We start from the raw sequence: 144,179 nt of genomic DNA on the forward strand, positions 1-144,179 counted from the left end.
CACCCCTAGGGTTTGCACCCTAGGGGATGCGGCAGTCCTAGATGGGCAATGGGCGGTGGCCAAGGGTGGTGGAGGTGGTGCCCTAGGGTGGCCATGGAGCCCAAGATAGCCCCACCACGCCTACGATTTCCCCCCTCCACACCTTGCTGCGCCTTCGGCTCTTAGTGGTGGTGCATGACTGGCACTCTCTAGCAATAGCTAGAAGAATGTTGATTCTGTGACAATAGACCTTCCCCTGCAACGGCACCAGAAGAATGCTGCTAGCACTCCCCGGCAACGAAACTAGAAGAATGTTGTTGATGGTCCACCAGCGCATGGGTTCGCAGCAGTTTTCAAGGGTAGAGTATTCGACCCAAATTTGTTGATACGCCTATAGGAGGTGAGAGTATACTCTCAAGTATTAGCAGCTGAATGTGTCAGATTCAACCACACCTGAAAGATTAGTATCTCCAAGCAAAGTAGTAACAACAAAGTAGTATGATAACAACGGTGTCAGAAACGATCTGTTGACGGCAGACTATTCCTAACAAGTGTATCAATGGCGCCAAGTTGCCCGTTGACGGAAATTATCTCTTCCCGTCAACGTCAAGCGAATCAAGATTGTAGCATGTAGCAGCAGTGTAACGAGTAATAGAAGTGGCAGGGAACAACAGTGGTGACAGCAGTAGCAAGTAGCAACAGTAGCAAGCGACAGTAGTAGCAATAGTAGCAGCAGAGCAAGACAAGTAATAGCAGCAGAGCAAAATAAGTAACAGCAGTAGTAGGACAAACTCGTAGGCAATGGGTTGGTGATTTGTTTGGATGATATTCATCATGCAGCAGTTCTAACACGGAGAGATATGTGGCTAGCTCTCGTTCGTCAATGTGATGTAGGCATGTATTCCGTGTGTCGTTATACGTGCTTAGGGAAAAGAACTTGCATGACATCTATTGTCCATCCCTCCCTTGGCAGCGGGTTCCAAAAGGAAACTACGGGATATTAAGGTTCTCCGTTTAATAAAGAACCGGACCAACGCATTAGCACTTGGTGAACACATGAACTCCTCAAACTATGGTCATCATCGGGAGTGGTTCCGGTTATTGTCACTCCAAGGTTGCCGGGTCATAACACATAGTAGGTAACTACAACTTGCAAGATCGGATCTAAAACACACATATATTAGTGACAACATAATAATTTCAGATCTGAAATCATGGCACTCGGGCCCTAGTGACAAGCATTAAGCATGGCAAAGTAGTAGAAACATCAATCTTAGAACATAGTGGATACCAGGGATCGATCCCTGTCAAAACTAACTCGATTACATGATAGATTTCATCCTACTCATCACCGCCCAGCGAGCCTACGAATAGATTACACACGAGCGACAAAGAGCCTCATGGAATTGGAGAGGGAAGAAGGTTGATGATGACGATGGCGACGATTGCCCCTCTCCGGAGCCCAAAACGGAATCCAGATCTGCCCTCCAGATGAAGAACACCTTGTGGCGGCGCCTCCGTATCGCAAACGCGACGAAACTTCTCTTTTTATTTTTTCTGGGATGAAAGTGAACTTATAGAGCTGAGATTGGGGCGGCAGAGCCACGTGGGCCCCACAAGCTTGCCCGCCGCCACCAAAGGTGTGGCGGTGGCAAGGCTTGTGACCCACTGGCCCACCCCCTCAGGTGGATCTTTGCGCAGGTATTTTTCATATTTTCCAAAAATGTTCCCGTAAATTTTCAGGACGTTCTGAGACCTTTTATTTCTGCACAAAAATAACACAAAGGCAATTCTGCTGAAAACAGCGTCAGTCTAGGTTAGTTCCATTCAAATCATGCAAATTAAAGTCCAAAACAAGGGCAAAAGAGTTTGGAAAAGTAGATACGATGGCGACGTATTAGTGCATGATCCCACCTAGGGGCTGGTTCTTGTTGATGCAACAAAAGACCTTCCAACGGCGCCAGAAACATGTGCTGACGGGAGACTGTTCTTGATCCTCCTCATCAACGGCACGAGGAATCCTTCAGCTACGGCTACGCCTTTAGGGACTTCCTAGGCAAATATGCAAAGGATTTCCCCGTGGCCTTGGAGCCTTGCATTGGTGTTTCCTCGAAGCGGAAAGTGTGATGTAGCACAGTGGTGGTAAGTATTTCCCTCAGTTTTGAGATGTAGCGACCCGACTCAAGACGAGTCAAGCCTCTCGTGTTTCCGTACCATCCCAAGATCATGCTGGTACACACTCAGTACATAATGTATATATTCAAGAGTTCAATCACACAACTTTATTAATCGAAATCTCATAACGAGTACTTTATTACAATAAAGGATTACAATAAAGTGGCTGAAGGCCATCTCATGAGATATCTAACGAAGACTACCGGAAGCATCAGGTAGACGAGTCCATCCGACTCCAGGGCATGTCGCTGAGCGTAGATCGTAGCCTCACTCCTGGTCGGAAAAGTACTCTGCAACATGATACGTTGCAGTCGTGTAGGTCAGCATATGGAATATGCTGGCAAGTCATCAAAGAGAGGGGTAAAATCAACTATCTCTACATGCATATTTGGCCGGTGGGGCTATAAGTTTTGCATAAAGCCAATTTTATCCTACAACAAGAGGGGCTGGAAGCGAAATATTACTACATTGTTTGTTGTTAACGAGATGGTTCGGCCAACCAATTCTCGTACCCGAATAGTTGTTAACACCCACATCATTATTAAGTTGTGTCGAGAGTTCAGGGGAAATTCAATGCCTTCGGCTCAAGTTCTCCATGACCGTGGACACGGCTAATCGATTAGGTTGGGTACTCTGCAGAGTTTTGCACACGTTCCCCACAAGATTTGATCGCCTCCGTGTATGTCCTCGCACTTCAGAGTGTTTGAAGACCGGATGATCAAAACATGGTCTTTCAACGGGTCCCTCTGAATCCCTGTCGGTGCCCATCCATGTCCTACCGTTCTTCTACATCTGCTAGCACCGCCTGTCCAGAGTCGCCGCGTTGTCCAACCAAGCCAGAGCCCATAATGACTTGTGGCTGTGCAGGTAAGCCTTGAGTCTTGAAGTCTCCGTCCGTCTCTTCGATCCTGGGTGAAGCTTTCCGCAGGATGTCATGGCCGTCTCCAGCAGCCAGGGCCATCCACTGGTTTCTCCAGGGAGCCGATCAACCGTCCTTCACCCAGAGTTGCATTGCATCCGAGGTCTTGAAAATCTTGTCTTAACCGGTCTTGATTATTTAATCAACCTCACATCACTCGTGTTATGCACTCAACCGAAAACCCGTCTACTCAAGCATAGGAATAAGAAATTGTCGTCCCCGGGGCCAAGTATCGGGGTTGTTGTGTGCCTACCACATGATACTACAACCTATACTAAAATTTCCAAGTACCTAGGCAGCATGCAATTGGGCAAAGAAAGGTGAAACTACCATGCATCAAAAAACATAGGAAAATAGCATGATCAAAAATGACTTGCCTTGATGATAGTTGTCTTGATCGAGCGCTTCTAGGTAACAAGCTTCGCACTCCGGGTGATCTACCGATACAAACAAATACACACCATAAGCACTACAATCAAACAACAAGTAAAAATAACATGAGAAGTAAAAGTTTGCTATGGCCTAAGTGAAAAAATTCAATACACGTTACTAAGGCAGAAACTTGTTTCTATTAAAAACCCAAGTACAAATATTAGAATTTTTTTGAAACTTCTACCACACTAAGATATAATCACTAGGAAGTAGTAGCAAAAAGAATCAACTCAAAATCATTTTTTAAACTCCTGGAATAAGAAAAACAAGGTTTAAACTAAATCTGATATAATTCAAATTTGAAAATTTCAAACATAGACAAATTATATGTTTTTAAAAACTACAAGAATCAACATCATTGGACTTCGGGATCAAAAGCTATGGTCAAAACAAAACTGAAACTTTGCTGTTTTTGGAACTAAACAGAGGAATAAATCAAATACTAACAGGCAAGTGGCGCTCACTGATTGGCTAAGGGGTGAGTGCTGCGTAGCTAATCCAACGAACGTTCGCAAAGTAAAGAAAAAATGCTCGGCTAACTAATACTAATAGAAAACCGAACAGTTTTCTTAACAAAACCAAAGGGTTACCTACTTCTAATCTAGCGCGTAGGTGTAGGATCCAACGGTGGAGGAGGGGTGGGAAACTCACCGGCGTGGAGATGAACTCCGGCAGTGCGTGGCGGCGGCCGAAGGTGGTGGAGGTGGCTCCGGTGCGTTCCGACGGCGGCCGAAGGCTTGGGGAGGCGGCGGTGAAGGTCCCGCGTCCAGTGGCGGCGGCGGCGAGGCAAGGGGGGGGGGCTCGGGGTGGTGCAGTGGAGCGGCCGGAGCTTCGGCCGAGCTCGGGCTCCGGCGAGTGCAGCAGGGGGCTTGGGGGCGGCGGGACGGCGTGGCGATGTGGGGAACGGGTGCGGCGGCCGAGGTCAGTACTTATAGGCGGAGAGAGGAGCTCGGGGAGGGAAAGAGCAGAGGGATTCGGGCGGATCCCGGCGATCCTAGGAGGACTCGGGCTCGGGCTCGATTTTTGGAAAGGGGAGAGGCGAGAGGAAGAAGGAGATGGCCGAGCTGGGGTGGGTTTCGGCCAGGGGGCCCCACTGGCAGTGAGAGGGAGAGGGGCGCTGGGGGGTGCGGCCACCCGATCCGAAAGGGGATCAGGATCCCGTGTCTTGTGGGATTCGGCCCACTGCTATAAAGCGCCGGCTGCGGTTCCTTTTAATAGAAATATGTTTCCTATTTTTAGCCTTTTTCCGAAACAGAAATTAAAAGGGAATAAAAAGGAAACAAATAAAATATTTAATATGGGGTATTATATACCAAAAAAACAGAAAAATATCCTCTACTCGATTAACATTTTTCCAAAGAAAAAATAAAAACTTCTAAAAAATGTTTTTTTTTCCAGAAAATCCCCTAAATGCTTTATTTCTTTTTGCAAATATTCTCACGATAAAACTTTGGATTTCTTGGCTCCAAATATTTCAGAAATGCCCCGCACTTTGGAGGGTCATTTTCCTCCGCTCTCTCTCTTGCGTGCAAGAGATTATTTTCCCGGCATTTCTCGTGTGAGGATAAAATAGAAATGCAAAAACAAAAGTCGAAAGAATTCAAATGCCAACTTTATTTCAATCAATATGCATAGATTCTTAGCTACAATGTAAAGCATTCCCAATTAGGAAAATTGGGATGTTACAAACCTACCCACCTTAAGATGAATCTCGCCCTCGAGATTCGGGTTGGCTAGAAAATAGGTGCGGGTGGTCTCGACGAAGATCCTCTTCTCGTTCCCAGATGGCTTCTTCCTCGGTGTGATGGCTCCACAACACCTTGCAGAACTTGATGATCTTGCTGCGGGTAACTCTGTTGGCAGTCTCGAGAATCCTGACGGGTTTCTCCTCATACATCAGATCACTGTCAAGCTGTATGGCCTCTAGGGGCACTATATCTCTCAACGGAGGTGTAAACGATAGGTGTGAATAGACCCGGGGGCCGTAGTGTTTACTAGTGGCTTCTATCATGAAAGCAAGTAGACGGTGGGTGAACGAATTACTGTCGAGCAATTGATAGAACCGCGCAAAGTCGTGACGTCATCTATGACAATGATTATATCTATAGGCATCACGTCCAAAACAAGTAGACCGATACTTTCTCCATCTACTACTATTACTCCACACGTCGACTGCTATCCAGCATGCATCTAGTGTATTAAGTCCAAAAGAACAGAGTAGCGCCTTAAGCAAGATGACATGATGTAGATGGACAATCTCATATCTACGACAGAGCCCATCTTGTTACCCTTGTTGAAAACTACACGATGTGTGCCTTGCTGCCCCTACTGTCACTCGGAAAGGTCACCACAAGGTAAGAACCCAAAACCAAGCACTTCTCCCATTGCAAGAATCATAGATCTAGTTTGCCAAACAAAACCCAAGACTCGGAGAGACTTACAAGGATATCAAATCATGCATATAAGAAATCAGCAAAGACTCAAATATATATCATAGATAATCTGATCACAAATCCACAATTCATCGGATCTCGACAAACACACTGCCAAAGAAGATTACATTGGATAGATCTCCATGAAGATCATCGAGAACTTTGTATTGAAGATCCAAGAGAGAGAAGAAGCCATCTAGCTACTAACTATGGACCCGTAGGTCTGATGTGAACTACTCACGAGTCATTGGAGGGGCGATGATGTTGATGAAGAAGCCCTCCAACTCCAAAGTCCCCTCCGACAGGGCACCGGGAAGGGTCTCCAGATGAGATCTCGCGGAAACGGAAGGTTGCGGCGACGGAAAAGTGTTTTCGTGGACGTCCTGATTTTTTTTGGATATTTAGGGAATATATAGGCCAAAGACCTAGGGCAGGGGAGCGCCAGGGAGGCCACAAGCTTGGTTTCCGCGGCCTCCTTTTTTCTCTCTTTTTTTGGTGGGCTCTTTGGCCTCCTTTTTTTGGTGGGCTTCTTTGGCCTCATTTATTTCCTTACATGGGACAATGCTCCATTAATGATGATCATCACACTTTCAACTCAAAACTTAGAGCAACTATGACTCTATATGGAATGCCTTCGGTAGTGTACCGTGGCAATGATCTAGCATGGCATAGACATTAATGGAAACATCATGCTAGCTATCTTACGATCATGCAATGGCAATGTAGACATGGTGGCACATGTCATGGTGGTAGTTGCATGGCAATATATCTCGGAATGACTTTGAAAAAGCCATAGTAAGTAGGAATGGTGGCTGTTTTGAGGGAGGCTAATGGTGGGTTTTGTGCACCGACGAAAGTTGCACGACACTAAGAAGATAGTGATGGTGGTAGGTGAAAGTTCATCTAAACCATGGACTAAACATCAGTCATGAAGAACTCATATACTTATTGCAAAAGTTATATTAGTAATTGAAACAAAGCATTCAACGCATACTCCTAGGGGAAGGGTTGGTAGGTATAAACCATCGCGCGATCCCGACCGCCACGCAAAGGATGACAATCAATATACTAATCATGCTCAGATTTATCACATAGCGGTTCACCATACGTGCATGCTACGGGAATCACTAACTTCGACACAAGTATTTCTAGATCCTCAATCACCTTACTAGCATGACTTCAATATTACCATAACCACAACTCAAAACTAATTGAGATGAATCAAACTTCTCTAACTATTCAATGCACATGAAGGTGGAAGTTTTCGTATCCCTTTGATAACTACCCCTTTTGAGACTACTTTCAAATCATAGATCAACTACCAAGCCACACACCGCTGCGCTCTAAAAGATATAAGTGAAGCACAAAGAGCAAAAGTATCTAGCTCAAAGGATATAAGTGAAGCACATGTGAGCTGAATTGTCTACCAAAAGATATAAGTGAAGCTCGACAAAATCACGGTGTGTGCATGTCTCTCTCTCTAGGTGTGCAGCAAGGATGATTGTGTCACAACAAAAATAAAAGAATCCTACGATACAAGACGCTCCAAGAAAAAACACATAACATGTGGTGAATAAAAATATAGCCCCAAGTAACGTTACTGATGGATTGAAGAAGAAAGAGGGGATGCCTTCCCGGGGCACCCCCAAGCTTAGGCTTTTACGGCATCCTTGAATCTATTGGGGTGCCTTGGGCATCCCCAAGCTTGAGATCTTGCCACTCTTTATCTTTTTGTCCATAAGAACTTCACCCAAAAGTCGAAAACTTCACAACATGAAACTTAAACACAAACTCGTGATAACATTAGTACAAGAAAGCAAACCACCACTTCCTTTCGTATACCTCTGGTACTTCAAAAATTCTGAAAAATTACGACAATCTGAAGTATTTGCGTAGCAATCAGCAGCAAAAAGAATCAACTCAAAATCTCATACACAAAAAAATGAAAATTCTTTTCGTGAGCAGAAAGTTTCTTTCTTTTCCAGCATGACCAAACGATCATCCCCAAGACTAATAATAACGGCTTTGCTTGGCACAAACGCAAAAAGAAACACAAAAAACACAATCATAATAGAATTATGAAGGTGTGGAAAACACAAAACAAAAAGAAAAAGGATAGATTCGTTTGGTTGCCTCCCAACAAGCGCTTTTGTTTAACGTCCTTAGCTAGGCAAAAAGTGATGGAATCACGTATAGTCATCTTTGGTCCTCAAACCATAGGTAGCCCTCATCATAGATTCATAAGGCAATCTTATTTTATTTCTAGGAAAGTGCTCCATGCCCTTCTTTAAAGGAAATTGAAATCTAATATTCCCTTCCTTCATATCGATGATAACACCAATAGTCCTTAGGAAAGGTCTACCAAGAATAATGGGACATGAAGGATTGCAATCTATGTCAAGTACAATGAAATCCACGGGTACATAGTTCTTATTTGCAACAATAAGAACATCATCGATCCTTCCCATGGGTTTCTTGACAGTAGAATCCGCAAGATGCAAATTAAGCGAACACTCTTCAATCTCATGAAAACCAAGAATATCACATAAAGACTTTGGAATCGCGGAAACACTAGCACCCAAATCACACAAAGCATTGCACTCATAGTTTTTGATCTTGATTTTGATAGTAGGTTCCCACTCATCATGAAGTTTTCTAGGTATAGAGATTTCTAGTTCGAGATTCTCTTCAAGAGATTTCATCATAGCATCTACGATATGCGCGGTAAAGGCTTTGCTTTGGCTATCAGCGTGTGGAGAGTTTGCAATGGATTGCATCAAAGAAATGCATTCAAACAAGGAGCAATTATCATAATTGAATTCCTTGAAATCCAAAGTAGGAGTTTCATTACTACCCAAAATTTTAACTTCTTCTACTCCACTCTCCACACCTTTATCATCAAGATAGGTGGACTCCGAATCATTGGGGCATTTTTCAACGAAAGTGGATACTTATCCAGCCCCTCCATAAGTAGGTTTGACACGCGAAAACAAGGATGCAAGAGGATACACACCAAGCACTTTAAGATCTTCCTGATTTGCATCACTAGAACGCACCCTTTTAAACCATTCATGTCTAGCACGAATTTGGGCGGTTCTTTCTTTGCTCTCATTCATGGAGATACGCATAGCTTTCAAAGTTTCATCCAAGTTGAACTTGGGAGGAGCGCATCTAACTTTCAAAGCATCAATATCACAAGACATCCTATCAACGCTTTTAGCCAAATCGTCTATTTTGAGTAGTTTTTCCTCTATGGACGCATTGAAAATCTTTTGAGAGTTGATGAACTCTTTGATATCACTCTCTAGATCAGAGGGTAATTTGTTGTGATTTCCATAACTGTTGTTGTAGGAATTGCCATAATTGTTACAGGAGTTACTAGGAAAAGGCCTAGGAACATAGTTTCCTCTAAAAGCATTGATGTTGCCAAAATTGTTCCTACCAACAAAATTCACATCCAAACTAGCGTTGCTACTCTCAGTCAAAGAAGATAGTGGCATGTCATTAGGATCTATGGTAGCGTTTCTACTAGCAACCAAATTCATCAACTCGTCCATCTTAGCACTAAGCGAGTTAATCTCTTCTATAGCGTGCACCTTTTTGCTAGCAGGCGACCTTTCAGTGTGCCACTGAGAGTAGTTGGTCATGATATTGCCTAGGAGTTTTGTAGCGTCTCCTAACGTAATTTCCATGAACATTCCACCTGAGGCGGAGTCCAAGATATTGCGAGAAGCGAAATTTAAGCCAGCATAAAAGATTTGTATAATCATCCACAAACTCAAGCCATGAGCGGGACAATTTCTAATCATAAGCTTCATCTCTCGCAACATTGTGCAACGTGTTCATGATCAAGTTGCTTGAAATTCATGATATCGTTACGTAAGGAGATGATCTTAGCCGGCGGAAAATACTTGGATATGTAAGCATCTTTGCACTTATCCAAAGAATCGATACTATTTTTAGGCAAAGAAGAAAACCAAGTTTTTGCGCGATCTCGCAACGAGAAAGGAAAAAGTTTCAACTTAATCACGTTATTATCCACATCTCTTTTATTTTGCATATCACAAAGCTAAATGAAGGTATTGAGATGGGATGCGGCATCTTCACTAGGAAGGCTAGAGAATTGCTCTTTCATAACAAGATTCAGCAAAGCTTCGTTGATTTCATACGATTCCGCACTAGTGGCGGGAGCAATCGGAGTACTAATAAAATCATTATTATTAGTGCTCGAGAAGTCGCAAAGTTTGATGTTTTCAGCCATGATGACTTCAACAAACAAACAAGCACACAAGCAAGCGAGAAAACCGGTAAAGGGAAATGGCAAAGGCAAAAGAAAACGGCGAAGGAGAAAGGCAAATGGAAACGGCAAATATGAAGTGGGGGAGAGGAAAACGAGAGGCAACTGGCAACAAAAGTAAATGCAAGAGATGAGTTTATGAGACCTACTTGGATAGATCTTGATTTCTCCTCCCCGGCAACGGCGCCAGAAATACTTCTGCTACTGCAACAAAATACCTTCCAATGGCGCCAGAAATAGGCACGTTGACGGGAGAATACTTGACTTGATCCTTCTGTTGCGGCTACGCCTTAAGGGACTTCCTAGGCAAGTATGCAAAGGATTTCCCCCGTGTCCTTGGAGCCTTGCGTTGGTGTTCCCTCGAAGCGGAAAGGGTGATATAGCATAGCGGTGGTAAGTATTTCCCTCAGTTTGAGAACCAAGGTATCGAACCATGGAGGAGTATCACAAGAGCCTGCACAAACACAAAAAGCTTGCTCCCAACGCTATGAAGGGGTTGTCAATCCCTTATAGATTGTTTGCCAAGTGAGAACTGAAAGCAACAAAGTAACAAAGCAAAGTAAAAGCGGAGGTGTAAACAATGGATGTGAATAGACCCGGGGGCCGTAGTGTTTACTAGTGGCTTCTCTCATGAAAGCAAGTAGACGGTGGGTGAACGAATTACTGTCGAGCAATTGATAGAACCGCGCAAAGTCGTGACGTCATCTATGGCAATGATTATATCTATAAGCATCACGTCCAAAACAAGTAGACTGATACTTTTTGCATCTACTACTATTACTCCACACATCGACCGCTATCCAGCATGCATCTAGTGTATTAAGTCCAAAAGAACATAGTAGCGCCTTAAGCAAGATGACATGATGTAGATGGACAATCTCATATCTACGTCAGAGCCCATCTTGTTACCCTTGATGGCAACTACATGATGTGTGACTTGCTGCCTCTACTATCACTGGGAAAGGTCAACACATGGTAAGAACCCAAAACCAAGCACTTCTCCCATTGCAAGAATCATAGATCTAGTTGGCCAAACAAAACCCAAGACTCGGAGAGACTTACAAGGATATCAAATCATGCATATAAGAAATCAGCAAAGACTCAAATATATATCATAGATAATCTAATCACAAATCCACAATTCATCGGATCTCGACAAATACACCGCCAAAGAAGATTACATCGGATAGATTTCCATGAAGATCATGGAGAACTTTGTATTGAAGATCCAAGAGAGAGAAGAAGCCATCTAGCTACTAAGTACGGACCCGTAGGTCTGAAGTGAACTACTCACGAGTCATTGGAGGGGCGACGATGTTGATGAAGAAGCCCTCCAACTCCAGAGTCCCCTCCGGCAGGGCACCGGGAAGGGTCTCCAGATGAGATCTCGCGGAAACGGAAGCTTGCGGCGGCGGAAAAGTGTTTTCGTGGACGCCATGATTTTTTCTGGATTTTTAGGGAATATATAGGCCAAAGACCTAGGGCAGGGGAGCGCCAGGGAGGCCACAAGCTTGGTTGCCGCGGCCTCCTCCTCGCCGTGGCAACAGGGCTTGTGAGCTCCCTGTGGGCCCACTTGCTTGGCCCTCAAGCCTCCTGATCTTCTTCCGTTCTGGAAAAAATCATTTTGGGGATTTTATTCCTTTTGGACTCCATTCCAAAATCAGATCTGAAAAGAGTAAAAAACACAGAAAAAACAGGAACTCGCGCTTGGCACTGAGTTAATAAGTTAGACCCAAAAAAGATGTAAAAGGTAAACAAAACATCCAAAGTTGACAAGATAACAGCATGAAAGCATCAAAAATTATAGATACGTTTGAGACATATCAGTTCCCATCCACTTTTGGCCCATGAAGCCTCTTGGGGGTGGTGGCCCTTCTCAGTGGACCCGTGGAACCCTTCCGGTGGTCCTCAAACATTTTCGGTGATCAAATACTCACTTCCTATATATGAATCTTTACCTCCGGACCATTCCGGAACTCCCCGTGATGTCTGGGATCTCATCCGGGCCTCTGAACAACCTTTAGTAACCACGTACACTATTCCCATATAACCCTAGCGTCATCGAACCTTCAGTGTGTAGACCCTACGGGTTCGGGAAGCATGTAGACATGACCGAGACACCTCTTCGGTCAATAACCAACATCGGGGTCTAGATATCTATGTTGGCTCCCACATGTTCCACAATTATCTCATCGGTTGAACCACGATGTCGGGGATTCAATCAATCCCGTATGCAATTCCCTTTGTCTACGAGTATGATACGTGCCCGAGATTCGATCGTCGGTATCCCTATAACTTGTTTAATCTCGTTACCGGCAAATCTCTTTACTCGTTGCATAACACATCATTCCGTGGCTAACTCCTTAGTCACATTGAGCTCATTATGATGATGAATTACCGAGTGGGCCCAGAGATACCTCTCCATCACACAAAGTGACAAATTCCAGTCTTGATTCGTACAACCTAACAGACACTTTAGGAGATACCTGTAGTGTACCTTTATAATCACCCAGTTATGTTGTGACGTTTGATACACCCAAAGCACTCCTACGGTATCCGGGAGTTGCACAATCTCATGGTCTAAGGAAATGATACTTGACATTAGAAAAGCTTTAGCAGACGAACAACAAGATCTAGTGCTACGATTAGCATTGGGTCTTGTCCATCACATCATTCCCCAATGATGTGATCCCGTTATCAATGACATCCAATGTCCATGATCAGGAAACCATGTCCACCGATTGATCAACGAGCTAGCCAACTAGAGGCTCACTAGGGACAGTTTGTGGTGTATATATTCACACGTGTATTACGGTTTTCGGTAAATACAATTATAGCATGAATAATAGACAATTATCATGAATAAGGAAATATAATAATAACCAATTTATTATAGCCTCTAGGGCATATTTCCAACACCAAAGCCTATCCAGCAACCCCTACGACCGTTCTCATCTAGCCACCACCATCTCCAGCGGTGGAGGCGGTGTCGGGCATCAAGTGCGGTGGGCGTGCTGGCGCGCACCAACACGCTTACCTCATGGAGGTGCAAGACATCAAGCACGCGGCACGACAGGGTTCTTCCGGTGATTCGGCGCCTGACGAGGAACAGCTGCACGACGAAGAATGGTCGGGGGCTCGTGGAGGTGGTGCTGGTGCATGGTGGAGGCCGCCTGGATGAGGCCGGCAGGTGAGACGGAGGTGGCAGCATGATTCAGCCATGGATGTGACGTGACGGAGCTCGGCCAGGAGTACTGTGCGAGCGACGGTTGGGTTCTACTGTGTTGGCTATGAGGGACGGTTAGCGCGTGGTGATGCTCTCATGGTGGTGGTTCCGGCGGCGGTGTCCATATATGGCTCTTTTTCCATCGGTTTGGGGCCACACTACTACCAGACAGACGAGGTGAGGGAGAGCAACCGTCCGTGCCGATCCTACAATTACTAGGCGATGGTGAGGTGGAGGCACCAAGATCGTGCAGCTAGAGCTATTATGATGTACGTTCGTGGATCGGCAATCAACTGACACACGACATGATGTTGTGCGGCTTGGGGACTTCCCTTTGGTGGTTGCGTTAGATAACCTCGCTGTTGACTTTTCTTGCTGCAAAATCTCCATGTTTATGACGATTAGACACGATGACGTCGTTGCCTATTTCCTAACCCACTCCTCGTTGATGTTGGGCGCATGCCCAGACGACTCCTTGTTAATAGGAGTTGCACGTCAAGATGGTTTCATTAGAGAGAGTGTTGATTAAACCGATGGTGCTATAGCTGAGTTCCATTGATCCGTCGAGATAAAACATTGCTTCTTATTTTGCAGTTAGCTTGCTGCAAAGTTGGATCCCATTGGGAGCGTTGACCATGCATGCACCATGCTGACAACGAGGTCCTCCGGCGCAGCCATTTACGAGAAGCCACCACGACATTACGTTGCACCGCCATAGGTGATAGTTTCCTATTGCGTCGTGTACCACGGTCAATGAACTTATTCTATAGCCCGCTAAGAAGTGTGAACAATAGAACTTCTGAATTTATATTTCGTTTATATATATGGAGGGTTATTGGTAAGTTGATAGTTCACGCTTCAGGGATTCAGAACTACCAACACTGAGCAGCTTAAAACTTGTTTATTACTATTGCTACCAAAGCTTCCAATTGCAGAATACTAATTGAGAACACATATATGACTAAGAAATTTGGCAACCTCCCTTTTTCTAAAAATTTGACATTTCAAATATTATAAGTTAACACAGAGTGCCACTTCAAAGAATTAACGCGCCAATTCAATTGAGGAAATGAACCGCTGCATCTAAATGACATCTCTACTACTATTTCTAATCTATATTTTACTGCTTTTACATTAGGCATATCGTTCTTGTTTTACACATGCGGTCAACTAGAACAAGATAATCATCCCACTGATTAACCATTTAAAAAAAGAGCTTGATGGGAATGAAACTTTGAAATGGGACTAAGAAATTTGATTTTTTTTCTATTTTTTGCTTGTTGAAATGTTCGACTTTGTTCAGGTTAAAAAAGGATAATGCTATGGGATACGGAGGGGGACATGTAAGTAGGTGAAGACCTAAGGTCATTTTGTCACAGTTGGATGACGAGCAATTGGAGTTCACTAGCTTGTAATGCAGGGGCAGGGCAATGTTGCTTCCGTTGTAGTTAGAATGAATCTGAAACCTTAAGACATATTTCTGTAGTGGTAGGTTAAGTATACACCATAGTGTTGGTAGTACTCTTCAAAAGAAATTACTTATAAAAAAACCATGTTGTTAGTGGTTTTGCCTTGCTTACGACAAAGTTGTATGTTTTTGTTGTATATAGAGTACTACTTAGCTATTTGACTTCAAAGGTAAGATAATGATGAATCATGAACTCCAGTTAGAGATAGGCTTTGTGATTAAGAAAAATCTTAATGAAGCTCGTCATACATTAGGGCAGAGCTAGAGAGACAAGGCCATTTTGTGTTGTTTTACCTTTGTTGGTGTGATGGAATATGGGCATGTTCGGGTAAGCCAAGACACTATCTTCACCCTAGAAATATAACATATTTGACTTATGAGTTGCTGGCGTTGCCAGCAATAATACATTGTATATATTACTTTGTATGGTCTACTAGAATACAAGGAAACACAAAGTTTGAATCTGCGAGGGAGGAGTTAATAATATGTGGTGAATCGGAATGGTATTGGTCAAAAAATTTGTGACTTGAATCCGCTTCTTATGTGCACATTAGTTAAACTTTGTGTTAGTGTCATGGAGTATTGAATTTGTAGGAATGATATAATAGTTTCAATTAGGTGTGTTTATTGTAGTGTTATCAATATACATATAAGTTCCTTACCACTTTGGCTTTGTACCGAAGATTAAGATGCTGGTTTTATATCCACTGTCTACTTAGCTCAACATTTTTCGAATAAAAACTTGATGGAACTTGTACATGTATTCTAATCAAAATCAGTGAAGTAAAATTAACGATGCTTTAACAAATTACCATTTTACCATTGGTCCATTTTTATATATTTGTCGACCCGTGACAACCCAGGGGTACTATGCTAGTACCCATTGTTTTCGAGTTTGACCCATCATTTTTTGATTGTTGTTTACCAGTTGTGGGATGTCTATTGTACACGCATAGAGCAACCTAAAAAGTCCATCCATTCAGTTGCTTCTAGGCTGATTTTCTTTGTTTGTTCGCACGATTTGTCCTTGGTTGGGATGGTCTTCTTGCTAGCAGCAGGGTATCCACAAGCATTGTTCGGATTAAGTTTGTTCTCTATGGGTGTGTTTGGTAGCCGTTTTCGATATAGCCTGGCTTAACGAAGCCTCGCTCACTAGAAGTTGGTTGAAAAAATGCAGACTAAAAATTAATATATTCCTATTGTTTGGTTGTCCGTATTTAGGCCTCCTGTATTAGAGAAGCAATTTTGACATAGTGTTTCGTTGCCTGCATTGGCTGAGCTCACACAAATACATGGTGTTTGGTTGTATACGCGGGATATGATTAAGAGGTAACACTTATACTGTTGGAAATATGCCCTGGAGGCAATGATAAATAGTTATTATTATATTTCCTGTTTAAAGATAATCGTTTATTATCCATGGTATAATTGTATTGAATGAAAACATATATACATGTGTGGATACATAGACAAAACAATGTCCCTAGCAAGCCTCTAGTTGGCTAGCGAGTTGATCAAGGATAGTCAAGGTTTTCGGACTATGTGCAAAGTGTTGTTGCTTGATAACTGGATCACATCATTAGGAGAATCATGTGATGGACTAGACCGAAACTATGAACGTAGCAAATTGATCGTGTCATTTTATTGCTATAGTTTTCTGCGTGTCAAGTATTTGTTCCTATGACCATGAGATCATATAACTCATTGGCACTGGAGGAATACCTTGTGTGCATGAAACGTCACAACGTAACTGGGTGACTATGAAGGTGCTCTACAGGTATTTCTGAAGGTGTCCGTTGAGTTAGTATGTATCAAGAGTGGGACTTGTCACTCCGTGTGACGGAGAGGTATCTCGGGGCCCACTCGGTAATACAACATCACACACAAGCCTTGCAAGCAATGTGACTAAGTGTAAGTCAAGGGATCTTGTATTACAGAACGAGTAAAGAGACTTGCGGTAACGAGATTGAAATAGGTATGCGGATAATGACGATCGAATCTCGGGCAAGTAACATACCGAAGGACAAAGGGAATGACATACGAGATTATATGAATCCTTGACCCTGAGGTTCAACCTATAAGATATTTGGAGAATATGTAGGATCCAATATGGGCATCCAGGTCCCGCTATTGGATATTGACCGAGGAGTACCTCGGGGCATGTTTGCATAGTTCTCGAACCCGCAGGGTTTGCACACTTAAGGTTCGGCGATGTTTTAGTATAGTTGAGTTATATGTGTGGTTACCGAATGTTGTTCGGAGTCCCGGTTGAGATCACGGACGTCACGAGGGTTTCTGGAATGGTCCGGAGACGAAGATTGATATATAGGATGACTTCATTTGGTTACCAGAAAGTTTTTGGCATTACCGGGAATGTACCGGGAGTGACGAATGGGTTCCGGAAGTTCACTGGGAGGGGGGCAACCCTCCGAGGGGAAGCCCAAAGGACCTAGGGGTGGCGCACCAGCCCTTAGTGGGCTGGTGGGATAGCTCAAGAGGGCCTATGCGCCAAGAAATAAAAAGAAAAGAAAAAGAAAAAAAAGAAAGGTGGGAAGGAAGAGAAGGACTCCACTTTCCAATCCTAGTTGGAGTAGGATTGGAGTAGGACTCCTCCTCCTCCCTGGCCGGCGCACCCTTGAGGGCTTGGCCCTCAAGGCAAGCCTCCTCCCCCTCTCTCCTATATATAGTGGTGATTTAGGGATGATTTGAGATAACTTTTGCCAGGTGCAACTCAGATCTAGACACCATAGTTTCACCTCTAGATCGTATTTCTGCGGAGCTCGGGTGGAGCCCTGCAGGAGTAGATCCTTCACCACCACCGGAGCGTCATCACGCTGCCGAAGAACTCATCTACTTCTCCGTCTTGCTTGCTGGATCAAGAAGGCTGAGATCATTGTCGAGCTGTATATGTGCTGAACGCGGAGGTGTCGTCCATTCCGCACTAGATCGGAGCGGATCGTGGGACGGATCGCGGGATGGTTCGCGGGGCGGATCGAGGGACGTGAGGATGTTCCACTGCATCAACCGCGTTTCTTAACACTTCCTGCTATGCGATCTACAAGGGTACGTAGATCCAAATTTCCTCTTGTAGATGGACATCATCATGATCGGTGTTCGTGCGCGTAGGAAATTTTTTGTTTCCCATGTGACGTTCACCAACATATACTTCACACACAGTTACACCGTGCCTTGTGACTACGATGGACGGTGACTGCGGCGCCGTGTGCGACACGATGAGCACGGAGTCTCGGGCGAGCGTTCCCGCCGGTGCCGGGGTGACCTAGTTGCTACCGCTGCTGCCATAGAGAAAGTCCATCTGGAGGAGCGTTGAGATAGAGGACGGGGGCTGCGGTGTGTGTCGGACCATGTTCGGTGGATGGTGACCCGCGATGCCGCGTCCCACATGGAGAGAATGGAGTATCGGTCAAGCGTGCGTGCCGGCATCACGACAAACTAGTTGCTAGTGTTGCCACCACAGAGGAAGTCCGTGCGGAGGCGCGGTGAAGCGGAGTACGAAGGAGGATAAATGTAGTGTGTGTTGAACCATGGCGATTGAGATGGGCGATGGTCATGGAGGCACGTCCAACAAGCCGTGCACGGAGTCATGTGCGAGCAACCTCGTCAGCGTGCAGCGAACTGGTTGCTAGCCTTGTCATCGAAGAGAAAGTTCCCACAGAGACAATGGAGAGAGGAGGAGAAATGCAGTGCTCGCGCCATGACAACGTCAGTCAGTAAGACGAGAGAGAAGAGGCCAATATGACTGATGCCAAAGAAACTCCAGTGTAGTAGGATGCGGACAAGGAGGTCAAGAGGAATGACGCCAACGTCAAAAGGGACGTATAGATGGGCTATGAGATAGAGATAGAGGAGAAGAAATATAGTGTGCACGTAATTACGACATAAGTGTAGTAGGATCGATGAAACAGAAAACTCGCAACACAAATGTCATGTGGAACTATGTGATGAAGCTGTCGGTCAAAGGAAATTTCAAATGGTCAACCGTACATGACAAAAAATTGAAAAAAATCGTCCAAAATAGGTCCGAACAGAATATAAGATTGAGCATTTACGGTCGATGAAACTACAAATCGATCACAAATATGGAACCATAACATCGATGTGCATCTTTTTCATGTAGAGCTTATCTCTTGTAGGAACATTGTTCTGTAGATTAGAAGAGAGAAGGAAAAAAAGAATATTAGGGCATTGAGGGATTGTTATATGATCTAACTATGTTTGCATTGTTGAGAGATTGCACTAGCGAAAGTACGGACCCTAGGCCTCATTTTCAAGCATTACAATACCGTTTATGCTCACTTTTGTTACTTGCTACCTTGCTGTTTTATATTTTCAGATTACAAAAAACTATATCTACTATCATTACTACACTTGTATTTCCATCTCTTCGCCGAACTAGTGAACCTATACATTTTACCATCGTATTTGGTGTGCTGGGGAGACAAGAGACTTTTTATTATTTGGTTGCAAGGTTGTTTGAGAGAGACCATCTTCATCCTACGCCTCCCACGAATTGATAAACCTTAGGTCATCCACTTGAGGGAAATGTGCTACTGTCCTACAAAACTCTGCGCTTGGAGTCCCAACATGAGTTTACAAGAACAAGTTATGTCGTAGACATCAAGCTCTTTTCTGGCGCCGTTGCCGGGGAGGTGAATGCTTGAAGGTATATTTGTAGATCTTGCAATTAAATCTTTTAGTTCCTCGTTTTTCACTAGTTTGGTTTATAGAAAGAAAATTAAAAAATGGAATTGAGGTGGTCTCATATTGTTCATATTTATCATGTCTTTCATGAAAATGATGGAAAGGAAAATTGTGCTCAATTATTAGAGGAAGAATGCATGAAAATGCTTAATGTGAATTACTTGAATGATGAGCATGATAGTAATATTGACTGTATGAATTCTCTGAATATCCATGATGCTAATGATATGTAAATGCACAATCTTGGGCATGATATGTTTGATCGAGATGATATTTTTAGCCCCCCAAGTTTTGATGAGAAAAAAATATTATGATGAAAGCATGCCTCCTAGCTATGATAATTATATTGATGAAAGTGTGTTCGTAAGAGTGTCAACTCTAGGTACTAATGATCCCACTATTTTGGAGGGTGTTAAATCTTTTCCTAATGATAAGAGTGGATTGGGAGAGGTCATGAATTTATTATTGATGAGTCCACTATTTTGGAAGAGGTTTCAATTGACTATGACAACAAAGTTTCTATCTATGATGATTGTTGTGCTGAAATGTATGCTATAAAGAATAATGATAACCATGAAACTTATCATCGTTATTTTATTTTTAAATTGGATTATGCCAATCAAGTGCCTCATAATAGTTATTTTTGTTGTGTTTGCTCCCACTATTATGAATGATAAGAAATTTGCTTATGTGGAGAATAGTAAAAATTATATGCATTTGCATCATGAAAAGAATGTTGTATGTGATAGTTATATTGTTGAATTCCTTCATGATGATACTGAAAATTATTATGAGGGAGGAGCATATGCTTGTAGGAATTGCAATAATATGAAGTTTCCTCCCTCTGTGTTCAAAGTTTTGAAGTCATGCTTGTTTTTCCTTCATATGGAAGTTGATTATTGATACAATAAATTGTTTGCTTGCAAAATCCATATGCATAGGAAGTGGATTAGACTTAAATGTGCTTGCCATGTTATTCATGATGCTCTCTTGCATGTTTGAACTGTTATTCCTCTACGAGCATCATTGAAATCATCATGCCTAGCTAAAAGGCATTAAAGAAAAACGCTTGTTGGGAGACAACCCAATATTTATCCTTTCTGTTTTTGTGTGTTCACATGATTAAGCTACTATGTTAATCATGTTTTATAGCTTTTCTTTCTACAAAGTGCCAAGTAAAGCCTTTGGGATGGTGTGGATACTTGGTTGTCTGATTCTATGCAAAAACAAAAAAAAATTGCGTCCAGTAAATGAATTATGTGGTTTTACTGGAGCGTCAAATGATTCTTAAATTTTTACAAAAAATTGCTATGCAAAGTTGTTGTCTTAATTTACAGAATTTTTAGAGTCGGGGTAGCATGGTTTTAATGCAGATCTTCACATAGTGTTTTGTTTTTGACAGATCCTGTTTTCATGCATAGCTTGCTTTTTTTAGTATTTCCATAGCTTATATTGAGTGATATAAATTATGACAATGATATAATACGAGATTTATTATGTGAGAACAATTATGAATCTTGTATTGGTAGTACCTAAGTGAATGATCTATATTTATCATACTAACTCATCTCACGAAGTTCCGTTAAGTCTTGTGTGATTGAAGTTTTCAAGTTTTGGGTGAGATACCAATATGAGGAGAATTAGGAACAAAAAGAACCTAAGCTTTGGGATTCCCAAGGCACCCCCAAGGTAATATACAAGGAAGACTCAAGCGCTTAATCTTGGGGATGCCTCGGCACGCATCCCCTCTTTCATGTCCAACAATATCGGTATATCTTACTTTGAGCTATATTTTTATTCGTCACATTATAAGTCTTTTGCTTGGAGTGTCATTTTTTTATTGTTGTCCTCTGTTAGATGATATTTATTATCTTGTTTTCAATAAAGAGCTCCAAGAATGGCCTTTAGAATGCTTGAATTACATGTGTGATGTGTGATGTACAAAAACAGAAACTTTTTGTGTAGTATTTGAATTATCATATTTTACTGCAACATGGAAAGTTTATGAAATTTTTTCACAGTGCTGTCAAACAAATTATTTATCATATCCTAAATTTTTAGAATTTGTTAAATAGATACGTACACTTTTTTTATAGATTATTACAGAGTGTTCTATTTGGACATATTGGTGTCATAGTTTCGTTATTTACTTATCCTATAGTTTCCATAGCTTATATTGGTAGATATAAATTGTGGAAATGATAGTATACAGTATCTAATATTTGAAAATTATTATGCAACTTGTCTTGGCAGTACATGAATTGTCGATTTATTCTTATGTGTAGTAACCTATCTCACGAGTTCTTTTCAAGTTTTGTGTGGATGAATTTATTGAGACTTAGGTGAAACCGGGATATGAGAGGATATAACGAGAAACAAAAGCTCAAGCTTGGGGATTCCCAAGGCACCCCAATTAAATATTTCAAGAAGTCTCAAACATCTAAGCTTGGGAATGCTATGCATCCCACCTTTCTTCAACAACAACTATGAGTTAGCCTATGTTGAGCCTGATTTTTATTTGTCCACGTGATATGTGCTATTCTTGGAGTTCTTTTTGTTTTATTTTCTGTTTGAAATGAAATATCAGATCTAAAAATATTTATTGAGAGAGAGTTCTCACATAGCTACTTAATTGTTTGAATACTCATTGATCTTCACTTATATCTTTGAAGAGTAGTTTCATTAAAGTGCTCTCGTTCTTCACTTATATTTGTTTGAGATCCTACTATTAGCAATGGAAATTTGATTTAAATGAAATTTTCTCCAAAGTGATAGATATACAGGGCAGATATAATAAAAACTTTCATGAAGATCATTGGATGTTAAACTTGATTCTTTGGAATAGTTTTGCAATATGAAGATCGTGATATCTGAGTTATATTGATGAGTAATTATGCTTTAGTAACAAAATTGGTGCTAAGCTTTGTGATTCCCTATGCATGCACATGAAGTCAATAATTATGCTACAAAATTACATCCTACTTGCGTTGCATTATTCGGTGTTAGTTATGTTTAATGTTCACTTATGATGATTTTCGTTCCTTGGTTGGGTGCTTCTCAATCTATTTGCTAGCCTTCATTTGTACTAAGCGGGAATACCGCTTGTGCATCCAAATTCTAAATCAAAAGTTGTGCCAAATGAGTCCACCATACCAACCTATATGCGGTGTTTCAACGACGTTCTAAGTAAATTTGCAAGTGCCAACTCCAATGTTCAAAAGAAATTGTGTTTTCTGTGCCCTACCGCTCTTGAAGCGGCGAGGGGTGGCCGGTATCTTCCATGTTAAATAGGTTATTGTCAAGATGAGTGTTTACTCATTTTTAGTTGCACGAGAGTATGGCGTAATAGGGATGCCCAGTCCCAAAATGGAAAAAAATATTACGTTGTAAATAATAAATTCCTTAGAGTGTTGGTATGGTCGGTACCCATGGATGCGGCTAGCGTGAAAGATAGGTGGAAAAGGGGATAAACTTTATTTTCAGTTTTGGAACCGCCTATGATTTGGTTAGCATGGGATATATTGGAAACTTTTAGTCGTTTTTGTTGAGAGGAAAAGCGTACCACCCAAAATATTTTATCTCTAAAATTTTCACTTTGAGCTCTCGCACCTCTACAAATCACCGTTTCCCTCTGCTAAGGGCCTATGTGTTTACTTTATGCAATTTTTATTTTGAATTTGAGTCTCCATCTTCTCTTATAAAGCACCAACTACGGAACAATGTTATCGTACTTGAGCAGTGTATGTAGCTAATATTTGGGTGTGTTGGATGAATGGGTCAATGACGGAGCATGATGGGCTGGGGTATAATTCTTTAGCGTTGATATTTTGAAAGACTTGGTTTCTTGTTGATATGCTTGAGTATTAAAGTTTTCATGTCAAATTATAAACTATATCTTTGAATCATCTACAAGTCCATATGTCCATGCTATAAAGAACATAGTATATGATAAATATGATAGGTAGCATTCCACATCAAAAATTCTGTTTTCAATTGCCACTCTATCATGATAAGTTCTATAAGAAAGATTTGTTGTTAGGATGCTAGGATAAGTGATTGAAATTATCATTGATCAAATTTATGCACTATGCTAGCATTCACACTTCATAAATTATTTCTTTTATCATTTACCTACTCGAGGACGAGTAGGAATTAAGCTTGGTGATGTTGATACGCCTCCAACGTCTTGCTAATTTATGAAGTATTCATGCCATGTTTGCCTATGTTTACAATACTTTATATGTTTTTTCTGCATTTTAAATGATTTAATTAGAAATAACTCACACGGACGCTGTTTTCAGCAAAACTACCATGGTGTGTTTTCTGTGCAGAAATAAAAGCTCTCGTAATTGGACGAAACTTTTTAACGATTTTTTTTCTGGAAGAAAAGGTAAGTACTGGAGAAAAGAACCACCAGAGGGGGGGTCTCGTGGTGCCCACTAGACACCAGGCCACGCCATCCCCCCCTCTGGTGGGCTGATGTCTATTGGGCAACTCATGGGCCATCTTGGCATGGTTCCAACGGCCAAAAATACTATAAATATAGAAACCTCTAGAAATAACCCTAAATGAGAAGTTCCACCACCTCAGGACTATGTAGCCAAAAAAACCATTATGGAGACGTTCTAGTAACCTGTCGGAAAGGGGAAATCATCTCCAGTGGCCATCTTCATCATCCCGGCGGCCACCATGATGAGGAGGGAGTAGTCCATGTTACGCCCAAGATGCGATCCTATCCTCAATTTGGCACGAGGGCCTCGTCAAGGATAGAAGCGCATCTCGCCATGTCGCAAGAACGGATATCATTACAAGGACATGTACTGAAAATATGAGATATATGGAATTGGCTTACACTCGCCACAAGCTATATCAGAGTCACATTAGTACAATACATAAACATCATGAAGAAGAGCAGGGTCGGACTACAGACAAAAACAAACGATAAAAGAGAACAACGTCCATCCTTCCTATCCCAGGCTGCCGGCCTGGAACCCATCCTAGATCGATGAAGAAGAGGAAGAAGAAGCAACTCCAAATGAACAATTGATAACCCACAAGTGTAGGGGATCGCAACAGTTTTCGAGGGTAGAGTATTCAACCCAAATTTGTTGGTTCGCCAAAGGAGAAGTGAAAGAATATTCTCAAGTATTAGAAGCTGAGTTTGTCAGATTCAACCACACCTGAAAGATTAGTGTCTGCAAGCAAAGTATCAGTAGAAAAGTAGTATGATAGCAACGGTGTCAGAAACGATCTGTTGACGGTAGACTATTCCTAACTGTTGTATCAATGGCGTCAGTAAAGAGCACGTGGACGGGGAACTATTCTTCCCTAGCAATGGCTCCAGAAAAGTCTTGCAACAAGTAACATCAAAGTAACAACAGTAGCTGCAGCAGCAGAGTAACAACAGTAGCAACAGTAGCGGGAGCAAAGTGGCCCAATCCCTTTTGTAGCAAGGGACAAGCCTAGACACGTAACGTAGCAAGGACTAGTAGTAAAAGACTCGTAGGAAGTGGATCGGTGATGGATGAGTATGACGGATGTGATTCATCATGGAACAGATATAGCACAGAGAGATATGTGACTAGCTCCCGTTTGTCAATCTAATGTAGGCATGTATTCCGTATGTAGTCATACATGCTTAGGGAAAAGAACTTGCATGACATCTATTGTCCATCCCTCCCGTGGCAGCGGGGTCCTAATGGAAACTACGGGATATTAAGGTTCTCCTTTTAATAAAGAACCAGACCAACGCATTAACACGCGGTGAATACATGAACTCCTCATACTATGGTCATCTTCGGGAGTGGTTTCGGCTATTATCACTCCGGGGTTGCCGGGTCATAACACATAGTAGGTGACTACAACTTGCAAGATAGGATCTAAAACACACATATATTGGCGACAACATAATAGGTTCAGATCTGAAATCATGGCACTCAGGCCCTAGTGACAAGCATTAAGCATAGCCAAGTAGTAGCAACATCAATCTAGAACATAGTAGATACTAGGGATCAATCCTCGTCAAGAACTAACTCGATTACATTATAGATCTCATCCAACTCATCACCGTCCAGCAAGCCTACGATGAGATTACTCACGAACGATGAAGAGCATCATGGAGTTGTCGATGGAGGAAGGTTGATGATGACGATGGCAACGATTTCCCCTCTCCGGAGCCTGAAACGGACTCTAGATCTGTCCTCCACATGAAGAAGTGGAGGTGGCGGCGCCTCCGTATCGTAAAACGCGATGAAACCTTCTCTCTGATTTTTTTCCGGGTGAGACGGAAGATATAGAGCTGAGTTTAGGGGCGGTGGAGCCATGTGGGCCCCACAAGCCCTCACGGCGCGTCCAGGGGGATGGCCGCGGCCTGTGGGCTTGTGGCCCACTGGTCCACCTCCTTCGGTGGATCTTTGCGTAGGTATTTTTCTTTTATTGCAGAAAAAATCTCCGTAAATTTTCAGGACATTCCGAGAACTTTTATTTCTGCACAAAAACAACACCATGGCAATTTTGCTGAAAACAACGTTAGTCCGGTTAGTTAAATTCAAATCATGCAAATTAGAGTCCAAAACAAGGGCAAAAGAGTTCGGAAAAGTAGATACAACGGAGACGTATCAACTCCCCCAAGCTTAAAGCCTTGCTTGTCCTCAAGAAATTTAGTTGACAAACTGAAAGAGACAAAAGAAAAACTTTGATGAAGTCTGTTTGATCTTGTTGTTGCTACTACATCTAACTCATATCCAGAGTTTCAGCAAGACCACAAGCAAACCACATAAGCAAATGACATCTAGGTCTCACGATAAACTCATATCAATGGCATAATCAACTAGCAAGCAAATAATAAAAAGCCTCAAGTGTCAACACTTCAATCAAAACAACATGAAGCAGTACAAATAGATGGTATCTCGCTAGCTCTTTCTGAGACTGCAAAACATAAATGCAGAGCACCTTCAAAGACCAAGGTCTTACTAACCATTGTAATTCAAGGCAATGAAGATCCAGTCATAGTCATAGTCAACACAGTTAAAAGCAAAGCATAAAAATGACAGAGGGCTCTCTAATTGGTGCTTTTGTAAGAGGAGGATGACTCAACACGAACATAAATAGACAGGCCCTTCGCAGAGGGAAGCATTGATTTGCACAGGTGCCAGAGGTCAAGCTTTGAAAACAGGGATAATAATTTTGGCTGGCATGCTTTCATTGTCAACGCAATGACTAAGAGTTCTCAACATCTTCCACGCTACACATGCTATAGGCGGTTCCCATACAGAAAAGTATAGTTTTGACTCCCCCACCACCAATCAATCACACTCCACGGCTAGCCGAATCCTCGGGTACCGTCCATACCAACATCAATCCTAGGGGAGTTTTGTTCGCAATTATCTTTTCGATTTGAGCATGGAACTGGGAATTCCAATTACCGACCCCTTTCTCGTGAATGATAGTGAATAAACACATATCGAGGATAACACGCCTAGCATGGACGATACCAATAGCCCCCCGTCACCACATGAGCGGTTCGGGCATGCAAAACAGATTATTTCTTGAAGGTTTAGAGAGTGGCACATGCAAATTTACTTGGAACGGCAGGTAGATACCGCATATAGGTAGGTATGGTGGACTCATATGGAACAACTTTGGGTTTATGGAAGTGGATGCACAAGCAGTATTCCCGCTTAGTACAAGTGAAGGCTAGCAAAAGACTGGGAAGCGACCAACTAGAGAGCGACAACAGTCATCAAAATGCATTGAGATTAACTAACTTGAGTGCAAGCATGAGTAGGACATAAATCACCATGAACATGAATATCATAGAGGCTATGTTGATTTTATTTCAACTACATGCGTGAACATGCGCCAAGTCAAGCCACTTGAATCATTCAAAGGAGGATACCATCCTATCATACTACATCATAGTCATTTCAACATTCATGTGGGCATCCAAGACAAACCATTATAAGCTCCTAGCTAAGTAAGCATGGCTCAGTCACTTCAACTATTCAACTATGATCTCTAAGTTGTCATTGCAAATATGTTTCTCTCACAACAAAGCTGAACTAGGAACAGTGAGCTAGTCATATTTACAAAAACAAAATAGATCGAGTTCATACCAGCTTTTCTAGGCTCAGTCACTTCATCGTACATCGTCATTATTGCCTTTCACTTGCACGACCGAATGATGTGAAAAATAATCAGCGTGCTCGTGCATTGGACTACGCTGGAATCTGCAGGCAAACACAAAGGAAAAAACAAAGTAATATGGCTCTTTGAAAGCTAAACAGGTATGCATGCAAGAGCCACTAAACATTGTAACAAATATCTTCTACCTTGACCCAAAGAAAAAGAAAACTATCTACACGGGAAAGCTCCCAACAAGCAAAATAAGAAAAGAAAATCGTTTTGGTTTTTCTCAAACTAGACAGACACACGAAAAGAAAATGAGAAAAAGAAAATAAACTAGCATGGATGATACAATGGCAAAGTGTGAACACCGGCTAACAAAATGAAAGGAAAAGCAAGAATGTAAAGTTGGTGATAACTTGGTCTACTCCCAAGGTGGGAAATAACCAGCTCCTGGGTACTCCGGAGTGGACTGAGGATGCCACTGCTGTGTGAGCTCCTCTGGCTCCCACTGATAAAAAGGCGTCTGGTACTCGACTGGTGGCTCGGGCACGGGCACCTGTGGTTGGGCCAAGCCCCAATATGCGTAGATGTCTGAGGGCATAATAATGTACCTGCGTGCATGCAGATTGAACAAAGAGGGAGCATGCAAAGTAATAGTCTCACGAGTACCTGCTAGCAGTCCCCAGCAATGACGCCAGAAAGATGCTGCTGACGTGCAACTATTCCTGACTTGATGGATCCACAGCAACGGAGCCAGAAAAGAGCTCGTCTCAATTGCTCAACATATCAAGATTTCTAGCAGGAGGTGATGTTGCAAACTTACTCATAACTGAAGGTGAATCAAGTGCAGAGCTAGATGGCAGTTCCTTACCTCCCCTCGTAGTTGAGGGCAAAACTTTGGTTTTTGGATCTTTCATATTCTTCATAGTGATCAGCAGATATAAATCCCAAGTGACTCAGAGAATATAGCAATCCCCTCCCCGACAACGGTGCCAGAAAAATGCTGCTAGCAGTCCCCAGCAATGACGCAAGAAAGATGATGCTGACGTGCAACTATTCCTGACTTGATGCCTCCATGGCAACGGAGCCAGAAAAGAGCTCGTCTCAATTGCTCAATAGGACCAGCGCGTGGGATCGCAGCAGTTTTCGAGGGTAGAGTATTCAACCCAAATTTGTTGGTTCGCCCGACAGGAAATGAAAGGATACTCTCAAGTATTAGCAGCTCAATGTGTCAGATTCAACCACACCTGAAAGATTAGTATCTGCAAGTGAAGTATCAGTAGCAAAGTAGTATGATAGCAACGGTGCCAGAAACGATCTGTTGACGGTAGACTATTCCTAACTGTTGTATCAATGGCACCAGAAGTTGCCCGTGGATGGGAAATAATCTTTCCCGGCAACGGTGCGAGAAAAAGTATTGTAGCAGGTAGTGATGACCCACAAGTATAGGGGATCAATCGTAGTCCTTTCGATAAGTAAGAGTGTTGAACCCAACGAGGAGCAGAAGGATGTGATAAACGGATTTCAGCAAGGTAATAACTGCAAGCTCTGAAAGTAGCGGTAGCAAGTGATTGTTTAGCGAGGTGAAACGTAGCAAGCAAAAAGTAACAAGTAACAAGTAGTAGCAACGGTGCAGCAAGTGGCCCAATACCTTTTGTAGCAACGGACAAGCCTGAACAAAGTCTTATAGGAGGAAAAATGCTCCCGAGGACACACGGGAATTTCTGTCATGCTAGTTTCATCATGTTCATATGATTCGCGTTCGTTACTTTGATAGTTTGATATGTGGGTGGACCAGCGCTTGGGTACTTCCCTTACTTGGACAAGCATCCCACTTATGATTAAACCCTCTCGCAAGCATCCGCAACTACGAAAGAAGAATTAAGACAACGTCTAACCATAGCATTAAACTAGTGGATCCAAATCAGCCCCTTACGAAGCAACGCATAGACTGGGGTTTAAGCTTCTGTCACTCCAGCAACCCATCATCTACTTACTACTCCCCAATGCCTTCCTCTAGGCCCAAATATGGTGAAGTGTTATGTAGTCGACGTTCACATAACACCACTAGAAGAAAAGGCAACATACAGCATATCAAAATACCGAATGAATATCAAATTCACATGACTATTATTAGCATGACTTATCCCATGTCGTCACGAATAAAAGTAACCACTACAGGAATCACCTTCTTTGCCGTCTGCCATCACAGACGGCAAAGACAATATCCCTGACGGCAAAGACAATACCACAGATGACAAAGATTGTCACGGCCAGCAAAATTTCTGCGTCAGCCTACGACGGCACAGGACCTTCTTTGCCGTCTGCCCACGCAAGGCGGACGACAAAGCTCTTTGCCGTCAGCTTTCCTCAGGAGCTGTCGGCAAAGCTCTTGAGACGGCAGCCGACACGCCTTGCCTCCGCTAGTGTTTAACGGAGCCTTTGCCGTCTGCCTCCCAATCAATCTTTGCCGTCTGCCTCCCGGCAATCTTTGCCGTCTGCCTTCTCCTCCTCTCCCCTCCCCCTACATCTTTGCTGTCTGCCTCCACGTCCATCTTTGCCATCTTCCGGGTCCTCCCCTCCCCCCTCTCTCCACTCTTTGCCGTCTGCCTCCTCCTCTGTTCCCTCTTCCTTGCCGTCTGCACCCTGGAGGCTGACGGCAAAGAGACTATATGCCCAGCTGCTACTGCCCAGGTTGCACAACTGGGCGCCACGTGGCACCTTTGTCGTCGGTCAGCTGACGGCAAAGGCCTTTGCCATCAGCTGGCAGACGGCAAAGAGCCTATATTGTCACATTTTTATTTATTTTTTCTATTTCACAGCACATATACATATAATTCATAGCACATATATCATAAATAGGTCACAACACATATATGATATACATATAAAGCTCATCAATGCCATTTGTTCATCAACGTACATCCCATATATCAAAAGAACCAACACATACAAAGTTTCATCCATATATACATACATATAGTTGCACATATATTGTTCATCCATATATACATATACATATAGTTCCACATTGTTCATCAACTCAAATAAAAACGGAAACTAAAGCACTCCAACGCCAGCTTCCATGCATGTAGTACATCCAATCTGCAAAATGGGAATAAGAAAGTCAGAAGAAGACGAACAACAACATATATATGACAAATAAGCTAAATTGAAGAAGAAAGAGAACAAGAAAGAAGAGAACAAGGAGAAGAAAAACAAGAAGGAGGAGGAGGAGGACGACGACGAGGGGAAGGGGGAGGAGAAGGAGAAGGAGGAGGAGAAGAAGAAAAAAGAAGAGAAGAAGAAGGAGAAGAAGGAGGAGAAGAAGGAGAGAAGAAGAAGGAGAGGAAGGAGGGCTCCTTCTCCTTCTTCTCCTCCTTCTCCTTCTTCATCTCTTCTTCTCCTCCTCCTCCTTCTTCTTCTCCTTCTCCTTCTCTTCTTCTTCTCTTCTTCTTCTTCTTCTTCTTCCTTCTCCTTCTTTTTGAGCTAATTGGGCTAATTATGTCATTTTAGAGGAAAACAAGCTAAGTATATATTATTCATGAGCTAACCAAGGTTCTTATGCCATTTTGAGCTTATTATGGTATTTTGCAACTAAATGGGCTAATTATGTCATTGTTGGGTTAATTAAAGCAAGGATAATATGAAAGAGGAGAAGAAAGAGGAGGAGGAGGAGAAGAAGAAGAAATCAAGAAGAAGGAGGAGGAGGAGAAGGAGGAGGAGGAGGAGAAGGACTAGAAGGTCCTTGGCCTTCTCCTCCTCCTCCTTCTCCTTCTTCTCTTCTTCTTCTTCTCTTCTTCTTCTTCTCTTCTTCTTCTTCTATCTTTTCATTTTGCCTATTTCTTCTCCTCTTCTCCTCTTGTTGGAGCTAAATTACCTAATTATGTATTTTTTGAGCTAAATGTTCCAATTATGTCATTTTAGAGGAAAACAAGCTAAGTATATAATATTCATGAGCTAACCAAGGTTCTTGTGCCATTTTGAGCTTATTATGGTATTTTGGAGCTAAATGGGCTAATTATGTCATTGTTGGGTTAATTAAAGCAAGGATAATATGAAAGAGTAGAAGAAAGAGTAGGGGGAGGAGAATAAGATGAAATCAAGAAGAAGGAGGAGTAGGAGGAGAAGGAGGAGGAGTAGAAGGATAGAAGGTCCTTGGCCTTCTCCTCCTCCTCCTCCTCCTTCTTCTTCTTCTGTTCTTCTTCTTCTTGTTCTTCTTTCTTTTCATTTTGCCTATTTCTTCTCCTCTTCTCCTCTTGTTGGAGCTAAATTACCTAATTATGTCTTTTTTGAGATAAATGTGCTAATTATGTCATTTTAGAGGAAAACAAGCTAAGTATATAATATTAATGAGCTAACCAAGGTTCTTATGCCATTTTGAGCTTATTATGGTATTTTGGAGCTAAATGGACTAATTATGTCATTTTTGGGTTAATTAAAGCAAGGATAATATGAAAGAGCAGAAGAAAGAGGAGGAGGAGGAGAAGAAGAAGAAATCAAGAAGAAGGAGGAGGAGGAGGAGAAGGAGGAGGAGGAGAAGGACTAGAAGGTCCTTGGTCTTCTCCTCCTCCTCCTCCTCCTCCTTCTCCTTCTTCTCTTCTTCTTCTTCTATCTTTTCATTTTGCCTATTTCTTCTCCTCTTCTCCTCTTGTTGGAGCTAAATTACCTAATTATGTCTTTTTTGAGCTAAATGGGCTAATTATGTCATTTTAGAGGAAAACAAGCTAAGTATATAATATTAATTAGCTAACCAAGGTTCTTATGCCATTTTGAGCTTATTATGGTATTTTTGAGCTAAATGGACTAATTATGTCATTGTTGGGTTAATTAAAGCAAGGATAATATGAAAGAGGAGAAGAAAGAGGAGGAGGAGGAGAATAAGAAGAAATCAAGAAGGAGGAGGAGGCGAAGGACTAGAAGGTCGTTGGCCTTCTCCTCCTTCTCCTCCTCCTCCTTCTCCTTCTTCTCTTCTTCTTCTTCTTCTCTTCTTCTTCTTCTATCTTTTCATTTTGCCTATTTCTTCTCCTCTTCTCCTCTTGTTGGAGCTAAATTACCTAATTATGTCTTTTTTGAGCTAAATGTTCCAATTATGTCATTTTAGAGGAAAACAAGCTAAGTATATAATAGTCATGAGCTAACCAAGGTTCTTGTGCCATTTTGAGCTTATTATGGTATTTTGGAGCTAAATGGGCTAATTATGTCATTGTTGGGTTAATTAAAGCAAGGATAATATGAAAGAGGAGAAGAAAGAGGAGGAGGAGGAGAAGAAGAAGAAATCAAGAAGAAGGAGGAGAAGGAGGAGGAGGAGAAGGACTAGAAGGTCCTCCTCCTCCTCCTTCTCCTCCTTCTCCTTCTTCTCTTCTTCTTCTTCTTCTTTCTTTTCATTTTTCCTATTTCTTCTCCTCTTGTTGGAGCTAAATTACCTAATTATGTCTTCTTGGAGCTAAATGGGCTAATTATCTCATTTTAGAGGAAAACAAACTAAGTTTGGAGGAGAAACACCACGGTTGCTCGCGCCGGCTTCATTTGGAGACGGTTGCCCTGGAGAAGGGTCGTGCGATGCCGCTCGGGAGTTATTATGTAGAGAAGATATTTTGCAATGTCTCAGTTAGCATGATGACACTCTATTGTTAATACTAGTTTATAATGAAACTCACCGTGCCAATCGGAGAGAAGACGGGCATCGGCGGAGGGACTTGACCGCTCTTCTCGCACAGACCCTGAAGAGTGGGTCATATTAGTTAGTATTGAAACAAACATTACACACATGATTTGGCTAATGTGAAAAGAAAATACCACAAATAGCTCGTACAGGGCCCGTTGACCCGCCTCATACCGGGCCCTCTCCTCCTCAAGCAATCGTGCCGTGGTCTGGTCCCTCTCATCAAGAGCAGCCTGAAGAGCAGCCTGGCTTGCCAATCTCTCTTTCTCAAGAGCAGCCTGGTTTGCCGCTCTCTCTTTATGAAGAGCAGCCTGAAAAACCATTCCTCGTTACAACAGTAATGATCTATGGTGACACACATAATGAAATGGATGAAAGTGTTCTTAGTCCGTACAACTAACCTCGATGGCAAGTTCGACTGGCCGTGGACGAGGCGTTATCTCAGGACATCTGCTCGACTGGCGCGCCTTGATCTCCGGAAGAGTGAGTGGACAACGTATTATCCCATCTCCAATGGCTATCGAGCCATGGGGCCTCCCGCCACCAGATATCATCACCAGCTCTGGATCCAAAGGTTCCTGGCTAGGGTTAAAGTCATCCCCTTTCGTAGCCTTCCCCACGTCCCTGTATGCCACGAGCTTCTGGTGGGATGATATGTTGGTGAAGTTACTGGGATCGTCCAGGTCAGACTCAGAGAATTCCTTCGCCTTCTTGTACGAGGAAGTATGGGCCATGCCATAAAGGTCGTACAAGTGTGGCATCTCAGTCTTATTGTGATGCGCCTAAAAGAGAGGAACAAAATATTAGCATCAAGAATGAATTGCATGAATCATGAAGCAAATCACATACCCAGTTTCGTCCAAATTGAAGTACGTTGGCGCTGCCTTGATGGTGTGGCACACCAACCATTTGGCTACACCGATCCTTCGCATTCTCGTGGACGGCTCGCCAGCTGCCTGTGCACCACTCATCAACCAACGCCTCCCAAAAATCCATCTTATCCGCACACCATCTCGGGGGCACCTGTAAGTTATTAGAAAGAATTTTCAGCGCTACGCCTATGAATGAAATCAAGAAAACTACGTAGAAGGACTTAAGAATAGGTAATTACCTTCATGTATTGCTCCTTCTTCAGAAACTTTCCGCGGCAATCCTTCTTCTCCTTCTTAATACCACGCGTGGCGTAGTAATCTCGAAAAGCCTGCGGCCGAGCCTCGTGACGCAAGTTCTGTAGTAACCGCCTACACTCGACCTCGAGAACCCTGGCCGCCTCCTCCTCATATCCATCCTCACACCTATAGAAGGTCTGCAATCAAACGTGAAAACACTGATTAGTACAATAATTAGGTATATTGTTAATTTTAGATTCTGTAAAAGGATAATTTACCCAAAAGCTCTTGATCACCATCTCGGCCCTCGTGTGGCACAAGACAACATCTATAATCTCCTCCGGCGGGGCCTGCGCAACCTGGTAGTGCTCCCAGGTAAATCCTAGTGTAGGAACCTGACCCTCACCAGGCAACCGGACAAACCCCGGGAAATTTGTCCGGCAAAGCACACCAAGGACGGAGTTCGGCCTGCGGACTCCAAGAGGGTGTACCCATCCCCTGCAGTATGATAAGGTCAGCGCATTAGATATTTGAACAAACTTGAAGGCAAAAGCTAAAAAAGGGTAAATGTACTTACCTATCTCCTTCAGGTTTAATCACCGGCCTCTGCTCGCGGGTAGCCGGGGCGACCGGGAGACGTGTACTACCACGCTTGTACACGCTGGCCCCGTCCACCTGCACATCGCCATCACTATCCGTAAGCTCATCCCCGCCATCCCCGCCCCCTGAGCCACCCGGACCCTCGATCCAATCCGGCAACTCGGTACGATCCGGCCAAGGCTCCCATCCGGGCCTCTCCACGTCGGGTGAAGCCTCCGGAACCGTAGTCTCCTCCGGCTGCTCCTGGGCCGAATGCACCTTGACCCGAGGCTGCTCCTGGACCGGAGTCTCATGGGACGAATGCCCGTAAACACCAGGCTCCTGGACCGGAGTCCCCGTAGCCTCCTCCGCAAACGGGTCGACCATACTAGTCCTATGCTCGGGTGAATGAGCTGGTGGTGGTGGCGTGGACGGCTCAACAGTCCTCCTGGATCTTCCGCGGCCACCACCTCTCCCTGTACCCTTCCCCTTCCTCCCTACCCGACCAGCACCTCTCCCAGTGGGCAATGCCGCCGATGAAGAAGAACCCCCGACCGGTGTCTAAAGACTGTCTGCCAAGGCTCTACGGGCAGATAGGCGTGGAAGGGAAGTACCACCCCTCGTGCGGGGCGCGTGGGAAGAACCCGTCGAGCGCTCTGGACCCGCGCCCACCATCTTTCAACACCTGCCATGATAAAGATTAAAAGAAATTAGTACAGCATAAAAAAATTGAATGACTGACATGAATAATAATATGTACATGAATAATAAAGATTAAAATATATATAATTTAATTTGTGAATCTTACAAACTAATAATCATCATCAATAAATGCATCATCATCATCACTATCACGCATGTCTTCAGGAATGACGTGCTCATCGGGTTCAACAACGTGAAGTTGTGAAAGGCCTTCCTTTAATCGTTGAAGCATTGACAGGTCATCCGCATCAGTAACCTCTACGAGTTCCAGGTCTTCTGGTTCCGGCTTAGGGCTGGAGTTGGATTCATTGTCGCTGTCTACTTCCATGTTCTTGGATGAAGCACGACGTTTATTGAAACGTTTCTTGGAAAGACGTGCTTCTTGGAAGAATTCTCCATCATATGTGTCTGGGTTAATGTGAGGTTCATAATGCTGTTCATTTGGGAGAGGTGGTCTGACATGTGGCGGCACTTCATAAACAACATACCAACCTTCCAGATTCTTATCCGTTTGGCATGCCGATGGTAGATAGAAAACTTGGGTCGCTTGTTGAGCCGTAATATAGACATCGGGAACATCTAAATGGGTGTTTGGATTGATTTCGACTAGTCCTATATGTTCATGAGTCCTTCTAGTCTTTTTCGGCTGGAACCAATAACATTTGAAGACTACGACGTTCGGTGGGTTTTCACCATAGAATTGAAGTTCATAAATTGCTTCAACTCTTCCATAATACTTGATAACACCTTCGCCGATAGCAGAGACACCACAATTTGTAGATTTCCGGTCGGGCATAGATAGCTCTTTGCCAAAGGTACGAAAGCGATACCCGTTGATGTTGTATTTCTCAAATGAACGGACCTTATAGTCAAAACCATTAGCGACTTGTCTCAATTCGGCGTCCATAGACTCTGAATTAGCCTACAAATTTAATACGAAACGGTTGTTGCATTAGCCGCAAGTTAGACCAAGAATGAAATGGTCCATTATTGATAATTACCGTTTGTTTGAACCAAGAGATGAAACCGGGATAGCCGCCTCCTGTCTTTGACAGAAGCTCATACTCTTCGACGGAATCATTTTCGATCACCGCTCCATCCGAGAATTTGACGACGTAACAGTTGTTTGAAATATCCGGGAATAAGAGCAGTTCATATGAATTAGAAGTTACGGGAAAATGTGCCGAGAGCTCACTCGATGTACGGCCGCACTTCTGTTAGGTTGTTGAAGATATACAACGAAATGTTCCGCCATTCTTCGATATCCAACATTATTGGTTTCGAAGCACCGACTGGTGCGAGCTTCCCTTTGAATAGGCTGAGGTTGGACCCACTTTTTTTAGGGTCTCCATCATTGTGCCGAGGCTTCGGATTATGCAAATGATGATTTTTGGCTTAGTAGTGTGCTGTCACAAAGTTTGCCACCTCCTCAGTAATGAATGCCTCAGCCATCGATGCTTCAATTCTACGCTTATTTTCACATTTAGCTCGAAGGGTCTTCTGCATCCTCTCAGTTGCATAGCACCAACGATCTTGCATGGGCCCACCCAATCTTGCCTCGGTCGGTAGATGTAAAATCAAATGCTGCATTGGATTAAAGAAGCCCGGTGGAAAGATCTTCTCTAACTTGCACAACAACTCCGGTGCAAACTCCTCCATGTCTTCTACCACACTAGGCGACAATTCTTTCACACGAAGAACACGAAAGAAATAGCTCAGCTCCGCCAGTACTAGCCATTCATCCTCAGGAATAAAGCCACATAACATCACCGGTATTACCCGCTCTAGCCATATGTGCCAATCATGACTCTTGAGACCAAAGATTTTTAATTTTTCAAGACTCGCTCCCCTCTTTAGATTCGCTGCATACCCATCAGGGAACATCAAGTGCATTTTGACCCACAAGATAATTTCCCTCATAGCTGACCTTCCAAGATTGAACCAGGCCTTTGGCTTCGACCACTTCTGCTTTCTTTGCCTTCTCCCATGTTTTGTAACGGTCTATGACATAGTGTCTCTTGATCGACTCTAGCCTTAATATTATCCTTTGTCTTCCCATCTATGTCGAACAATCTACCAAAAATAGCCTCTCCGATATTCTTTTCAGTGTGCATCATGTCGATATTGTGTGGAAGAAGGAGGTCTTTGAAGTAAGGCAGATCCCAGAAGCATGGCTTGTGAGTCCACGCATGTTTTGAATTATACCCCTTGAAATACCCTGGACGCTCTGGATTAGGCTCGAGGACGTTTAACTGATCCAGGATCTGTTGGCCTGTGAACGCAGGTGGTGCCAAGTTTTTGACAACTTTACCTTTGGTAAAGTTCTTCTTGTCTTTTCTGAACTGATGGTCAGGATCCAGGAACTGTCTATGCAAGTCAAAGCAAGAATACTTCCGACCCTCCTGCAACCAATGAAACTGATGAGCTGCCTTGCATTGGGGGCACGGGAACCTTCCATGCACACACCATCCAGAGCATAGCACATACGCTGGCAAGTCATGCATAGAGTACATGTACCACACATGCATTTTGAAGTTTTCTTTTCTAGCGACATCATATGTCTTGACCCCATTTTCCCAAGCTTCTTCCAATTCATCCTTAAGCGGTTACAGGTACACATTCATATTCTTCCCCGAATAATTGGGCCCTGGAATTATCAACGTTAGAAATATGTTCTTTCTTTGCATAATCTGCCCGGGGCGGGGGAGATTGAGTGGAATGACAAATACAGGCCAACAAATGTATTGGGTTGCCGTCATGCCGAAGGGATTAAAACCATCCGTGGCGGCGCAGCCTCGAGGATTCCTTGGATCTGCCGCTTTATCCTGATGCAATCCATCGAAATGTTTCCACGCTTCCCCATCCGATGTGTGTACCATCATCTTATTCCCATCCGCATCTAGTTCGGTTCTTTTGCCCAATTTGTGCCATGTCATCTGTCTGGCTGTCTCTTCGACCATGAAAATACGTTGAAGTCTTGGTACGATTGGCATATACCGAAGAACACTAACTGCGATTTTGGTCTGCCTCTTCTCACCCATACCGTTGTCTACCACAAGATACCTGCAAGACTCGCAATTGGGACAATAGTCCAAGTGTGCATACTCCTTCCTAAATAAGACACATCCTTTCTCACATGCATCTATCTTCTCATAGGGCATCTTAAGTACACGAAGTATTTTGTCCGACTGGTACAGGTTTGCAGGCATGACATGGCCTTTGGGTAGGAAACGTCCAAATAGTGTCATCACCGCGTCGTAGCATTCTCTTCCCAAGTTGAACTGAGCCTTCAGAGCCATTACTTGTGCAATTGCATCCAGCTGACAGAGCTCAGTGTGCTCATGGAGAGGACGTTTTGAAGACTCCAACATTTCATAAAAGGCCTTTGCAGATTTCTCCATCTCATCTTCTGAATCCCGAGCATCATCAAAGTTTTGCACCATGTCTTCGATCCCAGTACCATGCTCGTCCGTGCGACGACGGACCACCTCAGCTCTTGTGCGTTGTATAGACTCACCATGAAATGTCCACACCGTATAATTAGGCTTAAAACCCCTCCTCTACAGGTGTTTAATCATTACAGCCTCTGTCGTCTTTTTATAGTTGTCGCTTCCAGGACAGGGGCAATAGTTTCTTTCCTGGCCATTTGCGAATGCGGCTTTCACAAATTCCTTTGTTTTTAAAAACCATTCTTTCGTCATCTCTTTCTGACTAGGGTGACCGGTATACATCCACGCACGATCACTCATCTTGCGTAGCTACTAAAGACAGAAGAAATATATTTATATATAATTTAGCATTTATATTCATCGGTTAATCAGGTTCGCCATTTTTATTACGTCCAGGCAACCTACACGCTAATAGGTAAAGATAGGTCCTAATCCCACCCGAGTATGTGTAGATTGGGTTCGTTTTCCCATGGTCTGCTCTGGATCCAACGCAAAATTTTGGTAGCACCTCCCCGCTATTCTCCTGATACACGTCTCTGCAATAAACAGAGAGGATGTGCACCCGGAGAACAACAGGGAGGCACTGACGAAATTCCGCATCGGATCTAGAGCACAGCATACGGGAAAACGAACCCAATCTACACATACTCGGGCTGTCCATGGATAATGTTAGACAATTCGAAAGGCTGGCGTATATAAATATGCAAAGACATGCATATTTATAGATGTCACCCTTTCGAACGGGAGACGCATACTGGTCACGCATACTGATAAATTAATTGAATTACCTAAATCTAGAAAGTTTCATCCGGAAACCGAGCCACAGTAAATGAAGCGGCGGGGAGGAGATGAAATTTGTACTGACCCACGAATGCAGGGGCGGATCTCGTACAACGCACTGGCAGGTCTTCGCATAGCAGACCTCAGAGCGACGAGACAACTATCACATATAAATCCACCCGATCAACACAAATATTCCAATTATGTCATTTTAGAGGAAAACAAGCTAACTATATAATATTCGTGAGCTAACCAAGGTTCTTATGCCATTTTGAGGTTATTATGGTATTTTGGAGCTAAATTGGCTAATTATGTCATTGTTGCGGAAATTAAAGCAAGGAGAAGGAGGAGAAGGTATTCTTCTTCTCTTCTTTTCTTCTTCATCTCTTCTTCTTTTCTTCTTCTTTTCTTCTTGTCCTTCTTATTTTTGTATTCTTCTCCTCCTCCTCCTCCTCTTCTTCTTCTTCTCCTCCTCCTCCTCTTCTCCTCTTCTCCTCCTCCTCCTCCTCTTCTTCTTCTTCTTCTTCTTCTCCTCCTCCTCCTCTTCTCCTCTTCTCCTCCTCCTCCTCCTCTTCTTCTTCTTCTTCTTCTCCTCCTCCTCTTCTCCTCTTCTCCTCCTCCTCCTCTTTTTCTTCTTCCTATTCTTTCTATTAAGCTAACTAACTAACTAACCTAACTAAAGAAGCTAACTAAACCTATCGCTAAACCTAGATAGCACTAAACAGCAAAAAAATAACAAAAACAGAATCTACCACTAAGTAACTAAAAAATAATCTAGCTACCACTAAATAAAAAAACAAAATCTGCCACTAAACTACCTACTAAATCTACTAATTAACTAACTAAATCTACCAACTAACTAAACTACCACTAAAACTACTAATTAACTAACCTGCCAACTAAACTATATATGCCACAACAACTACAATAACAACAACAACTACAATAACAAGAACAACTACTACAACAACAATAAAAAATCATGCCGGTAGTTATAATCTAATTCCAAAAAACTAAATACAAAAAAATAAAAAATCAAGGGGGCGGGGGTGGATGGGCTTACCGGTAGTGGGGCTCCGTGGGCGGCGCCGAGGCCTGCGGGGCAGTGGCTGGGTCGGCCGCGCCGGCGGTGGGGCTGCGGGGGCGGCACCAGGGGCGTCGGGGGTGGGGCAGCGGGGGCGCACCAGGGGCACCACGGGGCGCCAGCGGTGGGGCTTCAGGGGCGGCACCAGGGGGCGCCGGGGGGTTGTGGGGCTTCGGGGCGGCACCAGGGGCACTGGGGCGGCGCCGGGGGTGGCCGGGCGACAGTGGTGGCGACGTTGGGCGTCGGGGGAGGAGAGAGAGGGAGGGGCCGTTTGAGAGAGAGAGAGGGCCGCGGTGGGGGCGGGACAACCGTTACTAGATTCAAGACCTTTGCCGTCTGGTGGCACACGGGAAAGGGGTCTATACTCTTTGTCGTCTGCCTCTGGCATCTTTGCTGTCAGCCAGCAAACGGCAAAGAAGGGAGTGGTTTGACCTAAGGTTCCCCCGGCCAGATGAGCTTCTTTGCCGTCTGCTGGCCCCTTCTTTGCCGTCTACGGCAGACGGCAAAGAGTTGACTGCTGGCAAAGACCTTCTTTCCCATCAGCCAGTTCTATGTCGTCAGTTTTGCAGAAGCTGATGGCAAAGAGTGTCTTCGTCGTCTGCTAGCAGACGGCAAAGATTAGGCAGACGGCAAAATCTCTGATTCCAGTAGTGAACTACTCACAAAGCATAATGATAATCGTGATCAGAGGTGTAATGAATAGCATCAAGGATCTGAACATAAACTCTTCCACCAAGTAATCCAACTAGCATCAACTACAAAGAGTAATCAACACTACTAGCAACCTTACAAGTACCAATCGGAGTTGCGAAACGAAGATTGGTTACAAGAGATGAACTAGCGATTGGAGAGGAGATGGTGCTGATGAAGATGCCTCCCCTCCGACGAGAGGAGTGTTGGTGATGACGATGGCGACGATTTCCCCCTCCGGGAAGGAATTTTCCCCGGCAGGATCGTCCTACCGGAGCTCTAGATTGGATCTGCTCAAGTTCCGCCTCGTGGCGGCAGTGAAACCACAAAAAAGCTCCCTTATGATTTTTTTTGACCAAGATCCTTCATATAGCAAAAGAGGGGGGCTAGTGGGCCGTCAGGGAGCCCACAAGCCCCCACTTCGCCACCAGGGGGTGGTGGCGGTGGCAGGGCTTGTGGCGCCCTCGCATCCTCCCTCCGGTACTTCTTTCCCCCAGTATTTTTTATATAATCCCAAAAAAATCCACGTAACTTTTCAGGGCATTTGGAGATGTGCAGAATAGGGGACTAAGATTTGCTCCTTTTCCAGTCCAGAATTCCAGTTGCCTGAATTCTCCCTCTTCAAATAAACCTTGCAAAATAAGAGAGAAAAGGCATAAATATGGTACCACAAGTAATATAACAGCGCATAAAGCATGATGCAAAATGGACGTATCAACTCCCCCAAGCTTAGACCTTGCTTGTCCTCAAGGGAAAACCAAGTTCCATAAACATGTCCACATGTTGAGGGACGAAGGTGTCGAAAAAACATAATACAGACATGAGGGCATCAAGATCACACATAGAACAGCAATACATCTTAAAGATTCTTATGGGAAAGTAACAACTCCTTCACAAAACAAAGCATGAAGCAAAAACCTTACCGATAAGTAACCAACAATAATCCATAGTCATTGAAGTAATTGCAATTTATCACAATGTCAGAAAGAGTCTAATTAGAGCTTGTAAGGCAAATCCACATACTCAATCATCTCTTTTGTTTTCCACAATTGTTACAACTCACGTGGTACTCATGGTGTCAAAGTTTCATCTAGACACAGAGGAAGATAGGGGCTTATAGTTTTGCCTCCCAACGGTTTACCTCAAGGGTAAAGTCAACAACAATAAAGCACAAGTACTCAACTCCAAGTTGATATATGAATATAGATCTTTCCCAAACATGTGACGGTAGCCAAGACAAAGGCAAAAAAGGGAATTGGTGAAGATCACCATGACTCTTACAAGGCTAAAAAGTAAAGGTACAAGATAGGCCCTTCGCAGAGGGAAGCAGAGGTTGTCATGCGCTTTTGAGGTTTGAATGCGTGTCCTCTTAGTGCAGAGGAACGTCACTTTATATTGCCTCCTGTGACAAAGAACTTTATTATGCAGTATGTTGCTTTTATGTCTTCCTCATCACAAGTTCGTACAAATCTTATTTTACACACACTAATATATCGTCCATATTAGAGAGCAATTTTTATTGCTTGCACCGATGACAACATAGTTGAAGGATCTTATTCAATCCATAGGTAGGTATGGTGGACTCTCATGGAAAAACTGGGTTGGAGGTTTATGGATGCACAAGTAGTATCTCTACTTGTTGCAGGAGTTTTGGCTAAAGTGAGATGGAAGCAATCGTCACATGCTAAGGGATCTCTAATCATATAACATTGTTTGGAACCAAGCGAACACAATTCATCATGTTTTCTTCCTTGTCCAACATCTACTCCTAAGCATGTAATAGTTTAGTGTGTGTTCACAATTGAAAAAAGTGTCTAAGATGATATATTTATATGTGAACCTCTCTTTCCTTATTACTTCTTATTAATTGCAACAATGACTGAGTTCCATGTTGTTTTATTCTCAACAAGTTTCAATCATCATACATGTCATAAGGGAAGTTATCACTTTCCATAAGATCGTCTCATGATCTTTCATGCTATCGTTCTTTTCATACTTTTCATCATGGCACAAAGTAAAGCCCTTGACTAAGACACTCTTTATTATATAGATCGTAAGCTCGAATACATCGGGGGATAGACAAAAGAAAAAGACTCAAACTAAACACTAAAGACTTATTCCTCTAAGAGAAGAAATAAAAACTGAAAAGGAAAGAACTAAAACAAAGGTAAAAGCAAAAGATATAAAGGTGATACGATACCAGGGCAACTCCCGCAAGCTTTGCAAAAGCCAAGGGGATTGCCCATACCAATGCTTAGTTGTCTTCCTTTGGTGGTGAAGGTGGTGGAGTTGTCGAAGTAGTCTTGATCTTGTCTAATTTCCACTTGAGCAAAAAGTTCTGCTCCCTTAGATCGTCATTTTCCTCCTCAAGTTTCAACACTCGATGGCAAAGCTCGTGCTTACTCTCCTGCAAGAAACGAGAAGGGATAAACAAGGTCTTAGGCTACTTCCTATGGTCAGGGAGGCTTGACTTCTTGAACTCCACATGAGTGCGTCCACGTAGAGGTAGAGGAGCCTTCTCTTCATCGGAACTCGTTTGTTCCTTCCCCTTGGGCTCATAGTCCTCTTCCTCATCAGTGGTCCTGCCATATGGTTCCAAGTCCCCATTAATCCTAGAGTTAGCACGATCATCGGCCACATAGACCTCTTATTTTGAATCTTGAGAAGACATCTTGACCTAAATCTGCGGCAGAAGCAAGCTCAAAACGAAAACAAAGTAAAACTGCGCGATACGGAGATCAAAACCTTTGGGCGAGTATATATTGATTTTTTTGGACCAGAAGGAGTGCTCCACAAGAAAACGGAGTCCGGGAGGCACCCGAGGTGCCCACAAGCTTGCCCTCCGCCACCAGGGGGTAGGGGGCGGTGGCACGGCTTGTGGCCGCATCGTTCGCTCTCCGGACCGCTTTTTATTTTTCTAATTTTCCAAAAATTCAAAAACGGAGGAAATTTCCTATTGGAAAAACGTCGGAGTCCAATTTCATACCGAAACAGATACCTCTTCGTTTTCAGGGTCTGAAACAGGCTGATAAACATCCCTTATGTACTCCTCAGGAGTTATGATATTGATGATATTGGTCTCAACATTAATTGGAGTACCACAGATGTAATGCTTGATTCTTTGTCCATTTACCACTCTAGGAAAATTTCCTTCCGTGTTATTGATTTTGATGGTACCGGAACAATATACTTCCTCGATAACATAGGGACCTTCCCATTTAGAGAGAAGCTTGCTTGCAAAGAATCTCAAACGAGAATTGTATAGCAAGACATAATCACCTACATTGAACTCTCGTTTCTGTATTCGTTTGTCGTGCCATCTCTTAACCGTTTCCTTGAACAACTTGGCATTCTCATATGCCTGGGCTCTCCATTCATCTAATGAGCTGATATGAAACAACCGCTTCTCACCGGCAAGTTTGAAATCAAAGTTGAGCTCTTTGATTGCCCAATAAGCTTTGTGTTCCAGCTCAAGAGGTAAATGATAGGCCTTACCGTAAACCATTTTATATGGTGCCATGCCCATGGGATTCTTATAAGCAGTCTTATAAGCCCATAGTGCATCGTCAAGTTTGCTAGACAAATTCTTTCGAGATCTATTGACAGTCTTTTGTAGGATCAACTTGATCTCCCTATTACTCAACTCCACTTGACCACTAGACTGAGGATGATAAGGAGATGCAACTCTATGGTTGACATCATACTTAGATAGGATCTTGCGGAAAACACCATGAATGAAGTGTGAACCGCCATCAGTCATCAGATATCTAGGGACTCCAAATCTTGGGAATATGACTTCTTTAAGCATCTTAATAGAGGTGTGGTGATCAAAAAATTTAGTGGGGATACCTTCTACCCACTTTGTAACGTAATCCACAGCAACTAAGATGTGAGTGTACCCATTGGAACTCGGGAAGGGTCCCATATAATCAAAGCCCGAGACATCAAATGGTTCAATGAAAAGTGAATAGTTCAAAGGCATTTCTTGACGCTTAGTGATATTCCCTATTCTTTGGCATTCGTCACAAGACAAGACAAACTTACGGGCATCCTTGAAGAGAGTGGGCCAATAGAAACCTGATTGCAATACCTTGTGGGCACTTCTCTCTCCAGTGTGGTGTCCTCCGTAGGCTTCAGAATGACACTATTGCAAGATCTGTCCCTGTTCATGTTCACGCACACAACGTCTAATAACACCATCTACTCCTTCCTTATAAAGGTGAGGATCATCCCAAAAGTAGTCTCTCAAATCAAAGAAGAATTTGTTCTTTTGCTGATAGGTGAAACTGGGTGGTATGTATTTGGTATGATATAGTTTGCATAATGAGCATACCATGGTGCACTATGTGAAGTGCGGATGACATTCAGTTGTTCATCAGGAAAGCTGTCATCAATAGGTAGTGGGTCATCAAGGACATTCTCTAGCCTAGACAAGTTATCTGCTACACGGTTATCAGCACCCTTTCGGTCAACGACGTGCAAATCAAATTCCTGTAGCAGGAGAACCCATCTGATTAGCCTAGGCTTAGTGTCCTTCTTCTCCATAAGGTACTTAATAGCAGCATGATCGGAGTGAATAGTGACTTCGGATTCAACTATATAAGATCTGAACTTTTCACATGCAAACACGACTGCTAAAAATTCCTTCTTCGTAGTGGCATAGTTTCTTTGGGCACTGTCTAGAGTTTTACTAGCGTAGTGAATAACATTCAACTTCTTGTCAACTCTTTGTCCTAGAACAGCACCAACAGCATAATCACCAGCGTCACACATGATTTCAAAGGGCAAGTTCCAGTCAAGTGGTTGAACAATAGGTGCGGTTATCAAAGCCTTCTTAAGTATTTCGAAAGCTTCCTCACAATCCTCATCAAAAACAAAAGAAACATCCTTCTGCAAGAGCTTGGTTAGAGACCTAGAAATCTTAAAGAAGTCTTTAATGAACCTTCTATAGAAACCATCATGACCTAGGAAACTTCGTATACCTCTGATATCTGTGGGGCAAGGCATTTTCTCAATTGCATCAACCTTAGCCTTATCAACTTCAATGCCTCTCTCGGAAATTTTGTGTCCTAAGACGATACCTTCATTAACCATAAAGTGGCACTTCTCCCAATTCAAGACGAGGTTGGTATCTTCGCATCTCTGTAAGACTCGATCAAGGTTGCTGAGGCAATCATCAAAGGAAGACCCGTAAACGGAGAAGTCATCCATGAAAACCTCGACAATCTTTTCACAAAAGTCAGAGAATATAGCCATCATACATCTTTGAAAGGTGGCAGGTGCATTACATAACCCAAATGCATACGTCTATAAGCAAAGGTACCGAAAGGGCAGGTGAAAGTGGTTTTCTCTTGATCAGATTGTGCAACAGGTATTTGCGAGAAACCTGAATAACCGTCTAGAAAGCAGAATTGTGTGTGTTTTGATAGCCTTTCTAGCATTTGGTCAATAAACGGCAAAGGAGAATGATCTTTCCTGGTTGCCTTGTTCAGTTTCCGGAAGTCTATCACCATCCTATAGCCGGTAATAATCCTTTGTGGGATTAGTTCATCCTTATCATTAGGAACGACGATGATACCTCCCTTCTTAGGTACGCAATGTAGTGGACTTACCCAATCACTATGAGCAACATGATAAATGATTCCTGCTTCCAAAAGCTTTAATATTTCTTTTCTAATGACCTCTTTCATCTTAGGATTTAATTTCCTTTGATGATCAGCAACTGGTTTAAAGTCAGGATCGGTTTTAATCTTGTGCTGACATAGAGTAGGACTAATACCCTTAAGATAATCAAGAGTATATTCAATAGCAGCACAGTGATTCCTTAGAGTTCTTAGTAACTTCTTCTCTTCGTGCTCTGAGAGGAGGGCACTAATAATGATAGAATATATCTCCTTCTCATCAAGATAGGCATACTTAAGAGTATCACACAACTGTTTAAGCTCGAACACAGGATCACCCTTTGGAGGGGGAGGATCCCCAAGCAGTTCAACAGGCAGATTATTCTTGAGAATAGGATATTGTTCTAAGACAATTTTATCTATCTCATCTCTCTCCTCCATATGCATATCATTTTGATGCTCAAGCAGATATTGCTCTAAAGGATCCATAGGAGGTACGACAATAGAGGCAAGAGCAATGATTTCATCGCTACCAGACGACTCTCTTTCATGGGTTTGTCTTCCAAACTTGGAGAAGTTAAATTCATGAGACACACCCTCGAAACTAACCGTGACGGTCTGTGTAAGTGCATCTAGTGCCCCTTAGTGATTTTGGTGGTTTGAAGACTTATAGGTTAAGTATCTAATGTGTTTGTGAGTATACACAGGATCTATAAGTCATTGAGGAGTTTGAGATATTTGAAGAATATCGACCCCTAAAAATGTATATCTTCAGTTGAAGAAATTGGTCTGAAGCTGAAGAAATGAATCGTGAGGAATCTGCGATGAAATTGATATTCCTCATGAACACACTGATATTGAGAAGACCGGTGGTTCCTGAAGAAAATCATTCTGAAGAAATTGAAGCATGAAGTTTATGTTTTCTGTTTTACTTTCTTCGCATTTGATGAATAGGAACACCGTACTGTTAAAGGGGGTCAAAGTAACACTATGCAATGAATTTCCTCATGATGCTCAACCCAAGCCAAATCCTACCAAAAGCCTCAAGTGAGGAATATGACTGACATGAGGACTCTCACAGTTGAGGGTCCCGACCGTTTCGATAACCACGCCAAGTCACTGGTCTTATCCACTCCGACGGTCATATTATTTAAGGGCATTAGTGTCAAATCATGTCGGGATGCTCCCAGGCTATAAATAGCCGCCCCCCACAACCACTAGCTGGTTGGCTGCTCCGTTAGAAACTGACACTTGTCATAAGAGCAACCCAAATTCCTCAGAGCCTTAGAGAGTAATTCATCAGTGAGGAAACACACCACCCACCTAAACCACAAACCAAACTTAGTGATTGAGCATCACTGAAGAAGTTGTTCCTGTGTGGGACTAAAGCCTTTTACCTTTGAGGACTGTGCATCCTCCAGACGGTTAAGCGTCATGGTCTAGAGCAATCCAGCAGTCAACTGTGGATCTCCGGGTGACCGAGTTTGTGAAGGTTTGGAAGTCTGCCCTGAAGACTTACCACGAGTGTTGGGCGAGGACTGTGTGTCCTTAGCTCAAGGAGAATACGGTAGGGACTGTGTGTCCCGGGACTGGGTGTCCTTTGGTTTCAATACCAAGCCGCTCCAAACCAGATGTACAACTGTCACAACAGTTGGAACTGGGTCATCAACGACTGTCGTCTCTGAGAATCGGGTTCTAATTCCTCAACTCTTTACTTTCTATGTATTATGTGTTGATGACTTTCACTGTGAATGTTTGAAGAATTTGCTAAAGACTTTCTCTGAATTTCCTCAACCCCAAATTCTTCACAATAGTTAATCATCATCTGTATTCTGCGTGCCTGCTTACTGTAAGATCTGTTTTCACATTCTTAACTCTGAAAAACTGTTGCTGTGAACGTTTGCACGTGTGATCCTTTACTGTTTCCGCTGTAAGTTAGTCATCAATGAGGAATTTCCTCAAAAGGAATTTCCTCGGTGATGAAATTCTAAAAATCTCCTATTCACCCCCTCTAGTCGATATAACGCACTTTCAATTGGTATCAGAGCAAGGTACTCCCTTGTTCTGTGTGATTTTGGTTTAACCACCTGGAGTTTTAGTTATGTCGACTGCAGGCATGTTCAAGGTGACGGCACCATGTCCTACCTACGAAGGGAAGAACTTTCCTTTCTGGAAGAACAAAATGCAACTGCATCTACAAGCTATTCACAATGATCTCTGGTATATTGTGGAAAATGGCGTCCCCATCATTTCTGCCAGTGTCACTGCAGCTGATGTGAAGAAATTCAAGCAACTTGATTCTCAAGCGAAGAACATCATCTGTGGCTATCTGAGCCCTGGCCAGTTTGGAAGAGTAAGTGCTTTGGGCTCTGCAACACTGATCTGGGAGAGACTGTGTAAGGTAATTGAAGGAGTATCAACCCAGCGTGACTCTCGTGTTGATATTCTTCGCAATCTCTTCAATCGCTTCAAGAGACATGACAATGAATGCTGCCAAGACACGTTTGATCGCCTAACTGATATATCAGATGAAATGCAAGCACTGGGAGCTCGAGACATCACTGATCACGAAGTTGTGAAGAAACTGCTGAGATCCTTGGATCCTTCATTTGACACTCTAGTTCTGATGATTCAAGAAAGACCAGACTACAAGATGCTAGATCCAGCTGATATTCTTGAAAGGCTAAATACTCATGAATTCCAGCAAGAAGAAAAAAGAGATCTATATGGACAAAGCTATTCCAGACCACGTGCACTGAAGGCTAGAGCAATTTCCTCATCTGAAGAAGAAGACACAAATGACAGCAGTTGTGACCCTGAAGAATTTGGACAGGAGCTTACAATGCTTGTGAGGAAATTCCAGAAATTTACATGCCGAAGCCAGTTCGGTAAATCATCAAGAAGAGACATGAGGAAGTTAGAATCTGCATGTGAGGACTACAAGAAACGGACCTGTCACAAGTGCAAGAAATCAGGTCATTACATTGCTGATTGTCCCCGCTGGGTAAAGGAATCAAAGAAGAAGAAATACAAGGATGACAGTTCTGATGACTCGAAGAAGAAGAAGAAATCTTCAAAATCCTCATCTTCAAAGTCCTCTTCACACAAGAAGACTAGCTTCAGAAAGGCTCGGGCACTTATTGGCAAGGAAATGGATTCCGTGGCAGAAGCAGAGGAATGTGATGAAGAAGAAGGCTCTGGAGAAGACTCAGAATCCGGATAGGCTAGTCTTGCACTAGCAACCAATTTCGTTAGCAAGTCAATCTTCAATCTTGAAGAAAATGATTGCACCATCCATACTGATGACTATGCTGATGACATCACTCCAACCTATTGCTTCATGGTAAAAGGTTCAAAGGTATCAAATAATGCCTCCTCCTCTGATTCAAGTGACTGTGAACTTAATGACTATAAGAAACCCAGTTACAGTAAACTTGCTATCATTGCCACTAAACAACAAACTTCTCTGGAAAAGCTTCAAAAACTGCTAGACAAAAGTGATGATCTGTTGAATGATGAAATGAATCTTAATCAAATCCTCGCTGATGACATGAAAAATCTTCAGTCTAGATTTGATATTCTTCAGGATCGTTATGATACACTCCTCACTGATCATGAGAAGCTTTCCTACGAATTTCTTCAAAGGAAGCTTGATCTTGAGAAGCTGAGGATGTCTCATGATGATCTTCGCATGGAAAATGATTCATTACTAACTCAACAGATCAGCGCTAGTCAAGTTGAATTTATTCCTCCATGTCTTAAATGCATTGAACGTGAAACTGCTAATTCCTCACCAGAATCATCAAATGCTACAAATTCTTCAACTGCACCTGTTGTGTCTATTTCCTCACTTGAGGAAAACACAAATGTTACTGATGAAAATGCAGGGTTGAAGGAATTGTACATGACAGACATGTACAAAAGTCTCAAAGGACACCAAACCCTTTGTGATGTGCTCAAAAAGCAGATCTTGAACAGGAACCCGAGGAAAGAAGGAATTGCCTTTGAGAGGAAATTAAATGCTGATGGAACTTATTGGAAACCTGAGCAGTATCCCAAAACCTCATGGGTTGCTGCTACTGGGCCTCCTTTTGATCCATCTAATCTAACTGGCTTCTCATGTGAATTATCCTATTCCTCGGATGAGTCATTTGATTCCAACTATAAACTGTTCAAAAACCAATCTGGTGAAGTATTTGCTCGATATGTTGGAACTAACTGCAGGAATGGCCCTCCTCTGAGGAAAATCTGGGTTCCCAAAAGTTGTCTTGAAAATCTTCAGGTGAATGTACTCATGACACCACCTCTGAAGAATCTGAACCCCAGATCAAATTCCTCAGGAGGACCAAAGTCTTCAGGAGGATCAAAATCCTCAACTGGTCAAAACTATGGTCATACCCGTGCTTATGCGTCTAACATGCAGGGAAACTACAAGGAATATGACTATGAGCGTTACTCTTCAAGTCATTATGTTCATAAATCCTCAAACCAGTTCTCTGCATACTCATATGAGTACTTTAACCCCCCTACTGTTAAGAGAAGTGCATTAGCTTCAATGCCACCTTTCTCATATGGTGCTCGCAGGATGATGAACGCTTTGCCACCCCTTCAGATGTGGGTGGTGAAGAAATCAAACTAATCACTACTGGAGGTCAGGTCTCCAAATGAAAATCATCATCTGAAGAATTTGCTGGAGACCTGAGGAAATGCTTGACAGGACGCAAGCTAATGATTGATGAAATAGAAATATTTCACACGTCCTTACATTTCTGTTATGATGAAATTACTGAACTCATGAAATTAGTATCATATTCTTCAAACCTGAAGCATATGAGATGGTAAGCTGTAGTAATTCATCTGCAGGATGACAAACCCAAAAATATTGAGTGGGTTCTCGATAGTGGCTGCACACATCACATGACTGGTGATAAAAGCTGACTGATGAATATGCCACTAACTCCATCACCTCTGAAGCAAATCACATATGCTGACAAAGGTAAAAGCAAGGTATTGGGACTTGGCAAAGTAGCTATTTCCAAGGATAGGCATATGGACAAAGTGATGCTTGTTGAATCCCTTGGTTTTAACCTCATGTCAGTCTCGATGCTTTGTGATCTTGATATGATTGTTATCTTTGGTAGATATAGATGTGTAGTCATCATGGAATCTGACAGATCCAAAGTCTTCGAAGGTGTAAGAAGAGGGGATTTGTACATTGTTGATTTCTCTACAGGTCCTCAACCAGCCACTTGCTTACTAGCAAAAACCTCAGAAGGATGGTGTGGCACCGAAGACTAGGTCATGCAGGCATGAGGAATTTGCACACGCTTGCAAAGAAGAAGCATGTCATCGGCATCGAATCAGTCAAATTCCTCAAGGACCATCTCTGCGGTGCTTGTGAATCTGGGAAAATGACCAGATCCAAGCATCCCTCTAAAACCATCATGACTACTACACGTCCATTCGAATTGCTTCATACGGATTTATTTGGACCTACTCACTATGCCACACTAACCAATGCAGCATCTTTATATGGCTTTGTCATAGTTGATGATTATTCTAGATACACTTGGGTGCATATCATAGTGTATAAAACTGAAGTGCAGGAAATCTTCAAACGATTTTCTTCAAGGGCCTCGACGAACTTTGGCATCAAGATCAAACACATCAGGAGTGATAATGGAACCGAGTTCAAAAACACTAGTCTTGATGATTATCTTGATGAACTTGGTATTACTCACGAATTGTCTGCTCCTTATACTCCTCAGCAGAATGGTGTCGTTGAAAGGAAGAACAGGACTCTGGTTGAAATGGCAAGAACTATGCTTGAAGAATATCAGACTCCTCGTCGCTTCTGGCCTGAAGCAATCAATACTGCATGCCATATCATCAACAGGGTATATCTTCACAAATTCCTCAAGAAAACCTCATATGAACTCCTCACTGACAAGAAACCCAATGTAAGTTATTTCAAAGTCTTCGGTGCAAAATGCTGGATTAGAGATCCTCACCATAGCTCAAAATTTGCACCTAAGGCACATGAAGGTTTTATGCTCGGTTATGGAAAGGACTCGCACACCTACAGAGTCTTCAACAACTATCACAACAAAGTTGTTGAGACTGTAGATGTGCGGTTTGATGAAACTAATGGCTCGCAAAGAGAGCAATTGCCTTCTGATCCAGATAAGTTGTCTCCTGAGGAAGCGATAAAGCTTAAGCCTACTGAAGACATTGTCCCCATTGAGGAAATTGGTGAAGAAATAATCCCCATCGCTGATAAAAACCAAGAAGATGCTCCTGAGGAAATTGCAACAGCACCACTTCCTCAGCCCAGACAAAATCCTCAACCAGCTCATCTGAGGATTGCAAACGAAGTAGAACTTGACAAAGTCCTCAACGACATCAACGCGCCAGGTCCTCTCACTCGCTCAAAAGCTTCACACTTAGTTAACTTTTGTGGGAATTTTTCCTTTGTATCCATCACGGAACCCTCAAAAGTAGCTGAGGCTTTTCTAGAACCGGAGTGGATCCAAGCCATGCAAGACGAACTTCTTCAATTCAAGCTGAATGACGTATGGGAGCTCGTCAAACGACCAGATCCTTGCAAGCATAACATCATCGGCACCAAGTGGATTGTCCGAAACAAGCAAGATGAGGACGGTCAAGTGGTGAGGAACAAGGCACGACTTGTAGCTCAAGGCTACACTCAGGTTGAAGGAATAGATTTCGATGAAACTTTTCCACCTGTTGCTAGACTTGAAGCTATTCGAATACTACTTGCTTATGCTAATCATCATAACATCACCTTATATCAAATGGATGTGAAAAGTGCATTCCTCAATGGTAAGCTTGAGGAAGAAGTATATGTTGCTCAGCCCCCAGGTTTTGAGGATCCAAAGAATCCAGACAAAGTCTTCAGACTCAAAAAGGCTCTGTATGGCCTCAAGCAAGCCCCTCGGGCATGGTATGATACATTGAAGGAATTCCTCATGAAGAAAGGCTTCAAACCTGGTTCACTCGATCCAACTCTTTTCACAAAATCCTATGATAATGAGCTGTTTGTATGTCAAATATATGTTGATGATATCATATTTGGCTGTACTGACAAAAGATACAGTGATGAATTTGCCTACATGATGAGTGAAGAATATCAGATGTCCATGATGGGGGAGCTGAAATTCTTCTTAGGACTACAAATTCGTCAACAAAGCAATGGAATCTTCATATCACAGGAGAAATACCTCAAGGATGTTCTGAGGAAATTCGACATGCACGAATGCAAAGGTGCCAAGACTCCAATGCCTACCAACGGTCACCTCGGCACTGATGAAAATGGTAAAGATTTCGATCAGCAGGTATACCGTTCTATGATTGGCTCTTTATTGTATCTATGTGCATCTAGGCCAGATATAATGCTTAGTGTTTGCATGTGTGCACGTTTTCAAGCAAAACCGAAGGAATCACACCATAAGGCTGTGAAACATATTCTTCGATACTTAGCTCACACACCAACACTAGGATTATGGTATCCCAAGGGCTCCAATCTTCATCTGGTAGGGTATTCTGACTCAGACTATGCTGGTGACCGTGTGGATCGCAAGTCAACTTCTGGCACATGCCATTTCCTCGGAAGATCACTAGTTTGCTGGTCCTCAAAGAAGCAGAACTGCGCATCACTCTCCACTGCCGAAGCTGAGTACATTGCTGCTGGTTCTTGCTGTGCTCAATTGCTATGGATGAAGCAAACCCTCAAGGAATACGGCATCAACATGAAGAATGTGCCTCTCTACTTTGACAATGAGAGTGCTATCAAGATTGCATATAACCCAGTACAGCACTCGAAGACCAAGCACATCCAGATTCGTCAAAATTTTCTTCGGGACCATGTCCTCAAGGGCAATATCCTCATCGACCATGTGAAGACTGATGATCAACTGGCTGATATCTTCACTAAGCCCTTCGATGAGAAAAGGTTTTGCAAGTTGCGGTGTGAGCTAAATATCTTAGAGTCTTCAAATGTTTTGTAAAAACATGCACACATCCTAACACTTATGCAAAGTTGATGACTTAGATGTGCAACACATGATGAAACAATTTTCTTCAACTGATGAAGAAAGTCACTCTGAATGTGAAGAAATTAACGAGAAATTGATTCTCAGGGCCCTACGACAATTGTACGCGGCGTTTGTAATCAACATTCTTATATGGTGGGTAACGCCACCGCCCAATGTGAAATTCCTGAAGTTGATTTTCTTCAAATGATCAATTTCCTCACAATGCATTTTTCTTCAAAACTGTTGTTCTTCATTGTGATGATCTATTACAAAATCTTCAAAAACACTTGATGACTTTCATTTGCCTAGGTAGACTGTGATTTCTAGTCCTCAACAACATTCACTTATTGCTATTTCTTCAAGTTGATGTTTCTGCTAAGTGAATGTGATCGGACCCTACTTTCCCTCTATGCTATACTTATCCACTCTATTCAATTCTTCATATGCGTTCTACTTGAAACTTTGTTCAAAATCCTCACTACATCCTTGTCAGCTGATGATTTTGTAACGAAAATCCTCAAATCTTCAAAAATTGTTTTCTTTAAAGGAACAGTAACTGAACCCCCACTTCCCACGATCGGATAACCACGATCTCCACTATCTGCACCGCATCGTACGGGAGCTACACGTGTCCTGCGGAGACGTAAAGGCAGGGGCTATTTGGTCCGAAACTTTCGCGTCAAACAGTAACTTTCGGGCTATAAATATGTCCTTATCCCCCTCGGTATCCTCTTCTTCGCCTCATCGCTCTCCTGCCACAGCACACTCCACCGAACCCTAGCGCCACCGCTGGTAGTCTTGTCGCCGGTGAGGAAGACCTTCACTGCCTCGACCTTTTCGTCGCCAGGATCACGCCGGAGTCGGACCATCTACGTCCGCCGCCGCCGTAGACGTCCTCTGCCACCAAGTTAGGGTGCATTGGACACTCGACCGAAGAGCCTCTCGAACACCACTTTCTGTGTTCTTCATTCGCACCTTCCAGGGTAAATATACCCCATTTTTACAGCAGATTAGATCTGAAATTTTACCTCTTCTATGTGAAATCTGTTTTTCCTCAAGATACTATGCGCACATGATTCCTCAAACACTACCTATCACCGCAATCATTGATGAACTAGCTAAGCATCTAAGATTTTCACGAGATTCCTCAATTGTGCGAATTTTCGGATCTGTACAACTCTGGAACCCAAGAACAGTATGCTTAGACAAATTCCTCAACCACTGGTTATATTCCTCAAACTGTCAAACTTTTTCATTTTCTTCAAATCTGAGAACGCATATGACCTCTCCAAATTCCTCGCAACTATACTATGTTCACAGGTACACACATGTCAGCTGATGAATCTCTCGGTTCTCATCACATTAACTCATTTGCAGCGTTTCTGGAAGAAACTCTTCAAGGCTCATCAGAATCCTCAAGAGTTCAAAATCATAAGCAAATTCCTCGACTGAAGAAAATGGAGGAAGAGAGAAAACAGAAGGGAGGAAAGAAACTGGAGCAGAACATAGCTGTTGATATTCCTGAGCACATATACTTGGACTATTGTATGCCAGATGAAGAACCTGAGACAATGGCCAAGAGAAAGATTAGGCTGCAGAAGATTGAACGCAGATGGGCAAAGGAGTGGAAGGAGTACAGGTTTGTGACTCCAAAATATGCGAAGAAATTTGCTCTGAAGCCTCCTGGCAGAAGGGCCTCTCTTGAGAATCATCAAGAAGCACATCCCTCTAGTCTTATGACAGTTGATGACTACCCAGATGAGAAAGAAAAGCATCTGGCCAAGCTCAAGAGGCAAGCAGAAGCTGAAGTGAAGAAATTTAATGAATCCTCAACTGCTGTCTCCGGTGCTGCTCATTCCTCAGCAGCAGAAACTTCAGGCTCAGAGATTCCTCAAATGTAGTGTGCGCCAACAAAACCAAAGGCTCCAAAGCCTCAAGAGAAGTCTGCACAGACTTCTGTCACAAAACCCTCAGCTCCAAAACCCTCAGTTCCAAAACCTTCAACACCAAAACCATCAGCGCCAAAACCCTCAACACCAATCTCCTCTGCACCAAAATCCTCAGCTCCACCTCCAAAGCTAGTACAAAAGCATGTCGTGAAGCCTACGACCGCCAGCTCCAGCTCCTCACTCCCAGCTGCAACTAGCTCGGAGACAAAGTCTTCAACACCACTTGTGAAGACTTTGACAACTGCTCAACCTGCACCTCTGCCCAGCGCCAGCAAAATCATCACAGTCCCGTCTGGATCAGAGGGAAGTGATTACTATGATAATGAAACCCTGCAAGCCATCATCAGAAACAAGCAAGAAAGGGTAGCACAAGCATCAGGCAGTGCTATTCCTCTGGCCATGGACCCCAAGGTCCTCCTCGACTACATCAATATATGGTATGAGGACCCAAACACCCCCATTGATGATTTGAAACTTCCTCCTGGCATCAGCCACATGGTGTCCACCTTCATAAATGAAGCCAAGTGGAAGGAACAGAAGGCCAAGCAGGCAAAGATTGCAAAGGCCAAAAAGGAGAAATTCCTCAGGCAAAATCTCCTCAAGCTGACTCCTGATGCACTGGTGTCAACCCAGGCAGAGCTGCAAGTCTTGACTGACAAGTGTGACAAACTGTCAGACCACAAAAGCATCAAGAGCAATTTCATCAAGCTAGCCACTAGTGCTGTTGATGACTACAACAAACGAAACCCACCCCCAGCACCGACTCCTCAGCCCTTGGTCGAGCAGCCAGAAGATGCATCTCCTGATGAGGAGGAAACTCCTCAAGCTGAGGAAGAACACCAAGAGCGCCGTGCTGATGAACCGGCCATTGAAGAAATCATCACGGAGACTGCAACTGATGAAATTACAACTGATGAGACTGCTCCTGATCCAGCTGCTTCATCAAAGCAGGCTGATGACTCTGTTCCAGCTGGTTCCTCACTACCAGCTGAAGAATCTGTAGAAAGAACACCTTCACCAAAAGCTTCAAAGGTGAAGAAGATAATCCCGTCTGCATTAGACGCGAAGAAGACAAGAGCTGCTGAAAAGGAAGCAAAGAAGAGAAAAGCTTCCTCAGCAGAAGAAAAGATAGAGGCAAAGCGCCTCTGGGAAACTGAAGAATCTGCCCCTCTGGACCCGGTGCCTCTTAATGTCGCCCCTTCATATGAGATGGTCGTCATTGGTGACCAAACTACAAGGGCTGATGAGGAAATGAAGGATGTCGCCTCTGAGGAACACACTGATGAGGAAATCCAGATTGATGACAGTCCTCAACCTCATGTTCCTTAGACAGAGCCTACTCAAGCTTCAGCTGCAGCAGCTGATGAAACTGCCTCTGCCACAAAGCCAGCTGAAGAAAAACAAGCAGAGGAAAATGCCCATTCTGAGCAGGCTCCTCACTCTGAACAGGCTGACCCAACTCCTCAAGCTGAGAAAGAAGTAGAAATTCCTCAGCCTGAAGCTCAGGCAGAGCAAGAAGTAGCAGCTGATGAAATTCCTCAACCTGAGGAAAAAGCTCAAGAAAATGTTCCCGCCCAAGACAATGAATTCATTGTACTCAACCCAGAGACTGACATGGTTGTTTCCCCTCCCATTCCTCAGCCGAATCTCAAGCCAGTTCAGCGCCAGCCATTCGCCAAGCGTCCAAAGTTTCGGAAAGAAGACTTCTTTGAAGAACGCATGTATTTCATCGGAGAGAATCCTCATGACAAGCCTCAAATGAGGCATCTGAAGTTTTGGACAAGAACTCAGATGAACTACTATTCCTCAGTGCTCTGTGGCCGCAACAAGATATTCCAGCACAGGCACATTCCTCATGTTGAGCTTGAAGCAATACCCTGCCTGGAACCATTTCTCAGTGTACTCCACGATGCAGGTTTGCTCCCTATGTGCTCAGACATATCAGATTGGAATAGTGAGCTTATTCTTCAGTTCTATGCAACACTGCACATCTCTGGCAACGCTGATGACATCAACACTTGGGTGTTCGACTGGATGTCCCAAAATACTCACTACAAAGCTCCGGCTTCTGAACTCCTTAGAGAACTGCCCGTACCAATTCCCTCAGATGGGGCAGTGAAGCTTTATGGTGAGCGTGAGCTACCAAATGGAATGATGGAAGTCCTCATGAATCCTTTCGCTGCAGGAAAACCCTCACGAACCACATTCCTCGTCCATGAGCTCAAGTACACACCCCGGTCTGTCTACCGCATTCTCTGCAGTGTGCTCGCGCCAATCAAAGGCCATGACGATGAAGGAGATGTTGTAGGCCTCATGAATAATATCCTCTTCAACATCATTCTCGGTATTCCTATAAATATCCATGATTCCTTCTTGAGGACTTTGGCCGACAATGCCATGTGCCCCTATGATCACAAGATTTATGCCCCATGGATCATGAGATTCATCAGGACAAGGACAGGCATCAACTTCCACGCTGATTTCCAAAACCACATGGGTTATATGCCTCCTATCCGGGTAAACAAGAAGACTTTCGAGCCCATCGAAGGAAAAGGAAAATATGTGATTGAAGAAGGCAGCAGGCCCCTTGATGGCCAGTTCAAAGAGCCAGACGCATATTCTTCATGGGACGATACTAAGACTCGTCCACCAAGCCCTGTTCCTCCTCGCGTGCTAACCACCAGAGAGCTTCTCCTCAGTCTTCATTAGAAGGTGGATCACAACCACAAATGGGTCAAACGCCAGTTTGGTGCCAATTTGAAAACCCTCACTGAAACCCAGAACTCTGTGAAGATTAATCATCACTATCTGCATGAGGTTTTCGATCGCACCTGGGCTACACTTGCACATCTGAAGATCCAGACTGAGCTTGAAGAAATGAACTTTGAGCAGGACTTTGACTGGTCGTGGCCTCCCAAGAGGAAGTTCAGGCCCATTCCAGTGCCAGACCTTGAAGACAGCTCCTTCTCTTCATTCCGCACCGTAGAATCTGATGAGGAACAACTCGACACAGCAACCGGCCCAAGGAAGAAGACTACACCCAAGAAGCGTCAAGGATCTTCATCAACCGCCAAGAAATGAAGTCTTCACGGGCGTTAGTGCTCAGTTTCTCCCTTTTTGTCACTTGATGACAAAGGGGGAGAAACTTGAGAGTTAGTCTTCAAGCGGGATATTTTTGGGGCTTATGAACTATATTTAAGTTACAAACTCTTGGCTCTTCTGAAGTTTTTATGTAATGAGTTGTAAATTAAGCCCGATGGTACTCTGACGCTTTTGAACGTTTTTCTTCGCATGCTTATTCCTCAAGTTTTAATGCACGCATGCTGGAATTCGTCAGATACCATTTGCCATCATGCATCTTCATTTTCTTCATATTATATGTTATATGTATGCATGATTTACAAGACTCAGGGGGAGATCTCCATGATATAAATCATCAACGTGCATCTGCTATAAATGCAAAATCCTCAAGGTATGCACATCTTCAGGGAGAGTCTCTCTGAATCTTGTTTTCAGATTCCTCAAATGAGTATTTACACTTCGTATTTTTGATCCCCGTTGAAGACTTAACCTAATTGCCATTAACCACCAAAAAGGGGGAGATTGTAAGTGCATCTAGTGCCCCTTAGTGATTTTGGTGGTTTGAAGACTTATAGGTTAAGTATCTAATGTGTTTGTGAGTATGCACATGATCTATAAGTCATTGAGGAGTTTGAGATATTTGAAGAATATCGACCCCTAAAAATGTATATCTTCAGTTGAAGAAATTGGTCTGAAGCTGAAGAAATGAATCGTGAGGAATCTGCGATGAAATTGATATTCCTCATGAACACACTGATATTGAGAAGACCGGTGGTTCCTGAAGAAAATTATTCTGAAGAAATTGAAGCATGAAGATTTATGTTTTCTGTTTTACTTTCTTCGCATTTGATGAATAGGAACACCGTACTGTTAAAGGGGGTCAAAGTAACACTATGCAATGGATTTCCTCATGATGCTCAACCCAAGCCAAATCCTACCAAAAGCCTGAAGTGAGGAATATGAGTGACATGAGGACTCTCACAGTTGAGGGTCCCAACCGTTTCGATAACCACGCCAAGTCACTGGTCTTATCCACTCCAACGGTCATATTATTTAAGGGCATTAGTGTCAAATCATGTCGGGATGCTCCCAGGCTATAAATAGCCGCCCCCACAACCACTAGCTGGTTGGCTGCTCCGTTAGAAACTGACACTTGTCATAAGAGCAACCCAAATTCCTCAGAGCCTTAGAGAGTAATTCATCAGTGAGGAAATACACCACCCACCTAAACCACAAACCAAACTTAGTGATTGAGCATCACTGAAGAAGTTGTTCCTATGTGGGACTGAAGCCTTTTACCTTTGAGGATTGTGCATCCTCCAGACGGTTAGGCGTCATGGTCTAGAGCAATCCAGCAGTCAATTGTGGATCGCCGGGTGACCGAGTTTGTGAGGGTTTGGAAGTCTGCCCTGAAGACTTACCACGAGTGTTGGGCAAGGACTGTGTGTCCTTAGCTCAAGGAGAATACGGTAGGGACTGTGTGTCCCGGGACTGGGTGTCCTTTGGTTTCAATACCAAGCCGCTCCAAACCAGATGTACAACTGTCACAGCAGTTGGAACTGGGTCATCAACAACTGTCGTCTCTGAGAATCGGGTTCTAATTCCTCAACTCTTTACTTTCTCTGTATTATGTGTTGATGACTTTCACTGTGAATGTTTGAAGAATTTGCTGAAGGCTTTCTCTGAATTTCCTCAACCCCAAATTTTTCACAATAGTTAATCATCATCTGTATTCTGCGTGCCTGCTTACTATGCGATCTGTTTTCATATTCTTCACTCTGAAAAACTGCTGGTGTGAACGTTTGCACGTCTGATCCTTTACTGTTTCCGCTATAAGTTAGTCATCAGTGAGGAATTCCTCAAAAGGAATTTCCTCAGTGATGAAATTCTAAAAATCTCCTATTCACCCCCCTCTAGTCGATATAACGCACTTTCAGACTGCTTAGTGCAATCAATGTGAGCATTGATAGTGTTGAGAAAGGGTCTACCAAATATGATGGGACAAAAGCTATCTTGTGCAGTACCAAGGACGAGGAAATCAGTTGGATACTTCGTCTTACCACACAGGACTTCTACATCTCTCACAATTCCCAGAGGGAAAATAATATCTCTATTAGCTAGCATAATAGTGACATCAATGGGTTCTAACTCAGCAGGTGCAATCTCATCTTTGATTTCATCATATAGAGAATGGGGTATTGCACTAACACTAGCTCCCATATCACATAAACCATGGTAACAGTGATCTCCTATCTTGAAAGGAACAACGGGCAGGCCAACTACAGGTCCGTATTTGTCTTTCGTGTGAGGTTTAGCAATTCTAGCGGAGTCCTCACAGAATTTAATAACATGCCTGTCTATGTCTTCGGCAAAGAGATCTTTGACAATAGCAACACTAGCTTCAACTCTAATCCCCTCAGGGGGTGCAAGTGGTCTAATGTAACCCCTACGTATCACAGTTGGAGCTTTAGAATAATCCTTTATCCTAGCAGGGTATGGTGGTTTCTCAGTGTAAGGACAAGGAACAACAGGATCACTAAAAGCAATGACTTTCTCCTCAACTAGATTGGTTTTTTCTATGTTGCTTTCTACAGGAGGATGATATTTAAACCACTTCTCTTTGGGAAGATCAACATGAGCAACAAAAGATTCACATAGAGAAGCTACTATCTCAGAGTCAAGTCCATACTTAGCGCTAAAATCTCTAGAAGTGTTTGTCTCAACAAAAGATTTAACGCAATCAAACTGGAAATTCATACCTGACTCCTTACCTTCCTCGAGCTCCCAATCTTCAGAGTTCCGTTTGATTCTTTCCAATAAATTCCACTTGTGATCAATATCCTTCTTCATAAAAGAAACAGTACAAGAAGTGTCAAGCATGGTACGATCTTCATGAGAAAGCCGAGCATAAAAGTTTTGAGTGATGATTTCTCTCGAGAGCTCATGATTGGGGCATGAATATAACATTGATTTAAGCCTCCACCAAGCTTGAGCTATGATTTCCCTGTCACGAGGCCAAAAGTTATAAATAAAGTTCCGATCACGATGTACTAAATGCATAGGATAGAACTTTTGAAGAAATTCCAATTTCAACCGATTGTAGCCCCATGATCCAGTATCATCACATAGCCTATACCATGTCAACACCTTATCCTTCAAAGATAAAGGAAATAATTTCTTATTTACCTCATCCTCGGGCAAACCTGCAAGCTTAAATAAACCACAAACTTCATCTACATAGATCAGATGCAAGTCTGGATGTGAATATCCATCTCCTGTGAAAGGATTAGCCAGCAGTTTCTCAAGCATACCCGAAGGGATTTCATAAAAGATATTTTCAGTAGGTACCTCAGGTCGAGGAACAACTCCTCGTGCTTCCGTTCATGGTGAAGATACCCCGAAAAAACTCCTCAAAGGAACAGTTTCCATAGTGACAAGTGATAATAAATTTCGGCACAGTATAAAAATGTTTCCTTACCAATTTCCACTTACCAAAGGTGCTTCACTCCCCGGCAACGGCGCCAGAAAAGAGTCTTGATGACCCACAAGTATAGGGGATCAATCGTAGTCCTTTCGATAAGTAAGAGTGTCGAACCCAATGAGGAGCAGAAGGCTCTCATAAACGGATTTCAGCAAGGTAATAAGTGCAATCACGGAAAGTAGCGGAAACAAGTGATTGTGTAGCGAGGTGAAACGTAGCAAGCAAAAAGTAACAAGTAACAAGTAATAGTAACGGTGCAGAAAGTGGCCCTATGCCCTTTGTAGCAAGGGACAAGCCTGAACAAACTCTTATAGGAGGAAAAACGCTCCCGAGGACACACGGGAATTTCTGTCATGCTGGTTTCATCATGTTCATATGATTCGCGTTCGTTACTTTGATAGTTTGATATGTGGGTGGACCGGCGCTTGGGTACTGCCCTTACTTGGAAAAGCATCCCACTTATGATTAACCCCTCTCGCAAGCATCCGCAACTACGAAAGAAGAATTAAGACAACGTCTAACCAAAGCATTAAACTAGTGGATCCAAATCAGCCCCTTACGAAGCAACGCATAGACTGGGGTTTAAGCTTCTGTCACTCCAGCAACCCATCATGTACTTACTACTCCCCAATGCCTTCCTCTAGGCCCAAATATGGTGAAGTGTTATGTAGTCGACGTTCACATAACACCACTAGAGGAAAAGACAACATACAACATATCAAAATACCGAACAAATATCAAATTCACATGACTATTATCAGCATGACTTATCCCATGTCCTCAGGAACAAAAGTAAGTACTCACAAAGCATAATCATAATCATGATCAGAGGTGTAATGAATAGCATCAAGGATCTGAACATAAACTATTCCACCAAGTAATCCAACTAGCATCAACTACAAAGAGTAATCAACACTACTAGCAACCTTACAAATACCAATCAGAGTTGCGAGATGAAGATTGGTTACAAGAGATGAACTAGGGACTGGAGAGGAGATGGTGCTGATGAAGATGTTGATGAAGATGCCTCCCCTTCGACGAGAGGAGTGTGGGTGATGACGATGGCGACGATTTCCCCCTCCTGGAGGAAAGTTTCCCCGGCACGATCGTCCTGTCGGAGCTCTAGATTGGATCTTCTCAATTTCCGCCTCGTGGCGGCGGCGAAACCACGAAAAAGCCCCCTTATGATTTTTTCTGGACCAAGACCCTTAATATAGCAAAAGAGGGGGGCTACTGGGCCATCGGGGACCCCACAAGCCGCCACTCCGCCACCAGGGGGGTGGTGGCGGTGGTAGAGCTTGTGGCGCCCTGGCAGCCCCCCTCTGGTACTTCTTTCGCCCAGTATTTTTTATATAATCCCAAAAAAATCCACGTAACTTTTCAGGGCATTTGGAGATGTGCAGAATAGTGGACTACGATTTGTTCCTTTTCCAGTCTAGAATTCCAGCTGCCTGAATTCTCCCTCTTCGAATAAACCTTGCAAAATAAGAGAGAAAAGGCATAAATATGGTACCACAAGTAATATAACAGCCCATAAAGCAATAAATATCAACATGAAAGCATGATGCAAAATGGACGTATCAGGTAGCACTAGGACAAAGCAAGTAACAGTAGCAGCAACAGTAGTAACAGCAGTAGCAGCAGTAGCAAGTAACAATAGCAGAAACATTAGTGACAACAGTAGCAGCAGAGCAAGTAATAGTGGCAACAAGTAAGAGTAACAGCAACAATAGTAACAGCAGCAGAGCAAAACAAGTAACAGCAGAAGTGGGACAAACTCATAGGCAATGGGTCGGTGATTTGTTTGCATGACATTCATCATGCAACAGTTATAACACGGAGAGATATGTGGCTAGCTCCCGTTCGTCAATGTGATGTAGGCATGCATTCCGTGTGTCGTCATACGTGCTTAGGGAAAAGAACTTGCATGACATCTATTGTCCATCCCTCCCATGGCAGTGGGGTCCAACTGGATACTACGGGATATGAAGGTTCTCCTTTTAATAAAGAACCGGACCAACACATTAGCACTTGGTGAACACATGAACTCCTCAAACTATGGTCATCACCGGGAGTGGTTCCGGTTACTGTCACTCCGGGGTTGCCGGATCATAACACATAGTAGGTAACTACAACTTGCAAGATCAAATCTAAAACACACATATATTGGTGACAACATAATAATTGTAGATCTGAAATCATGGCACTCGGGCCCTAGTGACAAGCATTAAGCATGGCAAAGTAGTAGCAACATCAATCTCAGAATATAGTGGATACTAGGGATCAATCCCCGTCAAAAGTAACTCGATTACATGATAGATCTCATCCTACTCATCACTGCCCAGCGAGCCTATGAATAGATTACTCACGAACGATGAAGAGCTTCATGGAATTGGAGAGGTAAGAAGGTTGATGATGACGATGGCGACAATTTCCCCTCTCCGGAGCCCAAAACGGACTCCAGATCTGCCCTCCAGATGAAGAACAGGATGTGGCGGCGCCTCCGTATCGCAAACGCGATGAAATCTTTTGTCTTTATTTTTTTCGGGACGAAATGAATTTATAGAGGTGAGTTTGGGGGCAGCAGACACTACTGGAAAACAGTTTTTTGCCAGCTGCCTAGTCTTTGCCGTGTGCTAGCTGATGGCAAAGAGTGTCTTTGCCGTCAGCTTCAGCAAAACAGACGGCAACGCACCGGCAGATGGCATAAAGTCTTTTTGCCATCTGTCACATCTTTGCCGTCTGCTAGCGGACGACAAAGAGTCCACATGCAGACGGCAAAGATATAGATAGGCCCACCTGACCGCGGGGTGGCTATGTCAAACTGGAGTCGGACCTTTGCCGTCTGCTAGCGGACGGCAAAGAGTCTGGAGGCAGACGACAAAGAGTCTAGACTCTTTGCCGTCCGCCGGCAGACGGCAATGCTCTAACACCGTTAACGGCTCCTTCCCCCACCCCGCCCCTCTCTCTCTCCGTAACGGTCACCCCGCGCGCCCCTCTCTCTCTCTCCCCACCCCGCGCGCCCCTCTCTCTGTAACGGCCGCCGCCACCACCATCGTGCCGCCGCTCCGGTCGCGTCGCCGCCCTTATCGCCCACGCCGCCGCCCCTGCGCCCCCGCCGACGCCCCTGTCGCCCCCGCCGCCGCCCCTGTCGGCCCCACTGCCGCCCGTGTTGCCCTGCCGCCGCCCCTCTATCTCTCCCCCCACCTCGCCCCGGCTGCCGCTGCCCCACCACCGCCGCGCCGCTGCCCCAGGCGCCCCCGGCGCCGCCCCGCCACCCCCAACACCCCGGCCCCTCCACAGCCGCCCCTCCCGGTGAGCCCCCACACCCCACCCCCACCCCCCACCCGCATTATTTTTTAGTAGTTTTAGTAGTTTTAGTAGTTGTTATTGTTAGTAGTTTTAGTGGTAGATTTAGTTAGGTTAGTAGTTTTAGTTAGGTTAGTTAGTTAGCTTGGTTAGTTAGGTGGAGGAGGAGAAGAGGACAAGAGGAGGAGGAGGAGGACAAGAAGAGGAGGAGAAGAAGAGGAGGAGGAGGAGGAGGAGGAGGAGGAGAAGTAAAATAAGAAGAAGAAGAAGAAGACGAAGAAGAGGAGAAGAAAAAAATAAGAAGGAGGAGAAGAAGAAGAAGAAGAGAAGAAAAAAATAACAAGGAGAAGAAGTAAAGAAGAAGAGAATAAGAGAATAAGAAAAAAATAAGAAGGAGAAGAAGAGAAAAAAGAAGAAGAAGTTGATTTTTTATTGTTTGGTATTTAGTGGTAGCTAGATTCTTTTTTAGTTACTTAGTGGTAGATTCTGTTTTTGTTATAGTGGCAGATTCTGTTTTTGTTATTTTTTTGCTGTTTAGTGCTATCTAGGTTTTGCGATAGGTTTAGTTAGCTTGGTTAGTTAGGTTAGTTAGTTAGTTAGCTTAATAGAAAGAATAGGAAGAAGAAGAAGAGGAGGAGGAGGAGAAGAGGAGAAGAGGAGGAGAAGAACAAAAACAACAACAACAACAACAAGAAGAATAGGAGGAGGAGAAGTCAAAAATAAGAAGGAGAAGCAGAAAAGAAGAACAAAAGAAGAGAAGAAGAAGAGAAGAAGAGAAGAAGAATACCTTCTCCTCCTCCTTCTTCTCCTCCTTCTTCTCCTCCTCCTCCTTCTCCTTCTTCTTGATTTCTTCTTCTTCTTCTCCACCTCCTCTTTCTTCTCCTCTATCTTATTCTCCTGACCTTATTTTCCCCAACAATGAGATAATTAGCCAATTTAGCTACAAAATGGCATAAAAACCTTGGTTAGATCATGAATATTATATTCTTAACTTGTTTTCCTCTAAAATGACATAATTAGAATATTTGTGTTGATCGGGTGGATTTACATGTGATAGTTGTCTCGTCGCTGTGAGGTCTGGTGTGCGAAGACCCGCCCGTGCGTTGTACGAGCTCCGCCCCTGCATTCGTGGGTCAGTACAAATTTCATCTCCTCCTCGCCCCTTCATTTATTGTGGCTCGGTTTCCGGATGAAACTTTCTAGATTTAGGTAATTCAATTAATTTATCAGTATGCGTGACCAGTATGCGTCTCCCATTCGAAAGGGCGACATCTATAAATATGCATGTCTTTGCATATTTATAACCGCCATCCTTTCGAATTGTCCAACATTATCCATGGACAGCCCGAGTATGTGTAGATTGGGTTCGTTTTCCCGTATGCTGTGCTTTGGATCCGATGCGGAATTTCGTCAGTGCCTCCATGTTGTTATCTGGATGCACATCCTCTCTGTTTATTGCGGAGACGTGTATCAGGAGAACAACGGGGAGGTGCTGCCGAAATTTTGCGTTGGATCCGGAGCAGGGCATGGGAAAACGAACCCAATCTACACATACTCGGGTAGGATTAGGACCTATCTTTACCTATTAGCGTGCAGGTTGCCTGGACGTAATAAAAATGGCGAACCTGATTAACCGATGAATATAAATGCTAAATTATATATAAATATATTTCTTCTGTCTTTAGTAGCTACGCAAGATGATTGATCGTGCGTGGATGTATACCGGTCACCCTAGTCAGAAAGAGATGACGAAAGAATGGTTTGTAAAAACAAAGGAATTTGTGAAAGCCGCATTCGCAAATGGCCAGGAAAGAAACTATTGCCCCTGTCCGGGATGTGACAACTATAAAAAGATGACAGAGGCTGTAATGATTAAACACCTGCAGAGGAGGGGTTTTAAGCCTAATTATACGGTATGGATATTTCATGGTGAGTTTATACAACACACAAGAGCTGAGGCGGTCCGTCATCGCACGGACGAGCATGGTTCCGGGATCGAAGACATGGTGCAAGACTTTGATGATGCTCAGGATTCGAAAGATGAGACGGAGGAATCTGCAAAGGCCTTTTATGAAATGTTGGAGTCTTCAAAACGTCCTCTCCATGAGCACACTGAGCTCTGTCAGCTGGATGCAATTGCGCAAGTAATGGCTCTGAAGGCTCGGTTCAACTTGGGAAGAGAATGCTATGACGCGATGATGACACTATTTGGACGTTTCCTACCCAAAGTCCATGTCATGCGTGCAAACCTGTACCGGTCGGACAAAATACTTCGTGTACTTAAAATGCCCTATGAGAAGATAGATGCATGTGAGAAAGGATGTGTCTTATTTAGGAAGGACTTTGCACACTTGGAATATTGTCCCAATTGCGAGTCTTGCAGGTATCTTGTGGTAGACAACGGTATGGGTGCGAAGAGGCAGACCAAAATTGCAGTTAGTGTTCTTCGGTATATGCCAATCGTACCAAGACTTCAACATCTTTTCATGCTCCAAGAGACAGCCAGACAGATGACATGGCACAAATTGGGCAAAAGAACCGAACTAGATGCGGATGGGAATAAGATGATGGTACACACATCGGATGGGGAAGTGTGGAAACATTTCGATGGATTGCATCAGGATAAAGCGGCAAATCCAAGTAATCCTCGAGTCTGCGCCGCCACGGATGGTTTTAATCCCTTCGGCATGACGGAAACCCAATACAATATTTGTCATTCCACTCAATCTCCTCCCCGGGCAGATTATGCAAAGAAAGAACATATTTATGACGTTGATAATTCCAGGGCCCAATTATCCGGGGAAGAATATGAATGTGTACCTGCAACCGCTTAAGGTTGAATTGGAAGAAGCTTGGGATAATGGGTTCAAGACATACGATGCCGCTAGAAAAGAAAACTTCAAAATGCATGTGTGGTACATGTACTCTATGCATGACTTGCCAGTGTATGCGCTATTCTCTGGATGGTGTGTGCATGGAAGGTTCCCGTGCCCCCAATGCAAGGCAGCTCTTCAATTTCATTGGTTGCAGGAGGGTCGGAAGTATTCTTGCTTTGACTTGCATAGACAGTTCCTGGATCCTGACCATCAGTTCAAAAAAGACAAGAAGAACTTTACGAAAGGTAGAGTTGTCAAAAACTTGGCACCTCCTGCGTTCACAGGCCAACAGATCCTGGGTCAGTTAAACGCCCTCGACCCTGATTCAGAGCGTCCAGGGTATTTCAAGGGGTATAATTCAAAACACGCCTGGACTCAAAAGCCATGCTTCTGGGATCTGCCTTACTTCAAAGTCCTCCTTCTTCCACACAATATAGACATGATGCACACTAAAAAGAATATCGGAGAGGCTATTTTGGTACATTGTTCGACATAGATGGGAAGACAAAGGATAATATTAAGGCTAGAGTCGATCAAGAGACACTATGGCATAGACCGTTACAAAACATGCGAGAAGGCAAAGGAAAGCAGAAGTGGTCGAAGCCAAAGGCATGGTTCAATCTTGGAAGGCCAACTATTAGGGAAATTATCTTGTGGGTCAAAATGCACTTGATGTTCCCCGATGGGTATGCAGCGAATCTAGAGAGGGGAGCGAGTCTTGAAAAATTAAAAATCTTTGGTCTCAAGAGTCATGATTGGCACATATGGCTAGAGAGGGTAATGCCGGTGATGCTACGTGGCTTTATTCCCGAGGATGAATGGCTAGTACTGGCGGAGCTGAGCTATTTCTTCTGTGTTCTTTGTGCGAAAGAATTGTCGCCTGGCGTGGTAGAAGACATGGAGGAGTTTGCACCGGAGTTGTTGTGCAAGTTAGAGAAGATCTTTCCACCGGGCTTCTTTAATCCAATGCAGCATTTGATTTTACATCTACCGACCGAGGCAAGATTGGGTGGGCCCGTGCAAGATCGTTGGTGCTATGCAACTGAGAGGATGCAGAAGACCCTTCGAGCTAAATGTAAAAAATAAGCATAGAATTGAAGCATCGATGGCTGAGGCATTCATTACTGAGGAGGTGGCAAACTTTGTGACAGCACACTACGAAGCCAAAAATCATCATTTGCATAATCCGAAGCCTTGGCACAATGATGCAGACCCTAAAAAAGGTGGGTCCAACCTCAGCCTATTCAAAGGGAAGCTCGCACCAGCCGGTGCTTCAAAACCAATAACGTTGGATGTCGAAGAATTGCGGAACATTTTGTGTTATATTTTCAACAACCTAACAGAAGTGCGGCCGTACATCGAGTGAGTTCTCGGCACATTTTCCCGTAACTTCTAATTCATTTGAACTGCTCTTATTCCCGGATATTTCAAACAGTCGTTACGTCGTCAAATTCTCGGATGGAGCGGTGATCGAAAATGATTCCGTCGAAGAGTATGAGCTTCTGTCAAAGACAGGAGGCGGCTATCCCGGTTTCATCTCTTGGTTCAAACAAACGGTAATTATCAATAATGGACCATTTCATTCTTGGTCTAACTTGCGGCTAATTCAACAACCGTTTCGTATTAAACTTGTAGGCTAATTCAGAGTCTATGGACGCTGAATTGAGACAAGTCGCTAATGGTTTTGACTATAAGGTCCGTTCATTTGAGAAATACAACATCAACGGGTATCTCTTTCGTACCTTTGGCAAAGAGCTATCTATGCCCGCCCGGAAATCTACAAATTGTGGTGTCTCTGCTATCGGCGAAGGTGTTATCGAGTATTATGGAAGAGTTGAAGCAATTTATGAACTTCAATTCTATGGTGAAAACCCATCGGACGTCGTAGTCTTCAAATGTTATTGGTTCGAGCCGAAAAAGACTAGAAGGACTCATGAACATATAGGACTAGTCGAAATCAATCCAAACACCCATTTACATATTCCCGATGTCTATATTACGGCTCAAGAGGCGACCCATGTTTTCTATCTACCGTGGGCATGCCAAACGGATAAGAATCTGGAAGGTTGGTATGTTGTTTATGAAGTGCCGCCACATGTCACACCACCTGTCCCAAATGAACAGGATTATGAACCTCACATTAACCCAGACACATATGATGGAGAATTCTTCCAAGAAACACGTCTTTCCAAGAAACGTTTCAAGAACCGCCGTGCTTCACCCAAGAACATGGAAGTAGATAGCGACAATGAATCCGACTCCAGCCCTGAGCCGGAACCAGAAGACCCGGAACTCGTAGAGGTTACTGATGCGGATGACCTGTCAATGCTTCAACGATTAAAGGAAGGCCTTTCACAACTTCACGCCGTTGAACCCGATGAGCACGTCATTCATGAAGACTTGCGTGATAGTGATGATGATGATGCATTTATTGATGATGATTGTTAGTTTGTAAGATTCACAACTTAAATTATATATTTTTAATCTTTATTATTCATGTACATATTATTATTCATGTCAGTTATTCAATTTTTTATGTTGTACTAATTTCTTTTAATCTTTATCATGGAAGGTCACCAGGTGTGGAAAGATGGTGGGCGCTGGTCCAGATCGCTCGACGGGTTCTTCCTAGGTGCCCCACACGAGGGGTGGTACTTCCCTTCCACCCCTATCTCTCAGTAGAGCCTTGGCAGACAGTCTGTTGACACCACCCGTGGGTTCTTCTTCGTCGGCGGCATTGCCCACTAGGATAGGTGCTGGTCGGGTAGGGAAGTAGGGGAAGGGTACAGGGAGAGGTGGTGGCCGCGGAAGATCCAGGAGGACTGTTGAGCCGTCCTCGCCACCACCACCAGCTCATTCACCCGATCATAGGACTAGTATGGTCGACCCGTTTGCGGAGGAGGCTATGGGGACTCCGTTCCAGGAGCCTGTTGTTGACGGGCATTCGTCCCATGAGACTCCGGTCCAGGAGCAGCCTCGGGTCGAGGTGCATTCGGCCGAGGAGCAGCCGGAGGAGACTACGGTTCCGGAGGCTTCAACCGACGTGGAGAAGCCCGGATGGGAGACCTGGCCGGACGGCACCGAGTTGCCGGATTGGACCGAGGGTCCGGGTAGCTCAGGGGGCGGGGATGGAGGGGATGAGCTTACGGCTAGTGAGGGCGATGTGCAGGTGGACGGGGCCACCGTGTACAAGCGTGGTAGTACATGTCTCCCGGTCGCGCCGGCTACCCGCGAGCAGAGGCCGGTGATTAAACCTGAAGGATATAGGTAAGTACATTTACTCTTTTTTTAGCTTTTGCCTTCAAGTTTGTTCAAACATCTAATGCGTTGACCTTATCATACTGTAGGGGATGGGTACACCCTCTTGGAGTCCGCAGGCCGAACTCCGTCCTTGGTGTGCTTTGCCGAACAAATTTCCCGGGGTTTGTCACGTTGCCTGGTGAGGGTCAGGTTCCTACACTAGGATTTTCCTGGGAGCACTACCAGGCTGCGCAGGCCCCACCGGAGGACATTATAGATGGTGTCTTGTGCCACACGAGGGCCGAGATGGTGATCAAGAGCTTTTGGGTAAATTATCCTTTTACAGAATCTAAAATTAACAATATAGCTAATTATTGTACTAATCGGTGTTTCCACATTTGATTGCAGACCTTCTATAGGTGTGAGGATGGATATGAGGAGGCGACCAGGGTTCTTGAGGCCGAGTGTAGGCGGTTACTACAGAACTTGCGCCACGAGGCTCGGCCGCAGGCTATTCGAGATTACTACGCCACGCGTGGTATTAATAAGCAGACGAAGGATTGATGTGGAAAGTTTCTGAAGAAGGAGCAATACATGAAGGTAATTACCTATTCTTAAGTCCTTCTACGTAGTTTTCTTGATTTCATTCATAGGCGTAGCACTGAAAATTCTTTCTAATAACTTATAGGTGCCCCCGAGCTGGTGTGCGGATAAGATGGATTGTTGGGAGGCGTTGGTTGATGAGTGGTGCACAGGCAGCTGGCGAGCCGTCCACGAGAATGCGAAGGATCGGCATAGCCAAATGGTTGGTCTGCCACATCATCAAGGCAACGCCAACTTACTTCAGTTTGGACGAAACTCGGTATGTGATTTGCTTCATGATTCATGCAATTCATTCTTGATGCTAATATTTTGTTCCTCTCTTTTAGGCGCATCACAATAAGACGGAGATGCCACACTTGTACGACCTTTATGGCATGGCCCATACTGCCTCGTACAAGAAGGCGAAGGCATTCTCTGAGTCTGACCTGGATGATCCCAATAACTTCACCAACATATCATCCCACCAGAAGCTCGTGGCATACAGGGACGCGGGGAAGGCTACGAAAGGGGATGACTTTAACCCTAGCCAGGAACCTTTGGATCCAGAGCTGGTGATTATATCTGGTGGCGGGAGGCCCCATGGCTCGTTAGACATTGGAGATAGGATAATACGTTGTCCACTCACTCTTCCGGAGATCCAGGCGCGCCAGTCGAGCAGCTGTCCTGAGATAACGCGTCGTCCACGGCCAACCGAACTTGCCATCGAGGTTAGTTGTACGGACTAAGAACATTTTCATCCATTTCATTATGTGTGTCACCATAGATCATTACTGTGGTAACGAGGAATGGTGTTTCAGGCTGCTCTTCAGAAAGAGAGAGCGGCAAACCAGGCTGCTCTTGAGAAAGAGAGATTGGCAAGCCAGACTGCTCTTCAGGCTGCTCTTGATGAGAGGGACCAGAGCATGGCACGATTGATTGAGGAGGAGAGGGCCCGAAATGAGGCGTGTCAACGGGCCCTGTACGAGTTTTTTGTGGTATGTTTTTTTCACATTAGCCAAATCATGTGTGTAATGTCTGTTTCATTACTAACTAATACAACCTACTCTTCAGGGTTTGTGCGAGTAGAGCGGTCAAGTCCCTCCGCCGATGCCCGTCTTCTCTTCGATTGGCACGGTGAGTTTCATTATAAACTAGTATTAATAATTGAGTATCATCATGCTAACTGAGACATTGCAAAATATCTTTTCTACAGAATAACTCCCGAGCGGCATCGCACGCCCTTCTCTAGGGCAACCGTCTCCAAACGAAGCCGCCACGAGCAACCGTGGTGTTTCTCCTCCTTGATGACCACTACTGTAAGTTTCTCTTCTCCTCTTTCATATTATCCTTGCTTTAATTTCCCCAAAAAGACATAATTAACCCATTTAGCTCCAAAATGCCATAATAACCTCAAAATGGCATAAGAACCTTGGTTAGCTCATGAATATTATATATTTAGCTTGTTTTCCTATAAAATGGGATAATTAGCCCATTTAGCTCCAAAAAGACATAATTAGGTAATTTAGCTCCTACAAGAGGAGAAGAGGAGAAGAAATAGGAAAAATGAAAAGAAAGAAGAAGAAGAAGAAGAAGAAGAAGAAGAAGAAGAAAAAGAGAAGAAGGAGCAGGAGGAGGAGGAGGAGGAGAAGGAGAAGGCCAAGGACCTTCTAGTCCTTCTCCTCCTCCTCCTTCTCCTTCTTCTCCTCCTTCTTCTTGATTTCTTCTTCTTTTCCTCCTCCTCCTCTTTCTTCTCCTCTTTCAAATTATCCTTGCTTTAATTTCCCAAACAATGACCTAATTAGCCCATTTAGCTCCAAAATGCCATAATAAGCTCAAAATGGCATAAGAACCTTGGTTAGCTCGTGAATATTATATACTTAGCTTGTTTTCTTCTAAAATGGGATAATTAGCCCATTTAGCTCCAAAAAGATATAGTTAGGTAATTTAGCTCCAACAAGAGGAGAAGAGGAAAAGAAATAGGAAAAATTAAAAGAAAGAAGAAGAAGAAGAAGAAGAAGAAGAAGAAGAAGGCCAAGGACCTTCTAGTCCTTCTCCTCCTCCTTCTCGTCGTTCTTGCTTTCTTCTTCTTCTCCTCCTCCTCTTTCTTCTCCTCTTTCATATTATCCTTGCTTTAATTTCCCCAACAATGACATAATTAGCCGATTTAGCTCCAAAATACCATAATAAGCTCAAAATGGCATAAGAACCTTGGTTAGCTCATGAATATTATATACTTAGCTTGTTTTCCTCTAAAATGCGATAATTCGCCCATTTAGCTCCAAAAAGACATAATTAGGTAATTTAGCTCCAACAAGAGGAGAAGAGGAGAATAAATAGGAAAAATGAAAAGAAAGAAGAAGAAGAAGAAGAAGAAGAAGAAGAGAAGAAGGAGAAGGAGGAGTAGGAGGAGGAGAAGGAGAAGGCCAAGGACCTTCTAGCCCTTCTCGTCCTCCTCCATCTCCTCCTTCTTCTTGATTTCTTCTTCTTCTCCTCCTCCACCTCTTTCTTATCCTCTTTCATATTATCCTTGCTTTAATTTCCCCAACAATTACATAATTAGCCCATTTAGCTCCAAAATACCATAATAAGCTCAAAATGGCATAAGAACCTTGGTTAGCTCATGAATCTTATATACTTAGCTTGTTTTCCTATAAAATGGGATAATTAGCCCATTTAGCTCCAAAAATACATAATTAGGTAATTTAGCTCCTACAAGAGGAGAAGAGGAGAAGAAATAGGAAAAATGAAAAGAAAGAAGAAGAAGAAGAAGAAGAAGAAGAAGAAGAAAAAGAGAAGAACGAGAAGGAGGAGGAGGAGGAGGAGAAGGAGAAGGCCAAGGACCTTCTAGTCCTTCTCCTCCTCCTCCTTCTCCTTCTTCTCCTCCTTCTTCTTGATTTATTATTCTTTTCCTCCTACTCCTCTTTCTTCTCCTCTTTCATATTATCCTTGCTTTAATTTCCCAAACAATGACATAATTAGCCCATTTAGCTCCAAAATACCATAATAAGCTCAAAATGGCATAAGAACCTTGGTTAGCTCATGAATATTATATACTTAGCTTGTTTTCCTCTAAAATGGGATAATTAGCCCATTTAGCTCCAAAAAGACATAATTAGGTAATTTAGCTCCAACAAGAGGAGAAGAGGAGAAGAAATAGGAAAAATGAAAAGAAAGAAGAAGAAGAATAAGAAGAAGAAGAAGAAGAAGAGAAGAGAAGAAGGACGAGGAGGAGGAGGAGAAGGAGAAGGCCAATGACCTTCTAGTCCTTCTCCTCCTCCTCCTTCTCCTCCTTCTCCTCATTCTTCTTGATTTATTCTTCTTCTCCTCCTGCTCCTCTTTATTCTCCTCTTTCATATTATCCTTGCTTTAATTTCCCCAACAATGACATAATTAGCCCATTTAGCTCCAAAATACCATAATCAGCTCAAAATGGCATAAGAACCTTTGTTAGCTCATGAATATTATATACTTAGCTTTTTTCCAATAAAATGGGATAATTAACCCATTTAGCTCCAAAAAGCCATAATTAGGTAATTTAGCTCCTACAAGAGGAGAAGAGGAGAAGAAATAGGCAAAATGAAAAGAAAGAAGAAGAAGAAGAAGAAGAAGAAGAAGACGAAGAGAAGAAGGAGAAGGAGGAGGAGGAGAAGGCCAAGGACCTTCTAGTCCTTCTCCTCCTTCTTCTTGATTTCTTCTTCTTCCCCTCCTCCTCCTCTTTCTTCTCCTCTTTCATATTATCCTTGCTTTAATTAACCCATTTAGCTCCAAAATGCCATAATAAGTTAAAAATGGCATAAGAACTTTGGTTATCTCATGAATATTATATTCTTAGCTTGTTTTCCGCTAAAAATGACATAATTAGCTGAAAAACATCATATTTTGTTCTTCGTCTGACTTTCTTATTCACATTTTTGCAGATTGGATATACTACATGCATGGAAGCTGGCATTCATGGAGTTGAACAATGTCGATGGATGAACTTTATATGTATATCATCTAGTTTTCATTTGAGTTGATGAACAATGCCGAACTATATGTATATGTATATATGGATAAACAGTGCAATACTTTGTATGTTGGTTCTTTCGATATATGGGGATGTACATTGATTTATATGTATATCATATATGTGTGGTGAATTATATATATGTGTTGGCAAGTATATGTGTGGTGAATTATATAAATGTGATGTCAAATATATATAGATATATATGTGTGTGTGTGTGTGTGTGTGCTGTCAAATAATATAAAACAAAAAAACAGGTACTATATGGGCTCTTTGCCGTCTGCCAGCTGACGGCAAAGACCTGTGCCATCAGCTGGCAGATGGCAAAGGTGCCACATGGCACCCAGCTGTGCATCCCGGGGTGTCTATATAGGCTCTTTGTCGTCTGCCTCCAGGGTGGGGAGACGGCAAAGAAGAGGGCATAGAGGAGGGGGGAGGAGGAGGCAGACGGCAAAGAGTGGAGGGGGGGAAGGAGGAGGCAGACGGCAAAGAATAAGGGGGAGGCAGAGGACAAAGAATAAGGGGGAGGCAGACGGCAAAGCCTTCGTTAACCCCCTAATGGAGGCAATGCCTGTCGGCTGCCGTCTCGAGCACTTTGCCGACTGCTCCTAAGGAAAGCTGACGGCAAAGAGCTTTGTCGTCCACTTTGGGGGGACAGATGGCAAAGAAGGTCCTATGCCGTCGTAGGATGACGCAGAAATTTTGCCGGTCGTGAGATTCTTTGCCGTCTGTTGTTTTGTCTTTACTGTCCGGGATTTAGTCTGTGCCGTCTGTGATGGCAGACGGCAAAGAAGCTGATTCCTGTAGTGAGAGCCACGTGGGCCCCACAAGCTTGGTAGCCGCCACCAGGGAGGCGGCGGCTACACAGCTTGTGGCCCACTGGCCCATCCCCTCCTGTGGATCTTTGCGCAGGTATTTTTCATATTTTCCAGAAATATTCTCCATAAATTTTCAGGACGTTCCGAGAACTTTCCTTTCTGCACAAAAACAACACCATGGCAATTCTGCTGAAAACAACGTCAGTTCCATTCAAATCATGCAAATTAGAGTCCAAAACAAGGGAAAAAGAGTTTGGAAAAGTAGATACGATGGAGACGTATCAGTACCCTGACTAAATACCAAGTTATAAATCATCCTTCTACTTACATCTCTATCAAGAAAGTCATGGAGAACCATGCTATCGTAATCTAGATATCTCTCGCGAAGAAGAATCTCTTCTTCCTCCTCCAGTCTAATAGGTATCTCAAAGTGTCTAGCAAGACGAGTAGCATAGATACCTCCATAGACAACACCTTTAGAACGGTTCAGGTTCAACCGTTGAGCTACTATAGCGCCCAAGCTATAAGTTTTATCGTTATAAAGGGCTTCGCGCAAGACCGCAAGATCTGGGGAACTAAGTGACTCAGCTTTCCCATGGCCAATCAAACATTTTCCCACAAATAGTGAGAAGTACCGAAGAACGGGAAAATGAATGCTAGCAGCTCTAGCGCAAGACAGTCCTCTCTCCTCTCCTACAGAAATAGTACCGATGAAAGCTTCCAAGTCCCATGGACGAGGTTCATGAATATCCTCAACGTGAGGTAATTTGCAAACATTGCAAAATCCTAGAGTGACATGCGCTGGGGGATATCATAAAGTTTAAACTCAACCATAGGAGGATTCTTCCTCGGATAGAAGTTAAAGCTTTGTACGAAGATATTAGTGAGGAGGAGGTATTGCGGACACTTATCTTCAACGAACGCGGTAAGGCCTGCGTTCTCCACCAAGTGATAAAAGTCCTCATGAATTCCAGCGACGCGTAAGAACAAGTGGCTTGGCCACTCGCACGCTTGAACTTATGCGACTCGAGGGACCAGATACTTGGGCTTCTTCTCACTCCCATCATCCTTGGGGTCACGGATTGACGAGCCTCTTAAGAACCTCCTCATCTTTTCCCTTTTCTATCTCTGAAAATTTCTAAAATTTTTAGTGATTCTAAGGAAAAGTGAACAAGGCTCAACTAAACTCGTAGCAACTACTCCCACAAGTGCCTAGAGGCCATATTACGCATCAAAACTACTTGGGACCAGCTAAAATCAGCATGCAAAGCTCAAGAACAGGGTCACCAAGGCAGCAAAAATACGCGAAGTATAAGGCACTAGAGCAAAAACTAATTGGACCAATGGAGGAGTCACTTACCAAGGAGTAATTTCCCCAAAACAGTTCAGAGAACGGTGATTTGAGCAAAGACATCAAAAATCCCCGCAAGAGGAGCAAGAACATGTGTTTGAGCTGCGAAACGATTTTTTCTGGAGGTAGGAGAACCAGATGAGAGCAAGAATGAGTGAAGGGGGTGCCTGTGGGCCCCACAAGCCTGGGTGGTGCGGCCAGGGGGTTGCCCACGCCCCAAGGGCTTGTGGCCCACTGGTTTGGCCCCCACACAAGCTCTTCGTCTCAGTATTTTTTAAAAATTCCAGAAAAAATCATACTTGATTTTCACGACGTTCGGAGAACTTTTATTTTTGGGGTACTTTTCTACCATACGCTAAAACAGAAAACAGGGAAAACTAAACTAAATCTATAATTTTTCTTCTAAGCAACCTAAAGTGAAAGCTTGGAACACAGGTTTGTGACTCCTTGATTCATCCATCTCATGGTCATCGAAAGAAATCCGTCAATGGGGTTGATCAAGTCCCCTCGACAAAACTTCTCGAATCGCAAAAGAGAGAACGGAGAATTTTCGAATAGTCACTAGGTCACCTCAATGGGGATGCGTATCTCCCCAACAAGCAAATCATACTTCATCTTGACATGAGGAATAGGGCATTCAAAGCTCCCAATAAGAATCGATGAAGATGTTTCGATAGCATTGATGCAATATACTTGATATTGTTTCTTCGGAAAGTGCACCGTATGCTCATTACAGTTGACATGGAAAGTGACATTGCCTTTGTTGCAATCTATAACAGCCCCTGCGGTGTTTAAAAAGGGTCTTCCGAGGATGACCGCCATGGCATCGTCCTCAGGAATATCCAAGATTACAAAGTCTGTTAAGATAGTAACGTTAGTAACCACAACAGGCACATCCTCGCAAATGCCGATAGGGAAAGCAGTTGATTTGTCGGCCATTTGCAGAGAGATTTCAGTGGGTGCCAACTTATCAGTTCAAGTCTACGATAAAGAGAGAGAGGCATAACACTAACACCGGCTCCAAGATCGCATAACGCAGTTCTAACATAGTTGCCTTTAATGGAGCAAGGTATAGTGGGCACACCGGGATCACCTAGTTTCTTAGGAGTTCCACCCTTGAAGGTATAATTAGCGAGCATGGTCGAAATCTCAACCTTAGGTATCCTCCTCTTATTAGTCACAATATCTTTCATGTACATAGCATACGGAGACAGTTTGAGCATATCTGTCAGACGCATCTGTAGAAAGATAGGTCCGATCATTTCAACGAATCGCTCAAAATCCTCATCATCCTTCTTCTTGGATGGTTTGGGGGGAAATGGCATGGGTTCCTGAACACATGGTTCCCTTTCTTTACCATGCTTCCTAGCAGTGAAGTCATTCTTATCATATCTTCTATTCTTAGGCTGTGGGTTATCAAGATCAGGTTCAATCTCCACATCCTTATCATTGCTAGGTTGAGCATCTTCATGAACATCACTATTGATATTATCATTAGGCTCATGTTCATCACCAGATTGTATTTCAATATCAGAGACAAAGGCATCGTTTGGACTCTCAGGTGTAGCAGCGACAGGGTTGCTAGCGTGCAAGTTCCTATCATCTTTCTTCTTCTTTCTAGGATGACTAGGTGCATCAGTGATAACTCCTTGAGAATCTTGTTCAACTCTCTTCGGATGACCCTCAGGATACAAAGGTTCCTGGGTCATTCTACCGCCTCTAGTGACGACTCTGACAGAATTGTCATTCAACTCATTGAGCAAGTCATTCTGAGCTTTAAGTGCTTGTTCTACCTGAGTAGTAACCATAGAGGCATGTTTACTCAGAAGCTTAAGATCATTTACATTTCTGTCCACACAAGCACTTAAATGACTAAGCATACGAGCATTCTTTTCCAATTGTCTGCTAACATAATCATTGAAACTTTGTTGTTTGGCAATGAAGTTATCAAATTCATCCATGCATAAGCTAGCAGGTTTATCAAAAGGAATTTCACTCTCATCAAACCTACGTAGAGAATTTACTTCTACTACCTGTATCGGGTTATCGACACCATGGATCTCTTCGATAAGTGGTAGATTTTTGACATCTTCAGATTTAATGCCTTTCTCTCGCATAGATTTCTTGGCTTCTTGCATATCTTCAGGACTGAGGAATAGAATACCTCTTTTCTTCAGAGTTGTCTTAGGAGGTGGTTCGGGAATAGTCCAAGCATTCTCATTGCACAAGATGTTATTCAGTAGAATCTCATCTTGTTCTATGGTTCGTTCCCTAAAAACACTACCGACACAACTATCTGGTGGTCTTTGGAAGCATCATTAAGTCCATTATAGAAGATATCAAGTAGTTCGTTCTTCTTAAGAGGGTGATTAGGCAAAGCATTCACTAACTGGATGAGCCTCCCCCAAGCTTGTGGGAGACTCTCTTCTTCAGTTTGAGCAAAGTTGTATATTTCCCGCAAGGCATCTTGCTTCTTATGGGCAGGGAAATATTTTTCAAAGAAGTAGTAGACCATATCCTGGGGACTACGCACACAACCAGGAGCAAGAGAAGTGAACCAAGTCTTAGCATCATCCTTTAGCGAGAAAGGAAACAGCTTGAGCATATAGTAGTGGCAGATCTTTTCCTCACTAGTGAATAGGGTGGCTATATCGTGCAGTTTGGTAAGATGGGCTACAACCGTTTCAGACTCATAACCGTGAAAAGGATCAGATTCGACCAGAGTGATTAACTCAGGATCGACACATAATTCATAATCCTTATCGGTCACAAAGATAGGCGAAGTAGCAAACTTCGGGTCGTATTTCATCCTAGCGTTCAGAGATTTTTCTTTCCACTTGCGCAGTAATTTCTCAACATCATAGCTATCCTTACACGCAAGAAAATCCTCACCTATCTCTCCCTCCATAACATAGCGGTAGCAGGCATAACAGGCAATTCAGGCATAAAAGCAGGTTCTACTTCAATAGTATCTACAGTTTCAGAAGCATCATCACATCTAGCAGCAACTCTAGCAATATGTGCATCAAGGGCATCTAGTGGCAAAGCAGTATCAGGCATAACATCATCAGGCATAGTATCAAGCATAGCATCATCAGGCATAGTATCAAGCATAGCATCATCAAGCATAGTATCAAGCATAGCATCATCAGGCATAGTATCAAGCATAACATCATCAAGCACAAGTGACATATCAAGGTTTCTAGCAGGAGACGATGTTGCAAAATTACTCAAAACTTGAGGTGAATCAAGTGCAGAGCTAGATGGCAGTTCCTTACCTCTCCTCGTAGTGGAAGGCAAGATTTTAGTTCTTGGATCTTTCGGATTCCTCATAGTGACCACGAGACGTCAATCCCAAGTGACTCAGAGAATATAGCTGTGCCTCCCCGGCAACGGCGCCAGAAAAAGGTCTTGATAACCCACAAGTGTAGGGGATCGCAATAGTTTCCGAGGGTAGAGTATTCAACCTAAATTTGTTGGTTCTCCAAAGGAGAAGCGAAAGAATATTCTCAAGTATTAGCAACTGAGTTTGTCAGATTCAACCACACCTGAAAGATTAGTGTCTGCAAGCAAAGTATCAGTAGCAAAGTAGTATAATATCAAATGTGTCAGGAACGATCTATTGACGGCAGACTATTCCTAACTGTTGTATCAATGGCGCCAGTAAAGAGCACGTTGGCGGGGAACTATTCTTCCCTAGCAACGACTCCAGAAAAGTCTTGCAACAAGTAACAGCAAAGTAAAAGCAGTAGCGCAGCAGCAGAGTAACAGCAGTAACAACAGTAGCGGCAGCAAAGTGGCCCAATCCCTTTTGTAGCAAGGGACAAGCCTAGACAAGTAACGTAGCAAGGCCAATTAGTAAAAGACTCATAGGCAGTGGATCGGTGATGGATGAGTATGACGGATGTGATTCATCATGTAACAACTATAACAGGAGAGAGATGTGACTAGCTCCCGTTCGTCAATTTAATGTAGGCATGTATTCCTATGTAGTCATATGTGCTTAGGGGAAAGAACTTGCATGACATCTATTGTCCATCCCTCCCGTGGCAGCAGGGTCCTAATGGAAACTACGGGATATTAAGGTTCTCCTTTTAATAAAGAACTGGACCAACGCATTAACACACGGTGAATACATGAACTCCTCATACTATGGTCATCTCCGGGAGTGGTTCCGGCTATTGTCACTTCGGGGTTGCCGGGTCATAACACATAGTAGGTGACTACAACTTGCAAGATAGGATCTAAAACACACATATATTGGCGACAACATAATAGGTTCAGATCTGAAATCATGGCACTCGGGCCCTAGTGACAAGCATTAAGCATAGCCAAGTAGTAGCAACATCAATCTAGAACATAGTAGATACTAGGGATCAATCCCCGTCAAGAACTAACTCGATTACATGATAGATCTCATCCAACTCTTCACCGCCCAGCAAGCCTACGATGAGATTACTCATGAACGATGAAGAGCATCATGGAATTGTCGATGGAGGAAGGTTGATGATGACGATGGCGACGATATCCCCTCTCCGGAGCCCGAAACGGACTCCAGATTTGTCCTCGAGATGAAGAACAGGAGGTGGCGGCGCCTCCGTATCGTAAAACGCGATGAAACCTTCTCTCGGATTTTTTTCCGGGCGAGACGGAAGATATAGAGCTGAGTTTGGGGACAGTGGAGCCACGTGGGCCCCACAAGCCCTCACGACGCGACCGGGGCGGGGGCCGCGGCCTGTGGGCTTGTGGCCCACTCGTCCACCTCCTCCGGTGGATCTTTGCGCAGGTATTTTTATTTTATTCCAGAAAAAATCTTCGTAAATTTTCTGGACATTCCGAGAACTTTTATTTCTGCACAAAAACAACACCATGGCAATTCTGCTCAAAACAGCGTCACTCCGGGTTAGTTCCATTCAAACCATGCAAATTAGAGTTCAAAACAAGGGCAAAAGAGTTCGAAAAAGTAGATACAACGGAGACGTATCAACAATCAACGCGCTCGAGTCACGTAATCTTTACCTGTACCTGCAACTGGTGTTGTAGTAATCTGTGAGCCACAGGGGACTCAGCAATCTCATTTCCAAAGGTATCAAGACTAGCAAAGCTTAATAGGTGAGGTCTGGTTAAGTGGTGAGGCTGCAGCAAGCGACTAAGAATTTATTTGGTGGCTAACTTACGAGTACAAGAATAAAGAGGGGGATGATCTACGCAAAACGGACGTGAACTATTGATGATCAAATGAATGATCTTGAACACCTACCTACGTTAGACATAACCCCACTGTGTCCTAGATCGGAGAAGGAACTCGCGAAAGAGACAGTCACGGTTACGCACTCAGTTGGCAAATTTTAATTAAGTTTACTTCAAGTTATCTAGAACTAGTGTTAAACAAAGTTTCCACATAACCACGGATATCAGCTTTCCGAAAGATTTAACCCTGCAGGGGTGCTTCAACTAATCCATCACAAATTACCACAACCGCATAGAAATCCTCGATCGCGAAACTCGCGATCTCGTCGGACTCCTTAGTGGAAAACCTCAACTCTGAGATTACCCAAAGCATCACCGGAATCCCTATGCACAATATATTCGTCAAAGGTAAAACTAATCCAGCAAGGACGCTCGACGTGTCGACGATCCCGATAGGAGCCGCGCATGTCGTTCTCAGGACACAACGGATAAGCAAAGCGTACGGTGGCCTAATAGACATCTCCTGAGTTACCCCGGGTTGGCCCCGCATGATGCTCTGTTTTGGACCAGCACCATCAGCACTGGCCCTCCGTGTATTATGTAGAATTACTCCTCAGGTTCATGACAACCTATGCTTTCAGTATTAATAGAATTATTATGTTCGGCAAATGTAGTACCAATGTTGGGCCTTGCCAGTCCAGCTTTAATCTAAAACGAATTATCAAGGGGGTCCCCATAACAACCCCGATCGTGTTAGGAGCGCTCAATTATGGAACATAACACCGGTAACTGAAAACTAAGGCGGCAAAGGTGCAACAAAACACTAGGCTGGAAAGGACAAGCCTTCCACCTTTTACCAAGTATATAGGTGCATTAATTAAATAGCAATTAATATGGTGATAGAACAAAGAACCCATGTTATCACATTGAAGCAACTGCACCTGCAACTAGCAACACTAACACAGGGTTAAGCAAGCGGTAAAATAGCCAACGATCCCGTGAAGCAGACGAACCGATGTAGTCGAACGGTTCCTCACTTTCCGACACGCTTGCGGAACTCTAGCGAGACGAAGGAAACCGGAAACAAGATCAACACACGATATACACCACACGATGCACCACACATATGATGCATGAATGATTGAATATATGCAAGACATGGCATGCCAATTCACAACAATCAAACACTACACATTAAACAAAACTCCCCATACCAATTATTTAATTCCATCCCGATTAGGTATACAGCAGTATTACATGTGGTTAAACATGGAAAGAGGTGAAGCTTAACTAATCTACCTATCTAGGCATTTTAAATGAGGTCGGGAATGACATATAGCATCTCCGAGAAGACCTCATACGTTAATTTATAATTCTGTCCAGATCTGAACTAACATGTTTTAATATTTGTTAAACCGCAAAATAAATAGGTTCACGTGATTCTACGCGTCGTTCCAATCAATTTACACATAGAGAACATCTCCATCGGAGCTACGGTTCAATAGATACAAACACCCTAAGATATGATGGCATGAATGCGATATATGTGCAACGACAGTCTAAAGCATTGCAAAACATACAAACAGCAAGAAAATATGAAACTACACGAGATTCTAAGCAAGTTTCATGTAGGACATGATCAAAACGGATGAATGGTTCAACAACTACGAGCTAAACAAGAAACCACTACAATCTGCCAACATAAGCCACATAGCATTTCCTACACCCTCGAACAACTAGCTAGAAACCAAAAAGCTCAAACAAGTCATGAGGCAATAGAGGGCAAGATGCAATACAACATACTACTAATAACATTTAGCATGGAAGCATGGATCACTAGGAAAATAACTCACAAAATGGCATCCCACACGCAGTTTCAGACTTAGTGAAAATATCAGTTTATGATAGTGCAGTTTTCGATCTGAAGACATATTGACAGCAACAAAACTATATGCTACAGGTCTCTAAATGACATGAAAATTGACAGCATGCTAGACAATCTTAAGGTCTACAACTAACTCCATAGCACCAACCTCAAAAGAGCTACAGATCACCAGATAAACTCATGGAAAGACAGCAACAAAATATAACAGATTTCAGACTTAGATGATAGAAACGGTAAAACTAGCATGACAATGGTAGTAATGGTATCTGGGGAAATGGTCATCTTGCCTGATATCACGCTTGGAAGAAGAACGAACCCGTGAAGTAGACGAACTGATGTAGTCGAACGGGTCCTCTAGTTGACAACTTATTCTTATCATGCACGAATTAAATCACACAAAATAAACGAAAGGCCAACATGGCAAAATATCACGCGCACTAACTTCCTCAAAAGCTAACACTAAATTCACAGTTAAATTCTATGGATTTCTCTACCCCGAAAACATATATAACATGAGGGGTTGCAAAATAATAATATCGCCACACGAATATGCGAGAATATGTCCTAAACATGATATATCAAACTAGCGACGGAATCCTACATGGAAAAATAAAAACAACTACTCTAAAATACATGGCAAAAGGTCCCTAAAAACATGAGCATTATATCCACGGGGTTTGAGCAATCCGGACACACATGAAAATAAATACGGGACAAGCAACCTATTGGGACAGCACGCGTTTCTAGGCATATGGCAAGTTAAATCACTTCAAACATGCATGCAAGTTGCAAATTATGAATCTACTCGAAAAACTACACAAGTTTCATATATAAATCATCTCGATCCGACGCTCGGATAATAAACTGCGATCTAGCAAATATTTCTAAAATAACTAAATTCGCGAAAAACTAAAAAAAAACCTACACGGGCCGAAACTAAAGTCTGGCCCGAATAGGGCATGAGCGCGGGTTAGTTAGGAAGTGCCTAGGCGGGGGATAGGGCTGCGGGGGCCTCACCTTGGTGGGCCGTGGCCTAGGTTGGAGAGGAGGAGGCGGCCTGGAGCCCTGGGCCGACGCGGGACCTCGGCCGTAGCCTGGGGAGAACGGGGGCGAGCTCGACCGATGCGGCGCTGGTTGCGGCCCACCTATGCCAGCGGTCAACGCCGCCAGGATCCCGATCGGACCTGGCGATCCAGATCGCGGGAGGAGGGTGACGGGCCGACGACTGCACTACTGGCGGCGAGGGAGGCCGAGGGGCGGTTGGATCCGGCGCGGGGTGGCGATGTTGACTTGTGGCCGGTGGTGGTACACCGGGATGCGGCGGTGGAGAGGCAGCGCGGGTAGCGGCGAGCTCGGGCCAACGGCGGGGCTCACGAGGCCATGGCCGGCTGGGGCGACGGCTCGCCGTGGCAGCAAGTTCCTGTGGCGGCCGGAGGCTGGCCGGCGAGGAGCGGGGCACGACTGCAGCTCCGGCGACGGGAGGCGGCCGGCGCGCGGCACCAGGGCGTGGGAGCACAGCACGCTCGGGCAGGCAGGGGAAAGCGGCGGGTCGGGGCGAACCGGGCTCGGGCGGGCCCCAGATGGGCTCCAACGGGCCCGACGGTTGAGAGGAGAGAGAGGGAGCTGCTAGGGTTTGAGAGGGGTGGTGCGGATTTCGAGGGAGGGAGGGTGGTTGTCTAAAAAATGGCATGGGGTCTATTTATAACAATGGGGGTGCTAGGTTTAGCAGAATTTCGCCCCGGATCCAACCGCGCGATCTAAATCGAACGGTTTCGCACACGGGGACGGGTTAAGTGGACGTGTAGAGTTTCTAGCAGGAGATGAGAGGGAAACGGCACCCAGCAACGCGATTTAAGAATACCGAGAAACGTCCGACAACAGACCGAATTCGGTGCCACTACGGTCGACCGTTCGGCTACCAGACAGACTCTAATTGCAACGAAAATTGGCAGGCGGCCTACCTATATTAAAATAAGACCGCACGTCAAGTTCCAACCCAATGAGATAAAGTTTTATACACACTTTTAAAAACAGGGTTTGACAATGCCGCGGACGCCTGCGAGTGTGGTCGGGCTCAGAACGGACAACAACGAGAACGGAGAGACCCGACAACGAATAACGGATGCAAGGTTTGAAAACTGGCGGCAACGGGATGCCGATGCAATGCAGATGATGCGCATGATGCGGCGATGATGCGACAATTAAAAAAATAATAACACGACGAAAACGGAATAAAAGGGGAATCTTATAGGGCGTCGGTCTCGGGTTCTCACAGTCCTCCCTTCGGGCTGAGGGTTTGTAGAAGTAGCTATGAGTTTAATCTCTCTCTTTCTCTCGTGTTCTGAAGATGTAATGGTCTTGATATATCACGGCCTTGTTAATATAGTTGGATTATATGGTATTTGTCCCATGCTATTATTGTGATGAATTGAATCTTTCACTATAAGATCTTGTTATGATCTTTCGACATATATCTTGTTATTCAGCTTTGAGGATAGATAATATATGTCTTGCATGTAGATACCCGTAGTGACATTGCGGTAATCAAGTGATTCACTTGATATATTTTGTGCCATCAACTCGCAGATTCCCGAGGTGACAATGGGGTAATCTAGGCATAGCGGTTGATTGCATGTTTTCATACTATGTTCTCCGGTATAAATCTTGGTGTGCTCCTTGAAGTTCTTTCTGTTGGATAGAGTATTATGAATCTAAATTTGTTATAGTGTTATATAAGTACGAACTCTTGATAGATTGATTGGAAAGGATAAATTGTTATATTAGTACAAATCTTGGAAAAGTTTATCATAAATAATAACTTTGAGGTTGTTCCGTACCCTACAAACAATTTCTTCATATGTTCTCCACTATATAGGAACTTTGAAGTAATTCTTTGTTGCACCTTGAGGGGTTGTTATATGATCTAACTATGTTAGCATTGTTGAGAGATTGCACTATCGATAGTACAGGCCCTAAGCCTCATTTTCAAGCATTGCAATAACGTTTATGCTCACTTTTTTTACTTGCTACCTTGTTGGTTTTCTACTTTCAAATTACAAAAAACTATACCTACTATCATAACTACACTTGTATCATCATCTCTTCGCCGAACTAGTGCACCTATACAATTTACCATTGTATTGGGTGTGTTGGGGACACAAGAGACTTTTTATTATTTGGTTGCAGGGTTGTTTGAGAGAGACCATCTTCATCCTATTCTTCCCACGGATTGATAAACCTTAGGTCATCCACTTGAGGGAAATCTCTTACTGTCCTACAAAACTCTGCGCTTGGAGGCCCAACACGAGTTTACAAGAACAAATTGTGTAGTAGACATCACTCAACTCAGCCTAACTCGCAAGAAATTATCGATCTGAGCGTGTCCAGCAAGTCACACCTAGAGGCTCTTTAAGTTCCATGCACTGCAGGCCCAATAATAAATGCAGGTAACTGAAGAATCCAGTTTCTTCACGCGCGGGCCTAGTTTGACCTAATGCACGCAACCAAATACGCCCTATATGATTTTCTAATGTGCAGTTCTCCACCTATGTTTCATTTTTTCATTTATTTTCCTATTTAAGTTTTTTCTATCTGTCATGTTCGTTATATTATAAATAAAATAGGAAAACAAATATTTTATATTTTTGTGATGTTTCACGAAAAGTGTTCACACGTATCTACAAAAATCATATTATGCATTAACAATTATCATGCATTTAAAATATGTTTATTATTGAAAACGTTCACTAATTTTTAAATGTGAAATGTTCCTAAAATATATTTGATTTGTATTTCCAAAATATTTAACGAGTGTTTGGAAAATGTATTTAAATGTAAAATAGAGTTCAACATGTGTTAAAAAAGTTTATTATGTTTTAAAAAAAATGTTAGGTGTGCATCATGTGCAGTTATATGTCAAGGGGTGAACGTACAATTGAGTTGTGATGGGGAAATACGACATTCCTCATACAAGGGTTGTCTTAGAATCTTGTTTCTCGTGTCACAAGAGAAAACGATAAAAAAGTTGGAATGTCACCCTAGTTGCACTCATTTTGTCCCCTTGCAATTGTATGATACATTTGTTGTGTGTGGTTACTTTGTACGAGTGTAGTTGGAGTTGAATCGCAACGTTTGCGCTTGCATGTTTGAGATGGACATGCAACTAGCCTGACACCCCCTTCTTGATCCCAGTTGTCACTTTGTGTCATGCAATTGTAGTCAAGTTATAAGACATTATGTTGTATGTCTAGTGATAAGCATGCAATTGTCTTCGACAACCCCCTCTTAGCCCTAGTTTTAATTGTTAGTCTGTGCAGTTGTACTGGGTTACGACACGTATAGTTGTGTGTCTACTGGTGGACATGCATATGGCCCAACAACCCCATCATGTCTCTGATTGCACTCGCAATGTGATCCATGTAGTTACATTGGGTTAGAACAATTGCAGTTATATGTCTAATGATGGACATACAACTCAACGTGGCAATCCCTTTTTCTAGCCCAGCTACTGTCACTTTGTTTCCTACAGTTGTAGGCAGGTTTAACCGTTTACACTTACATGTCTAGTGATAGACATACAACTGACCTAAAAACTCCCTCATTCTACTTTTTTTGAAGCAAAAACCGTAGAACAATAGTTCTACGTTATAATTTTATAGAGAAATTAATAATACAAGTAAAACGATCAACATAATCCAGGAAAATAAAAGAAGAAAGTTAGCCAATGCCCGCTCTTGTAAACATTGAAACGGAAAATTACAAGTTATTGAGCAACCACTGCTTGAATTCTCTAGAGTGCTTATGTTTGATCTTATGCTGAAGGAGTATGAGGTATTTCTTGAAGTGAAACCTCCAAGATTGAATTGTGTGTTGTACACCTTTGAAGATCTTGGGATTTAGTTGATTCCAAATAGTCCAGCAACCCAAAATAACAATTTTCGGTGCAAAATCATTTCAGAGTTGATCAACTCCAAGTAAAGTTTCCTCATAGAGGGAAGTACCTCTTTTCTTATTTGGAATTAAATAATTCCAATAGTCTTGAGCAAAGATACAGCCCCAAAGCAAATTTTAGTCTGTTTCTTCAGCATTCTGATTGCAGAGAGGGTTGAAAGGATTATCAAGATGCATTCCTTTTCTCTATAATAGTGATCTAGTGTTTATTCTGCAGTGAGGCACCAACCAAATTAAAATCTTATGTTTGACTTTGATAGATGTTCACAAGATTAGCTTAAAGATGGGATGCCCAGTTTCAGCCCCCATGAGAAAATTGTACATCTTCATAGATGAATATGTGTTTGACAATCCATTACAAATACATTTGTCCTTTCCTTCGTGATTGAGAATGGGCATCAAATCTCCCAATTGCAAAACAGATCATAGGCATGAGAGGACATGGGTGTGTGAAAATTCTCAACCCAGTTTTCATTTAGACAGAAGTCATCAACAAACAAGGAGTCCAAGATGGCATAGGTGTGGAGTTCTGGAAACTTTTGTTCCAAAGTTTCAGTTGCCCAATTATCTTTCCAAAAAAGTATTAAATGTCCTAAATAAATATTGCACATACTTGCAACTTTGAATTTAGGAAATAATTTGACATGAGCCTTCCACCAGAATGAGCCCTCCATCTTTTCAAAACGAAAGAGTTGTTGTAATGTTTTTCCCAAATAAGTTTGACCCAAGAAATGTCCTCCTTATTAAGAAACTTGTACAAGTTCTTCATCATGAGGGCCTTGTTATGAGTTAGGACATCTAAAATACCAAGACCTATTTGTTCTTTGGGCTTGTACGCCTTAGAATAAGCAATCAGGGCAGTGCCATTGTCTATCCTACCATATTTTCTCCAGAAGAGTTGCTTGAGATACTTATTGATTTCCTCTATCACCCCAATTGGAAGTGCTAGGGTGCACATAAGGAAAACTTGTAGGAAAGCAAAAAAAAAAGCAGACTTGATTAACTCAAACCTTCCATCATATGTGAGCATTGTGGAGCATCCAGAGTGCATTCTTTCAATTCTTTGCATTATAGGGTTGAAGTCTTCAATTTTCTACCTAGAGGTGCTCATAGGGAGTTCCAAGTAAGTGAATGGGAAAGATACTTGATTGAAGTTTAAAATAGATACCAATGAAGTCATTGAAGATTCAGAGACATTGATTGAAACAATAATAGACTTGCTGTAGTTCACCTTTAGTCCAATGCAATTAGCATAATGAAGGAGCATATTTTTAATGTGCATGAGGTGGGATGGAACTGCTTGAAGGATAACAATGGTGTCATCAGCATATTGGATCACATGAAAGTCTAGTCATGATGAACTAGAGATTGGACGGCTGATGAAATGGTGATCCATGGCCTCATTCAAAGTAGTTTGCAACATATCTCCAGAAAGAACAAATAAAAGAGGGGACAAGGAGTCTCCTTGCCTAGAACCTCTTTTGTAGAGAAATATTTTTCCTGGGACACCATTTAGCAGAATAGCAAGGTAGTAGAAGATAGGATCAAATGAATCCAAGATAACCATTTATCCTTAAATACCCTTGCTCTCAAAATATCAATAATTGCTTGATGGCCAATCATGTCAAAAGCCTTCTCGAAATCTGGGTTAAGAATCATAGTTGGCTGCTTTGAATGTTGAAACTGATGCAAATATTCAATTGTCCAAGCCATATAGTCTTGAATAGATCTCTCTTTCAAGAAGCCATACTGATTCATGTGGACAAGCTTAAGAATCACTTTTTGTAGTCTTCTTGCAAGCAATTTAGCCATAATCTTGATGGAAGAATTCAGCAAGGATATTGGCCTGACGTCATTGGCAATCTATGGGTTGTCTTTCTTTGGAATTAAGGTGATAAAAGAATCATTGCCACTTTGAAGAGAGATATTTCGTTCCTGGAAATCATATACTCCCTCCGTCCGGAAATCCTTGTCATTGAAATGTATGTATCTAGATGTATTTTAGTTCTAGATACATCCATTTTTATCAAGTTTTGCTACAAGTAATTCTTGACATAGGCAGTATTAAGTTATAAAAATCAGGAGCTATAATGTCCCAACAACTTTTGAGGAAAGCACCATTAAATCCTATTGGAAATATTCCCTAGAGGCAATAATAAAATAGTTGTTATTATATTTCCCGTTTCAAGATAATCGTTTATTATCCATGCTATAATTGTATTGAATGGAAACATAAGTGCATGTGTGGATGTATAGACAAAATAATGTCCCGAATGAGCCTCTAGTTGACTAGCTCGTTGATCAAGGATGGTTAAGGTTTCCTAGGCATAGACAAGTGTTGTCACTTGATGACAGGATCACATCATTAGGAGAATGATGTGATGGACAAGACCCAAACTATAAATGTAGCATGTGATCATGTCATTTTGTTGCTATAGTTTTGTGCATGTCAAGTATACATTTCTATGACCATGAGATCATGTAACTCACTAACACCGGAGGAATGCCTTGTGTGTATCAAACGTCCGAACGTTACTGGGTGACTATAAAGGTGCTCTACAAGTATCTCCGAAGGTGTCCGTTGAGTTAGCATGGATCAAGACTCGGATTTGTGACTCCGTGTGACGGAGAGGTATCTTGGGGCCCACTCGGTAATACAACATCACAAATAAGCCTTGCAAGCAATGTGACTAAAGAGTTCACCACATGATCTTGTATTACGGGACGAGATTGAAATAGGTATGTTGATACCGACAATCGAATCTCGGGCAAGTAACATACCGAAGGACAAAGGGAATGGTATACGGGATTGCGTGAATTTTTGACATAGAGGTTCAACCGATAACATCTTCATAGGATATGTAGGATCCAATATAGACGACTAGGTCCCGCTATTGGATATTGACCGGAGAGTGTCTCGGTCATGTCTGCATAGTTCTCGAACCCGCAAGGTCTGCACACTTAAGGTTTAATGACGTTTCGGTATAGTTGAGTTATAGATGTTGGGGACCGAAGGTTGTTAGGAGTCCCGGATGAGACCCTGGACGTCACGAGGAGCTCCAGAATGGTCCAGAGGTAATTATTGATATATATGAAGTCCTGTTTTGGTCACCGGAAAGGTTTCGGGCTCATCGGTACTGTAAGAGGAGTGTCGGGAGGGTGCCGGGGACCACCGGGAGGGTTTTGATGACCCAAGAGTCTTGTGGGCTGTGGGAAGAGGTGGACCTGACCATGGTGGGCTGGCTAAAGCCTCTCTCAAAGGCCCATGTGGCTAGGAGAAGAGATAAAAGGGTAAAGGACTTCTAAAAGGAAGGGAAGGAGGAGTCCTCCCAAAGTAGTCCACCTTCCCACAAGGAAGGTGGACTCTTCCTTTGGTTCGGCCGACCCCTCTGCTTGGAGGACGGGCCAAGGCAGACTTCTCTCCTCTCCTCCTATACATACTAGCGGTTTTGAGGGGAGACACAATAATCAGCCACGTGTTGCCCTCTCTCTAGATTTGTTTCTCATGTAGTCTAGTTTTCTCCGGTGCTTAGCGCGAAGCCCTGCTGGACTAGCTCCACCACCATCACCGTCACGTCGTCACGCTGCTGGAGAACTAGTCTACCTCTCCGCCCCTCTTGCTGGATCAAGAAGGTGGAGATCATCGTCGAGCTTTATGTGTGCTGAATGTGGAGGTGTCGTCCGTTCGGCGCTAGATCGGGACGGATCGTGGGACGGCAGCGATTTGGATGGCAAAGACGTTCCACTACATCAACCGCGTTTTTTAAAGCTCCTGCTTAGCGATCTACAAGGGTATGTGGATCCGATCTCCCTCTCGTACATGATCATCACCATGATAGGTCTTCGTGTGGGTAGGAAATTTTTTGTTTCCCATGCAACGTTCCCCAGTAGTGGCATCATGAGCTAGGTTCATGCGTAGATGATATATCAAGTAGAACAAAAAAGAGTTTTTCGGCGTTGATGTTAAATTTGGTGCCATCCTAAGTCTTCTCTTGATTCAGCGGCATTCAATTGAAGTGTCCTGGACCAACTTTACTCGTGCGCTTACGAGAGACCGGTTTCATCGACTGACATGCAGCTTGTTGCATAAATATGACTGGCCGGTGTCTGTTTCTTCAGCTTTAGTTGAATCGGATTTGAGTGAGGTGGTCCTTGGAGAAGGTTAAATAGCAATTTGTGTATCACCGTTGTGGCTTTGCGTAAGTAAGATGCGATCATACTAGATACCCATAGCAACCATGTAAAACATGCAACAACAAATTAGAGGACGTCTAACTTTTTTTGTAGGGTATGCTTGTGATGTGATATGGCCAATGACATGATATGATATATTGGATGTATGATATGATCATGTTGTAGTAGTTAAATATCGACTTGCACGTTGATGCTACGACAATCGGCAGGAGCCATAGGGTTGTTTTTCAATTTATTTTGCGCTTGCAGATGCTCTTGCTATACCTAGGCAGTAGCTTTAGTACTAACAGCATAGATAGCTCAACAACCTCGTTGGCAGCACAATGATGGAGATCATGGTGTGGCGTCGGTGACGATGAAGATCATGACGGTGCTTTGGTTATGGAGATCAAGAAGCACAACTTCATGGCCATATCATGTCACTTTTTGATTTGCATGTGATGGTAATCCTTTTATGCACCTTATTTTGCTTAGGGCGTGATAACCCACAAGTATAGGGGATCGCAACAGTTTTCAAGGGTAGAGTATTCAACCCAAATTTGTTGATTCGACACAAAGGGAAGCCAAAGAATATTTTCGAGTATTAGAAGTTGAGTTGTCAATTCAACCACACCTGAAAGACTTAGTATCTGCAGCAAAGTTTCAGTAGCAGAGTAGTGTGATAGCAACGGTAGCAACGGTAACAATAGCAATAGTGACAGCAGTAGCGGTAACAGTAGCAGAAGTGACAATAGTAGCAGTAAAGTAACGTAGCAAGGAGCAGTAGGAAAAACTCGTAGGCATTCGATCGGTGATGGATAATTATGTCGGATGACATTCATCATGTAACAGTTATAACATGGGGAGATATGTAACTAGCTCGAGTTCGTCAATGTAATGTAGGCATGCATTCCGTATATAGTCATACGTGCTTATGGAAAAGAACTTGCATGACATCTATTGTCCATCCCTCCCGTGGCAGTGGGGTCCTAATGGAAACTAAGGGATATTAAGGTCTCCTTTTAATAGAGAATCGGAACAAAGCATTAGCACATAGTGAATACATGAACTCCTCATACTATGGTCATCTCCGGGAGTGGTTCCGGCTATTGTCACTCCAGGGTTACCGGGTCATAACACATAGTAGGTGACTACAACTTGCAAGATAGGATCAAGAACACACATATATTGATGAAAACATAATAGGTTCAGATCTGAAATCATGGCACTCGGGCCCTAGTGACAAGCATTAAGCATAGCAAAGTAGTAGAAACATCAATCTCAGAACATAGTGGATACTAGGGATCAAACCCCATCAAAACTACCTTGATTACATGATAGATCTCATCCAACCCATCACCGTCCAGCAAACCTACAATGAGATTACTCACAAACGGTGAAGAGCATCATAGAATTGGCGATGAAGGATGGTTGGTGATGACGAAGGCGTTGATTCCCCCTCTCCGGAGCCCAGAACGGACTCCACATCTGCCCTCCAGAGAAGGAACAGGTGGTGGCGGCGGCTCCGTATCGTAAAACGCGATGAACTCTTCTCCTTGATTTTTTCCGGTCGAAAGAGAATATATAGGGCTGGAATTGGAGGCTACGGAGCCACGAGGGGCTCACAAGCCTGCCAGGCCCGGCCAGGGGGGGTGGGCCTGGTGGGCTTGTGAGCTCCTGGCTCCGTCCCTCTAGGTGATTCTTGCGCCAGTATTTTTATATATTCCACAAAAAATCCTCGTAAATTTCTAGGTCATTCCGAGAACTTTTATTTCTGTGCAAAAACAACACCATGGCAATTCTGCTGAAAACAGCGTCAGTCCGGGTTAGTTCCATTCAAATCATGCAAATTACAGATCAAAACAAGGGCAAAAGAGTTTGGAAAATTAGATACGATGGAGACGTATCAACTCCCCCAAGCTTAAAGCTTTGCTTGTCTTCAAGCAATTCAGTTGACAAACTGAAAAAGACAAAAGAAAAACTTTTACGCACTCTGTTTGATCTTGTTGTTTTAATTATGTATAACTCATATTCAGATTTTCAGCAAGATCATAAGGTAACCACATAATAAGCAATGAAATTTAGGTCTCAAGATGTACTCATACCAATGGCATAATCAACTAGCGAGCAATAATAATAAGTTTCAAACGGCAACACTTCAATCAAAACAATCATGAAGCAATATGAGCAGGTGGTATCTCGCTAGCTCTTTCTGAGACCGCAAAACATAAATGGAGAGCACCTTCAAAGACCAAGGGTTGACTGAACATTGTAATTCATGGCAAAGTAGATCCAGTCACAATCATACTCAATAGCAATTAATGTCAAAGCATGAAAATGACAGAGGTGCTCTCTAATTGGTGCCTTTTAGAAGAAGAGGATGACTCAACAGAAACATAAATAGATAGACCCTTCGCAGAGGGAAGCATTGATTTGCATAGGTGCCAGAGCTCAAGCTTTTAAAACAGAGATAAATAATTTTGGGTGGTATGCTTTCATTGTCAACGCAATGACCAACAATTTTCACCATCTTCCATGCTACACATACTATAGGCGGTTCCCAAACAGAAAAGTAAAGTTTTGACTCCCCCACCACCGATCAATCACACTCCACGACTAGCCGAATCCTTGGGTCCCGTCCATACCAACAACAATCAAGGGGGAGTTTTGTTTGCAATTATCTTTTCGAATTGAGCATGGAACTGGGCATTCCAATTACCGGCCCCTTTCTCATGAGTGATAGTGAATAAACACGTATCGAGGATAACATGCCTAGCATGGAAGATAATGACCGCCCCTTGTCACCACATGAGCGGTTCGGGAATACAAAACAAATTATTACTTGCAGATTTAGAGAGTGGCACATGCAAATTTACTTGGAACGGTAGGTAGATACCGTGTATAGGTAGGTATGGTGGACTCATATGGAACAACTTTGGGTTTATGCAAGTGAATGCACAAGCAGTATTCCCGCTTAGTACAGGTGAAGGCTAGCAAAAGACTGGGAAGCGACCAACTAGAGAGCGACAATAGTCATCACTATGCATTGAATTTAACCAACATTGAGTGGAAGCATGAGTAGGATATAAATCACCATGAACATGAATATCATAGAGGATATGTTGATTTTGTTTCAAATACATGCGTGAACATGTGCCAAGTCAAGCCACTTCAATCACTCAAAGGAGGATACCATCCTATCATACTACATCATAATCATCCTGAAATTCATGTTGGCATCCAAGACAAACCATTATAAGCTCCTAGCTAATTAAGCATGGCATCAGAAACTATCATCTCTAAGTTTTCATTGCAAGCATGTTTCTCTCATAACATAGCTAAATGAAAAATGATGAGCTAGTCATTTTTACAAAAACAAAATAGGTCGAGTTCATACCAGCTTTTCCAGGCTCAGTCACTTCATCATATATCGTCATTATTGCCTTTCACTTGCAGGACCGAATGATGTGAATCATAATGAGAGTGTTCGTGCATTGGACTAAGCTGGAATCTGCAGGCAAACATAGAGGAGAACACAAAGTAATATGGCTCTTTGACGGATAAACAATATGTATGTGAGAGCCACTAAACATTTTAACCATGGTCTTCTACCTTGACTCAAAGAAAAAAAAGCTATTTACACGGGAAAGCTCCCAACAAGCAAAAGAAGAAAGGGAAATCTTTTTGGGTTTTCTTTTTAAAACACCACTAAGAAAGCTGGAAAGAAAACTTACAACTATTTTTTCTCAGTCTAAACAAACACACGAGAAGAAAGCGAGAAAAAGAAATAAACTAGCATGGATGATACAATGGCAAGGTGTGAGCACCGACTATCAAAGTGAAAGTGTGAGCAAGAATATAAAGTCGGTGACAAACACGTACTCCCCCAAGCTTAGGCTTTTGGCCTAATTTGGTCTACTCCCATGGAGGGAAATAACCGTCTCTGGGGTACTCCGGAGTGTACTGAGGGTGCCACTGCTGGGTGAACTCCTCTGGCTCCCACTGATAAAAGTTTGGAACAAAAGGCTGTGACTTCTAGATTCATCCATCTCAACGGGGATGTGCAAATTCCCAACAAGTAAATCATACTTCATCTTGACAGTAGGTATAGGGCATTCAAAGCTCCCAATAAGAATTGATGAAGTTTTTTCAATAGCATTGATGCAATGTACTCGATATTGTTTCTTCGGAAAGTGCACCATGTGCTCATTACCATTAACATGGAAAGTGGCATTGCCTTTGTTGCAATCAATAACAGCCCCTGCAGTGTCTAAAAAGGGTCTTCCAAGGATGACCGCCATGGCATCATCCTCGGGAATATCCAGAATAACAAAGTCCGTTAAGATAGTAACGTTAGCAACCACAACACGCACATCCTCTAAAATGCCGATAGGAAAAGTAGTTGATTTGTTGGCCATTTGCAAAGACATTTTGGTGGGTATCAACTTATCCAATTCAAGTCTATGATAAAGAGAGAGAGGCATAACACTAACACCAGCTCCTAGATCGCATAAAGCGGTTCTAACATAATTTCCTTTAATGGAGCAAGGTATATAGTGGGCACTCCGGGATCACCTCGTTTCTTAGGAGTTCCACCCTTGCAGGTGTAGTTGGCAAGCATGGCGGAAATCTCAACCTCAGGTATCTTCCTTTTATTGGTCACAATATCTTTCATGTACTTACCATAAGGAGACATTTTGAGCATATCTGTCAAACGCATTTGCAAAAAGACAGGTCTAATCATTTCAACAAAGCGCTCAAAATCCTCATCATCCTTTTTATTGGTTGGTTTGGGAGGAAAGGGCATGGGTTTTTGAGCCCATGGTTCTCTTTCTTTACCATGCTTCCTAGCAATGAAATCGTTCTTTTCATATCTCTTGTTCTTAGGTTGTGGGTTATCAAGATCAACACTAGGTTCAATCTCCACATCCTTATCATTACTAGGTTGAGCATCATCATGAACACCACTATTGATATTATCACTAGGCTCATGTTCATCACCAGTTTGTGTTTCGGCATCAGAAACAGAGATATCATTTGGATTCTCAGGTGTAACAGCAGCAGGTTTGCTAGCATGCAAGTTCCTATCATCTTTCTTTTTCTTCCTATCACTAGGATGACTAGGTGCATCAGTACTAACTCCTTGAGAATCTTGTTCAATTCTCTTAGGATGGCCGTCAGGATACAAAGGTTCCTGAGCCATTCTACCACCTCTAGTGACGACTCTAACAGAATTGTCATTCAACTCATTGAGCAAGTCATTTTGAGCCTTAAGTACTTGTTCTACTTGAGTAGTGACCATAGAGGCATGTTAACTCAAAAGCTTAAGATCATTGATATTTCTATCCACACAAGCACTTATATGACTAAGCATACGAGCATTCTGTTTCAATTGTCTGCTAACATAATCATTGAAACTTTGTTGTTTGGCAACAAAGTTATCATATTCATCTAGGCATAAGCTAGCAGGTTTATCAAAGGGAATATCACTCTCATTGAATCTACGAAGAGAATTTACCTCTATTACCTGTGTCGGGTAATCAAGACCATCTATTTCCTCGATAGGTGGTAGATTCTTAACATCTATAGATTTAATACCTTCCTCTTGAATACATTTCTTGGCTTCTTGCATATCTTCAGGACTGAGGAATAGAATACCTCTTTTCTTCGGAGTTGTCTTGGGAGGTGGTTCGGGAATAGTCCAAGCATTATCATTGCGCAAGATATTATTCAATAGAATTTCAGCTTGTTCCACAGTTCATTCCCTGAAAACACAACCAACACAACTATCTAGGTGGTCCCTAGAAGCATCAGTTAGTCCATTATAAAAGATATCAAGTGTTTCATTCTTCTCAAGAGGGTGATCAGGCAAAGCATTCAGTAACTGGACAAGCCTCCCCCAAGTTTCTTATGGGTAGGAAAATATTTCTTAGAGAAGTAGTAGATCATATCCTGGGGACTACGCACACAACCAGGAGCAAGAGAAGTGAACCAAGTCTTAGCGTCATCCTTTAGCGAGAAAGGAAACAGCTTAAGGATATAGTAATGGTGAATCTTTTCCTCACTCATGAATAGGGTGGCTATATCATTCAGCTTGGTAAGATGTGCTACAACCATTTCAGACTGATAACCACGAAAAGGATCAGATTCGACCAAAGTGATTAATTCAGGATCGACAAAGAATTCAAAATCCTTATCAGTCACAAAGATGGGTGAAGTAGCAAACTTAGGATCGTATTTCATTCTAGCATTCAGAGATTTTTCCTTCCACTTGCGCAGTAAATTCTCAAGATCATATCTATCCTTACAAGCAAGAAAGTCCTCAGCTACCTCTCCCTCCATAACATAACCCTCAAGTATATCAGGCAATTCATATCAAGGAGAACTAGTTCTAACAGGTGAAACAATAGGTTCTACTTCAATAATTTCAGCAGTTTCAGAAGTTTCATCACATTCAGCAGCAACTCTAGAAATTTGTGCTTCAAGAAATGCACCCAAAGGCAAAGGAGTATCAAGCAAAGCATCATCATAAGCATCATGGATAGCAAAAGTAGCATCATCAAGCACAGGCGACACATCAAAATTTCTAGTAGGTGGTGGTGTCACAAACTTACTCATAACTGAAGGTGAATCAAGTGCAAAGCTAGATGGCAGTTCCTTACCTGTCCTCGTAGTTGAGGGCAAGACTTTAGTTTTTGGATCTCTCGGATTCCTCATAGTTTCCAACAGACGTAAATCCCAAGTGACTTAGAGAATAGAGCTAGGCCTTGTTGGGGAACGCCGCATGGGAAACAAAAATTTTCCTACGCGCACGAAGACCTATCATGGTGATGTCCATCTACGAGAGGGGATATTCGATCTACGTACCCTTGTAGACCGTACAGCAGAAGCGTTAGTGAACGCGGTTGATGTAGTGGAACGTCCTCACGTCCTCCGATCCACCCCGCGAACCGTCCCGCGATCAGTCCCACGATCTAGTGCCGAACGGACGGCACCTCCGCGTTCAGCACACGTACAGCTCGACGATGATCTCGGCCTTCTTGATCTAGCAAGAGAGACGGAGAGGTAGATGAGTTCTCCGGCAGCATGAAGGCGCTCCGGAGGTTGGTGGTGATCTTATCTCAGCAGGGCTCCGCCCGAGCTCCGCAGAAACGCGATCTAGAGGTGAAACCGTGGAGATATGTGATCGGGCTGCCGTGGCAAATTTGTGTCAAATCAGCCCTAAAACCTCCGTATATATAGGGGGAAGAGGGGGAGCCTTGCGTTGGGGTCCAAGGACCCCCAAGGAGTTCGGCCGAGCCAAGGGGGGCAACCCTCCCCTTCCAAACCGAGTCCAACTAGGTTTGGAAGGAGGAGTCCTTCCCCCTTTTTCCACCTCCTCTTTTTTTTCTTTTCTCTTTGATTTTCTTCCTATGGCGCATAGGGCCTTCTTGGGCTGTCCCACCATCCCACTAAGGGCTGGTGCGCCACCCCCAAGGCCTATGGGCTTCCCCGGGGTGGGTTGCCCCCCCCCCCCCGGTGAACACCCGGAACCCATTCGTCATTCCCGGTACATTCCCGGTAACTCCGAAAACCTTCCGGTAATCAAATGAGGTCATCCTATATATCAATCTTCGTTTCCGGACCATTCCGGAAACCCTCGTGACGTCCATGATCTCATCCGGGACTCCGAACAACATTCGGTAACCAACCATATAAATCAAATACGCATATTACAACGTCGAACCTTAAGTGTGCAGACCCTGCGGGTTCGAGAACTATGTAGACATGACCCGAGAGACTCCTCGGTCAATATCCAATAGCAGGACCTGGATGCCCATATTGGATCCTACATATTCTACAAAGATCTTATCGTTTGAACCTCAGTGCCAAGGATTCATATAATCACGTATGTCATTCCCTTTGTCCTTCGGTATGTTACTTGCCCGAGATTCGATCGTCAGTATCCGCATACCTATTTCAATGTCGTTTACCGGCAAGTCTCTATACTCGTTCCGTAATACCAGATCCCGCAACTTACACTAAGTCACATTGCTTGCAAGGCTTGTGTGTGATGTTGTATTACCGAGTGGGCCCCGAGATACCTCTCTGTCACACGGACTGACAAATCCCAGTCTCGATCCATACTAACTCAACGAACACCTTCGGAGATACCTGTAGAGCATCTTTATAGTCACCCAGTTACGTTGCGATGTTTGATACACACAAATTGTTCCTCCAGTGTCAGTGAGTTATATGATCTCATGGTCATAGGAACAAATACTTGACACGCAGAAAATAGTAGCAACAAAATGACACGATCAACATGCTACGTCTATTAGTTTGGGTCTAGTCCATCACGTGATTCTCCTAATGATGTGATCCAGTTACCAAGCAACAACACCTTTTTTATAATAAAAAGACACTGACTATCTTTGATCAACTCGCTAGCCAACTAGAGGCTTGCTAGGGACAGTGTTTTGTGTATGTATCCACACATGTATATAAGTCTTCATTCAATACAATTATAGCATGGATAATAAACGATTATCTTGATACAGGAATGTAACATCCCAATTTTCGTAAATTCGGATGTTAATAGATCATTCATTTGCATCCCACATTTTATGCATCATTGTGTTCCTTATCGTTATGTGACTGCAGGCAATTTATCGGAGCGGAGATAATATGACTTCTCCCCTGTGAGTTAAAGTCATCATTTTTGATTTTTGCAAATTTTTCCAAACTCCGAATTATTTTAGTCGAGTTTTTTTTTTCGATCGCGTTGTGTGATCCTAGTGCATAAAACTTTTTTTTAGTTGCATTAGGTGGAACTAGGGTTCCTATATATATTATATATGTATTAGTTGTATATGTATTTTGTTTTCCTAAGTATTCTAGCGCATATATGTATATTAGTATTTTTTTTCCTAGTATTTTGTTAGCTAGGAAAATATATTTTTTCTGTTTTGTTTTGTTTTTTTTTTTATTTCTTTTTGTTACTGCTGTTTGTTTGTTTTTTTTTTAAAAAAAAAAAAAAAACAGCCCAGCCACCCCATGCATGCACGCATGCCTTGCATGCAGCCTCCCCCACGTCCCCAATCCCTCTCCCTCCCCACGTCTCCTCCTTCCTATTTTCTCTCCCTTTTCCTTATTTCTCTCTTCCTTCTTTCTCCTCCCTCTCTTTCCTATTTTTCTCTCCCATGATCTCCTTCCCAAAGTTCTCCCTCTCCTTCCTTTCTACTCTCCTCCCCTAAGCCTATATAAACCCCCCCCACCTCCACCTCTCCCCAACCCTAGCCGCCGTCTCTCCACCGCCGCCTCCACATGCCGCCGCCGGCGCCTCACCCCACCGCCGCCCTAGCCGCCGCCGCGAGCAGCGGCAGCAGCCCGAAAGCTGCTGCACCTCGGCCTCGCCGCGGAGGAGGAGCCCTCCCCGAACTCTCTCTCCACCGCTGCCTCTTCCCCGCGGAGGAGGAACCTCACCGCCGCCGCCCGACGCCCCACCGCCCAGAGCTACTCCCTCCTTCCTCGCCGGCCATCCCCTTTCTTGCCGGTGCAACACCTCCAGAAGCAGGTAGCAACCTCTCTCTCTCTATTTCATGCACTCCATCTCAGCCATTAGAAGCTTGCCACGTGTGCCTCTCATTAGCACTAGCAGTTTCGTAATTTCTGTCCAGATTTCGAAAACAGAAACTTTCAATCTTGTTTTGATCACAACTTTTTATCCGTACGTCCAATGACATTGATTCTTTTTCCAGTAGCTCACAAATTTCCTGTAGTTTTTAAAAATATATAATGTTTCTGTGTTGGGAATTTTCAAATATAAGTTAGAGCAGATTTAGTTTAAACACTGTTTTGCCTATTCCAGGAGTTTGAAAAATGATATTGAGTTGATTCTTTTTGCTACTGTTGTCTAGTGATAAAACCTTACTGTAGTAGAATTTTCAGAATTTTCCAAGTATTTTTACTGGTGTTTTCAACAGAAACAAGTTTCTGTCCTACCGACGCGCGATAAAATTCTTTTGCGTAGTCGTTTGCCAATCTTTGCATGTGATGTTATTTTTTTTCTCGTGGCATGATTGAATTGCTTATGGTGTGCTTTGTGTTTGTATCGGTAGATCATCCGGAGTGCGAAGCGTGTTACTTAGAGACGCTCGAGCAGGACAACTATCATCAAGGCAAGTCATCTTTGATCATGTTATTTTTACCTATGTTTTCAATGCATAGTAGATCACCTTCTTTGCCCTATTTGCATGCTGCCTAGGTACTTGGAAACTTTAGTCATAGGTGTAGTATCATGTGGTAGGAACACCAACACCCCGATACTTGGCCCCGGGACGACAAAGTTATATATATGCTATGCTCTAGTAGACGGGTTATCGGTTGAGTGTATTCCACGAGTGATGCGAGGTTGATATAATAATCAAGACCGGACTAAGACAAGATTTTCAAGACCTCGGACGCAATGCAACACTGGGTGAAGGACGGTTGATCGGCTCCCTGGAAAACCCAGTGGATGCCCGGAATGCTGGAGAGGCCATGTCATCCTGCGGAAAGCTTCACCCAGGCTCAAAGGGACGGACGGAGACTTCAAGACTCAAGGCTTACCTGCACAGCCACAAGTCATTATGGGCTCTGGCTTGGTTGGACAACGCGGCGACTCTGGACAGGCGGTGCTAGCAGATGTAGACGAACGGTAGGAATGGATGGGCACCGACAGGGATTCAGAGGGACCCGTTGAAAGACCATGTTTTGATCATCCGGTCTTCAAACACCCTGAAGTGCGAGGACAAACCCGGAGGCGATCAAATCTTGTGGGGAACGTGTGCAAAACTCTGCAGAGTACTCAACCTAATCGATTAGCCGTGTCCACGGTCATGGACAACTTGAGCCGAAGGCATTGAATTTCCCCTGAACTCTCGACACAACTTAATAATGATGTGGGTGTTAACAACTATTCGGGTACGAGAATTGGTTGGCGGAACCATCTCGTTAACAACAAACTATGTAGTAATATTTTGCTTTCAAACCCTTTTGTTGTAGGATAAAACTAGCTTTATGCAAAAAAAAAACTTAGCTCCACCGGCCAAATATGCATGTAGAGATAGTGATTATTTTACTCCCTCTCTTGATGATTTGCCAGCATATTCAATATGCTGACCTACACGGCTGCAACGTATCATGTTGCAGAGTACTTTTCCGACCAGGAGTGAGGCTACCGTTCTACGCTCAGCGACATGCCCTTGGAGTCGGATGGACTCGTCTACCTGATGCTTCCGCTTAGTCTTCGTTAGATAATCTCATGAGTTGGCCTTCAACCACTTTATGGTACTCCTTTATTGTAATAAAGTACTCTTTATGAGATTTCGATTAATAAAGCTGTGTGATTGCACTCTTGAATATATACATTATGTACTGTGTGTGTACCAGCATGATCTTGGGATGGTACAGAAACACCAGAGGCTTGACTCGTTGAGTCGGGTCGCTACAGAAATGGTATTCAGAGCACACGCTGACCTTAGGACGTAACCTCTAGGAATGGAAAAGCCTTAGGAAGAAAACTATTTTCTCTAAAATCTTCTATTTCCTCTTCTTATCATTTCTGACTTCTCTCCGATTTTCCAATGTTTAGATGGCCACCTTCATCCCTGTTATGTTCACGGAGTTTTGCCAGCCCGACACCACTATGCCGTTCGGAAAAGAGCTGGTGCAGATCACCAAAGACTTGAGGATTGCTGTGCCGACTATCACAGGGAAGCCAACTTCATCTTACCCGGAGGATTCACGCTACAGGATCGAGGTGCATATTCCCGGAAGGACATTCGAGCCGCGCACTGAGCCGATGGATTTCAAGTTCATCGCACCCAGCTGGATTCTCGGAAGGGACATGGCGATCCATTGTGCACTCGGACGTATCAAGGATAAATACAAAGGCTGCCCTATTTCTCCAGACCTATTCGTTGTATCCTGGAGAAATGAAGACGGAGACATCATCTCAAGCAAGACCAACGACGCTCTCTTATCTTATGCCCAGACCTTGGAGAAGCATAGCGTAACTCTAGAGTATCACGCGATCAAGGACGCCAAGAAGATCAAGCAACTGTCACTCCGCGAGCTTGAGCTTGAAGATGCAGCCCAGGAAGCCCACTATGAGCATGAGCTGGAAGTGAAGGACTTTCTGGAGCGGATCGAGAAGCTGAAGACTCGAGTTGCATACCTGGAGGAGGAACTGGACATGGGCGAGAACCTTCATCCTGAAGGAGACGTAGCCCCCGTGATCAGCAACGACGAGGACTATGAAGAAAGCTCCACCGAAGGACCCGACACTATGCTATTTTGAGGAGGACACTTAGACTAGACCACCAATTTTTACTTTATCGTTTTACGTTTTAGGCCGATGTTTAGGATTATCGATTTTGTATCCTCGTGTGAACCTTTGTGATGTTTGAATAAAATGTGTGGTGTGATATTTGTGTGTTGCATTCATATGGGTAGTGTAATTCCTCTAGACCATTGTTCTATGCTAATCTCACCCCTCTACAAACATCAGATGCCTCCAAGACGCGCCCCTACCTCCAACTTTCCGCCGGAACTCACCCAGTTGATCCAGCAACAAAACACCCTGATGCAACTGATCATCCAGAACCAGAACAACAACAACCATCATCCACCCCAGGCCGACAACCTTACCCGTTTTCTGAGGTTGAACCCTCCAACTTTCTCCAGCATCATTGAGCCCATTGTGGCAGATGATTGGCTTCGCAAGATGGAGCGTGAGCTCATCACCGCTGGTTGTTCTGAAGCTGAGAAGGTGCATTTTGCCGCGCATCAACTTGAAGGCCCTGCAGCTGCTTGGTGGGAGAACTACACCACCACTTATCCCACTGCTGGAGTCACTTGGGAGCAATTCAAGCAAGCCTTCCGCACCGCGCATGTCTCAGCTGGTGCAATGAGTCTGAAGAAGCGTGAGTTTCGCAACTTACGCCAGGGGAGTCGCACTGTGGCCCAGTACGTTGATGATTTCAGCATGCTCGCCCGTTATGCACCCAGAGATGTGGCCGATGATGCGGCCAAGCAGGAAAAGTTCTTGGAAGGACTAAATGATGAGCTGAGCATTCAGTTGATGGTAGCCACCTTCAACAACTACCAGGAGCTGGTTGATAAGGCCCTCATCTTGGAGGGGAAACATCAGCAGATGGAGAACCGCAAGCGAAAGTATGGGGTTGGAAAGTTCAACTCCGGCACTCAGCAGAAGCCTCGCTACACCCCCTACTCAGGGAATACCGGGACTGGATCCGGTAAGTTTGGTGGACATGTTCAGCATAACCACCCTGTGCACAACCATGGAGGAAATGGGAATCACCGCAACAATAACAACTTCAAGAATGGCGGTACTGGCACTCAGCAGAATTCAACTCCAGCTCAGAAGGATCTGACTCACATCACTTGCTTCAAGTGTCAGAAGAAGGGACACTATGCCCCTGATTGTCCCCAGAACAAGCAGGGAAATGGAAACGGCAACGGCAACGGCAACTCTGCAGCAAAGAAGCCCAATCCTTTTCCTCGAGCTCAGGTGAACCACATTGATGTGGAAGAGGTCTATGATCACCCCGATACTGTGGTTGGTAAGTTTTTGCTAAATTCACATCCAGTATTGGTACTTTTTGATTCTGGTGCAACGCATTCATTCATATCAAGGGTAGTTGTGGAAAAGTATAGTTTGCCAACTAGAACCCTCAGCCAACCTATTAAGGTCAGTTCCCCAGGAGGCATGATGACAGCCGGGATAGGATGCCATGCTTTGAGTCTCAACATCGGGAACCATAATTTCCCCACCGACCTCATCGTATTAGAGTCCCAGGGATTGGATGTAATCCTAGGCATGGATTGGATGGCCAAGTATGAAGGTAATATCGATTGTGCCCTTAAGTCTATTTTGCTCACCACCCCCGAGCAGAAGCGGATTAAGTACGTGTCTCAGCGCCCGACCCGGAGTAAGCGAGTAAACTCTCTCACGGGAGTAGTCCAGGAGGAAGTACCGATTGTACAGGAGTACCCAGATGTATTTCCGGAAGAATTGCCGGGCATGCCACCCGATAGAGAGATTGAGTTCTTGATTGAGCTATTACCCGGAACAGCCCCGATATCCAAGAGACCCTATCGGATGCCCGCAAATGACTTGATAGAAATCAAGAAGCAAATTAAAGAGTTATTGGACAAAGGGTATATTCGCCCAAGTTCTTCACCTTGGGGAGCCCCAGTGCTCTTGGTTGAAAAGAAGGACAAGTCCCTGAGAATGGTTGTTGATTATCGTGCATTGAACGATGTGACCATCAAGAACAAGTACCCCTTGCCGATGATCAATGATCTGTTTGATCAGTTAGTTGGAGCTCGCATATTCTCAAAGATCGATCTTCGATCCGGGTATCATCAGTTAAAGATTCGTGAACAGGATATACCCAAGACAGCCTTTACCACTCGGTACGGCTTGTATGAGTACACGGTCATGTCATTTGGACTGACTAATGCTCCGGCATATTTTATGAATCTGATGAACAAGGTATTTATGGAGTACTTGGACAAGTTTGTCGTGGTGTTCATCGATGACATACTGATATTCTCCAAGAACGAAGAGGAACACAAGGAACATCTGCGTTTAGTTCTGGAGAAGCTTCGAGAGCATAAGTTATATGCAAAGTTCAGCAAATGTGAGTTTTGGTTGAAGGAAGTCGGATTTCTCGGACACGTCATCTCAGGAGAAGGAATAGCAGTGGACCCTGCCAAGGTCGCAGCAGTCACCGAATGGGTAGCACCCACTTCAGTCAAGGAGATCCGCAGTTTCCTCGGACTTGCCGGATATTACCGGAGGTACATTGAGAATTTCTCAAAGATTGCCAAGCCCATGACAGAGTTATTGAAGAAGGAATCCAAGTATGTTTGGACTGAGGAATGTGAAACCAGTTTTCAAGAGTTGAAGAAACGTCTTGTTACAGCCCCAGTGCTGATATTGCCGAACATTCGGAAGGATTTCCAGGTTTACTGTGACGCTTCTCGTCAAGGACTTGGAGGAGTGCTCATGCAAGAAGGCAAAGTTGTAGCCTATGCATCCAGACAGCTCAGACCTCATGAGTTGAATTATGCCACACATGACTTGGAACTAGCTGCCGTAGTGCACGCTCTCAAGACCTGGAGACATTTCCTGATCGGAAATAGTTGTGATGTTTACACTGATCACAAGAGCCTGAAATATATCTTCACGCAGAAGGAGTTGAACCTCAGACAGAGGCGATGGCTAGAGTTGATCAAGGACTACGACATGAGATTGCATTATCACCCAGGCAAGGCAAATGTTGTAGCCGATGCGTTGAGCCGCAAGAGTTATGTGAACACGCTCACAGCGGGAGGATTACCCCAGGAGTTAGTCGATGATCTCCGAGATCTCAAATTGGAGATAGTTCCAAGAGGATTTGTTGCCACACTGGAAATTCAGTCTACTTTGACGGAAAAGATCCGTGAAGCACAGAAAGCTGACAAAGAGATAGCTGAGATTAAGCAAAAAATGGAAGACGGGAAAGCTAAAGGTTTTCGTGAGGATGAACACGGAACTTTATGGTTTGAGGATCGCATCTATGTGCCCAATGATCCCAAACTCAGGAAGTTGATACTTCAGGAAGCTCATGATTCCCCGTACTCGATACACCCTGGTAACACCAAGATGTATCTAGATCTGAAAGAAAGTTTCTGGTGGACAGGAATGAAGAAAGACATTGCCGAGTTCGTAGCTGTATGCGATGTTTGTCAGCGAGTAAAAGCCGAGCATCAGAAGCCAGCAGGTTTGCTCCAACCTCTGCCGATACCCGAATGGAAATGGGAAAAGCTTGGTATGGACTTCATCACAGGATTACCTCGGACCCGTTCTGGCTATGATTCTATTTGGGTTGTGGTCGATCGTTTGACCAAGGTAGCTCACTTCATTCCGGTGAAGACTACCTACACTAGTGCCAAGCTGGCCAAGATTTATATGACGAGGATCGTATGTCTGCACGGAGTACCAAAGAGCATTGTGTCTGATAGAGGGACTCAGTTCACATCAAAATTTTGGCACCAACTGCACGAAACCTTGGGAACAAGATTGGAGTTCAGCACAGCATTTCACCCGCAGACAGATGGACAGACCGAGAGAGTTAATCAAATTCTGGAAGACATGTTGAGAGCTTGCGCACTAGACTATGGGTCTAGTTGGGATGACAATTTACCGTATGCCGAGTTCTCATACAACAACAGCTACCAGACCAGTCTGAAGATGGCCCCTTTCGAAGCTCTATACGGAAGGAGGTGCAGAACACCATTGACGTGGGATGGAGTTGGCGACCGACAACTTTTTGGTCCCGACCTCATCCGAGATTCTGAAGAGAAGGTCAAGCTTATTCGTGACCGACTCAAGATAGCTCAGTCCAGGCAGAAGAGTTATGCCGACAGCAAACGCAAGGAAGTAACATACGAAGTGGGAGATCGAGCATATCTTCGGGTGTCTCCACTTCGAGGAATCAAGAGATTCGGTGTGAAAGGAAAACTAGCACCACATTTCATTGGCCCCTACAAAATTCTTGAACGTAGAGGCGAAGTTGCATACAAACTGGAACTGCCGGAAGGATTGTCCGGAGTTCATGATGTCTTCCATGTTTCCCAGTTGAAGAAATGCCACGCTGAGATGGCCGATGTTCCGTTGAGAGATACAGTGCCCCTAGAGGCCATACAGCTTCACAGCGATCTGACGTATGAGGAGAAACCCGTCCGAATTCTTGAGACCGCCAACAGAGTTACCCGCAGCAAGATCATCAAGTTCTGCAACGTGTTGTGGAGCCACCACACCGAGGAAGAAGCCACCTGGGAACGAGAAGAGGACCTTCGTCGAGACCATCCGCACCTATTTTCTAGCCAACCCGAATCTCGAGGGCGAGATTCATCTTAAGGTGGGTAGGTTTGTAACATCCCAATTTTCGTAAATTCGGATGTTAATAGATCATTCATTTGCATCCCACATTTTATGCATCATTGTGTTCCTCTGAAAAATTTTATCGTTATGTGACTGCAGGCAATTTATCGGAGCGGAGATAATATGACTTCTCCCCTGTGAGTTAAAGTCATCATTTTTGATTTTTGCAAATTTTTCCAAACTCCGAATTATTTTAGTCGAGTTTTTTTTTTCGATCGCGTTGTGTGATCCTAGTGCATAAAACTTTTTTTTAGTTGCATTAGGTGGAACTAGGGTTCCTATATATATTATATATGTATTAGTTGTATATGTATTTTGTTTTCCTAAGTATTCTAGCGCATATATGTATATTAGTATTTTTTTCCTAGTATTTTGTTAGCTAGGAAAATATATTTTTTCTGTTTTGTTTTGTTTTTTTTTATTTCTTTTTGTTACTGATGTTTGTTTGTTTTTTTTTCAAAAAAAAAAAAAACAAAACAGCCCAGCCACCCCATGCATGCACGCATGCCTTGCATGCAGCCTCCCCCACGTCCCCAATCCCTCTCCCTCCCCACGTCTCCTCCTTCCTATTTTCTCTCCCTTTTCCTTATTTCTCTCTTCCTTCTTTCTCCTCCCTCTCTTTCCTATTTTTCTCTCCCATGATCTCCTTCCCAAAGTTCTCCCTCTCCTTCCTTTCTACTCTCCTCCCCTAAGCCTATATAAACCCCCCCCCACCTCCACCTCTCCCCAACCCTAGCCGCCGTCTCTCCACCGCCGCCTCCAAAAGCCGCCGCCGGCGCCTCACCCCACCGCCGCCCTAGCCGCCGCCGCGAGCAGCGGCAGCAGCCCGAAAGCTGCTGCACCTCGGCCTCTCCGCGGAGGAGGAGCCCTCCCCGAACTCTCTCTCCACCGCCGCCTCTTCCCCGCGGAGGAGGAACCTCACCGCCGCCGCCCGACGCCCCACCGCCCGGAGCTACTCCCTCCTTCCTCGCCGGCCATCCCCTTTCTTGCCGGTGCAACACCTCCAGAAGCAGGTAGCAACCACTCTCTCTCTATTTAATGCACTCCATCTCAGCCATTAGAAGCTTGCCACGTGTGCCTCTCATTAGCACTAGCAGTTTCGTAATTTCTGTCCAGATTTCGAAAACAGAAACTTTCAATCTTGTTTTGATCACAACTTTTTATCCGTACGTCCAATGACATTGATTCTTTTTCCAGTAGCTCACAAATTTCCTGTAGTTTTTAAAAATATATAATGTTTCTGTGTTGGGAATTTTCAAATATAAGTTAGAGCAGATTTAGTTTAAACACTGTTTTGCCTATTCCAGGAGTTTGAAAAATGATATTGAGTTGATTCTTTTTGCTACTGTTTTCTAGTGATAAAACCTTACTGTAGTAGAATTTTCAGAATTTTACAAGTATGTTTACTGGTGTTTTCAACAGAAACAAGTTTCTGTCCTACCGACGCGCGATAAAATTCTTTTGCGTAGTCGTTTGCCAATCTTTGCATGTGATGTTATTTTTTTTCTCGTGGCATGATTGAATTGCTTATGGTGTGCTTTGTGTTTGTATCGGTAGATCATCCGGAGTGCGAAGCGTGTTACTTAGAGACGCTCGAGCAGGACAACTATCATCAAGGCAAGTCATCTTTGATCATGTTATTTTTACCTATGTTTTCAATGCATAGTAGATCACCTTCTTTGCCCTATTTGCATGCTGCCTAGGTACTTGGAAACTTTAGTCATAGGTGTAGTATCATGTGGTAGGAACACCAACACCCCGATACTTGGCCCCGGGACGACAAAGTTATATATATGCTATGCTCTAGTAGACGGGTTATCGGTTGAGTGTATTCCACGAGTGATGCGAGGTTGATATAATAATCAAGACCGGACTAAGACAAGATTTTCAAGACCTCGGACGCAATGCAACACTGGGTGAAGGACGGTTGATCGGCTCCCTGGAAAACCCAGTGGATGCCCGGGATGCTGGAGAGGCCATGTCATCCTGCGGAAAGCTTCACCCAGGCTTAAAGGGACGGACGGAGACTTCAAGACTCAAGGCTTACCTGCACAGCCACAAGTCATTATGGGCTCTGGCTTGGTTGGACAACGCGGCGACTCTGGACAGGTGGTGCTAGCAGATGTAGACGAACGGTAGGAATGGATGGGCACCGACAGGGATTCAGAGGGACCCGTTGAAAGACCATGTTTTGATCATCCGGTCTTCAAACACCCTGAAATGCGAGGACAAACCCGGAGGCGATCAAATCTTGTGGGGAATGTGTGCAAAACTCTGCAGAGTACTCAACCTAATCGATTAGCCGTGTCCACGGTCATGGACAACTTGAGCCGAAGGCATTGAATTTCCCCTGAACTCTCGACACAACTTAATAATGATGTGGGTGTTAACAACTATTCGGGTACGAGAATTGGTTGGCGGAACCATCTCGTTAACAACAAACTATGTAGTAATATTTTGCTTTCAAACCCTTTTGTTGTAGGATAAAACTAGCTTATGCAAAAAAAAAACTTAGCTCCACCGGCCAAATATGCATGTAGAGATAGTGATTATTTTACTCCCTCTCTTGATGATTTGCCAGCATATTCAATATGCTGACCTACACGGCTGCAACGTATCATGTTGCAGAGTACTTTTCCGACCAGGAGTGAGGCTACCGTTCTACGCTCAGCGACATGCCCTTGGAGTCGGATGGACTCGTCTACCTGATGCTTCCGCTTAGTCTTCGTTAGATAATCTCATGAGTTGGCCTTCAACCACTTTATGGTACTCCTTTATTGTAATAAAGTACTCTTTATGAGATTTCGATTAATAAAGCTGTGTGATTGCACTCTTGAATATATACATTATGTACTGTCTGTGTACCAGCATGATCTTGGGATGGTACAGAAACACCAGAGGCTTGACTCGTTGAGTCGGGTCGCTACAAGGAATTATAATAATAACTATATTTATTATTGCCTCTAGGGCATAATTCCAACAGGCCTCCCCGGCAACGGCGCCAGAAAATAGTCTTGATAACCCACAAGTATAGGGGATCGCAACAGTTTTCGAGGGTAGAGTATTCAACCCAAATTTGTTGATTCGACACAAGGGGAAGCCAAAGAATATTCTCGAGTATTAGCAGTTGATTTGTCAATTCAACCACACCTGAAAGACTTAGTATCTGTAGCAAAGTTTCAGTAGCAGAGTAGTGTGATAGCAACGATAGCAATGGTAACAGTAGCAATAGTGACAGCAGTAGCGGTAACAGTAGCAGCAGTGACAACAGGAGCGGTAAAGTAACGTAGCAAGGACCACTAGGAAAAAGTCATAGGCATTGGATCAGTGATGGATAATTATGCCGGATGACATTCATCATGTAACATTTATAACATGGGGAGATATGTAACTAGCTCCAGTTCGTCAATGTAATGTAGGCATGTATTCCGTATATAGTTATACGTGCTTATGGAAAAGAACTTGCATGACATCTATTGTCCATCCCTCCCGTGGCAGCAGGGTCCTAATGGAAACTAAGAGATATTAAGGTCTCCTTTAAATAGAGAACCGGAACAAAGCATTAGCACATAGTGAATACATGAACTCCTCATACTATGGTCATCTTCGGGAGTTGTTCCAGCTATTGTCACTCCGGGGTTGCCGGGTCATAACACATAGTAGGTGACTACAACTTGCAAGATAGGATCAAGAACACACAAATATTGATGAAAACATAATAGGTTCAGATCTGAAATCATGGCACTTGGGCCCTAGTGACAAGCATTAAGCATAACAAAGTAGTAGCAACATCAATCTCAGAACATAGTGGATAATAGGAATCAAACCCCATCAAAACTAACTGGATTACATGATAGATCTCATCCAAACCATCACCGTCCAGCAAGCCTACGATGAGATTACTCGCGAACGGTGAAGAGCATCATGGAATAGGCGATGAAGGATTGTTGGTGATAACGAAGGCGTCGATTACCCCTCTCCAGAGCCCTGAGCGGACTCCAGATCTGCCCTCCAGAGGAAGAATAGTTGGTGGCGGCGGCTCCGTATCGTAAAACGCAATGAACTCTTCTCCTTGATTATTTTTCCGGTCGAAAGAGAATATATAGAGATGGAATTGGAGGCTGCGGAGCCACGAGGGGCTCACAAGCCTGCGAGGACCGGCCGGAGGGGGGGGCTAGTGGGCTTGTGAGCTCCTGGCTCCGTCCCTCGAGGTGATTCTTGAGCCAGTATTTTTTATATATTCCACAAAAAATCCTCGTAAATTTCCAGGTCATTTCGAGAACTTTTATTTCTGCGCAAAAACAACACCATGGCAATTCTGCTGAAAACAGCGTCAGTACGGGTTAGTTCCATTCAAATCATGTAAATTAGAGACCAAAACAAGGGCAAAAGAGTTCGGAAAAGTAGATACGATGGAGATGTATCAGGATGACGGTAGCATTATAAGGTGATCCCTCACCAAAATTTCAAGATAAAATTGTGTTCTCCCCGACTATGCACCATTGCGACAGTTCGTCATTTCGAGACACCACATGATGATCGGGTGTGATAGACTCAACATTCACATACAACGGTTGCAAAAAAGTTGCACACACAGAACACTCATGTTAAACTTGACGAGCCTAGCATGTACAGACATGGCCTCAGAACACAAGAGACCGAAAGGTTGAGCATGAATCACATAGTTGATATAATCAACATGGAGATGTTCACCATTGAAACTAATCTCAACTCACGTGATGACCGAACTTGAGTTAGTGGATTTGGATCATGCGACACTCGAATGACTAGAGGGATGTCTATTTGAGTGGGAGTTTATTAGTAATATGATTAGCGAAAACTTAATTGTGTTGAACATAGTCTAAGTAATCTTTGCAAACATTCATCTTGTAGATCAATGGCTCGCGCAGTAGCAACCCTGAATTTTAATACGTTCCTGGAGAAAGCTAAGCTGAAAGATGGTGGAAGCAACTTTGTTGACTGGGCTCGTAATGTGAGGCTTATCCTCACGACTGGCCAAAAGAAATGTGTCCTTGATGTTGCGCTAGGTGATGCACCATCCGCTACGGCGACCCAAGATGTTTTCAATGCTTGGCAGTCCCGTAAGGATGACTACTCATTCGTCCAATGTGCAATTTTGTATGGCTTAGAACCGGGACTTCAAAGACGTTTTGAACATCATGGAGCATATGAGATGTTCCAGGACTTGAAGTTTATCTTTGAGAAGAATGCCTGGATCGAGAGGTATGAGACCTTCGATAAGTTATATGCTTGCAAAATGGAGGAGAACGGGTCTATAAGTGAACATATACTTAGAATGTCTGGGTACTCTCACCGTCTAGCTAAGATGGGGATTGAACTCCCACAACAGGCTATCACTAACAGATTTCTTCAATCACTGCCACCTAGCTATAAGAGGTTCGTGTTAAACTATAACATGCAAGGGATGAATAAGTCACTGGCCGAGCTGTTTGCGATGCTGAAAGTCGCAGAGTCAGAAATCCAGAAACGGCAAAGGAAAGAAGGGTATCTCCAAGAAGAGAGGTAAACCTGTTGCCCCTCCGATGAAGAAACCCAAGCCTGGAACTAAGCAGGAAACTGAGTGTTATAATTAAAAGGGAACTGGTCACTGGAAACGAAACTGTCCCAAGTATCTAGCCAAAAAGAAGGCGGCCAACGCCAAACAAGGTATATTTGATGTACATGTTATTGATGTGTACCTCACCAGCTCTCGTAGTAGTGCCTGGGTATTTGATACATGTTCTGTTGCACATATTTGCAACTCAAAACGGGAACTGCGGAATAAACGAACGCTGGCGAAGGATGAAGTGACGATGCATGTGGGAAATGGTTCGAAGGTTGATGCGATTGCCGTCGGCACGCTCTCACTTCAGTTTCCATCGGGATTAGTGATGAACTAAATTAATTTTTATTTAGTGCCAGCGTTGAGCATGAACATTATATCTGGATCTTGTTTATTGCGAGACGGTTACTCATTTAAGTCAGATAATAATGGTTGTTCTATTTATATGAGTAATATCTTTTATGGTCATGCACCTGATGATGAGTTGATGAATATACTTCTCGCCCCTCCAAGCGGAAGGCGGAGATGTAGTCAGCATCTAGTTTTCCCTTACACGGAGATTGTAAGGTTTATCGAACTAGGAGGACTCCGAGGATCAACAAGTAGGTGTCCCCTGCCCTGGCGCAAGCGGAAGATGTGGACCTGCACACACACAAATAACTTTACTCCCAACGAGTACACAGAGGTTGTCAATATCTCCGGCCTTGTAGTTTGCAAAGGATCAAAACACCAGTGGGAATAGTGATATGGATTGCAACGGAAAAGTAAATGAAAGCAGTAAATGATGGAGATGTAAGCAATGGTGGTGATATGAACCGGAGTACCATGATGTTGACTAATGATGTCTCTCTCCGAAAATTCGATAAACAACTATGCTTGGCTAAAAAATTACAGCTGGATAATTGACAAAATTATAAACGCACCGCAATGCTTATTACGCTACTTGAGTTAGAGGCTCAATAGTAATGGGCAGTATGCCAAGACAAGTAGACCATTTATTCATCACCATCTACTTACTAATCATCCACCTTGATATATCTATCCATAAAATCTCGCTGGTATTAAGTTGCGAGCCCCACCCAAAGTTTAAACTCAAAGCAACAGACAACTTCATTAACGAGCTATGTGTAAGGTAAACAATCCTTGCAACCGTGGTCACAAGCACCGTTGTTTTCTCCTTCGTGGCAAAAACACACCCCCTAGTCTCTTGTTTGTGTCACTCAAGCTAGACATTAGGGGGCATGAACCCACAATCATGCATAACGCTCCCTTTTGGAGTTACAATCTACTACTCGGCCAAAGCAATACAAAGCAACGGAGAACATGCATGAATCACTAAAGAACATAATATAAAAGGATAATCAAATATATAACTCATAACGATGTGAACATAATCTCATTATCCATCGGATCTCAACAAACCGAGCATAGCAATAGGAGGAAAATTACATATATGCCTTGATCATGTAGGGCAGCTCACAAGGGCTAATCATGGAAGCACAAAACTGGAGAGAAGACATCACATAGCTACTGGTCATGGACTCATGGTCCAAGGCGAACTACTCACGGCATGTCCGGGAAGCGTCCATGGCGGTGGAAAAGCTCCCGGAGGTCAATCCTCCCTTCGACGGGGTGCGGGGAAGAGGTCTCCTGACGCTCCCAATCTCGGAAGCGCTGCAGCGGCGGAACGTTGGAGAAATTCGCGATTCTGCATGTGATGCAAGGGTTTCCTCTCGGAGGAGTAAATATAGGCCAAAGGAGGGCGCCAGAAGAGGTGGGACCAAAGCAGGCGGCCTGTGGGCGCGACCACAGGCTAGGCCGCGCCGGGTGGTCGCTTGGGCAGCCCTTGGCCCCCTCTGGCCCATCTTCGGTGATCTGGAAGCTTCCGTTACACTGATTTTTATATATTTTTCTCTAGATTTTTGGGGCTCCGGAAAATTGGGTAAAAGCCCCTGCAAAAAAGACATCAACAGACAGAAACTAGCACTCGGTGCACTAAGTTAGTAGGTTAGTCCAAATATGCGTAAAAATATATAAAAGTGTAGCAAAACATATAAGAATGTCACCCAAAAGATCATGGAACAAGCAGAAATTATAGATACGTTTGGGACGTATCAGTACCCAATGTGAGGGGTTTGTTCATGTTGAATCTCAATCGTGATGACACTCATGTCCATAACATTGAGACCAAAAGATGTAGAGTTAATAATGATCGCACCATTTTCTTGTGGCACTGCCACTTAGGTCATATTGGTGTAAAGCGCATGAAGAAACAACATGCTGATGGACTTTTGGAGTCACTTGATTTTGAATCACTTGACACATGCGAACCATGTCTCATGGGCAAGATGACTAAGACTCCGTTCTCTTGAACAATGGAGCGTGCAAGTGACTTGTTTTAGATCATACATATTAATGTGTGTGGACTGATGAGGATAGAGGCGCGCGGCAGATATCGTTAATTTCTCACCTTCACTGAAGATTTCAGTAGGTATGGCTATATCTACTTGATGAAGCACAAGTCTGAAACATTTGAAAAGTTCAAGCGATTTCAGAATGAAGTTGAAAATCATTGTCACAAGAAGATCAAGTTCCTACGATCTGATCGAGGAGATGAATATCTGAGTTACGAGTTTGGTGCTCACTTAAGACAATGTGGAATTGTTTCATAGTTGACACCGCCTGGAACACCACAGCACAATCGTGTGTCTGAACGTCGTAATCATACTTTATTAGATATGGTGTGTTCTATGATGTCTCTTAATGATTTGCCATTATCATTTTGGGGCTATGCATTGGAGACATTTGCATTCACTTTAAATAGGGCACCATCAAAATCCATTGAGACGACACCATATGAGCTTTGGTATGGCAAGAAGCCAAAGTTGTCGCTTCTTAAAGTTTGGGGATGTGATGCATATGTCAAAAAACTTCAGCCTGAAAAGATGGAACCCGAAGCGGAAAAGTGTGTCCTCATAGGTTACCCAAAAGAGACAGTTGGGTATACCTTCTATCTCAAATCCGAGGGCAAAGTGTTTGTCGCTAAGAACACAAATGTTCTTGAGAAAGAGTTTCTCTCAAAAGAATTGAGTGGGAGGAAGATAGAACTTGCTGAGGTTGTGGAACCTCTACTTCAACAAGATGGTGGCGCAGGGCAGAAAGAAATATATGTTGAGACAACACCAGTTGAAGAGGAAGCTAATGATAGTGATCATGAAGCTTCATATCAGGTTGCTATCGGACCTCGCAGGTCGACAAGAGCACGTACTGCTCCTGAGTAGTACGGGAATCTGGTCTTGACATTCATGTTGTTGGACAACAATTATGGAGAAGCAATGGTGGGCCCAGATTCCAATAGATGGTTGGAAGCCATGAAATCCGAGATAGGATCTATGTATGAAAACAAAGTATTGACTTTGGAAGTATTACCAGAAGGTCAAAAGGCTATTCAGAACAAATGGATCTCTAAGAAGAAGATGGACGTGGACGGTAATTTGACCGTTTATAAAGCTCAACTTGTGGCAAAGGGTTTTTCACAAGTTCAAGGAGTTGACTACGATGAGACATTCTCACCCGTAGTGATGCTTAAGTCCGTCGGAATCATGTTAGCAATAGCTGCATTTTTCGATTATGAAATCTGGCAGATGGATGTCAAAACGGCGTTCCTTAACGGGTTTCTTAACGAAGAGTTGTATATGATGCAACCCGAAGGTTTTGTCGATCCAGAGAATGCTGACAAAGTATGCAAGCTCCAATGATCCATTTATGCACTGGTGCAGGCATCTTGGAGTTGGAATCGGCGCTTTGATGAGTTGATCAAGGCGTTCGGGTTTATACTAGTTTTTGGAGAAGCTTGTATTTATAAGAAAGTGAGTGGGATCTCTATAGCGTTTCTAATATTATATGTGGATGACATATTGCTGATTGGAAACAATGTAGAATTTTTGGAAAGCGTAAATTATTAATTGAGTAAAAAAATTTCAATGAAGGAGCTAGGAGAAGCTGCTTACATATTGGTCATAAAGATCTATAGAGATAGGTCAAGGCGCCTAATAGCACTTTCACAAAGCACATACCCTGACAAAGTTTTGAAGAAGTTCAAAATGGAACAATCCAAGAAGGGGTTCTTGCATGTGTTACAAGGTATAAATTTGAGTAAGACTCAATGCCCAGTAACTGCAGAAGATAGAGAAAAGTGCCTGTCGTCCCCTATGCTTCAGCCATAGGGTCTATCATGTATGCAATGTTGTGTACAAGACTGGATGTCAGCCTTGCCATAAGTATGGAAGGCATGTTTCAAAATGATCGAGGAGTGGAGCACTGGGCAGCGGTCAAGAATATTCTGAAGTACCTTAAAAGGAGTAAGGAAATGTTTCTCGTTTATGGAGGTGGCGAAGAGCTCCTCGTAAAGGGTTACGTCGATGCAAGCTTCGACACTGATCCAGATGACTCTAAGTCACAAACCAGATACGTATATATTCTTAACGGGGGTGCGGTAAGTTGGTGCAGTTTCAAGCAAAGCGTCATAACTAATTCTACATGCAAAGTAGAGTACATAGCTTCCTTAGAGGCGGCTAAGGAGGGTGTCTGGATGAAGCACTTCATGTCAGATCTTGGAGTAGTGCCAAGTGCACTGGACCCAATCAATATGTTGTGTGAATACATTGGTGCCATTCCTCTAGACAAGGAACCAACGTTTCACAAGAGGACCAGGCATATAAAGCGACGCTTCAATGCCATCCGCGATTACATTAAGGAGAAGGAAATAAATATTTGCAAAGTGCACACGGATCTACATGTTGCAGATTGATACGTCTCCAACGTATCTATAATTTTTTATGGTTTCATGCTATTATCTTGTCAAACTTTGGATGTTTTGCATGCCTTTTATATATTTTTTTGGACTAACATATTAACTCAGTGCCAAGACCAATTCCTATTTTTTCCATGTTTTTCACCCCTTTCAAAGGAGGATTTTGAACAGAGTCCAAACGGAATGAAACTACCAAAAAGATTTTTTTCCGAACAGAAAAAGATCAGGAAGCCGGAGAATCACGGCAGGGGGCCACCAGGGACCCCACAAGACCTCATGGCATGGCCAGGGGGGCCGCGGCCCCCTGGCTGGCGGGCTACCTGAGGCTCCTTTGCCCTAGGTTTTGCTCCTATATATTCCCTAAAATTCCATAAAAAATTAGGAGATCATCAAAAGTACTTTTCCGTCGCCGCAAACTTCTGTCTCCGCAAGATTCCTTCTGGGGCACGTTCTGGTGCCCTTCCGGAGGGGGATTTGGACACGGAGGGCTTCTTATCAACACCATGACCTTTCTGATGATGCGTGAGTAGTTCACCATAGACCTACGAGTCCATAGCTATTAACTAGATGACTTCTTCTCTCTCTTGGATCTTCAATACAAAGTTCTCCATGATCTTTATGGATATCTATCCGATGTAATCTTCTTTTGCGGTGTGTTTGTCGAGATCCGATGAATTGTGGATTTATGATCAGATTATCTATGAATCTTATTTGAGTTTCTTCTGATCTCTCTTATGCATGATTTCATATCCTTGTAATTCTCTTCGAGTTGTGGGTTTTGTTTGGCCAACTTGATCTATGATTCCTGGAATGGGTGCTTGGTTTTGGGTTCATACCATGCGGTTGACCTCACCCAGTGACAGAAGGGGTAGCGAGGCACGCATCGTGTTGTTTCCATCAAGGGTAAAAAGATGGGGTTTTCATCATTTCTTTGAGATTATCCCTCTACATCATGTCATCTTGCTTAAAGCATTACTCTGTTCGTCATGGACTCAATACACTAGATGCATGCTGGATAGCGGTCGATGTGTGGAGTAATAGTAGTAGATGCAGAAAGTATCGGTCTACTTGTCTCGGACGTGATGCCTATATGTATGATCATTGCCTTAGATATCGTCATGACTTTGCGCTTTTCTATCAATTGCTCGACAGTAATTTGTTCACCCACCGTGATATTTGCTATTCTGAGAGAAGCCTCTAGTGAACACTATGGCCCTTGGGTCTACTCCACACCATATTTTCAGCCTTACTCTTTTTAGTTCGTTGCACTTTCCGCCTTCAGATCTCACTTTGCAAACAATCTTGAAGGGATTGACAACCCCTTTATAGCGTTTGGTCTAAGCTCTTTTGTGTTTGCACAGGTACTCTGGACTTGACGAGATTCTGCTACTGGATTGATACCTTGGTTCTCAAACTGAGGGAAATACTTACTGCTCCTGTGCTGCATCACCCTTTCCTCTTCAAGGGAAAAACCGACGAAAACAAGAGAAGTAGAAAGAAGAATTCTTGGCGTTGCCGGGGAAGGACTTTTGTTGTCGTAGCACAGATCCGCTGACTAAGCCTGTTCCACGAGCAAATCATGATCAACACGAGAACTGTATGGGTGTTAGATTCATTACATTGTAAATCACATAGAAATGTGAAGCTAGATTATTGACTCTAGTGCAAGTGGGAGACTGTTGGAAATATGCTCTAAGGGCAATAATAAAATAGTTATTATTATATTTCCTGTTTCAAGATAATCGTTTATTATCCATGCTATAATTGTATTGAATGGAACATAAATGCATGTGTGGATGTATAGACAAAACAATGTCCCTAGTGAGCCTCTAGTTGACTAGCTCGTTGATCAAGGATGTTTAAGGTTTCCTAGCCATAGACAAGTGTTGTCACTTGATGACCGGATCATGCTACCTCTTGAGCTTGCGTTGGTTTTTCCCTTGACGAGGAAAGGGTAATGCAGCACAGTAGCAGTAAGTATTTCCCTCAGTTTGAGAACCAAGTTATTAATCCAATAGAAGTATCAAGGCAAGTCTTCAAAGTACCTGCGCAAAAACAAACAAACTTACACCCAACGCTATAAAGGGGTTGTCAATCCCTTCACGATTGATAGCAAGGTGAGATCTGAAGGCGCAAAGTGCAACAAAGTGAAAGTGTAGAGCTGAAAATATGAAGTGAAGTAGACCCGGGGCCATAATGTTTACTAGAGGCTTCTCTCATAATAGAAAACATTATGGTGGGTGAGCGAATTACAGTCGAGCAATTGATAGAACCACACAAAGTCATGATGATACCTCAGGAAATGATCATACATATAGGCATCACGTCCGAGACAAGTAGACCGATACTCTCTGCATCTACTACTATTACTCCACACATCAACCGCTATCTAGCATGCATCTACTGTATTGAGTTCATAACAAACAGAGTAACGCCTTAAGCAAGATGACATGATGTAGAGCGATAAATTCATGCAATAGATATAAACCCCATCCTTTTACCCTTGATGGAAACAACACGATGCGTGCCTCGCTACCCCTTCTGTCACTGCGTGAGGACACCGCACGGTATGAACCCAAAACCAAGCCCTTCTCCCATTGCAAGAATTGTATATAAAGTTGGCCAAACGAAACCCACAACTCGAAGAGAATTACAAGTATATGAAATCATGCATATAAGAGATCAGAGGAAACTCAAATAATATTCATAGATAATCTGATCATAAATCCACAATACATCGGATCTCGACAAACACACCGCAAAAGAAGATTACATCGGATAGATCTCCAAGAAGATCATGGAGAACTTTGTATTGAAGATCCAAGAGAGAGAAGATGCCATCTAGATACTAGCTATGGACCCGAAGGTCCGTGGTGAACTACTCACGCATCATTGGAGAGGCAATGGTGTTGATGAAGAGGCCCTCCGTGTCCGAATCCCCCCTCCGGCAGGGCACCAGAACGGTCCCCAGATGGAATCTTGCAGCAGCGGAAAAGTATTTTCGTGTCTCCCTCTCGTGATTTCAGATTTTTAGGGAATTTATAGGCGGAATAAGTAGGGCAAAGGAGCCACGGGGGGGGGGGGCACAAGCCTGGTAGGCGCCCCCCAGGCCGCGGCTAGGGGGCTTGTGGCCTCCCCCAGGATCCTTTGCCTTGGTTCTCAAGTTCCGTGCGTATCTTCTGTTTCGGAAAAAATCATTCCGAAGATTTTATTCGGTTTGGACTCTCTTTAATATTCTTCTGTGACAAGGGTCAAAAACACGGAAAAAAACGGGAACTAGCACTTGGCACTGAGTTAATAGGTTAGTCCCAAAAAAGATATAAAATGCATACAAAACATCCAAAGTTGACAAGATAATAGCATGGAACCATCAAAAATTATAGATACGTTGGAGACGTATCAAGCATCCCCAAGCTTAACTCCTGCTTGTCCTCGAGTAGGAAAGTGATAAAGACTGAATTTTTGATGTGGAATACTACCTAACATATTTGTCCTTTTCAACTTCATTCATGTGACATGAATGTTCAGATCCGTAAGATTCAAAACAATAGTTTGCCATTGACATGAAAACAATAATACTTCAAGCAAACTAGCAAGGTAATCATGAACTTTCAAAATAACAAGGCCAAAGAAAGTTATCCCTACAAAATCATATAGTCTGGCTATCCTCCATCATCCCCACACAACGAATTTAAATCATACACAACCCCGATATTGGCCAAGTAATTGTTTTCGCACTCTTACTTTCTCAAACTTTTTCAACTCTCACGCAATACATGAGCGTGAGCCATGGATATAGCACTATAGGTGGAATAGAGTGTGGTGGAGTTTGTGAGGCAAAAAGGAGGAGATGGTCACATCGACTCAGCGTATCAACGGGCTATGGAGATGCCTATCAATAGATATCAATGTGAACGAGTAGGTATTACCATGCAACAGATGCACTTGGAGCTATAAGTGTGTGAAAGCTCAAGCGGAAAACTAGTGGGTGTGCACCCAACTTGCTTGCTCACGAAGACCTAGGGAAATTTTGAGGAAGCCCATCATTGGAATATACAAGCCAAGTTATATAATGAAAAATTCCACTAATATATGGAAGTGGAAAAACAAGAGACTCACAATCATGAAGAGCATGGTGCTATTGTGAAGCACAAGTGTGGAAAAAGATAGTACCATTGTCCGTTCTCTCTTTTTCTCTTTTTTTCTTGTTTGGGCTCTTTGGCCTCTTTCCATTTTTTTGGTGGCCATCTTTGGCCTGTTTTTTTCCTCACATGGGACAATGCTCTAACAATGATGATCATCACACTTTTATTTACTCACAACTCAATACTAAGAGCAATGATGACTCTAAAGGAAATGCCTCCGGTGGTGTACCGGGATGTTCAATGATCTAGCTTAGCGTATGACGTTGAAACATCTCGCTAGCTATCTTACAATCATGCAATGGCAATATGAAAGTGACGGCACATGTCATGAGACGGAACGGTGGGAGTTGCATGGCAATATATCTCGGAATGGCTATGAAAATGTCATAATAGGTAGGTATGGTGGCTGTTTTGAGGAAGGTATATGGTGGGTTTGTGCACCGGCGAAAGTTGCGCGGCACTAGAGAGGCTAGCAATGGTGGAAGGTGAAAGTGCATCTATACCATGTGACATGAATGTTCAGATCCGTAAGATTCAAAACAATAGTTTGCTATTGACATGAAAACAATAATACTTCAAGCAAACTAGCAAGGTAATCATGAACTTTTGAAATAACAAGGCCAAAGAAAGTTATCCCTACAAAATCATATAGTCTGGATATCCTCCATCATCCCCACACAACGAATTTAAATGATGCACAACCCCGATATTGGCCAAGTAATTGTTTTCGCACTCTTACTTTCTCAAACTTTTTCAACTCTCACGCAATACATGAGCGTGAGCCATGGATATAGCACTATAGGTGGAATAGAGTGTGGTGGAGTTTGTGAGGCAAAAAGGAGGAGATGGTCACATCGACTCAGCGTATCAACGGGCTATGGAGATGCCTATTAATATATATCAATGTGAATGAGTAGGTATTACCATGCAACGGATGCACTTAGAGCTATAAGTGTGTGAAAGCTCAAGCGGAAAACTAGTGGGTGTGCACCCAACTTGCTTGCTCACAAAGACCTAGGGCAATTTTGAGGAAGCCCATCATTGGAACATACAAGCCACGTTATATAATGAAAATTTTCACTAGTATATGGAAGTGGCAAAACAAGAGACTCTCAATCATGAAGAACATGGTGCTATTGTGAAGCAGAAGTGTGGAAAAAGATAGTACCATTGTCCCTTCTCTCTTTTTCTCTCTTTTTTCTTGTTTGGGCTCTTTGGCCTCTTTTCATTTTTTTGGTGGGCATCTTTGGCCTCTTTTTTTCCTCACATGGGACAATGCTCTAACAATGATGATCATCACACTTTTATTTACTCACAACTCAATACTAAGAGCAATGATGACTCTAAAGGAAATGCCTCCGGTAGTGTATCGGGATGTGCAATGATCTAGCTTAGCGTATGACGTTGAAACATCTCGCTAGCTATCTTACGATCATGCAATGGCAATATGAAAGTGACGGCACATGTCATGAGACGGAACGGTGGGAGTTGCATGGCAATATATCTCGGAATGGCTATGGAAATGCCATAATAGGTAGGTATGGTGGCTGTTTTGAGGAAGGTATATGGTGGGTTTGTGCACCGGCGAAAGTTGCGCAGCACTAGAGAGGCTAGCAATGGTGGAAGGTGAAGGTGCATCTATACAATGGACTCACATTAGTCATGAAGAACACATATACTTATTGCAAAAGTTTTATTAATAATCGAAACAAAGTGCTAAACGCATACTCTTAGGGGAAGGGTTGGTAGGTGTTAACCATCGTGCGATCCCGACCGCCACACAAAGGATGACAATCAATAAAAATTATGCTCCGACTTCCTAACATAGCGGTTCACCATACATGCATGCTACGGGAATCACTAACTTCAACACAAGTATTTCTAGATTCACAACACCCTACTAACATAACTCTAATGTTACCAAATCCATATCTCAAAACTTAATTGTGAGGAATCATACTTCTCTTTATAATCAATGCACATGAATATGGAAGTTTATATTATATCCTCCTTGGATGCCTATCATCTTTTGGACTACTTTCATAGCACAAGCCAATTACCAAGTTACTCAGAGTGAGAACTCTCTAAAAGATATAAGTGAAGATCGAGAGTTCTTATTTCTTCAAAATATGACACCGCCGTGCTCTAAAAATATCTAAGTGAAGCACTAGAGAAAAGTTATCTAGCTCAAAAGATATAAATGAAGCACATGCGAGCTAGATTGCCTAACTCAAAAGATATAAGCGAAGCTTGATGAGTATTCTAGCAAAATCACGACGAGTGCATGTCTCTCTCAAAAAGGTGTGCAGAAAGGATGATTGTGACACAACCAAAACGAAAAGACTCATATAATAAACGACACTCCAAGCAAAACACATATCATGTGGTGAATAAAAATATAGCTCCAAGTAACGTTACCGATGGATTGAAGACGAAAGAGGGGATGCCTTCCCCGGGCATTGATGTCCGTTATGCTACTGCACAAAAGAGCTTCCAATGGTGCGAGAAATGACACGTTGACGGGAGAATATTTTGTGTGTCGACGGCACCAGGAATCCTTCTGCGTTGGTGTTCCCTCGAAGCGGAAAGGTTGATGTAGCACAGCGGAGGAAAGTATTTCCCTCAGTTTGAGAACCAAGGTATCAATCCGGTGGAGGAGTATCTCAAGATCCTGCACAAACACAAAAACTTGCTCCCAATGCTATGAAGGGGTTGTCAATCCCTTATAGATTGTTTGCCAAGTGAGAACTGAAAGCAACAAAGTAACAAAGCAAAGTAAAATCGGAGGTGTAAACGATGGATGTGAATAGACCCGGGGGCCGTAGCGTTTACCACTGGCTTCTCTCATGAAAGCAAGTAGACGGTGGGTGAACAAATTACTGTCGAGCAATTGATAGAACCACGCAAAGTCATGATGATATCTATGAAATGATTATATCTATAGGCATCACGTCCAACACAAGTAGACCGATACTTTCTGCATCTACTACTATTACTCCACACGTCGACCGCTATCCAGCATGCATCTAGTGTATTAAGTCCATAAGAACAGAGTAACGCCTTAAGCAAGATGACATGATGTAGAGGGATAATCTCAAACCAATGATAAAAACCCCATCTTTTTACCCTTGATGGCAACTACTTGATGTGTGCCTTGCTGCCCATACTGTCACTGGGAAAGTTCATCGCGTGGTAGAACCCAAAACCAAGCACTTCTCCCATTGCAAGAATCATAGATCTAGTTGGCCAAACAAAACCCAAGACTTGGAGAGACTTACAAGGATATCAAATCATGCATATAAGAAATCAGCAAAGACTCAAATATATATCATAGATAATCTGATCGCAAATCCACAATTCATTGGATATCGACAAACACACCGCCAAAGAAGATTACATCGGATAGATCTCCATGAAGATCATGGAGAACTTTGTATTGAAGATCCAAGAGAGAGAAGAAGCCATCTAGCTACTAACTACGGATACGTAGGTCTGAAGTGAACTACTCACGAGTCGTTGGAGGGGCGATGATGATGATGAAGAAGCCCTCCAACTCCAAAGTCCCCTCCGGCAGGGTGCCGGGAAGGGTCTCCAGATGAGATCTCGCGGAAACGGAAGCTTGCGGCGGCGGAAAAGTATTTTCGAGGCTCCCCTGATTTTTTGCGGAATATTTGGGAATATATAGGCCAAGGATCTAGGTTAGGGGGCGGCCAGGGAGGCCACAAGCCCTGACCCCGTCGCCTCCCCCCTGGTGGCGGAGTGGGAGCTTGTGGGCTCTGTAGAGCCCACCTGGCTTGGCCCAGAAGCCCCGTGATATTCTTCCGTTCGGGAAGAAATCATTTCGGGGTTTTTTTCCATTTGGACTCCATTCCAAAATCATATCTCAAAAGAGTCAAAAACACAGAAAAAACAGGAACTGGCACTTGGCACTGAATTAATAAGTTAGTCCCAAAAAGATATAAAAAGATACATAAAACATCCAAAGAAGACAAGATAACAGCGTGAAACCATCAAAAATTATAGAAACGTTTGAGACGTATCAAACATCCCCAAGCTTAACTCCTGCTCGTCCTCGAGTGGGGAAGTGATAAAGAATGAATTTTTGATGCTTTCATGCTACCTAGAATAGATGTCCTTTGTAATTCCTCTTATGTGACGTGAATGTTCAAATCCATTAGATTCAAAACAATAGTTTGCTATTGACGTGGAAACAATAATAATTCAAGCAAACTAGCAAGGTAATCATGAACTTTCAAAATAACAAGGCCAAAAGAAAGTTATCCCTACAAAAGCATATAGTCTGGCTATGCTCTATCATCATTGCACAACGAATTTAAATAATGCACAACCCCGGTATTGGCCAACTAATTGTTTCACACCTTTACTTTCTCAAACATTTTCAACTATCACGTAATACATCAGCGTGAGCCATGGTTATAGCACTATAGATGGTGTGAAGTGCGGTGGAGGTTGCAAGACAAAAAGGGAGAAGATAGTCACATTAACTAGGCATATCAATGAGCTGTGGAGCTGCTCATCAATAGATATCAATCTGAATGAGTAGGGATTGCCATACAAATGATGCACTAGGGCTACGAGTATGTGAAAGCTCTTAAAGAAAACTAGTGGGTGTGAATCCAACTTGCTTGCTCATGAAGACCTAAGGCAATTTTGAGGAAGATCTTTGGCCTCTTTTTTATTTTGGTGGGCTTTTTTGGCCTCTTTTATTTCCTCACATGTGACGATGCTCCATTAATGATGATCATCACACTTTCAACTCAAAACTTAGAGCAACTATGACTCTATATGGAATGCCTTCGGTAGTGTACCGTGGCGATGATCTAGCATGGCATAGACATCAATGGAAACATCATGCTAGCTATCTTACGATCATGCAATGGCAATGTAGACGTGGTGGCACATGTCATGGTGGTAGTTGCATGGCAATATATCTCGGAATGACTTTGCAAAAGCCATAGTAGGTAGGTATGGTGGCTATTTTGAGGGAGGCTAATGGTGGGTTTTGTGCACCGGCGAGAGTTGCACGGCACTAAGAAGATAGTGATGGTGGAAGGTGAAAGTGCATCTAAACCATGGACTCAACATTAGTCATGAAGAACTCATATACTTGTTGCAAAAGTTTTATTAGTAATCAAAACAAAGCATTCAACGAATACTCCTAGGGTAAGGGTTGGTAGGTATAAACCATCGCGCGATCCCGACCACCACACAAAGGATGACAATCAATAGACTAATCATGCTCAGATTTCATCACATAGCGGTTCACCATACGTGCATGCTACGGGAATCACTAACTTCAACACAAGTATTTCTAGATCCACAACACCTTACTAGCATGACTTCAATATTACCATAACCAAAACTCAAAACTAATCGAGATGAATCAAACTTCTCTAAATATTCAATGCACATGAAGGTGGAAGTTTTCGTATCCCTTTGGATAACTACCCCTTTTGAGATTACTTTCAAAGCATAGATCAACTACCTAGCCACGCACCGCTGCGCTCTAAAAGATATAAGTGAAGCACATAGAGCAAAAGTATCTAGCTCAAAAGATATAAGTGAAGCACATGTGAGCTGAATTGTCTACCAAAAGATATAAGTGAAGCTCGACAAAACCATGGTGTGTGCATGTATGTCTCTCTAGGTGTGCAGCAAGGATGATTGTGACACAACAAAAATAAAAGACTCCTACGATCCAAGACGCTCCAAGAAAAAACACATAACATGTGGTGAATAAAAATATAGCCCCAAGTAACGTTACCGATGGATTGAAGACGAGAGAGAACTACAAGGAATATGCTAGTACACGACGCTACTTTTTCGTCGCTACATCGTCACGGTTTTTCATTTACGACGATCTCACGACGAAAAACCAAGCGTCAAAAACGGAGCATCACAAATGAACAGCAATGACGTTTTGGTCAAAATCGTCGTAACTTTACGACGATTCCTGGATTCTCATAACCTTTACGACGATCCAAAATTGTCGCTGACAATCAAACCCAGTCCTACGTGGCAGTCCTACGTGGCAAAATTACGACGAAATCAAAACGTCATGGCTGAAATCAGCCCGACCCATTTCAATTGATCACATGGGCTCGTTTTATTTTTTTTTGGGCTTTTCTTATTGGGCTTCTTTTGGGCCTTGGCCTATTTTCAGCCACTTTAGTTTTTTTGAATTTTTTTTATCATTCTAATTTGGGCTTCTTTTGGGCCTTGTCCTTTTCATGCCCAAATACATTTGATCCATTTTCAGTTTTGGCCTTTTTTCATTTTTGAATTCAACAACTTTTTTTTCTTTTATGTCTAAATAAATCTGAGCCCATACAGATTCGAAGCCCATACACATAAATTTGAGCCCATGGAACTTTGAAGCCCATACACAGATTCTAAAACATCTCAGCCCACATCACAAAGTCAGCCCACATCACAAAGTATGAAGGACAACCAAAATCTGATATTATATAGCCCACATCACAAAGTATGTAGCACAACCAAAAATTTTAGCCCACACCAAAAATAGCATAGCACATACAGATCCTAAATCTGAGCCCATACAGATCCTAAATTTGTAGCACAAGAACTGCTACCAAAATCTAAGCACAACCAAAATAAATTTCAGCGCACACCATAGTTATCAAGTGCACAAGAACTACTATCAAAATCTAATTCTAAAACCAACTAGTTTCCTGTTTTGGCTCCAAGCAACGCCATCAGCTGAGCATACTTCGCATCATTTTCTTCCGCATTCTTGAGCAGCAGCTCATAGGACTTGTCACGTTCAACTTGTACAGCTTCAGCTTCTGCTGCCTTCCTCTTCATAGCATCCATCTCTTCACACATAACTTCACTTCTTTGACGTGACATCTCGAGCTGCTCTTGTAGATCCAGCATACGAGCATTGACAGCAGCATTTGACTTGCTGGACTTGTCAGTAGAGTTTGGCTGCAGACCAACATTCTTCAAGAATTTGCTTGATGGGCGATGCTTGGTCAGAACTTCCGCAACAACTGAAATAGAAGACTTTCGCTCTTCGCCTTCCTGTACAGGAGCAGTCATCTTCTCTTCCATCTCAGACTGAAGATAATGAATGCATTGAGAAACAGTTTAAATCCATGAGAAAGAAAGCAAAATAAGCGCCCAATAATGAGGAAAGCATACATAATGAAACCAGATTTCTGTTTCATGTTAAAAGAACCAGTAGAGTTTGGCAATACCATCTCCCAATAAGATAGGAATAAGTTTCTGGTTTCATGTTAATAGAACCAGGGAGAGGAAACTACTTATACAGAAATTACATACAGAAACTAATGAAACCAGAAACTACATAAAACCAGAAACTAATGAAATAATGAAACTACATGCAGAAACTACTTATACAGAAATTAATGAAGAATACAGAAACTACTTATACAGAAACTACATACAGAAACTACTTATACAGAAATTAATACAGAAACTACTTATACAGAAACTACTATTTTACTGGTTGTTATTTTAGACTCAGCAAACTACATGTATAAGCATGTATCAGCACATAGCAGGATAATAATACAAAGTCAAAAAGGCATTTTACTGGTTGTTACAATAAAATGCTGGACACAAAAGGAGCTGATGCATATACTACTTATAGTGGCTCATCCAGAAACAAATCCATGTTTTTCACTCCTAGAGCATACAACGGTATAGAACATGAGGCCAGAAACAAACCCAAGGAAGATTACTTACTATAGCAACTTGAACATCCTTTGAGAATCCATGTTTGGTGCTGTTGTGTGTCGCCTTGAAAATGTCCAATGCAGATAACACTTCACCCTTTCTTTGCTCTTGCTGAAATGTTTTTCAACAACAACCCAACCATTAGCTTTTGCAACAAATTGATGCTTATGTCTAAAGGAAAACAACTAAAGGAACAACAGTGTTGGATCTTACAGTTGCATGCACATGAGCAACATAGCATCTTGAACCAGTTTTCTGCGCAAACTTGACTTTTGTTCGATTAACCTTGTTATTGGCACATGTCTCCTACATATGTGCACATCAGATCATCACTTCCATACAATAAAGCAAATCACACAGTTTGCATGGGCAAGGTAAAGCAACAGTCAAGCATTTACATACCTTGTGTCTTGGAGTTGACCACCGCTCGACCAGCCTTTGCCATTTAGTATCCGTTATGTGAGAAATAGGGGACTTGATGCTAACCTTGCTTGCTTCGACATTGTCAAAGTACTCCTTCTTGACATGATGGCGTCTGTTCCTCAACGAATTCTTCAAGATATTAGTGCATGCATACTCAATGACACTTGATTCCGTGTCCATCTCAAAATTTGCCTACAAAGGTAGCAAACAAGATGAGTACCAAGATTAACCATCATATGAGATGTATAATAACAGGGAATAAATACCACATTCAGTAACAAGATAGTCAGCTTACAGATACTTTTCCTATATAATGCTGCACAAGACTTGGGTTCTTTTTATACTCCTTGAACTGAGGAAGCAGCGGCATATGAGCTCTCGCAATGAGGCCACCCTGAGATGCTAGCTTTGCAGCCTGCACGGGCTTCTCCGGACGCCTCATCCCTTCAGCGATTTCAATTCTCACCTTTGCTCCCATTGCACGTGTCAACTTTTCTAGCCCTTTGCCATTCCTAGAACTCTTGACCACATCAACAACGCCTGAAAAGGATACATTCAAACATTCATCAAGACTAGTAGTCACCCATACATGCATTGCTTACATTTAGAAAATGAACTAGTAAGAAAAGAAAACTAGATGAACATGCCGTCATCACCCATTGGCTGCTCAGGTTCTGTAGAAAGGACTGTCAATTTCAACTCATGGCCATGATTGCTGATCACAGAAGGTACAACGGGGCTGAGGTCCATCCACATCCTGCTTCCTTCTTCCATGGAGGCCAACTCATCATCAGTTCGCAGTGGTCCTTGACCCTTGTGTAGCAGGCTCTTGTCAACATCCTGCCTTACTTTCTGCCTAGTGAGTCTAGCCACAACTGGTTCATCATCAGGTGTCAGAAGCCTCTTTGACCCTTCTGTGAGTCTAGCCACATCTGGTTCATCATCAGGTGTCAGAAGCCTCTTTGATCCTTCTGGAGATAGAGCTAACACCCTTCCTGGAGCCATTAGAGTAGATGTTTCTGAAACTTTCCTCCTGTTTTTGTTAGCACACTTCTTCTTCCTAGAAACCTGCAGGGTGTCGTATAAAAGGCAAGGACGGCAGAATTAGATCACAAGAAAATTCTGCAATGTACGAAAAAAGAAAGCACACAACATACAACTCCCACCCCAAACAAGATAGAGTTTGCACCTTTCCTTTCTTCTTCACTAATTTGTCATCAACTTCCTCTCCATCAATAACTTCATCATCTTTAGGGTTGTAGTCTGAGCTTCCATCTTGTGTTATGGCAGATGCCGATTCATCACAAGTAGCTGCACTACCGTCTTCACGTGCATTTGACTTCCTAATCATTGATAATATCGCACCAAGACCTAGCGATTGGAACATGCGGTTGTTCCTCGTCATAGTTCTAGCCCTAATCTTCTCGATCTCAGTCAAGGGTTCTTCTTTACATGAATAAGAAAACATAACCATCAGATGAATGGTTGAAATGCATAGGGAAGCAAGACAACTCAAACAACTAAGGTATCCTATAAGATCTTAGTTTTATTTAATCCTAGTACATTAATGGCACAAGCAAAATATAAACCAATTGTTTGGACTAAAACAATACATTTCAATTACCAGATTACAAGCATGAGCTAGGCACATTTCTATAGTTAGTACATAGACACACCCAGGCGCATAATACTATATTTTGTGTGAAACTTACAAACAAATAGTATTGCACCCAATGTCCCATGCATCCTGGTAGCTTAACATGGCTGATAATACAAGCGGTAAAATAAGTAGCAAGTTGTATACCAGACGGCGGCTGCTTCGTCCTTGTCATGGCTGATCTTGAGGGGCTGTAGGCTGATCTCGAGGGGCTCTATATGTGCTGATTGTGCTGATGGTACCAAGTTGCCCTAATAGCTTGCAAAAGAGAATGAACACGAATGAGATACAATGGGGATAAAGTAGAATGATCATCCAATGAACTAATATTTTATCAATCAATTTCAGGAACAAAACCACCATAAACTGGGCCAAGAACTCAACAGATTCAATTAATATCTAGGAAGAAGCACTTATATAACAAGCTTATACAATAGGGCCAATCAAGCTTGATGCAATAACAGGCTAGTGATGCCGTACAAAATATAGATTAAAGTAAAATATGAGTTACTAACATTAGACTATCTACATTAATAGTTAATAACAAACCAACAACCATATACACTTTCTTTAGATTAACTAAAACTACCAGCCTACCAGCCACATGACCACTTGCTTCAGATCCACAATTGTGTTCAGATCGACAAGAATTAGTAGATGCACAAATCAAAACCTACAACAAACAAATTACTCCCAGGATTTTATTATTTACAAGGTCATGAGCACTGGCAATGAGCACTACCATATACAGCATAGACTACCATATAAGTTCACAGCTTTACATAAGTGTTCCACGCCATAAATTTTACACAATCACAAGTAGTAGAAATTAGGGAAGCGAGATAACCACAATATCACACGGTCACAGCAGCTTCACTCCAAAACTTGGCACCTGCAATGGAATAAGAAATATTACTAAGTACCCAGCTGCAAAATGTCCACAAACAATTTGTTTAAGCATTATTATTAAGCATTCAGGGAATAAAATGGCTGGCATTTGAATGAAATACTTAACCCTGCTTTCATATCTGTTTATGTTTGATACCTTTTGTTTCTGTAGATGAAAACTCAGTGCAACACTGTGCGACTGCAGAAAAATAATCCAGTACAGCATAGTAATCCACAAAACTACAGTTTCATGCATACACCAAAATTCATCCAAAAAAGCCTACTACTACTCCATATATACTTTCCCTAGTCCAATACTGAAAGGTATGCCTATGGACAATGGAGCACTTCTAATTAAGAAGCATGTTGACTATAAATTATGTGTATATTACAGTGCAATTATGATATATATATAGTACACCTTGAATTCATCAACAATCAGTCCAATTATGGAGCATGTAATGGAAGCAGGCAACAGAAACAACAACATATGGATCATGTATAATGCCTATGTGCTGAAGATTAAAGTAGACAAGATAAGACGATCGACAAAAGATATCACCACACAAGTAACTGAACACACAAGACAGCAAGCAAGAAATTATCTTAGAAATAGTTATGTGCTGAAGATATCCATCCACCAGTGGAAGCACGCAATGGCTATGTATTTGCTGAAGCTGAACACACAACACAGCAAGCAAAAAACTAATTAACTGAAAACATAAAATTGCAATCCCAACTCTGCAGCACTTCCAGTTCACTAGAAACAAACTAATTTGCAACCATGGTTACTTCTAGTTCAGTTATTCTACAAAGAAATTTCTAATCTTGGTATTTTATTTATTTGAGATATTTATACAGTAAACCGATAAAGACAATTTGTAGCGACACGACTCAAGACGAGTCAAGCCTCTGTGTTTCTGTGCCATCCCTGGATCAGTATGCTGGCACACACAGTACATCAATGTATATATCAAAGTGCAATCACATGTAAATAGCGTAAAACTGATATATACCTTAAATATTTCAGCGGAAGCAGTCAAGGGAGTGGAGTCCCAATAAACACCAACGGCAAGTTGAGTGTAGACCGTAACCCTGAATCGTACTCGTACTCGTCGAAGAAAAAAATATCTGCAACATAAGACGTTGCAGCCGTGTAGGTCAGCATATTGAATATGCCGGCAAGTCACATAAGAGAGGGGTGAAAAGTAATCATCTATACTATATGCATATATGGCAAAATATTACTACAAAAGTTGGTTGTTAACGAGATGGTTCCGCCAACCAGTTCTCGTACCCGAGTTGTCAATAATTACCCTCATCAAATATATATAATGGTGTTGAGAAATCCAGATAACTTCAGTTCCTTTGGCTCAAGTTGTCCATGACCGTGGACACGGCTAATCGATTAGGTTTGAGTACTGTGCAGAGTTTTGCACACGTTCCCCACAAGATTTGATCGCCTCCGTGTATGTCTTCGCACTTCAGGGTGTTTGAAGACCGGATGATCAAAACATGGTCTTTCAACGGGTCCCTCTGAATCCCTGTCGGTGCCCATCCATTCCTACTGTTCTTCTACATCTGCTAGCACCGCCTGTCCAGAGTCGCCGCGTTGTCCAACCAAGCCAGAGCCCATAATGACTTGTGGCTGTGCAGGTAAGCCTTGGGTCTTGAAAATATCCGTCCGTCTCTTTGAGCGTGGGTGAAGCTTTCCGCAGGATGTCATGGCCTCTCCAGCATCCCGGGTCATCCACTGGGTTCTCCAGGGAGCCGATCAACCGTCCTTCACCCAGAGTTGCATTGCGTCCGAGGTCTTGAAAATCTTTTCTTGACCGGTCTTGATTATTTAATCAACCTCGCATCACTCGTGTTATGCACTCAACCGAAATCCTGTCTACTCAAGCATAGGAATATGAAATTTGTCCTCCCGGGGCCAAGTATTGGGGTTGTTGTGTGCCTACCACATGATACTACAATCTATACTAAAATTTCCAAGTACCTAAGCAGCATGCAATTGGGCATAGAATGGTAGAACTACGATGCATAAAACGTAGGTGATAGTATGATCAAAGTGACTTGCCTGGTGATGTTGATGAAGAAGAATTTCTTGAGAAATAACTTGATAGACTACTCGTCACTCTCCGATGAAATCTATATAGCAAACATATCATTCACATAAGCACTCATACTAGCAATCATTCTAGCAATCAAAACAAAAAAGAGAGCGAATAGGAAAATCCGAAAGAAACTTCAAATAAGACTAGGGAGTCTTATACTACGTCAAACACTAAACAGTTTTTGTCTAACAGAAAATAATAACAAGGAACTAAGATATAAATTTAACTAAGATAAATAAAGTATTTTTCACAAAACTATTTTAAAGTATTTCCAAACGGGATTTGAAACAATGGAGAAACCAATTGCAAGTTACTAAGGAACTAGAATTGATTTCATGATAACAAATAAAAATAAAATCAAAACTTGTTGCAAAACTACTTTTAACTAAGATAAGCAAAACATAATCTTTCTGAAATATAAAAGAAAATAATTTAAAACATTTTACAGAAAAAGAAATAGCCATAGTCCTAAAAGAGGTGAAACAGAAATTGTTTCAAAAGACACCATGAGCTAAAATACTCAAACAAATCTGCAATTTTTACCACTGGTAAATAAGATCACTAGTGATCAGTAGGAAAAAGAATCAAATTAAAAGATATTTTTAAACTGCTGGAATAGGCCAAACAAGGTTTAAACTAAATCTGATCTAATTCAAATTTTCAAATTTCAAACATAGACAAATTATATGTTTTTGAAAACTACAGAAAATTTGTGATCTACTGGAAAAAGATTCAACTCCATTGGAGTTGTGGATCAAAAGTTAAGAGCAAAACAAAAATAGGACTTTCTCTATTTTTGAATTAAACTGACAAAAGAAAAACTGATTTGTGGACAGGGGGTCCACGTGGCGCGTTGTGGTTGGCTCGGGGGTGTGAGCTGTTGAGGCTAACTAGCGAACGGTCATGATATAAATAAAAGTCCCTGGCTAAATCTTAAGTGGAGAAAAACCGTTTTGGTTTTTTTCTCTAAAAACCGAAGGGTTATTGCGTTCTAATCTACACCGTTGACTAAGATCTAATGGATGAAAACAAGGGGGAAGAGCTCACCGTGGCAGGAGGTTCTCCGACGATGGCCGAGGCGGAGAGGAGTCGGGGAAGCGGCTCCGGTGGTCCTCCGGCGGTGGCGACGAGTCGGGGAGGCGGCGGCGAGTACCCTCCGGCGATTGGTGGCGTCGGCGAGGTGAGGGAGGCGTCGGGGTGAGCAGAGGAGCTCGGGGAGCTTCGGGTGGAGCTCGGCTCCGGTGAGGGTGACGGGGCGGCAAAAATAAAAACTTAAAAAAACGTTTTTCAGAAAAATCCCCCAAATGCTTTATTTCTTTTTGTCAATTATTTTCACAATAAAACTTTGGCTTTCTTGGCTCAAAATATTTCAAAAGTGCCCCTGGTTTTGGAGGGTCATATTCCTCCTCTCTTTTCTTGCTTGCAAGAATTTATTTCTCGACACTTCTTGCACGAAGAAACAAATAGAAATGCATAAGAAAATTTTGAAAGAATTCAAATGCAAATCTCCGTTCAACTTCTTTATAGTTGAAGAAGTCACGTCATCTTCTCTCTTTGCTTTTAAAAGATTGAATTTGAATTCACCGGAGAAGGGGAAAGTCATTTCATTCCCTCTCATTCAAAAGTTTTGAAAAGTTTCAAATTTCCACTCAAGTTTCAATCACTCAAGCAAACAAACAAACAAACTCATAATTTTATTAACATTCCAAAATTTGGGATGTTACAAACCTACCACACTTAAAATGAATCTCGTCCTCGAGATTCGAAGAGGCTAGAAAGAAAGGTTAGGGTTTGGGGGTCTTGTAACAAATCCAATCTCCGGCAAGGTGGGATGCTACCACACTTAAAATGAGAGATACTAGTCCCTTAAGATTTTAACAATCCTCTGGGTTTTGGCAACTGACATCGCACAGTCTTCATATTAAATCCTTTGGTGATGCTCTCCCGTTATATTCATAACGTTTTCCATCAAAATAGAGTGCTCTTCCGTTGATATAAGCTTCTTCCATTACTGGGTCTGCTTAACTGACAGTCTTGTGGTCAACTCTAAATAACATATCGATGGTTCTCATGGTGGTCTACCATTTGTGGTTATTCTGCAGAGAGAGGGGTCTTGGTTTCATCCTCACCGTAAAATTTCCTACGTGTGACAACAAGTGCCATGTACATGGGCTTTTCTTATACCATTCTAAGGCTAAAAAAAAGCTTCAAAGAACGTCGTCTCTCTATATGGGTAAGTCTCTCAGATTTACTATTCCGAATAGCAAGATAAATGATAAGAGTAAGTCGTCATGGTGATCAATTCATTCCGCACCCAAATCATTTCTCTGTATAAGGTTTAGCGAATCTCGCATTCTAACACTTGGGCATCCTCACTAGCGTTGTAGAATTTCTCTTGTCCATGAACGAAGTTCGGATAATCCATTGGTTCTGCAAGCTGAACGAAACATCTATCGTATCTTCACAACTCTCAGGTTTTCGTATGCTCCTAAGAAAATGTTTGCTAATCCATCATAGCTTCTTCCATAAATAATATTCATTTCATAATCAATCCATTATTACATCCTTAATTTATCCTCAAAAACTCCAATTCAAAAGTACTCTATTACAAATGCTGCCATCCACATGGTTCGGTATGGTCGAGCATTTCTGCCAACTTTATTCATCTGCCTCTCTTGGAGGTACTTTAGTTCCACTCGAACTTTCCGAGGTGCTCCTTGAAATCATCCATATTTTGCTTCATCATGGTGGCCATTAGCTTCATCTCCATCATCTCCGCACGTACCTCACTCAGGTATTCCTAGGTATGACGGAATCTTGCTTCAAGTATTTCTCCGATCTGACGTATGGCTTCCATGGAAGCTTCACGAACAGCATCAAAGAATGTTGCTCGTGGTACACGTGAAATGAAAAAGTATTGCCCCATAGTCTTTGGACAAACTCCTTTCACATGGTGGAGGTGTACTTCCACGTACCAAAGTTCCACTCCATTTTCCATGAATGGGTAGCCTTTGTAGACTGCATCTCCTTCAAGGTGAATGTGCTTCATCATGTCCTTCAGGATTTTCGGGTAATCATGATCACTGGTCAGGGTCATGATCGTTTCTGGGCCCTTGAGGAATGACTCGTAGAGAGTTGTCATCTGCAGGTGTCAGTAAATAGGTACTCAGAGGAATGTATGTGTCTCCTTGGTAATCATGGTACATTCCTACTCAGTGGATCCTGTGGGTTTACCGATTACTACCATACTTAAAATGAATTATACTCATGTCTGCATAGACCATATTTTCTCATATCCTCATAATTGTTCAGAGATCTTTGTTCAAAGAGAAACAAGGCATACAGTTTCAACATAGGCAATCATGAGACAATAAATTCCATTTATTCATGATGTTATTACAATCTCAGGGACTTCTGTTACAAAAAATTT

The sequence above is a fragment of the Hordeum vulgare genome, chromosome 3H (assembly GCF_904849725.1).
Source record: "Hordeum vulgare subsp. vulgare chromosome 3H, MorexV3_pseudomolecules_assembly, whole genome shotgun sequence".
NCBI classification, from domain to species: domain Eukaryota; kingdom Viridiplantae; phylum Streptophyta; class Magnoliopsida; order Poales; family Poaceae; genus Hordeum; species Hordeum vulgare.